Here is a 144,179-nt window from a genome sequence, read left to right as displayed (position 1 = left end):
AAACACAGCCATAAATATATACACTCCCATTTAATAGACTGGGGATTCAAATTACAGTTACAGTGTAATAAAACTGACTAATCCGCAGGGTGTGTGCAGAAGCCTAAGACTGTGTGTGTGTGTGTGTGTGTGTGTGAGAGAGAGAGAGAGAGAGAGAGAGAGAGAGAGAGAGAGAGAAGAAAGACATGCCTCTTCCTTTACCTGAGTTCCTAAATTACACTCTCCTAGAAGCTTATACCTGGGTGCAGGATTGGCTACATAACTTGCAGACCCTCATGCAAAAAATTGAAAAAAAAAAAAAAAAAAGGCCCCATCTTCAAAACTTAGGAATTTCAAAATCGCAACAGCAGAACATGAAATCCAGTGTAAGAACTTCCAAGTGCCTGAGATTCTGCAATTCCAGTTCCCTGGCTGGAAATAAGAAATAGCCACTGCATCAGAATCTCGGGAAGCACACATTATCGTTATGATTCATACACGAAATACTTGTGGAGGTTTGAGGCATCACGGAAATGGAGTGGTCTTTGGGAATAGGACTGATCTGGGCTTGGATCCTGCAAGTCCACATAGTACAGTCACCTGGACACTTGGGCTTACCATTTTGAACCTTTATGGTCCATCTTTTAAACGGAGACCATGTCAAGAATTACAAGGAGGGTTAAGTGTAACAGACCTATAAACTCCCTGACAAAGACCTGCACTCACAGGAGTCCCAACTGCCCTTCCTTTGGGCACAGACCCTGCAGATCTGTTCAAACAAAAACCACTATATATTGAAAGTGAAACTTGTGATTGAAGTTTGCACGTGATCCTTGGTGATTAGAACCAAGCGGGATCTGAAACCCCGACTTATCCTGCAACCTGTCCTTTCACCTCTCAGGTGGTTATTCCCTTGGGTGGGAAGAGATGACCTCGGGCAAACGCCCTTCTTTACTGTCAGAGGTTGGGGACTAAAGAGACCATGAGCCCCAGAGTGAAGCCAGGTCACAAGAGGACAGGGGGAAGGGAGGGAAAGAAAAAGTAAAAGTTAGCTCTGAAGTTTCTAGAGTCCGGGGTTTGTTTTCCAGGCAGGGGACCGGCAACTTCTGGCAGCCTGATGCCCTGAGCGGGCCGGCGGCTCCCATTGGTCCACCCGCGGCTGTTGCTATGCGGATGGACCAATGGCGCGCGAGGGGCGTTCGAACCCCTCCCTCCGCCCCCCCCCACCCCGCCCCAGCCTGATGTGGGAGCCGGAGGGGCTGGGGTGAAAATCGCCTCTCCAAACGCTAGTTTTGTTTTTTTTTTTTTTTTTTTTTTTTTTTTTTTTAATGGAGGCGCTGGGACTGATGGGGGGCACAGCCTGGGAGGGGCAGGACTCCGCCCAGCGTCTCAATGGGGAGGTTAGGCCTGGGATGGTTCACCTGTCTAAATCCTTTCTCTCCGCCCAGCTCCCCAGGCCATCCTGGCTTTGCACAGCCCTGGGGTAGGGGTGGCACGCGAGGGTGGGTTCGTTTTATTTTATTTCTTTATTTTTTCCTTCCTGCTGCATGTCTGTGTTTTATGTTTTAATAACTATATCAACTCAGTGAACTTTTCGGGGGATCACCCGCTGCCTGGCTCCTTCCCCCTGTGTCAAACTGGCTTTTGGGTCACTTCCAAATTTGAATCCCCGCCCATATCCCTAAACACGCACACACACATATACACATGCACACATGCACGCACGCACACGCACGCACACGTTCTAGAGCACCTGACATGGAATGGCATGTTTCCTTGTTGCAAAGCAGGGTTTCATTTTAGACAATGGAAATTGCCCAGAGAACTGAGGTTTATGCAGCCCTGAGGACTTAGGGTTAATAGTAACACCATCAATAAAAATAACAACAATGCTTAATAATAATAAATAATAAAAACTTACATGATGTACCAGAAACCGTACTAATCAATTGCTGTACTTCATCTGCTTTAGGTTGTTATAGATGGGTAAACTGAGGTACACAGAAGTGAGACACTTTACTCAGTCCCCAGGGAGGAGCAAGACTTGAACATGAGTATTTATCTGGCTCCAGTACCCTGGGTTCTACCCATTTCCCTGTGTTGCTAATTCTTAGTGGGGTACATGTCTCAGTAGACATGCACCCTCAGTCCTGAGTTCCATGCTCAGACACCAGTGCCACCAATGAGCATGTGTATCACCCTAAACCTATTCTAATCCATCATTATTTTTTAAAATTTTATTTATTTATTTTTGCATAGAGGAACTGGGGTGTAGGCCAGAAGTATGAGGGTTGAGGATTCACCAGAGACAGAGTGGGGAGCAGAACAGGTGGGTTTTTTTTTTTTTTACTGAAATACACCACTAAGGGGAGCAGAGGGAGAGACAGGAGAGGTTTCCTGCGCCATGTGTGGGTTAGCTCCCTTGCTGGGGGTCCAACTCAGACCATAGTGGTGACAGTGCTGAGACTTAATGCCTAGGACACCAGGGAGGCTCCTTATCACTACTTTTAACACCCATAGGTTATGCGGCTCTTCTTCAAAATCTACAAATCACAGAAGATACTTGATGTCTTTCAGGAACAGTCTTATCTTCACCATGCAACACTTAGCTGCTTATGCAGCTACCTTCTGACTGGTGCAAAAACTGGGAGAGAAAGGTGACTTGATCATAGCCACACAGCCGTCCCCATCACAAGTAAAACTCTGTTCTCTGCTCAGTGATGCAGGCCCGTGAAGGCATCATCCTACAATGACCACAAACTGTGTGCTGAGAGTCACTGTTCTCTACTTTTGTGCAAAATCACTCAGTTGAGCATATCTAACAAAATACTAACAAAATATGTTTTTTTCCCTACAAATTTTCTGTTTTATTTTTTCCTTTTTTTTCTCAGTACACTCCTGGTTCAACTTGTTATGGCTTCACCATGGTGATGGTCAATAGGGCATTCAGAATTCCCCCAGTTTACAGGTGAGCATTGAGGTACACAGAAACAGAGACTCTGACCCAAAATCACACAGTAATGCAGTCTCAGACCCAAGACTAAAGCCCAGATTTGCCCTCTTCTCCCTGCTCTTTAGCTACTACCTCTATTCTCCAAGAAGGCCCATGGCCTGTGCATTATAAATTTCAACAATAATAAAGTATAGGAATTGCAAATACAGAAGGGAACAAAAGTAAATGAGAAATGAAATCTCTTTCACTCTTCATTGGGAATCTCTTGAGAAGTGGCCCCCAGCTGGGAGCAGGGTTGACTGAGGAGCATTTGCTGGCAGGGCCGGTTTCTGCCTACCTAACTCTTGCTCTGAGCCTGGCACCAGAGGGAAGCGTGTCTGTGCTCAGTCTGTTGTTGCCTAATAGGTTCAGCACAAAGCCCCAACTGGCTTTCCCTCTTCCCTTTCCAGGGGGAGAGGACTGGGCATGCACCTCCTTTCCTAACACAGTGGGAGCCTAAGGGATGTTTCTTTTCTGATGACTTAAAGGAGGTGCCTTTGAACATCCATACCCAGCCTTACCAGCTGGTGAGAGCCTTTCCAGCCCCACCCAGCCCCAGAGACTCCCTAGGTCCCAGAAAGATAGTACTGTCTCCTTTCTTAAATCCCCCAGGCTTAGAAAGCCTAGTCAAAACCCTGCTCATAATCTTTCTCCATAAAGTTTATCTTCTAGAACTTTTCTTTAAAACTTAATGGAAGATAAAATTTGGATTGGAGCAAAGCAAATTATTGTGTTTGTAGAGACTGATATAAGTGCTGGCTGTTTTTATCAGGCATCCCTGCCCCCCAACAGCCTCTGTAACTCTTTAGGCAGCCTTAGATTCTTAGATTGAAAAGAATATTTGCAAAACAATTTTCTTCCTGAACAGTAACCTAACTCTCTTCTGTTGCAAGCCTCTTGCCCTCCCATGCCTTGCCCAGCAAGTGAAACACCTATATATGCAATGCTTTGTCTCTCCTGCTTTAAGCATTCTTTTATCTAAGAGCCTGGTAAATGTTCTTTCTTCCTTCCATGTCTCAGTAGACATGCACCCTCAGTCCTGAGTTCCATGCTCAGACACCAGTGCCACCAATGAGCATGTGTATCACCCTAAACCTATTCTAATCCATCATTATTTTTTAAGATTTTATTTATTTATTTTTGCATAGAGGAACTGGGGTGTAGGCCAGAGGTATAAGGGTTGAGAGGATTCACCAGAGACAGAGTGGGGAGCAGAACAGGTGGATTTTTTTTTTTTTTTTTTTTTTTACTGAAATACACCACTAAGGGGAGCAGAGGGAGAGACAGGAGAGGTCTCCTGCACCATGTGTGGGTTAGTTCCCTGGCTGGGGGTCCAACTCAGACCATAGAGGTGAGAGTGATGAGACTTAACACCTAGGACACCAGGGAGGCTCCTTGCAATATACTGCAGACTCCCACCACAGTGCTTACAGTCAAGAGGTAGAAACACTTACCCAAACCCAAATTTACACTATTACAGAGGAGATATACATATATGACACAATCACAGACTATGAAAATGGAACTTAAAGTTATTTGGAGCAATCAAGATAGGCTTCATGGAGGAGGTGATGTTTGAGCTGCAGTGCAATGCATGGACACAGTGCAGATATTGGAGAGAAGGGCAGACAGGAAGAAGAGCCAACATGGGTTAAATGTCCCCCACAAGTCCACTGACAACAGTTAGGCGAGCCTGTTGTAGTTCAATCTATGTTCCATGGAAGGGACACTATTTTTTATTGAGACTGGCAACAATTAGCTTCTCTAAAAATATTGGTCTTTCTCCCAAGACAAGAAATTAGGACCAGATGTTTGGGCTTGGTCTTGGCAGGTGGGTGTACAACTCAACAAAGGGATAAAATCAACACATTTTTTCATAGCTTCCATAATCAGGGAGCAGGAATGCTGGACTCCTACTGATTTCTGCGTTGGCCCAGTGTAGCTTATATTATTAAGATATGTTAAAATCTCAGTGCCCCTGAACTAAAAATGTTCAGATTCAAATGCCATCAAGATTTATTAGGTGTTGAATAGGAGCCTGGTATCTCCTTAGCATGACCCCTCAGGAAACCTTACAACTCTTGGAGTCAGGTAGAACTTCTAAACCCCTTTTTTTGCAGACAAGAAAACCAAGACCCAGCAAACCCTTGGGTCTTAGATCGAAGTATAGCATGGATGCAGAATTCAATAGAGCATTCTTTGACAGCTCAAGGAATAAATGTTTTATGTCGCAGACTCACAAAAGGTCAGATATGGATAGTTTTTAACAGTCACCTTTTTTTTTTTCTTTTCAATTCTCTACTATCTCCACTGATAAGAATATCCATTGCCTTTTTTTTTTTTTTTAAGATTTATTTATTTATTTATACAAGCACTGGGTACATTCAGAAGTGCAGGAAGGTGAGAGAATTCACCAGAGCCAGAGCGGCGAACAGAACAAGCAGACTGACAAAATACACTGCTGAGGGGAGCAGCGGGCGAGACAGGAGAGGTCTGCCATGCCAAGTGGGACCCTTGCTGGTGGCCAGGGATCGAACTAGTGCTGCAGAGGCTGCAGGCAGTTTCGCAGCCCAGCGCTCAGCCACTGAGCCACAGGGGAGGCCCTCCATTGCCTTTTTGATGAAGTCAGATTGACTTTCTGATATTTGATTATTCAACAAAGTAATCAAGACTTCCAATTGACCTAAACAGAAAATGTGACCTTTTTGAGAAAGATGTGGATTAGATATTTAAACAAAGTCAGTAGGAATTAACAGAACCTGGTGTACTAAGAGCAAAGCCCCTGACTTGGAGATCACACCAACCCTGTAAGTAAAGGAAGAACTCAGAATATCTTAATTAAGATCATAATCTAGTGCCTACAAACCCATGAGGGCTACATTCCCATTGCTCCCTACAATCTCTCCTGCATTCTTAGGAACCTGAATAATGCCATTAAATACTTAGTTGACCATTCTTCTCAATGGCCTTCCAGTGGAAACCCTTCTAGACTTAGTACAACCAAAGTAAGACTCTGAAGTTTACTTTCCCAGGATTCTGTATTTGGGTTGGTGGTGAAGAGCGATGGAGTTGCCATTTTCAGAGTCCCTGAGTTGGTATTCCACTCCACAGGCATCCTCTACTCTGCTACTTCTTGTTCCTCCATTTGTTTGCTTCCCTGATGGAAACTGACTAGCCCGCACCTATCCTAAGTATCTATCACAGAGCCTTTCTTCATCCACCTGGCCAGCCAGCAAGCATACCCAACCATTCAGCTCACAGATGTGCAACACTGGGATGGTGACATTACCAAAGCAGGTCTGTCCCTGCTTTTATGACATTAATAGTCTATTGGAGGAAAAAAAGACAATGTTGAAAGGATCAGTAATGAAATGTCAAATTTCAATGATCATACATGAATAAAAAAATTCCCTCTGGCTCCTGAGAAAGGAAGAGTGGATGGGGAAGGGCCATCGCTCTCCATCAGAGGCTATCAGCACTATATTTATCTTCTGTCCTACGTATTTCCTCTTAGCACTCTTTGTGCCCTGAAATTATTGCATTTGTCTCCTTTACCAACTGATCACCTGCCTTAACTCCCCCTAGAATGACAGTTCTATGAAAGAAGAAGCTTTCTCTAGTTTGCTTACCTCTAAGCTCCAACACCTATAGAATTCAACTAAGTAGGAACCCAGACATACTTGTTGTGCCAATAAATGACATTTTCTTCAAACCCAAGTGAGGCAGGCATGCAGCAATCACCTGAGAGAAGGTGAGCAGGAGTTACAGGAGGCATCTCAACCCACCTGAATCTATTGGGACAGTCCTTCTGCTATTGCTATAAGTATCACTCCAAAAGGCTCCAGTCTGCTCCCCAGGAATCCTTTCAGGATTTAGAAGAAGACTCTCTTTTGTTTCAATAATTAATTATTGGTTAACAATTAAATCCACATTCAGAGACAAGTTCTTAGATTTGCAATTGAAGAGTTTTTGTTTTTCTTTCACTTCTTCACCCCCAAACCCTTCTTTTCCTAGAATAGGTGCCTAGCAAAATATCCAAGTAGTTTGCAGTTGGCTATGGAAGCACATGGACAATCTCTCTCTCTCTCTCTCTCTCTCTCTCTCTCTCTCTCTCTCTCTCTCTCTCTGTCTCTCTCTCTTGAATAAGGAAGGGAGAAATGGAAAACTTGATCCCTAGGTGGCTTCAGAGGAACTGAAAAAAAAAATGGAGATGCTGGCATTGTTCAGTGCTTATAATATTTTCCTTTTTTAAAACAATCATTATTTTTGTGCTTGCAGCATGCTTCGTAATCACTTCTGATCATCATTCTTTACATCAGCACAACATTTTATCCATTTTTAGGAAGCTACAATTGAGGTCAAGAGTGGCCTCTTTCTTGAGGAACAGCACATACAGTTCAAATCCTGGAATGGATCACCATCTAGAAGAGTCTTTGTTGTCCTTGCTAATATTTGCTCAGAAGGGAAAATCCCCCTTGTGATTAACTGCAAAGGGGGATATCCACATTTCAAGAGGGTTTTACCCACAAAGAAAGACAATAGCTTCTACAAGAAGCTATTGTCAGGGTTAGAGGGAGGGCTGTGTTCAGAGTACCAGCATCCACCCGTCTTGTCTTTATGGTATGGCACCAGCAATTAGGGACGTCATTTCTCATTCCCAAATCACAGACAAGGAGGGGGTGGCTGGATGTCACTGGAGGAGACAGAAGATGGATAGCCTTAGGAGGTTCCTCTGTCCTATTGATGCAGACACACCCGTCTCTCTGTCTCACTGCCTGCATCACCTTCAATTTGGCCAGATGGACATCATGGGGGAAATTTTGTCTGGACCAGGAATCTTAAAACACTAGCAAAAAGAGCTGGCTCTTGGGAGGAATGAGGACAGGGCCATTAGAAGTTGGGAGCTAGGGCCATTAGGAAGCAGCCGGGCTGTGTTGATGCACAGGGGGATTTCTGCTCGATAATGGGAAATGTGAACACAGGTTAGTGCTGTGATTACAGCATCCTGGGGCGGGGGAGAGGGGTTGAGAGGCCAGGAATAGATTAAGACTCACTCAAGCAAAGGTTGGGGGAAGGGATGAAGGTCACTCCTTCAGATTATGGGGAAGTCACCCAGGTGGTCAGAGATGTTCTACCTCAGGGTGCAAACAGAAAATACCTTTTAGAATCCCACTGGAAAGTGGCACATATATATCTTCAGTCCCAAGACAAGTGGGCCCTCAAGATAGGAGTAAATTCATTGCATGTCCAGAAGATAATTCTTTTGAGAGCTTAGTAGAGGATTTGCTACTCTCTGGTATAGCAAGATGATCGCGTCTCTACCCTGCTTCTGTAGGGGGCAATTTGGCAATATCTATCAAGAGTCCAGGAAAACTGACTCAAAATTTATTTTGAAGAAATATTTAGCTATCCACAGTAAGATTCATAGGTAAGAAAGCATCAGTGTGATATTTGTACTGATTGAATATGGGAAATCTAAATGACCAACAACAGAGGAAATAGCTAAATCAATTGTACATTCTTCCAATGGCACTTAGCAAAACTTTAAATATAAATTCATGTTAATGACATGGGAGAATGATGATGGTATATTAAGTTTTTGAAAATGCAGATTACACTAGGAAAGTAGAGAGGATGTCACCCCATTAAATACAGAGAAAAATTTCAAAAGAAAATGGACCAAAGTGTTCACAATGGTTATCTCTCAATATATATAATAGGAGTATGGGCAATATTTTATATTTTTTTCATAGCCCTCAATGTTTTCAAAAGTATCTACACATATGAATGTGTAGTAATCTGTAGGTATAGGATAATTAATTGAAATATTAGTTACTTTCCTCTCTATATCTCCCTTACCTTGCTTTATCACCACACACAGTGTTCACTGTCTGACACCCCATCTATTTTACCATTTCTTTGCTCCCTTCTGCAGAATATAATCTTCCTGAGAAAGGGACTTGGCCACATTCAAAGCCAGTCTCACTCCCTTTCCTGACCTAGCACAAAGCATTAATTAGAATTCAACAAGTATTCACTGAGTACATTAATTGAGTATTATTAAATTGAGTATTATTAAAATATAAGAAGGGAAAGTTGTAATTGCAGAGAATGTCTATTCTCCCCCATTTTCATGACCATGACAAATTCAGGACCTGTGTACAGGATGTGTTGGCCTTTCCTTCTATTGTGGTGGCTGACAATGGTAGCCATTGACTGAGTCCCAAATGGGGAAGGGAATAGGAGACAAATGAACAGTAGAAAGATTGCATTGAGGACCCTATGGCAGAGACATAGAATGCCAAGATTAAAAAAGAAAAGACTTCATCCTCAGGGTTAAAATTCCCTGAGCAAGACCACCAAAGGTTGAGTTTGTTCAATCCATCTACAATATCCAGCTTTCCCCTGAATAACAGTTGTTGCAATCACAATAGAGCTAAAATACATTTCACCCAAAGAGAGGTTAAGGAGTTGCATGGCCAACTGAAAAGGTTAAATATGTATTGATCTAGAATCCTGATCCCAACTCTTCTTAGCCACATGGCCTCATTCAAGATATTTACATCTTCCTATTCCTTAGTTCCCTTCCCACACCTGCAAAACAATGCTAATTTTACAAGGTTAAGCAGGAAATGAGATCTAAAAATCCTCATATAGTGCTTAGCATGTACCTTTCCCAAAATTCACAAAGGCTGCCACCATGGAAGCTGGGTTTGCTAAGAACAAACTAATTTGTAACAAATAATACTCAGAATTCCTCTCTCCTCATGTGGACCTCAGGCCTCATGATAGGTATGAGTGAGCAATGCAGATTCCCTGCCCCACAGGCCTTCTGAGTCACAATGTCCAGGACTGAACCTGAGAATCTACAGTCATAAAGGGTCACTAGCTGATTCTTGGGAACATTCAAACTTGAGATCCATCACAACTCGCATTTCTAAGAAAGAGAGGGGAGCCTACAACCTCATGTGGGTCACAACACAAAACTGACAGTCTTTTTCCTCTCCTACTCCAAGATTCCCCTTTTCACTAGGATGATGTCTAAGAGAGTGGCCTTGTGAAAGAATGCAGACATTTGCTATGTAGCATCTGAGGTCTTTTCGATTACAGTTTGGTGGCAAAGACTTGCTATGCCCCCCTGTATTCTAAGGGCTGTGGTTAGCCTTGCCAAAGTCCTCAATGCACAGTTCTCAGTGTGGGTGGATACAGTCTGTATTTTGCCTTTTTAATTTGATTTGCCTTTTTAATGATCAAGTGGAAATCTAAATCTAAGGAAGAAAAAGTCTGTCCCTATTTTCACACTTCCCCTTAAATTAATCTTTTTCCTCTACTTCTCCCTTCCAGTCTTTGAATACTTAAGTTTTACAAATTCATAATCATTACATTGATATGTTTCCATGATATGGTTCTTTTAATTTCATGATCAATATCTTTCCTCTTTCCTTTTCTGCTGTTCCTCCCACACTATAGAATATCTTTCTTATAATAATTAATTGTTAACCTTTATGTGAGGCTTTGCAGCTCTCAAAGCATTTTCATGCCCATTATCTTATTAACAGAACCAGATTCATTTATTTAGATGATAGCTTTGTTCTTTCTTAAGAAAAGTATCTCAGCAGAGAGTCATCCAGCAAAGTGCCTTGAAGCAAAGGCTCTGTAACTGGAGAGATGCAAGTTCAATTCCTGCTCCTTAATAACTGTGAAGGCAGACAAGTAATGTAGCCTCCCACAGGCTGTTTCTCTTGTCTATTCTATGAGGATAATCACAGTACCCACTTCATAGTGTAGCAATGAGAATGAAATGAGATAATCACTTATAAAATGGTCAGCACAGTGCCGGTGGAGAGTAAGGATTCCATTAGTGTCAGGTATTATTGTCGCTATCATTGTTATTAAATATATTAGATAAAGACTTTAATGATTGTAGGAAGTTGAGATACCAACTCCATTTAGCTTGACCTGACCCCCAAATCGAACTCAATCCAATACGAAGTTTTCAGACTAGAAAAGGAAAGAATCACATTTCTGGCCATGTCCTTTACTGACTGCCTAGTGGATAGATTGGAATTCCACATTGGATGATGTCTTCACCAGAGACAGAAAGATAATTTTTGAGACCCCTCCTCTAAAAAAAAAAATTAAAAAGCAGACACCTGGATATCTGGGCATGTCTGGTGAAACTGAAATTCAGATTTTTCATAGTTTAGAAATCCTTGGAACCTATTTGTTATAATCTTCAGATGGGATCTATTTAGGCTGCTGTGGAGATGGGGGGTTCTCACTGCCAAACTTGTCATGGGGAAGCAAGTTTTTGCAGGTCTCAGCAGATTCAGTTGGTTCCAAGAGTTCAGGCTCAGGTAAGCTTTGGACAAACACCTGAGGCTTTGAGAGGCTTAATTGAAATGAGCCTGAACTTAAATGTTTTATGAGATACGCCCATCGCTAATTTTCTTGGCCAAGTCTTAGTTGGCTTCATTGTGAATACGCTCCTGTCAGTGCCTGAGAAACTCAGGTCCTCACGATGGAGTGTTGGTTTGTTTTCCTTTAACACAACTTCTCTGAGAGAGCTGTGCACCATGTGCGCATGTCAACACACAAGGCAGGCCCCATCACATGTGGACCTGCAGTCTCCTGTCACCCCAGGTGGAAGCCGTTTCTCCCTTGGTGTAACTTGTCTTGAAGTTCCAGAAAAGCCAGGCTTCACCTTCGCCAAGTCCTCCAGGCTGGGACCAAACGCTCTCTCAAACATAACAAGTCTAATGAACAAGGGAACACCTAATCCAAGTGTCTTGCCAACCTCCTGTGAGACTGGGAGTGAAACTGAGCCTGTCTTATAAAAGGAGACAGAAAATACCCTTGTTGGATGGAGCAGACGGGGCAATCTGAGGGAGAAGCCAGTGATTCTACTGAGATTTGCCATCTTTTTTGGTTTGAACAAGCTTGTCCCTACACACAAGTCAGAAAGAGCTTGGAAACTTGTCCTCAGCTACCTCCAACCTCCAGACAGAATATAAATCCCTCAGTCTTATTTTTGTTCATATCAAGAGTCATCACACATATATGCCAAAAAACATTACTAGAAAATTCATACCCTGAGAGTTTGAGTGGAATAATATGAGTCTATGAGTCTATGAAATTTTCAAAATGTTCTTTGGGTCAACAGGAAATGAACTGAAAGGCACAATGAAGTCCCAGCCCCACATTCAAATGACCCTTCAGAATGTTCTGGGTCAGTCACACTCCAGTCAGAAAGAAGAGTTGAAGCCAGGAGGTCTGTGCTAAAAAAATCAAATGTGGGACACTATTGCAAAGCATGGGGTTGATAAAAGGCAAACAGAGTATGAGGAAGCAACTCAGAGTTAGCAGTGGCTGGGATCTCCTTCCACCCCCAGGGCTGGAGAGACAAAAGAAAGATGTGGTTTTATCAACATTCAAAAGCCAGACTGTATGACAGCAGCTTGGATGGAAGAGACTTCCTGGATGGAACTGGAACTCCAGGCAAGCCTTGCAGAAGGTGTGGATCAAAGTACAGAGAGGGGAGAAAAAAACACTATGGCTGTTTCTCCTGCCTTTCAAACCTCACCGAGTGCCTGTCATGGCAAAAAAGAACCAGAAGCCATTTCCAAAGAGAATCTGGGAATATTGCTTTCATGGCTTAGTGTCCTCAGAAAATGGTTCTCAGAGAAAGTCAGTATGTAACCAACACACACACACACACACACACACACACACACACACACACGACTGATATTATATATCATTTTAAAACTTGTCACATAAGACGAAATTGAAAAATCAAAAAATGGTAATTATTTTAATGCAAACATTGACATTTTTACTTCCATTATTGTGTCATCTCTCTCTACCAATTTCTGACATTATTATAAATGTTTTATCTTCATTCTGCTGATACCTAGAGCCTGTAGTCAAGTCTCCATAAATATTTGTGACCCAAGGAATGAGGAACACCAAATCCATCAAAAGCACATTTTTAACTCCAAGGGGTGGTGGTGGGGATGTAGGTGGTGAGCAGACTCCTCCGCTGGGCTGATGTAAGGATTCCATGAGAAATTAGATTTGCATATGCCTCGTAAGTGTTAGGTTAAGACAGACATGCATGATGCTGGTTCTCTGTGTGCCAGTGAAACAATCCAACTTCTCTTTTTTTTCAGGGTGATGTTGACACATGTCGAATACATTAACATTCCCATAGGAATGACTCATTTGGAGGAAAGAGTAACCCAGAAGACGAGAGAAGTGGAAGAAACAGTTTACAATTGTTCATGATATTAGGACAGGCATGTCTGTTGGGTTTTTGTTTCTTAAAGAGAACAGCCCCAGCACTACTGTTATCATATTGCTATTTGATATCATCATTATCGTTGTGGTTGTAATTTGTATGTTGCCTTAGCGTCACCAAGTTAGGAAGTGAATGAGGTCAGCAAGTCTGTGAATGGACATGAGTGAGACCTCTCTGCTGGCTGAGCTCCCTCAGCTGCCCTGGCCAGTTCTCTCTCCTCTTCAGCATGTAAGGAGTAGGGCTGCCTAAGCCTTCAGCCTCTGTCTTGGCTGCTGCCTCTGCCTCCTTTCTCACATGCTTTTGCAAGCCCTCTGTTCACCCTTCCTCAAGCGCGTGCTGATACCACTCATGTGCCTGACCTGTGGGGTCAAGTTCAAGGTCTCTGCACTAACTTTCCCTCAAAGTCTCTTCTCTAACCAGTTAGCACTTTGTTGTTGCTGTTGCTTGCTTTCACTTTGTGTTGAGGAAGACTGACTGTTGTTTTGGTTATAAATGAAAGAAAATGTGAATCTACTGATTGCAATGGAATGTGAGCCCAGTTAGAGCCACAGGCCCAGTCTATCCTTGCAAGGCCAGAGCTGCCTTGCTCGCGCATTGGAAACCTCTCTAAGCGGGGAAGGTGGCTTCTCCTTCTAGGGAAGACCCTTTAGCGGGTCTCATTCCCTGATCACTGGGGGGCCCAGAGCAGCCTTCCACCTCTGCTGGGTGCTGACCTCACTCCAGGATGATGGACAGTGAGCACTGTCATTCTCTTCAGGAGCACCCCCCTACACACACACACACACACACACAGAGGTGATTAGAATTGAGCTGTCTGATATCCACATACTTCTCGAAGCCTAAGCCACTGCATGTTTGAAAACATCCCCCTCGGGCTAACAGCATAATGGCTTAGGGTGGTCTTTGCCCACACTGTCTGCTTGCTGTTTCTCTTGGTGGCACCCTCAAGAGGAAATGAACATGGACCCAACAGTCCTCTTCTGCTTCAGAGCCTTTAACAGACATATAACAAGGACAAGTCCCAGTTTGTAGGCACAGTTCAAACCAAATCTCAGTGGAAAAAGGAAATAGTTCAGCCCCTGCTGTCCAAGAAAAATGCTGAAAATGGAATCAGAGCCCTTGCTCAGCCACACATTTCATCCCTGCATCCAGCTTCTTGAGTCTTCACACATTTTCCTCAAGAACCCTGGGTGGTCCTAGTGCTACATACGTACTACCCCCAGGGGTCCCTCCAGGTAATTTTTCTCAGATGAGAGAATAGTGGACTATGCTACAGAAAAAGTTTTACATATTTGAATAACAGATTTTCCAGTTTTGACCAGATCTAAAGGATTCCAAAGGCAGGACTTTAGTTTTCACACGTACGACACTGTCATGGTTCAAACTTAGTGGTTTGCCCAACTCATACTGACCCTGGTCTAGATGAGGCATCACAGTACATGCCAGCTCTGCACTCACTCCCCCCACTCTGTGTCACCCCCGACTCATACCCAACACCCACACACATTACAGGGAAAGCCTCTGCCGGGGAGAATTAATTTAGACCAGCTGTCTTCCGTATGTTGCTCCAGATAAATGATCCTCCAGAACATACCACATCTAATAGCCATTGTGAGAAGAAGCTGCAAATCAACCTCAAGCCTGGAATGTTCTCATGACACTAGATAGGACTCTCAGACATGAGTACATTGTGTATCCTGCTGTTGCTTTTTTTTTCCCCCTGTTGACAGCATCACCACATTTATGCCACCTATCTCATAAGAGGTCACAGGGGGTTTCCTTTGACCTTAAGTTTCAGCTATTTGGGGCATGAATGTCTGCTTGAGAGCCACTGAAATCCCCACACTAAATTCTCTATGTGCCATATAACTTATATTAGAACTCAATCCATGTCAAGGACATCTTACAAACTTCTTGATATTGTCAACTATGCTTACATGATGAAGCACCAGTTAAGCAGGAAATTGTGTATATTGCATGTGTGTGTATGTGTGTATTCGTGTTTGTGTAGTAGAAAGGGGAGAGGGTATTATTGGACACTGACTCTCCCTTAGAGACTATCTTCCATGTGGTAAACTCTGTTTTGCTCCCATCTTGTTTCTCTGGGGCTGCAGGGGAAGCTGCCTGATTGAGGGTCTCAACTCTTCCCAAGCCTCCACACTGTCTGCACTCAGTCGAGCAGTTATTTGTCACCCCCTCTGAGTCCTGTGATGGATCAAAGTTTAGAATTCTACCATCAGTTGACAGAGGAAGGCAACCAAGCACAGACAACATTAAATTTTCTTTCTTCCTCACCCCTTCCATCTTTCTTTTTCCTTTCATTCTTTCCTTCTTTTCTCTCTCTTTTATTCCGGTACTGGTATTTTATTTGAGCATCTCTGATGCCTATGAAAACAACTGTGTTGTTTACCTAACAACACAAAAATTGATCTTCAGATGGAAATGAAGGCATCTGTGATTCATTTCCCAAGCGTCAACTCTAGATGCTGTCAATTGTCTTTTACTTCTTTTCTGTTCTTAACAGCCTGAGTCTAGTGTGGGGGAGATAACCTGAACCACCTCCACAATATCTTGTCTCTTTCCCATGAACTCAAGCTTCAAAGACCTTCCTAGGCAGATCACTCACTCCCCTAGGGGGTGCCTGTTGTCCTTCAACTGACCCTTTAACTTTCTAGGGGGTCCTGATCATCTGCTAAGTTACAGTTACTCTATTTCTAAGAGTTCTTTAAACTTAGTTCACACCCTAATTTTGTGGCTACTGCTAAGCAATCTCAAGTCCTTCCTGAGATTTTCCAGGAATCTGTGAATTCCTGCACTTTATTCCTTTGCATGTCTATGACATCCTGGAGTTTTTTTTTTTTCTGGTATCAACATAGATATCACTGATTGACCTGGAAACTCCATTATTTATTAACATTAATTATATGAATATTTTGGTATATTTTATTTAAGTTTCAGAGAGCCCTGGAAGTGGCCATACTGTGGTTGTTAGCCTTCCCCTTGGTTCTGTATCTTCTTGCTGCCCTACATCCTCCCTTATCTGCTCCCTTGACCAGAGGTGATAACCATAATCTTCTCCTTACCCCCACAGACACTAACGGTTCTGATCAAGGCCCCCCCAGAAGCCTTGGTTGTACCCCAGTTACTTGTCAGGGAAGTTTTCTAAAGAAATATCTTCTGGGGCCTCCCTAGTGGCACAAGGGGTTAAGATGCAACCTATGAAGCTGTGCACAGCCACTGCAGCATGAGTTCGATTCCCTGGCCGGACAGAGAGCGAACCCACATGGTGCAGCACACCTCTCCTGACTTGCCCGGTGCTCCCCTCAGCAGTGTGTTTCAGTTAGTCTGCCTGTTCTGCTCCCCGCTCTGTCTCTGGTGAATCCTCTCACCCCCCGCATCTCTCGCTGGACTCTACCCCAGTTCTTGTATGCATAAATAAATAAATCTTAAAAAAAAAGAAATATCTTGTTTTTCATGGAAGAAAGCCTGAATACATTTTTTTTTTCATCTAATGAAGCCTAACTACCTAACTACAGGTGATATAATTGTTCTTATCTGGATTCTCACTGGCAAGTGGACAAAAGTAAATTTCTCAAAAAAAAAATGGGAGGATAAAAAGAGAAGAAAACATAAAATAAATGAAAAAATGGGGGCAGGAAGAAAAGAGGAGAGACAGAAAGAATAGAAAGAGTGAAGGAGGGTCCACTGACATACTGTGAGCAAGTGTTCCCAGGAGAGGTGGCAAAGGTTCCAGATTTGTGGAGGTTCACACCCAAAAGCCTTGGCCTGTTAAGAATGAAAATGGACCACACGTGGGAAGCTCTTCTAGAACATGGCTTAGTCACAGGGAGATCGTAAGATTATATAAAAGTAAGCACAGCTAAATTGAGGAGAATTGTGATTATTTTTCCTTTCACCAGTTTATTTATCTGAACTATATGCAAATCATTAAGCCTTGAGTTCTTGTTTTGACCTGAGCATCTGAAGTAGCAGAAGTACTGAACAAAACCATTAGACCACTCAAATCTAACCTTAGTTTAAACAATATACCGGGCCTCCCCTGGTGGCGCAGGCGGTTGAGTGCAGCGCTGTGAAGCTACCCGCAGCCTCTGCAGTGTCGTTTTGATCCCAGCTGGTCGGCTAGGGTCCCACATGGCGCGGCAGACCTCTCCTGTCTCGCCCGCTCCTCCCCCCAGCAGTGTATTTCAGTCAGTCTGCCTGTTCTGTTCCCTGCTCTGTCTCTGGTGAATCCTCTCACCCTCCTGTGCATCTGGCCTGTACCCCGGTTCTTGTATAAATAAATAAATAAATCTTAAAAAATAAAATAAACAACATACCCACAGCATTATGGACAGCACAAAATCAGATCACTCAGGAAAGTGTTGGACAGAAATCTGAGGCCTTCAATGGGCTTCTTTTAAAGAACGTAGAGGAGAAGTGTAATAATACATGAAAAGTACCAGCACTTTGCCTGGAATGGAGCATTATTATAATGAAAAGGACAACAGTTTATCTCCGGGAGACATGGAGTAACTAACTCCCCAATGTGAGATGTCCAAGGTACTCAGTCAATGTCTTCACTGTAAGGAGAGAGCCTCATCCAAGCAGTGAGCCAGAAGGGAGAGGCCACAGGGCAGGATGACCCTGACGTGACAAACTCAGTCAGTGTTGAAGCTGCCACAAATGCTATGTGTGATCCCTGCTCCCAGGCAAACACCAGGTAATCAGAGCTCCCAGGCAAACACCACAAACAGAAGATGCTGGTTTTTATCATCAAACATTCAGGTTGCCTTCACAAAAAATACCATAGGCAGAGTGGTTTAAACCATAAATATTTGTTTCTCAAAGTGCAGGGGGTGGGGAGTCCAAGGTGAAGAAGCCAGGAAGACTTGGTGTCTTCAGGCCTCCCTGGTGGTACAGGGATTAAAGTCTCAGCACTGTTAAGCTATCACCAGCCACTGTCCCCAGCCATGGAACTGACCCACATGGCACAGCAGACCTCTCCTGCCTTACCCGCATCTCCCCTCAGCAGTGTATTTTAGTGGACCCATCTGTTCTGCTCCCTACTCTGTGTCTCGAGTGAATCCTCTCACCCCGTGCACCTCTGGCCTGCTCTCTAGCTCTTGTATGCATATATAAATAAATCTTTAAAAAAAGAGATTTGGTGTCTGGCAAGTGTTCTTTTCTCTATGTGTTCTCACAAGGCAGAAAGAGCAAGGGCACTAACACTAACCTCACCACGAAGATTCCCTCCCTTATGATCAAATCACCTTCCAGACCCCACCTCCAAATACCATCTCCTTGGGAATTAAGTTCCAACGTTCGAATTTGGGGAGGACATGGTTAGTCTATTGCACCCTTGAAACTGAAAGGGCTCACACTTGGTCGTCAGAACAGAATGAAACAGAAACCACACAGCAAAGAGCCTCTATGAAATCTGTTCGAGGTGTCTTGTACACATCTAGAAGATCCCTCTGCAGGTTGGCAGTTCCTGGCCTCCATCTTGCTGTTTGATTTTGAGTATAGCCCAATGCTATCTCTTATTCATAAACTCTGCTTTCTTGTTTTCCTCATCTTGATATTCTACTTAGAGCTGGCTGGTACCCCATCTTCTACATATGGAAACCTCAGCCGGGGAACTACAGCATCTTTTCAATAAAACCCAAAGACCTCCACAGTGGTATGGAAGTTGGTCCAAGGTGCTTTCTTTTCCACACACCCATCAAGGCATTTGGGTGTCAATCAGCCGTATTTCCCAAGAATTAGAGAGCCTGGTAAGATCTTCATGAGGGTACTCAATCAAGTCTTCCCTCTTAGTTCACACAGGTATGAAAGGGACAGGTTTTTTCTTTTTATTTAATAAAGGCAGCTATTTTCCTTCACATATAGGAGAAATTAATGTCTTTTTTGAGTCCAGCTAAGGACTCTGTGAGATTATACCTGGATGGAAAGTTCTATAAAGAACCCATATGAAGGTCAATTCTCTTTTTATCTACTCTTAGTCTTCTTGCTGAAAACAAGTTTGGGCAAGACCTATTTCACAGTATCGTGCTAATTCGGAGGCCACTGGGCTGATGACTTCATCATCTTCCATGCAGATATTAACTTTCAAATCCCTAAGCAATAGGATGAGAATACTTACCTCGAGTCCCATAATTCATTGCATATGCACTGGCAATCAAAGGGGGAAATAAAAGCACTTTGGTGTGAACCTAGCTCAGAGAGCTTTGAGCACTATCTAATTCTTGGGAGTTACTGAAAAGAGATTAGAGAAGAATGATGTGCCTTTCAGATTGTCACACTGACTTGATCTACAATTGGTTCATACAAGTGACTTAACCTGTTTTGAGCCCTTTTGAGGTCAGAGTGAGCGGGTTTGAAATGTACATATCCTTGTGACATGGACCTTCCCTCTGGCTAGGGATATGGAAAACACACCACCACCTCCATCATATTGTTTAGCTCTCCTTGGGATCCTTTCCTCAATATTGGTGGTAGTTTAACGTGACATATCTGCAATTAAAGGGTGATGTCAGTTGACACAGCGCCACAGAGGCCAGTTAAACATTGTTCCTTAGAAAATAAGAGCAGGATTCAATCCTGAAAACATTGGTAGTGGTCCAGGGACTGAGTCATTTGGCTCTCTCGGAGCGTCTAAGCTAGCTGGAACATGCCTAGAAGCGCAAGTTCCCTTTCACACCATGGAAGCAGGAAAGCAAGAAGCAAGTGAATGTAATTTTAAAATAATGCACTGCTCTGGAGATGTACTATTTCCCTCACAATTCAAGTCTAATCTTATTCATGAATAATAATTAGTGAATGTCTATGGCAGCGAGTTTCAAACCTTAACATGTATAACTGCAGCTCACTGACAGTGCTGGGTGGAAAAAACAAGAGATGCACTTCTCTATTATTTTAATATTCAAAGCACTTTTAGGTACCTGGATATATATTTTTTCATCCTTTGCGTCTGGCAAAAGAGCCAGGAATTGAAAGATTAAATCTAATCTAATTTATGGGCACCGCCCATTTTGATGGGAATACTTGGAGTAAAATGGGAATACTTGGAGTATACAATATACTTGTAAAAAATATAATAATGCTTTCATGGAAATCCAAAAATGTATCCAACTGACTCTGTGCTCAGCTGGCATGACTGAAATTTCATATAGAACAAAAATACCTAATAGAGAAGAGAACCAGCATGACTGCTGTTCCAGAGGAATCAGGGTCCCGTTTCTATGTGAGTTTTCTACGTCGGTAATAAATCATCACAGAGCTGGTGGCTTCAGACAACAACTATTTACTATAGTTGTGTAAGGCAGTCTCACAAATGTCAGCAGCATTGTTTTCCTTTAGAAGTTCTGGGGGGATTCACTTCCTTGCTTTGCTTCTACAGGCTACCAACACTCTTTGGCTTGCAGACCCTTCTTCCATCTTTTTCTTTTATTGTCCCCTAATCATGAAATAGTGAATGTTTATGGCAGCGAGGCTCAAACCTTAACATGTATAAGCTTCACCTGGGAAGCTTGTTAAAAATGCAGATTCTGGGCATCCAGTCACTAATATTCTTTTTTTTTTTTTTAATTTTCTTACATTGTTGTTCATTTTTGTACAATAATTGAAACTGGAAGGGATTATTCTCACTAAAATAAGTCAGAAGAAAAAAAAATCAGATGGTTTTGCTTATATTTGGAATATAGAGAGACCAAAAAACGGTCAAGAAAAAGATAAAACTAGCAAGCTGACCATAGATCTGAGACATACAGCAGGAGAAGGGACGCATGAGGTCAAAACAGGGGAAGGAAGACAAGGGACTATGGCCTTGGTTCATGGGTGACACTGTGGCAGGAGAACTATGCGGACTATGCCAGAGTGGAGAAACCACCCTTCCTCTTTAAAGTGGACAGTCATTGGTAAAGAACTCTTCAAACCACATTACTTCAATTGTCCTCTTCTGCCTCCCCTCCCGCCCTGCTAAGGACCTCTGTGCTTGTATTTTGTGCCCACCCAGACAATCTATGGTACTCTATTTATTTTAAAGTCAGCTTATTAGCAAACTTGAGTCCATCTGCAATTTGAATTCCCATTTCTCATATAAAGTAACAGTCATGATTCTAAGCATTGGTCATGGGCATCTTTGGAGTGGCTGTTATTCTGTTATTCTACCACAATTTCCAATTTATTCCTATAAAATGCACCAAGTAAGTTCCAAAAGCAAATGAGTCCCTTTCCATCTGTTTTTCTACCAAAAACAAACAAACAAACAAACAAACAAACACAGAAGTTGACTCCATACAACAATCATTTAAGTGAATGTGGAGTTATAAATTTATAGTAGAAGAAGAAAAGCGGTTTTTTTAAATGCATTATGGTTAAGAGCCAATGATTTTTAACTAAAAATTTGTGGAAACTATAGCTATAAACAGATGACTATTAAATTTAAATAGTCATCAAATTAAGTTAAATTCAATTTAACTTAAATATTTATTAGGAATGAAAGCAACATAAATGTTGAAAACTCAAATTCTTATTTCTCAATTGTCCTCTCATTTACTCACAATGTATTTCTGACTGGAGGTGATTTCCTAGATTTTATTAACCTGTAACAGACGGGGTGTAAACAGCCATATCCATTCTAGGAGAATAACCATTGGTAACCTCATGTTGCAGCTTCTATAGCCAAGGAGGTTAAGGAAAAAAGTATGAAGTCGGGAAACTCTGTTGCCTGAAAATAAGTTAGATAAAGATGATCACTTCAAGAAATGTCAGTGAACTGATCCATTAACAATACATCAGCTTCCCTTCATAAAAAATTTCAAATAATGGGATATATGCATTCAAAATATGTTTATAAGCACTTATTCTATGCTGAGTACTGTTTGGGGCATTGAGGAGACAGTTGTGAGCAAGGCAGAGAGGATGTCTCTCCTCTTGTGAAGTCTGCTTTCCTATAGGGGGAGTTGGATAACACAAATGAAAATAATTTTTTGAAGGATTTATTTTATTTATTTATGCATACAAGAGCTGGGGTGTAGGCCAGATGTGTGGGGGGCCGGGGTCAGTGAGAGGATTCACCAGAGAGAGTGGGGAGCAGAACAGGCGAATCTACTGAAATACACTGCTAAGGGGAACAGCGGGAGAGGCAGGAGAGGAAAATAATTTTAGAGAATGTGTAATACACACACACACACAATTAAGGTGGCATACACCAAATGGTTAAGGACAATTTCATGAAGGACAAGTGCAAAGATATGAGCAGGTTCTGGTGAAGCAAGGAACCCAGCAGGTATGCCGCTGCATGCTCCTCCTGGTCCTGATTACCTACGACTCGCTTGCATGAGTCCTAGAGGAAGCGAGGTCCAGGGAACACATTACTGCAGTCTATGAATGTCAGACTCCCTAAGTGCAGAAAAGGGGAGCAAATTCAAACTTCTTACACCTACTCCTATTTGTAAATGCTTTTGAAAGATGAAATAGGGTGTGATTGGCCCTCGGATAACGCACTGGGATCTACTTCAGGTAAAGTTCAAGGAAGTCCTCCATTGGGGTACGGGGGTGCTTAGAGCTAGTCACCAGACAAAATGAAGACAATGATGCATGGAGATGGCACTGGACAGAAATAACCAAGAACAAGTGCAAAGTACGTCAGGTGGGGAGACATTTAGGGTGGTGGGAAAGTTCAGTGTCATGTAACAGAGCAGGCAGAAGATGATGTCAGAGAGATAGGAGGTAGCTCCTCATTGGAAGACTTGTCTTAGATTAGGTTTCCCCAGAAGAAGACCCTTGGATGAGGGTTTAAGTGGAGGCAGCTATTTGGGAGGTGACTCCAGGAGGCGTAGAGGTGATGGCATTGACCTAACTACCCCGTGGCAAGAGAGGCTAAGTCTCCTGGGGCCTTGTAGGGACCCTACAGTTCGTATCTCACAGTGCTTCCTTTGGAGGAGGAGCAGGCTGTTTCATCATCAACTCTGTCTGTGGTTCTAGTGAACTAATTCGGGAGTGCAGCTGTCTGGCTTTCTTGGGGAAGAGAAAGGCTTGAGGATTGAGGATGTTGCTGCTGGCAAGAATGTTTAGAAGGGCAAGTGCTGGGTGACAGGGGTGAGACATCCTCAGAATCTTCTACCCACCTAGAAGTCATTTGGATTCTAATTGTGTTGGGAAGCCATCAGAGGTAAGAAATTATTCACAATTATGCTCTGACTGGGATAAGTTGATAGGGAATAGGGTTTACATTAAGATAAATTCACATACCATGAAGCACATCCTTTAAGTGCGCAATTTAGTGACTTTTAGTATAGTCACAGAATTCTGCAACCATTGGCACTAAGTCCAGTACCTCCTTATCACTCCCAAAATAACCCCCTCGACCCATTAGCAGCCCACTCCACCACTGAGAATGGGTTCTTATATGCTGGCATGGGAGGGTGGTTGATGAGGGGTCTCAGGGCTTAGAATAGAGAAAAATGGGTGTAGAGGAAAGAGCACTGGGTCCCGAGTTAAAGGCACCCAGCTTGCATTACTGGGTCTTTCAACCCCATATTCACAGGTAAGTCACCTCTCTCCCTAGTCAAAGGCACCCAGTTTGCATTACTGGGTATTTCAACCCCATAGTCACAGGTAAGTCACCTCTCTCCCTGACCTCTGTGTTCTTAGCTATGAAATGTAGTGTCCACCTTGTGCAGTTCTCCAGATGATTCCAGGAAGCTGTCTTGCGAAGCAAAGAATCTCTAACACCTAACTGGAAATCACACACTTTACATAAATCACAATGTGTCATATGCAAACATGGGCTTGTGGGATAGTCACTTTGGATAAAACTCATTCTCCCAAATCAAAGATTATTATCATGGATCATTTTAAATAATATCAAATTTAAAGTTCACAAGCCAGTGGGGATTTTTTTTTAGAATATTTACTATGTTGTGCAACCATCACTGCTAATCCCAAAACATGTCCATCACCCCAAAAAGAAACCCCTTACCTCCCAATTTTTCCCCTTGCACTATCCACTGGCAATTACTATACAACTTTATGTCTTCATGGATTTGCCTATTATGGACATTTAATATAAATAGATTCAAGCAACGTGTGATTTTGGTGTTTGGCTTCTTTTACTTAGCATAAAGCTTCCAAGATTCATCCATGTAGAGTGCATCAGTATTTCATTCCTTTTTATGACTGAGTAATATTTTGTTGTTTGTATATACTACATTTTGCTTATCAAGTCATTAGTTGATTGACCATTTGCATTATTTCTACCTGTTGAGTATTATGAATAATACTGCTATGTATATTTTTCTACAACTTTTTATGTGAAAACATATTTTAATTTCTTGGGTATTTATATTATGAGTGACATTGCTGTGTCATATGGTAACTCATATACTTTTTTTAATTTTTGTCAAATTATCTGTATTTTCTGATATGATTGTTTGGCTTTCCCTCCTTTATTCTGTTAATATTGTATATACTATTGATTGGTTTTGCCCAGTCTTGCATTCCTGGGGTAAATATCATTTGGCACTGATATATAATACTTTAAGCATGATACTGGATTTGGTTTGCTAGTATTTTGAGGAGTTTTGTATCTATATTGACAAGCGATATTGATCTCTAGTTTTCTTTTCTTCTGTCTTTGTTTGGCTTTGTTATCATAGTAACACTGGCCTTACAATAGGAGTTAAGAAGTCTTCTCTTGTATTTTTAGAAGAATATGAAAAGGATTGGTGTAAACTTAACCTTAAATATTGGTAGAATTCACAAATGAAGTCACATTTTCTGAGTTTTCTTTGTTGAAGTTTTTTTTTTTTTAATTACTGATTCAATATTTGCTATAGATCTATTTAAATTTTATTTTTCTTCTTGACTTTTGGTAATATGTGTGTTTCTAGAAATCAGTCCATTTCACCTAGGTCATCTAATTCATTGGCATAAAACTGTTCATAGAATATTTATAATCCTGTTATTCCTATGGAAGCAGTAGTATTGTCTCTGCTTTCATCCCTGATAATAGTAATTTGAAACTTCTCCTTTTTTTGCTTGGTTAGTCTAGCTATACATATGTTAATTTTGTTGATCTTTAAAAACACCCAACTTTTGGCTTTATTTATGAGGGTTTCTTTTTCAAGGGAAGTTTTCACTCCATGGTATCTGTTTCAAGTAATTAGAAGTTTCTACAAGCATAAATCTACAAATGTAAACATTTCCTTTATGTTTTCATGCTTTCCCAACTTTTTATCCTCTTCCTATAGGACATCTTTTTGCTTTTAAGGGCCATATCACCTCATCCTATACCCCCACCAAAATCTCTTTCCGGAAGTTGAAACTAGAAAATAAATCTGGATAGCTATGTAACCATTCTCTTTTCCAGAACTGAGACTTTAGCTAGGCTGTTTCCTCTCTTTTCATGGACTATCTATCTAGCCAACTCCTATCCATCTTCTATCATCTCTCAGAATAGAAAAGGGGCAAGATTGTTAGACTTGTTTTCATCAGAAGAATCATTATGAAGAGCATGAAGCAAGTGGACCTTGATCTTCTAATTAGAGAAAAGACACGGTCCTGTGCACAAGGCCGGTCAGTCATGCATGAGGGATAGTCTGGGCAAAGGTTTAGTGGCAGAAGATGACAAAAATATTCAACAAATTCTAGCAAATTGTACTCAACCATATACCACAAGGATTATATACCATGATCAAGTGGGATTCATCCCAGGGATGAAAGGATGGTTTAATATAAGTAAATCAATGAATGCAATATATCATGTCATCAAAAGTAAAAATAAAAATCATATGACAATATCAATAGATGGGGAGAAAGCATTTATTAAGAATCAGCACACATAATAAAAATCCTAAACAAGGTAAGCATAGAACGAACTTACCTCATTATACTAAAGGTCATATGTCACAAAACCAACAGCCAATATAACATTTGAGGGTGAAAAACTTTCCCCACGAGTTATGACATTAGACAAGGATGACCATCATCACTACTTCTATTTAATTTGGTACTAGATGTTTTGTCTAGAGTTATCAAACAAACACGGGAAATAAAAGGTGTCCAGGTAGGGGAAGAAGTAAAACTATCACTACTCACAGATACATATGTGTGTGTGTGTGTATTTGTGTATGTGTAAATACCTCTATATAAAGAAGATCATAAAGACTCCATCAAAAGTTGTTAAAACAATAATAAACACAGCAAAGTGCCAGGCTACAAAATCAACACATAAAAATCAATATCCTTTTTAAATACAAACAACGAGAAAGAAGCAATGGAACAGAATCAAGGCTCAAAATTAATTCATGCTCTTACTACCACCTAATTTATGATAAAATATCCATTATCATAAAATGGGGAAAAGATATTCTCTTTAATAAACAGTGCTGGGAAAATTTGAAAGCCACAAAAAAAAAAAAAGAAATTATTCACTAATACAATACACAAAAATAAAGTCAAAATGGATTAAAGATACAAATCCTGCAACAATAAACTACAAAGAAGAAAACATTGTCAATAAGTTCTATGATATCTGTAATAAAAATATATTTGGTAACTCAAACCCCTATGGCAAGGGAATTAAAAACAAAAGCAAACAATTGGGATTACCTCAACTTAAAAGGCAGCTATGCAATGAAAGAAAATACAAGACAATTAAATAGACACCTTACTGAATAGGAGAAAATAGTCACACAATATATAACGATAAGGGATTAATATCCAATATATATTTAAAAAACCCATATAATTCAAAAGTAAGAAAAGCAAATAACCCAATAAGTAAATGGGCAGCAAATATAAAGAGACAATTCACCAAAGAGAATATGCAAACCAAGAGACATTAAAAAACGTTCATTGTCACACTTTATAAGAAATATGCAGATTAAAAATGCCAGTGAGATACCATTTCACACCTGTGGGAGTATACACATTAAAAATTTCAAAAAAAAAAACAGGTGCTGAGAGAATGTGCAGAAAGAGAAACAGTTGGTGGAAATATGAACTGGTGCAACCATTATGGAGTCAATCTGGATCTACTTTAACAAAACTGAAAATGAAAATATCAGACAACCTGGCAATTCCCCTCTTAGGCATATGTCCACATAATATGAAACCATCAATAAAAATCCACCCATATGTTCCACAATGTTCATAACAGCACTTTTTAAATTAGGTGGAATATGAATGCAGCCTAAATGGATCAAGAAGATATAGTAGAGACATACCATGGAGTATTATACAGCAATAAGAAAGGATGAAATGTAGCTCTTTTCAACAAAATGAAGGGGATGTGTGCAGCAAAGTAACTCAAAATGATAAAAACAAATACTGGACAGCTACATATCAGATAATTCTATAATATAAAGCACTGTCAAATGCTAGTGGACATTAATAAAAATGCTGGAGCTCTGAGGTTAACAGGGAGGAAGGAGGGAAAGAGATGAGAGGATACAAGAATGGTGGTGGGAAGAAGAAAAACAAACACAAAAAAGTGATTCATAAAACCATTTGAAAAAGGGGGTATCTTTTTTCTTAAATGTCTGTATAACTTAGGTTCTATAAAAACCCAGAATGCTTCAGGAATTGAGTATTACTTGCATAGGGACCACACTAATGTTCTCTGTATGTTTCCAATTTTCAGTATATATGCTGCCAAAATGAGTGCTAAATAATATTTTCAACTTTTGATGGTTTATAGGGCTATAGCCCCATCATAAGTGAAAAAAGAGTAAAAAAAAATGGACAAGAGAATGGCATCATTTCTATGACTTTGAAGGCTAAATAAACTTCTCTTTCTGCCAGATATGTGTCCATGTGTGCAAGACATGTGTGCACACACATTCAAACATGCATACAAGCACACACATGCACACATGTCCATAAACACACAGAGACCTTCCTTTTAGCCCCACAATAGCTTACTGGTTCACTTTATCGCTGGCCCTTTTCTCTTGCATTTTCCTCCAAGAGAAACAAAAATGACTGCAAAATGGGAAGACCTGGGGATTGATGAAGAGTCCACAGATATCATGTCAGAATCAGGGACAACTGATGCTCATCCTGAGCCTTACATTAGCAGAAGCGAGCTCTAGTTTTCATGTGTGTGCATTAGGCTGCCTATGTATGGACCAACAGAACGCAAAAAGAGGATACTGTGTCTGGAGAAATCTGGAAGCTTCCACTTCTACCCTTTGGGACCCTATCATCATATAAAGAAGATTGGCGATATACTGATAAATGAGATTCCATGTGGAGAGGAATTGTTTGTTTTTTGTTTTTTTTCAACTTTGGTGGTTTGCCTTCATAAAATAACATGGTTTTCACCTTGAAATGAAACAGGAGCAACTGTGTCTATAAGTGTTGGATAAGGATATGCCTGTAGAGTCATATATGTATAGCTTACACAACATTTCCAGAAATTTCTTTCTACGACCTGGTTTGGGATCAGGATGCTCAAAAAATGTCTCTTTGTTATCAAGGATGATGGACATGAGCAAGAGAAATGATGTGCCAGAGCCTGGTCATCAACTTCAGTCCTGGATATTTCTTTGCATGGGGAACTCATCCACTGCCAAGGCAGAAGTTATATTTAGAGACCATTCCTGTTCTGTAGTCAAAGTCCTAACAGGATTCTAGCAGAGCCACAAACTAAGTCCAGGTCTCATCCAATTCCATTCTCTTCTCACACTAATCACTTCAAAGGAGAGAGTTAAGTCACTAGGCAGGGTTTATTAACTTTCCTAAATCTCCTGGGTAAATGCCAACTGGGCGTGAAATGGGACTCTAGTGAAAGAGGCAATGGGACCCTCCAGAGTCTGACTTATCCCAGCTAAGAAGGATGGAATTTTTGAGATCTAGGCTTAGTCCATTCATATGTGTTCTTCACTTACTGAAGAAACCTGTATCTACCAACAACCATGTGCAGACAATAGAGGTCTTTAAATGCATTAATAATATGAAACTTAAAAAAAAAAAAAACAACACTGCAGGATGAGTAAATTTTTTTAAAGATTTATTTTTTATTTTTTTTTAAAGATTTATTTGTTTATTTATTTATACCAGCACTGGGTACAGTCAGAAGCGCAGGAGGGTGAGAGAATTCACCAGAGCCAGAGCGGGGAACAGAACAGGCAGACTGATGAAATACACTGCTGAGGGGGAGCAGCAGGCACAGCAGGAGAGGTCTGCGCACCATGTGGGACCCTCGCCAGTGGCCGGGGATCGAACCGGCACTGCAGAGGCTGCAGGCAGCTTCGCAGCCCAGCGTTCAACCGCTGCACCACCAGGGGAGGCCCTAAAGATTTATTTATTTATGCATACAAGAGCAGGGGTACAGGCCAGAGATGCGGGGTGGGGGGGGTGGTGAGAGGATTTACCAGAGACAGAGTAGGGAGCAGAACAGGCAGACTGACTGAAATACACTGCTGAGGGGAGAAGCGGGCGTGACAGGAGAGGCCTGCTTTGCCATGTGGGTATCTCTCTGGACAGCCGGGGATCGAACTCGTGCTGCAGAGGCTGTGTTTTGCTTCCTAATGCGGTGCTTACCCCCTTGCTCCACCAGGGAGGCCCCAGGATGAGTATTTTTGCCCCCATTTTCAGCAAGATTCAAAGACTAACTCTTCACAGTCACACATTTAGTCACTGCCAGGCCCAGAAATCTAGCAAAATTCTTATTTTTCAAAGCTTATGCTGATCATGCTACCCTAGTACTTCCCAAGTGTAGCTGACTCGCCATAGCCAAGTTCCACATAATTTACTTAATATCTTAAAAATTCACTCTTCAAATAAATTTATCTTAAATTCTGCATCATTAGTGGACACAAACCAAATCATTACTGGCCACGAACAGAAAGGAACAATAAAAATAAAATCCGGTTGCTAGATTCTGGCTTGAAGAGAGGTTCTTTCAGGGCGTGAAACTGAAGCCTGATTTCTTAGTTAGAAATGGAAAGTAGCAAGTATGAGCCAGAGGCATGAAGCACATTGACACCCAGTTGAGACTTATCCTACCTGGATGATAAGGATCAAAGAGAATGGAAAAGAGCGATATTTCTCAAGGAGTCAGTGTTTTTAAGTATCCTTCTTTGATGTACCATCGAAAACCAGTTCCAGTGTGTACCATTCCTGTATGGTACTCCTTCCTTATGAGTTCCTTTAAAGGAGATCTTGGAAGAGACAGATAAAAAACAAACAAAAAAAGAAAAAAGGGCCTCCCCAGGTGGCGCAGCAGTTGAGCGCTGGGTTACAAAGCTGCCCGCAGCCTCTGCAGTGCCAGTTTGATCCCTGGCCACCGGTGAGGGTCCCACATGGCGCGCAGACCTCTCCTGCTGCGCCCACTGCTCCCCTCAGCAGTGTACTTCGTCAGTCTGCCTGTTCCGTTCCCCGCTCTGGCTCTGGTGAATTCTCTCACCCTCCCGTGCTTCTGACTGTACCCAGTGCTTGTATAAATAAATAAATAAATAAATCTTTAAAAAAAAAAAACAAAACACAATGCAGGGTGAAGAGTATTATGTTATCATGAACTCTAAGGCTTTTGATCTTAAATTTCTTGACCATACTCCGTTGTATGCGTTTTTATTTCTGCTTTTAAAAATGGATATCTGTGCAATATAACATGCTGACATTGTGTGTATGCACTTTGTAAAGCCTACAATGGTAGGTATTTTTAATATGTGTTCATATTTCCCCCCAGTGTTCCAAAAGAAGGTCCTTGCATTGGCCCAACTTGGAAACTCTGACTTTAGGGGAATGTTCAGGGAGCACAAAGAGAGGGCCCCTGGGACACTCATATTGATGAAATGGAGGTTTAGGAAATGTTGTCTGGAGGGAAATGGAATTCAGAAGGAAAAAGGCGAAGCCAAGGGACATGCATGCATCTTACAGCGGAGGAGGAGGGCAGTGGAGTGGGAAATGAGACAAGGGAAAGTAGAGACAGTTCATGAAGAGCATCATTTTAGGGTAAGTTGAGTCAGGGCTCTGTCCAAGAGCAATAACAAAAAACATTGAAGGATATCAGCAGGGAGCAAACCATGCTCCAAAAGATTCTTCACACATACACACACACACACATACACAAACACACACACACACACACACACACACACACACACACAGAGTACACTGTATAGATGCGCACCCTATCTCCCATATGAATGAGGTAGAGAACTAGCAGGCTAACAAATGATTCAATGGGCAGCACTCATTCAATCTTTCTTTCAACAAACATTTATTTAGGCCTACTATGTGCCAGGCCTACTCACATGGGGTAGAAGTAGTGAACAAAACAGATACATCCAAGTCATTTGGGAACATTCTACTAAGGCAAACAAGCAAATTCATTCATAATCTCAAAGTATGGAAAGGGGAAATGTGAAATATTAGAGAATCATGGTCACTGTAACAGTGGTATCCTATCAGGAAGGCCTCTAGGAAGGAGGCAAGATGAGGGCCTCACTGGTGGTGAAAGGGGTGAAGTCTCAGCACTATAAATCTATCCACAGCCACTGCAGCACGAGTTCCATCCCTGACCAGGGACCTAACCCACATGGTGCAGCAGACCTCTCCTGTCTCACCCATTGCTCCCCTCAGCAGTATATTTCAGTCAATCGACCTGTTCTGCTCCCCACTCTGTCTCTGGGTGAATCCTCTCACTCCCACACCTCTGTCCTGTATCCCAGTTCTTGTATGCATAAGTAAATCAATCTTTTTTTAAAAAAGGAGGGAAGATGTGAACAATATAAAACAAACATTTTGTAAAGGGATTAGCAAAGAGATGTCCAGGCCATGGGAATATTATAGATGAAGCCCATGTGTAGACAAGCCCTTGGCATTTTTTGGATAAAGAACAAAAACAGACTTGGAAAACTGAATTAGAGTGAGGAGAGAGGATGAGGAACAAGAAGGGCAAGGGAGTCTGGGATGGTGTTTGTAGGGTGGATACTTTCCACACTAAAACCTCTCTCTGGCTACTCAGAGGCCTGGAGGTTGCTTCAGTTGGTCTCTCTCTGAGGAGTTGGCTTGGACTATCATGGTAGTAATAAAGAGACAAGTAGACATTTGAGTGATACTCTCATCAGAACTTGGTGACTATGAGGAGGAAAACAGAGTTTGGGGGAAGATGCAGGGACAGAGCTCATGATGTCCCAGGGAAAGGCCGGCTGCTCTGAAGAAGAGACAGCCTCCGGCAGCACAGGGGGAGAATTCTCATGTCAAGGCAGTGACCGCACTCCTCGCATCTGGAAGGAGATTATCCTCTCAGAGGGCCAGGGTGTCCTCATGTCAAAACTCAAAGGGTGGCCTCCTAACATTTCTCTTTGTCTCCAAAAACTTCTGTATGCCTAATGCTGCCTTCCAAAAGAACATTGAGCTAGTAGGAACTGTAATGAACTCTGGAAATGTGGTATTGATCAGGGGTGTTTTCTTCCATCACCACTGGACTCTGGAGTGAGTCAGAGAGAGCTGATGCAGACATGAATAGTCTCTCACGTCATTGCTGTCACCCTTAATGAGGCTATGTCTACAAGGTCACTCACCAACACATTTGGGGGACCACCTGGGAATGGGGTGGGGTAGACTCTAGTTGATTACATAATCAGATCAGACCACCCCTTGTTGGGAACTAAGAAAAGGGGGATTCCTTGGCTGTCCCTGATCTTCAGCCAGATCCAGCCCCAAATTTTGTTTCCTGGTTTCCTTCTTGTAATTTCTTCCATTGATTCTAAGTAGAGAGTGCTTTGAGCTGTTGCAAAGTAAAAGGGAACTGGCATGTATTCAGTGAGGAAACACCTGCTACAATCAATTGCCCGAGTTAACAGCTTTGATGGCCTATCTCATCAGAGGCTCATAGCAAAATCTCAACATAGGTAGTGTTACCTCTATTTTATTAACTGGAAAAATAAAGTTTGGAGATGCCAGGAGATTTATCCAAGAGTTTGATAGCTAACAAGCAGTCGGGCTAACCAGATCTCAGATAATGCAATCAACATTGTGATTTTGCATAGCACTACCGGTGTGGAGAACTGACACATATGATGCTCACCGTGAGTCCCCAAAAGGAGACAATATGGAGATGCAAGACCCATAAAAACACCAAAAGGAAGATGACCCTATTATCCCCATAACCTGAGGTTACCCACATAGGAAGAGCTGGGGTTTGATCTCAAACGTTCTGGCTCTTCTCCCTGTTCTCAATTTGCCCAAATTTGTGTCCTTTTCATTGTACAACTTTGAACATAGTATTACTTAGAAGACAGTACTTCTGAAGCAGCACAAAGCTCTTCAATGGGAGTCAGGAATGAAAGATAATCAAACAAATATTTTTATAATGAATGCCACACAGACCCAGCTGAGTTTTCATATGTTCACATATGCCATTCATGTGTGCTTCAAAGGACAACATGCAGCCTTAGTGACCTGCCACATACTATAAGTGCCCTACAACACTTGGATTAAGCTTTCTGAGCCTCAGTTCCCTCATTGTTAAAAAAAAAAGGCCAGTCACTTCTATATGAGATAGCTCCATGAAAGAGAAATTAAGTGACTTGCATAGGTTTCCTTTATGTTAAAAAAAAAGCAGTTCTTACTGAAGACATACTTGCTAAAGAGGAACTTGAAGTGGTGCAAGCAAACCAAGAGGAAACAGGCAAGGTATGTGATAAGTGTAACTAGGATAAATAAAAAAATAGATGAAGTAGACCTTGCTAGTCAGATAATAGGAGGAAAAGGGTTTGTATGCCAATTTTTTTTGAATGATCTGCATATGTCCCACACACACACACTGTAGGCCACACACAAGTACAAATAGGCTGTCTGGCTAATGAGAATCCCTTTTGAGGGGTGAGAGGGGGTGGTAATGAGTTAGATACCCAGATTCATATTCACTCATCCAGAGTAGAAAGAAACAGACATAGAATATCCCCACACTTCACTGGACACAACTGGCCAGTACATGGCAGAGACAAGATGCAGGGAAAGTATTCAAGTGTAACATGACAAAGATGTTGTAAAACAAGAAGCCAGGAGGGAAGAGTACAGGGCTGGGGGAAAAGGGATAAGCAACTCAGCATGGTGAGGGAGAAGGAGGAGGGGGAAGGATTCAGGGCAGTTTTGGAGAGTTATAAGTTATACAAGAAGCAGCATCAGGAGTTGTCACAAGTAAATGGGATGGTCATCTCAATCCCTATGGCCCTTGCTATCCAGGTCTATACATGGAACCAAAAACCTTAGCAGCAAGGTAGCGGTGGCAGCTGCTAGAGGGGTACATTGGAAAATAAGCTGGAAAGAGATCCTCAAGCGCCCATCATGAGAAGCCCACAGGCCCCCAAGCCACTTGGAGTAAATGCGTGAGTCTGCATTGGGGCAGGAGACAGAGAAGCAAGGAGGAGCAGCGGTAGAAGGAAGCGTTATCCCAAGGGGGGCCAGATCTCATACAATCCTGTACCCAACCAGAGGATGCAGTTCCCATGCCCTCTCCTCCCACAGAAGGATCTTTTTATTTGTCTTTCTCTTGACCTGGACTTTGAATCATTAGTCTGGGTTCACCAAGATTTTATAATTAATTTTTTTTTCTGGGAGGCCGATTATGAACTGCAGTCCAATGAGAAGAAAAAGGACCCTTACTTAACACTCTTTAGGTGCCAGGCATGTGCTGAGTGCTTTATCTGCCTCCTCCATCCTGTGAAATCACCAGAAGAAACACTGTTCAGGGTTGGTGATGAATTACATGATGATCAGATAACGTGCACAACTTGCCTAAGACCACCCAGTTAATGAGTTAATGAACTCTGTGGCCCTGATAGCGACCTCACCTCCCAAGCCACATCCACATTCACCCACATAAGTATTAGTCATTGGGATGGTGATGGTGGTGGCAGTGGTGGTGAGAAGGAGGATGTCAGTGACCGCTTACATTTTTCCATCACAACAACTTGGTCATATTTATAGATAAGCAAACAGACTCAGAGAGTTTAAATAATATGCTTAATATGCTCAAGATCACATGAGACTTGAAGGAAGACAACGGGTTGAGTGTCAGAAAACATTTTCCCCCTATACTCACTTAGCTACATTCAGGTAAATTGCCCCTTATCGTGATAACCAGTGAGCAGAGCAGTGACACATAATCTATGGCTTTTCTGCTGCCATCTTTCAAGGGTCTGTTTGCAGACCTATGTCTTTTATCCCAGGATCTTAAGATCTCACTCATCGTAGAGTATATGAAAGGAATGAACAGGTCTGACCAGAGAACCAGCCTGGCAAAGAGCACCTGGAAGCAGAGAGTAAATCTCAGCCATTTAATATCAGTTTTCGTCTCTTATTGATCCATTTTATTTTCCTTTTACAGAACAGAAGCGTCCCTGCAGCCTGGCTCATCAGTGGCCTTTAAAGGTTTCCTATTGATCTGCAAAACTATTGTCTCGGTTTGCATTATCCCTTTTGGAGACACCCTTTACTTTTCGGTCATGTTCTGTATTTAGTTTGCATCCCTAGCGTGGCTTCTTTTCTGGAAGCAAGGAGTAGACATCTTGGGACCAAGGTAACAGATGGATCTGATTACCTAATGATTCTGGCACCTGCTTTTGGGCTCCAGGTGGTCTCCAGCTCCAAAGAGCAATAGAGAATGTTGACAGAGTGGTGAGGGTCTAGCAAGGACCTGATGACCTCATACCAGGGGTGGAAAGTAAGAGTGAAAACAAGAACTTCCATTTCTTGGACACTTTCTCTGTGATTCATCATCACAATAACCCTGAGGGACAGTTTTACACATGAAGAAACTGAGGTTAGGAAATATTTAGCTTTGTGTCCTGGTTCTACCAGTAACTGTGTGTTGAAATAACTTGGCAAAGGTCTCTCAGTGCTTTAGTCCCTTCATCTCCATGATAAGGATCATGCTAGAACACCCTAGAGGTGCTGTAAGAGTCCCATTAGGTGATGTATCTGGGACCCTTAGCAGAGTGTCCAGTACACAGCAGGTACCCAGTGGAGATTTGATGGAAGAGGGGAGTCTCCTTTCTACCTATTTCCTTGTAAAATTCATCTATCTTAACCTCTATCATTAGAGGGAAACTATTTTTTTTTCTTTCTCTAAAAAAGCTAATATTTAATATGGAGTCTGATTTCAGATGCAGAGAACATGCATCTGGAAATGACTGGTACAGCCCCTGCCAGAAAGTAGGTGCTTCACAAAAGCTAGTTGATGTGTTTACCCACTTATCCGTCTCCAGTCTCTTCGAATTCCCTTCTTCACTACATCACACATGACCTTCCCCTCAGTCTTTACTGACCCTTCAGTACTTTTTTTCCTGGCATGTGACTTCACTCTTCATCAGAAGTCTGTGCTCTTCACTGCTCACTCTTCACTTTTACTCATGACTTTTCTGAAGCTTAGAGCTCATCAAGGTTGCTCATGCTTTGCATTCCTCCTTGTCCTTCCTGGCCTCCCTCAGGCTGTTGACAGTATACATTGTCCTCTCCTCCTTGACAAAGAGCTCTCCTCCGCTGACACCGGGGTCGCTGCTTTAGTCCATGCATTCATTCGCTCACATAGACGCTTCTCTGTGTATTTGTGTGCTGTAGAGGCCCTGGATTTAGGTGTGGCTTCTATGCAAGAAAGGTTCAGACATGACAGTACATTCTGGTTCTTTCCTCTGTCCTCTGCCTTTGCCAACTTCTCAATTCTTTTATCCTCTGCTCTTTTCTATGAAGACACCCTGACTTCCCTTGGGCAGGGACACATTTCTTTTTCTCTGTACTGTTTGCATTCCTTGAGCCCACTTCATTTTCTATATGGTCCTAGTTTGAAGTTCTTCTGTCATGCATCCACTCACAAGTGAGTTTCTCAGGGGCGCGAAATAGGCAAAGCTCAATACATTATCTACTGAGCTGAATGGGGCATTTCCAGTAATCCCCTCCTGTTTCCTTTGCTTCCTCTTTTTTTGTTATGTCCCATAACTGGAGATGTGCCTTCATAAGCCCAAGTTTTATCTAGTTAATTCATCGTAACTCTAGTCATGCTCGTGTAGGTTCCTTGTTGATTCATAAATCAAATTTGGAAAGACATGTCCCGTTTATCCTACCAGGGTCTTTGGCCACCATCTTCACACCACTGTATAAAGTTAAATGTGTCTTTCTTCCACTGTGGAGATGAGTCAGCACTTACACATCATTTATCCTGTGGTGACCTTGACTGGAGTCAGTTATCACTATGGCTATGGTGACAAATTACACAAACTAGGGACTAAAACCATTACAAGTTATTCTCTCACAATTTGGGTGATGGAAGTCGGCAATCAACATGTCAGCAGAGATCTGCTCCCTCTGAAGGCTCTCAGAGAGTCTCAAGCTCCCTCCAAGCTTCTTAGGAAAGCTGCAATCCTTGATGTTCCTTGCTTTTTAGCTGCATCATTCCAGTCTCTGTTCTAGCTTCACATGTCCTTCTTCCTTCAGTGTATCTCTATCTTCACAAGGCTAACTTAGAAGAATACCAATCATTGGATTTAGGGTCCACCCTAATCCAGTATGTCCTCTTTTTAACAAATTACATCTGCAAAGACCCTACTTCCAAATAAGGTCACATTCTGAGATGCTGGTTCGATCTGCATTTGAGGGGAGACACTCTTCAGCCCAGTACATCCTTCAAGTCATCTAGTAGACTACCATCAAAATCAGATTTCCAAACTCCACTTGTTATATCCTTTTTAGATTTCAAAAACCTGGAACACTTCCTCACTTCCTTGTCCATCATAAGATTCTTAAGCAGCCTATTTTCCTACCATAACACACATTACCTTTATTTTTAGTAATTAAAAAACAATCATCCTGATAAACTATAAACTCAATTGGATGAGTGTAACCTGTTTTTTTAATCCCCATTTTTGAGAGTAAAATAGAGTTCATACACAGGTGTTTGGTAGCTAGCTGTTGAATGAATGCATGGTAAGTTGAGTATCAGTTTCAAGTCCTCTACCTGACTTTGAAGAGTCCTTCATTACCTGTCACTGCACCATCCGCTACAGTCAGCATTTCCTAAGTAAAAATTAGGTGCTCTCAATAAATACTTGTTGGTTGATTGATTAATCCATCAACCAGGTTTCCTGCTCTGAAGCATTTTTAACATGGGTCTCCAGAGGGGCTGGAGTGGGGGGCAGAAAAGGGGCAAAGGCAGGAGCTGTGGAGACACTTGATCAGCATTCCCACCTTAGAACTTCTGGGGCCTGCCCAAAATTTCCATTTGCTTGAGGACCCACTTCTAGGCCTTCCAGAAGAAATAAGAATAACAACTTTTGGGGCCACGGATGGTGGGGATCATGACACAGAGATTATGATTCATATTAAAACCAGACCACACAATCCCTTTTTCTGCAGAAATTGTCCCAGACAGGCAGGAAGCTGACCTTAAATTAGAGAGATGTCAAGCACCAGGACCCTCTCCTGGAACACTGACGGGAGATTCTATCAGTGAATAGAATCTCTAGGAATGACACTGTGTGGTCACACAGCTTCTAACACACTCCAACTTGATGCAACTTGCATCCACTAGATCTAGACAAAGGGGTTTCTAAAAAATCTGGATGAGATTGTGCTGAGGATGAGGGGAGACCACTGGAAGTAGTTCTTTCTGAAGTAGCTAACAAGTCTGTGGATTGGCTCCAGTAGCAGAATGTTAATGGCTATGTAGGATCCTAACAACAACAGAAAAATTACTAAGGCGGTGAAACCAATCATTTCACCATAGAAGCTGGTCATAGGTCATCACAATTGCTACCACATCTGAGTCGACCACTGCCCCTACCTCCACTCCAAATGGATGTGAGCTGAAGCAATACAGCAATTAAAAAGTCACATGAATCCACTACTCTATTTTTCTGTTTTCTTTTTTTCTTTTCCATGTGTCCTAAGTCACCCATCCCCTTAGCACTTATTTCTTCAGGGATTACAGCACTAAAGCAGGCTTTATTTTGTTTCGGTTCCCTTGTATCCATTTCAATAGACTCACTAATACCACTCATTTTCAGATTCTGTGTGCTTAATAGATTGGGAATATGAGGTCATGTGTCCAAAAAGATAATTATCATTCTGGGCACTGACTGAATGGTTTCATTGTCCTCAAAATACACGGAAAGCAAAAAGGACTTTTGTTAAGGCTTTACCTGAGGAGTGATGTGTGTGTGTGTGTGTCTGTGTGTGTGTGTGTGACATGACTCAATTTGCTGTTCCAAAATAACAGAAAGTTAACTTTGCTACCGTGAAAGTAGAATTTTAGCAGCAGATGCATTTATTTGTACTGTCAGGAAATGCGAACCACGCTAAACTTACACTGAGCATCATCAGCCTTGTTTGATAGAAATAAGTGAGAGTTAATCTCATCTGCTAGTTAGTAAGCTATATGTATGCATTTCCTACATTCTCAACTCTTGGAGTTGGAGGGATAAAGAGCACTTTCCTTCGGCTTTCCAGAGTAAGAACACAGGTTGATAGCACTTCTTTTCATTCGTAGAGGCAGAGAGGGCCTCAGTTTTGTGGTCTTCCAATGGCATATGGATATAAGCTGAGGGTCACTATTGAAGCCCCCAAAGGACTGGTATGAAGGGTTCTTGGAAAGGACATACGATCTTAGACTCAAAGCAGGATATAGTTTGGAACTAGGAGTATGGATCACATCATTAGAAGTCATCTAGAACTTTCATTTCATGAACTGCAATCCCTTACAGAGTTATTATCATTAAGTCAGATAAAGACATTCCAAGAGAGGTCCCATTTGGAGAACGAGGCTGACAAGTATCTGGGCAGATGGTCTCATCTGGTGCCCACAGACTCTAAATTCCCCATTGCTTGCTCTAACCACAGTGAATGGAGTTTATGTCTCCATCTCTGGCCAAACATGTTTTGTTCTTTTTTATACTCTCTCTCTTCTTCAGCACCTCCCTACCTAGTCCCTCATTATCAGTTTGTATCAATATGGCATTAATCACACAATTATGCTTAAGGATTAGTCATATTTGGTGTAGGAGTGGATGCAGAGACACACAGTACTGGAACTGAGTGTTACTAAACAAATTACTAGAAGGGCGAACCTAGGTGAGAGACTGAAGTTCCTTAAACTTCAATGTCCTCATATAGAAAATGAAAATAACAACATCCACCTCACCCACACTGTTGAGATTAAAGGTACCTCTGCTATGAGCCATATTCCAGGGGTGGGGCAGGGAAACCATCTTCTCTACTAGAACTTTTGAATATTGCATTTACATTTTAAAGATAACCTTAAGTAAAGTTAATGGAGGATAATCTGGATTATCTGAATGGCCCTTTTTTACTAATAACTGCCACCGCTTTTTAATGTCAGTGATTGCAAACAAATTGTCACTATATACTATGAATTTGATTGATTAATGAGGAAAGAAAAATGAGGAAATAAACTCAAAATCATGCATTCCTGTCAAATAAATGACAAATAGCTTCAAACTTCCCAAAATAAATGGGGGGCATATGTAGGATACTTGAGTCAGCCCGCTTTGTAGGCATGGTGAACTGAAATGTCCCTGTGCTGTAGCATTCAGTAGACACTTTTATGCAAGTTTTGAACCATTTTCATCAGAATCGCATCATCTGTCACATTTAATTGAAATTGTTAGCCTGAATTTTAAATGTGCTGTAACTTTGCATTTAAATTAGTAATTCATTTTGTCTCATTGTTTCAGAGGAGCAGTATGTATGAGGATATTAAACAGAACTTTATTTTCTAAATATTTATATGACATCAAATTTAAAGGAATGGGTCATATATTTTTTTCTGGACTTTAACTGGATTCTGTGCATAACCGAGTTGGAGAAACATTCTTGTAATGTATGTGAAATTCTACATAGCAAATGGCCCACAGAAGGTACACAGCGTGATAGAGCTTGTTTTTGAGGGTACGTGTGTGTGAGAGAGAGAGATGGGGGTGTATCTTCAGCATGGTGGAAGATATGAAGAATATACAAATGATAAATACTCATAAATCTCTTATTTATCACTTTCTCTGTGTGTCCAGTAACAAATTAAAGATGTTGTTTATATTCTAAATCTTCATAAGCACCAAAAGCACAGGATGTTATCCATTGTATTATACTGTCTTCCTGCCCTCAAGGATTTGACAATCTACTCAGGAAATGACTCATGCATATAAAGAATTAATATGAGACTATAACTGTCAAATGTTGAAAGAGTGTGTGTGAGCTTCAGGGAGGAGGGATCTGTCCAGATGGGTTGTCCAGAAGAACTCATCAAGTAAGGGTCAACCTTTACATTGGCAGGCTGCCATGTCCCCAGATTCACTACCCTCCTTCTTCACTCTGATATGCACCCCCAGAAGGTGACCTTTATAGATAACAGTGACCTCCTCTTGCCCTCTGGCTTCCTTTTGATTGTGCCAAAGTGGTGGCATTGTCTTGCTCCATAGAATATTGATGAGGAACTTTCTACCTCTAGAAGGCATATGCTTCTGGAAGTCTGTCACAGGTTTCATCATCAGACCACCAGTGGGGCTACATGTCCAGCATTTAGGGTCCTACAATGGTCCTTTCCATAGCAGTTGTAAAATAATTTTCATGGGTCCCACTTCTAATATTTTTAGTCTCTGGGCTGTATATCATACATTGGTGTAGTCATCACTGTTGCTTCTTTTTAATCTTTTAACTTTTTTTTTTTAAGATTTATTTTATTGGGTCTCCCCGGTGGCGCAGCGGTTGAGTGCCCAGTTGCGAAGCTGCCCGGAGCCTCTGCAGCGCCGGTTCGATCCCCGGCTGCTCCCCGGCCACCAGAGGAGGGTCCCACATGGCGCGCAGACCTCTCCTGCTGCTCGCCGCTCCCCTCAACAGTGTGCTTCAGTCCTTCTGCCTGCTCTGATTCCCGCTCTGGCTCTGGTGAATTCTCTCACCTTCCCGCGCTTCTGACTGTACCCAGTGCTTGTATAAATAAATAAATAAATCTTTAAAAAAAAAAAAAAAGAAAGATTTATTTTATTTATACAAGAGCCAGGGTACAGAGCAGATGCGCGGGAGGGTGAGAGGATTCACCGGAGACAGAGTGGGGAACAGAACAGGCAGACTGATGAAATACACTGCTGAGGGGAGCAGCAGGCGAGACAGGAGAGGTCTGCTAGCCATGTGGTTTGCTCCGAGGCTGGCGGGGATCAAACCAGCACTACAGAGGCTGCGGACAGCTTCACAGTGCTGCGCTCAACTCACTGTGCCACCAGGGAGGCCCTTAATCTTTTAACTTTTGACCCAGCTTTATTGAGAGACAATTGACATATAACATTGCATAAGTTAACATGTACAATATGTGGTGTCTCCTTTGGAAATGCAGTTTTCACCTCCTGAGTGTATAATAGTGCACATAAAGTAACTACCCAACAAGATCAGAAAGTATCACTGTGAAATCAGTCAGAAGAGAATCTAAAGCAAGATATTAGCAAAGGCATGAGCTGTACATAGGAGGGTAGGAAGGAGGAACTGGATCTTTATTCTCTGGCCCTTAGTGTGTTGGTCGCTCTACCTAATAATAACCAGACAGGGCCTCCCTGGTGGTGCAGCAGGTTGAGCACAGCACTGTGAAGCTGTCTGCAGCCTCTGCAGTGTGGGTTTGATCATGGCCAGCCCGGGAGATACCCACATGGTGGGGTAGACCTCTCCTGTCGCGCCTGCTGCTCCCCTCAGCAGTATATTTCGGTCGTCTGCCTGTTCTGCTCCCCACTCTGTCTCTGGTGAATCCTCTCACCCTCCTGCACCTCTGGCCTGTAACCCAGCTCTTGTATAAAAATAAATAAATCTTAAAAAAAAAAGAATTTGTGCTTTAAGACTAATAACCAGACAAAGACCATTAGGTAAACCCTGCACCCCCAACCCCAGGCAACTGTCTTCTCTGAGGTCATGTAACTGCTTCTTCCCCTGGGCCTTTCAAGCCTGTGGTAATGTACTTTCTAACCTCCAACCCTGCCAGAGTTGCTAGGTCTGGGGCTCGTCCCTTATAAATGTCCTAGGCCCTGTGTCACCTATGTGTAAAGTCTCTTCACTACCCTTCCTTCCTATTACACAGTTGAAGTCTGCCATCTGTTTCCCTCCAATCTCTGAGTGATACATGGAGTGATGGGTCATAGGGGCCAGTAAAAGGGACTTCACAGTGATGGGAAGTTCTTCTTGACCAGTATAAGGCATAAGGACAGTGAATGATGGATCAAAATCATAATAATTAGTAGTATTGGCATTTGCAAGCCTGCACTGTGCCTGATATGAGGCTACATCTATTGCTCCATAATTTCTGATCTTTAAAATGTAATTTCATTGCTCTTCTGATATTCCAGGGGAGAAAACATGGCCACTGCTTAAGTCTAACGCAACTTAGTTATAAAAAGGCAAGGCCATAATTCATCTCAGGTTCCAACTCTCTCTCTCTGCTTATTCAGACCTCTGTCCACATCTTAGTGACAGTCATAGTCTGATGAGGTTGAGAATACTGGGTTCCAGTGCCCAATTCTCTTTTGGGGTGGGAGGATTCAAAGGGAAGCAAATATCTGATGTCCACCCAGCCTTAAATCCCAGGGACCCTCCACACACACCACCCCTTTCGAGGAAGGGCCCGCAGAGTCATCCTTTGTGTAGGATGGACTTTCGTGACTTTTTTGACTCCAGAGAACAGCCTACCAAGTATGTTGGAATGCCTTCTCCACATGCTGCCAGAATCAGACTTCAGAAACTCTCGGGGCTTCTCTAAGTTAATAGCTGTCCATCTTGCACCTGGCTGGTGTGCATGCCTCCAGGCCCTGAACTCTGGCCAGCTGCTATATCTGAGCTGGGGCCCACCTGCTTCTCCTAGAGCTGAAGTCTTCAGAATGAGCATGCATTAATGTGATTTCCTTGTGGTTAGGCCTCTGAAAAGGCCTAGTGTGGCTATAGGAGAAAATCAGGGCATCAGGCATGCAGACCTGGCAAGGAATGTGCTGGAAATCCTGGCTGTGTGACAAGATGTAAGAGAAGGGAAGATCTTTCTGTATTGATAAAATTTATTACATTTTTTAATGTTTTCTTTACATGTTCATTATTAAATTTTCGAGAAAGATAGAACATTTTAGTGAAGGGAGGAAAAACACTCAGAGTCCCTCATTTAGAGATGACTATTTTTAAGTTTAGGGATTTTTTTCTGTACTTGTAGAGAAATCTCTCTCTCTCTCTCTATATATATATATATATATATGTATATATATATTTATATATGTATATACACACATACACACACACATACTTTCTTATTACAAAGGTACATACCCAGTTTACTCAAAGTGGGGTCCATGAACCATAGACCTAGATTCACTGAGAATTAATTAGAAATACATAACCTCAGGCCACACCCCAGACTTACTAAGTCAGAATCTGCATTTTAACAAGATCTTCAGGTGATCTGAGGGCACATGGATTAGAAAGCTGTACAGACTCAAGGGTATGAAGGCACTATGAATCATTTCATTATCCTTTCAGTTCAAAATCGTGCTCTGTCTATATTTTCATGATTATACACTGCAATAGAATAAAAATATACTGTAAAAAATCCTTTTGCATCCATCTTTGAGCAAATGATAAAGACAATTATCATTATGGTTGTCATTTATTGAGTGCTAATTATGTGTTAGCCCCTGCGATGAATGCCTTGTGAGAATTATCTTACCTCATCCTTACAATGACTCTACAAAGGAGGGTCTACGTTTATCTTAGAAGTGACGTAAGTGGGACACTTTTTGATGTACTTCAAATAATGATGCTATTTCTACAACTGTTAATAATGACGACAGCACTAACTGAGCACGTTCTCTATTTTAGAGACTATAGAAACTGCTACACATTTATATTTCTAAATTTTAAACCCTAATAACCCTAGGAGGTAAATATTATTATTAACCTTTAATTGAGAGAACCAGGACTCAGGGATTAAGTATCATGTGCAAGGTTATATATCAGGCAAGACCATAGTAGAATCTCAACTTGCCCTGGGTCTGTCCATTTCACTGCTCACACTCAACATCCTGCATGAAGAAGAATGTGTTAGTTTGCTTCCAGTACTTCAGTATGTCCTTGGATCCTCAACCTCCTGTGCTGTTGGGCTCTAAGCTGACCATTCTCTCCCCAAGGCCTTTGTGTGTGAAAAGACAGGGGATTCATGTCACTGCCTTCTCAATGGGGATGGGCTTAGGGGCACAGAGGATAATCACAGCTCTACACAGCAGAGCTGCAGGCACCAGGATTCTCAGATAGTCAGACTCTCTAGCCGCGTGGCAAACATCCCGGGACTTTGCAGGGAACAATGGGCACTGAACTGCAGGTGACCCGACCTGCTAATCGCTGCCTGATTACCAGCTAATCAGTGCCTTGTTTGGGACACTGAATCCTAAATCCCTTTGGACTGGGCTGGGCCCTGGCAGGCAGTCACCTGGTTAATGTGCCAGGGTGAGGCAGGGGGTCATGTGTTCCAGTACAGAGTGGCCAAAGGCCACCTACGGGAAAATAGTCATGGGGTCTGTGTCTCTCTAGCTGGCCCTAGACAACTACAGTTCTTCACAATAGCATGGAAGTGAAAGAGGCAGAGGAATGGAAGGTCAGCCTGATGGAGGAACAGTTAATCAATCCTTCCAGGCACAGAGAAAATAGAAGGGTCTTTTTCTCAGAAACTCTGCGGGGGCAAACCTACTAGCAACTGCCACCAACATCTTCATGGCTACCACCATGTCACTGTCTCTGCAAACGTGAATATTATGAATACCACCACCACAACCACAGCTGCCATCAACATCTGGGGTACCACATCCATCACCATCATCACCACCAAGATCACCATCGGTGTGTTATCAGATCTATCACCACCCTTATCATTCCCAGTCTTGCTTCAACTGCCATTACTACTTCTATTACCATCTCTACCATCATCCTTCCACCACCGTCATCATCACCAACAGAATCACCACCCCCATATCATGAGTACTATTGTCACCACCAACATTTCCACAATCACCATCATCACTATCCCCTCACCACCATCACCAACAGGATCACTACCTGCATCACCACCACTATGCCATCTGTCAATCCCAACAGGATCACCACTGCTTCTAACATCAATATTACAAGCACCATAATTACCTCCAATATCACTGTCACCTCCATTGCTACTACCAACACAATCACCACCATAACTGCCCCTACTGTTATAGCCACTACTACCAACACTACTACCATCACCATTACCACTATTGCTATTCTAATCACTTTCACCCACATTGCCACCACCATTAATATCCTTACACTCCTCCCACTACCACTACGTTCACCATCTCCATCACCACAATCACCACTTTCACCACCACAAAATTACTACTGCTACTATCACCACTACCATAGCTGCCACTGCTACCACCATATCCTGCACACTGCCTCATTCTAGAATGTAATTTTTGAGTAGTGTTTAAGCAAATTGAAAAATACAATTTAAAAAAATAAATTAGAATAAATTAAAAACTGCTTTAAGAGTCAGACAATTTTATGATCAACTCAATGAAGCTACTGACACAATGTTCTAGACAATGAATTAAACTTTGAAACTCATTTGTCCCAAATAGAAAAATAGTAACAGAAACAGCTTGTAAGGATTGGGAATCATGAAGGTTATTTATCACAGTGCTTGCCACATAATAAGAACTCAAGAAAAGCTCACTATCATAATTATTATCGCTACTTCTGCCCCAGCTCCATTTGACTATAGAACTTCTCCTGTAGCATCCTTGCTTGAAAATGGCTGGGGAGAGGACACTTTACCCATCACCCTAATATCATGGGATTTTCTAGGATGCTTGAAGCATGAGTCTGGTCATGGCAGCATGGGATGAAGAAAGTTCTGGATTTGGAGTCAGTTGCCTGGGTTTGAACACACATCTTCTTTATAAAAGGCATGCCACCTTAGAACTTCTCTAACCTCCCAGAGATTCCCTTTCATCATCTGAAATATGAAGAAAGATAATCTCTTCCTTGAAGGGCTGTGAGAGGATTACATGAGATAAGATAGGGGAAAAGCCCTAGCAGATCAAAAGGCACAGGGTAGGCATTCAACACATGGGTTGACTATTTACCCCCATATTAGCTTTGAATAGATAATATCAGGAAGTGGAAAACTTATTGCCTTGCTCTAGAAAATAAAGGGAGGGATAAAAGCAAGTCTTCATCTTCCTTTTCCTCTTTCAGGTAAAGCTCAGGCCTACATTCTGACCCGTTCTCTGGCTGGACTGCTAAGGTCTAATAAAAGGCTACCTTTGCCCAGTTGCTTCAGTTCTAGGAAGCTGTTCAATGTTTGACTATATTTTTCCAAACTCATTTAAAAACAGTTCATCAGGTTAGTTCAGTTGAATTATTGCTCTTTGGGAGTTGTCCAAACCCTGAATTTCCTTCAGAGAGAGTTGGATTCTGTTCCATTCTTGGAATTCAGCTCCTGCTCCCCTCTGTGACCCCTGATCACAAATACAGTGTAAATAACCTGCTGTCTCCTGCACTAGGAGAGAAACTCCTTGGCCTCCTGCTTGCAGGATGGAATCTCTTCTCTTTGGCTTCCCGGAGCAAGCATGTCCATTTCCCTTCCTTACTTCTAGGGCTGTCAGACACTGACTTTTTGGTAGCGCACATTAATAAAATAGATATGCCCAGAAATATGTATATCGGTAAGAGAAAGGTAGAAAAATCTTACTCCACTCAAAACTGGCTCCTCAAATTGTTTGTAAAATTTACTGTCTACTCTATGAAACAGACCACAGGGAGAGACCCTCAGTAGAACTTCCATCTGTTACCATGTAACAGAGGCTGTATTAAAGGTCAAGTGAGACAGTGATGAATTATGAACCCACATATATAAATAGCTAAGAATTAATGTAGCACCCAGTTGGGGCAACACTGCCACCTCCCCCACTAACATCAGGACAAGGCAGCTGACAGCAATGTAGGGCTGCATGCTCAGAAGTTTTCTCCTTGTAGAGCCCCTGGTTCAGCTATTAAGGAAGAGAGAAAGGACACAGAAATAAAATTGGCTGGTAAGCAGCCCCCAAATCCTTTTTGAATAGTTTTAGATAGCACTTCTGGTGACAATCATGAATCTTGTGACAGGATGGCCTTCTCATTGTCCACCTACCTGTTGACAAGATTGAAATGATTACCTTCTTTGATTACCTCATTGACCATGTTCAATGTTTTATTGCCATTTGATTCCCCCAGTAAACCTGGCTGTTTTTTTTTTTCTTACTTTTCACCCAGTACTGTATTTTTAAGCACTTTAAATGCTTTCACTGGTAATTCCAATTAATTTCTACTATCTGCTGCATATTCATTATTTCATAGTGGGACCCACACATTTTAACTTCCCGTTTCTTCAATTACAGCTCTCCTGATTGCCTGCCTGGCCCAGCAACCACAAGTATCAGGTAGCAGTTTCACGACTTTCTTTTCTACTCATTTTCATGGACCCATGAAGATTCTCTGTGATATTCCAGAAACAAAGCTATTGAGTCTAATGTATATATTGAAACTTACTTTTATGAGATTATTGTTTGCGGGGGGGGGGTGGCTCACTCATCTCAAGAACACCTTGAGAACAGGTATGTAAGGAATTAGGTATTCTCCTGTCTCAGGCCAACACTTGGCCTTAACCAGATTTCTCATTTTTGTCAATCTGATAGGTGTAAAGCCATATATCTCCTTAGAGTTGACTTGTATTTCTTTGATGACCACTGGGTTTAAACACCTCTTTAGATTGTGTTAGCCACTGGATTTTTACCTTGTGAACTGCCTGCCATATTGCTGGCCACTGATTCTACTGAATTCTTGTCCTTTTCTTGTCCATTTATAAGCATCCCTCACATACCCTAGATTAGTTTCTAGTCAGTTTTTTTTTTTTTTTGAATTAGCAAACAATGTATTCCAATTTGTATTTTTTAAACTTCGTCTTTGCTATCTTCATTAAAAAGAATCCTCAATTGCAGAATAATCAAGACCATCCATTTTTTCTCTCATGGTTTATGATTTTAGGGCTGTTTGGAAAGTTCCTCTACTTCTAAGTTATACAAATATTCTCCTCGATGGTCTTGTTAACCTTAAAATTGTGCCTCTCATTTGATCTCATATTCATCTGCAGTCCACCTTTGTTATTGTTCTCCATATGGTGAGTTTCTCAATACCATTTACTAAATAAACTAACCCTTCCTCATGATTTATAAGCTGTGCTAATCATATTTCAAGTCCTCATTTATAAATAGGCCTGTTCTTCTCATTGGTCTCTGTTCTTGAGCCAGTACCATACTGATTTTATTATTATGGTTTTGTAGTATGTCAATATATTGTAGGGTAAGCCCCTCCCCTGAGCCTTCTATTTCATGGTTCTCTGGGGGCACTTTACTCTTCTGCATCCATTTTAGTGTAATACTTCTGTGTTTCACAATAATACTTTTTTAAAATAAATAAATAAAGGCAGCTGGAGTTTGGTGCTCAGGTGCTGCAGAAACCGAGTCATGGAGGGCACTCACACTGCACTTTATAATGCAGATGAGGAGAGCCTCTCCCAGGTGAGGCATGTGGCTTGCTCAGGACCTGCCTACCTCTGAGCCCAAGGTGGCCCTGGGTTTGGTTCCGGTCGTGCTGTGAATGCTTGATCCTTTCTTGAATAATGACTCTGCTCAGGGAACCTTGCCTCCAGGCTCAGATTTCCCCCATTTCAGCTTGTGGCTTCTTGGCCTGGAGCCTGTTCCCTTCCCAAAATGTTTGTTAGTATAGTGGCTTTTTATGGCACTTTATGGAAAAATTAAAGAGGAGGGGGAGGCCACCGTATTCTGCCAACCAGCCTGTCTTTAACCTTCGTTTACTGGAACTTGAGTCCTCTGCATACCTTGTTAGCAGAAAAAACTTCAAATATATTTTTCCATCCAAGCTCACAATTGGAATGTTCTTTACCTCTTAACTCGGGCCAGGACAAATGTGGCCCAGGCTCTGAAAAACAGCCTGTTATTTAGAAGACTTGTCCAGCGGTCCTTGCACAACATTTACAACCGTAGTATCTGCGTGGGGATCGGGAGAGGGCTGGCCTATGAGGAACAGAGGCCGTGGGCTGCTCTTTCAGGTGAAGCTTACCCTGGGGCTCTGTTGGTGGGCTCACTCCTTTGAGACCCCTCTCCAGCTCTAAAACCATACCCGGGAAGCTCTCAGGTTAGAAAGGGGCCCTCCAGGAAAGGGCAGTTTCTATGCTTCTGGAATAGGGCACCAGTTTGCCTGCCACACAACCAGTGTCTGTTGAAGGGCGGGAAGTCAGAAGAGATGTTGGCTGTGACGCCAGCAGACAAGAAAGACCAAACAAGGTCTCCCAGAAATGTCATGTTTTTCTTAGAACCAGGGCCTATATTACACACAAATTTGAGATTATCTCTGACAATTATCTAAAATTAACTGTGGTTTTCAAATGAAAAACACTTAAGGGAGGATCAGATAAGAAGGAGGCCTATTTATAATACTTGCCACGGGGATGGGGGGAGAGAAAAGGCAAGAGCGAGCATGAGAGAGCGAGGCTCCAAGTGATAGGGAATGCACTGGAAGCATCATAGGGCGGAGGACAGCTGAGCTCTGTCTGCCCCCTCAACCTCATTCATGACAGAAAGGAGGACATTTATCCTGACGGTTGGTTCACTCAAGGTTTCTTAGAGAAAAATCCCATTCCAAAGAGGACAGCTGGTTTTCCATCTTTCTAGATCTAGCCAGCATTGGGTTATTCTAGCTCTGAACTTATGCCTTTGACGTAAGTCAAAATGTTTGTCCATAGAAATATTAAGCAGTGATTTTTGACTTTGAAGTGGTTGGTTGAGGCTGGAACTACCTGGGACAGTTAATAGAAATGAGGAACAGGGCAGAATGCAGAGGTGGAGTCTCTAAGGCCCGCGTGGTTAGACACATGAGAAACACCAGCCTGTTTCTTAGCGCCTGTGACCCACACTTTAAAGAGGGCAACCCAGGGCCTCCCCGGTGGCACAGTGGTTGAGCACTGGGCTGCGAGGCTGCCCGAAGCCTCTGCACCTCCGGTTCTATCCCCGGCTGCTCCCTGGCCACCGGAGGAGGGACCTGCATGGCGTGCAGACCTCTCCTGCCGCCCGCTGCTCCCCTCAGCAGTGTACTTCGTCAGTCTGTTTGTTCTGCTCCCCGCTCTGGCTCTGGTGAATTCTCTCACCCTCCCATGCTTCTGACTGTACCCAGTGCTTGTATAAATAAATAAATAAATCTTTAAAAAAAGAAAAAAAAAAAGAGACAGAACCATGAAATAATTGTTTAAAAAAAGTTTTTAAAAAAATTAAAAAAAAATAAAGAGGGCAACCCCATAAAGAATGGACTGTTATCCCCATTTTACAGATGACAAAACTGAGACTTCAAGAGGCTATAGGCTAGAAGGAAAGGGCCAGAATCTGCACCTGGCATGCCTCATGACTTCACCTAGCCATTTTTGTCCCTGTTACATGTGTCCCATGATTCAAATCCATGAACAGTGGCCACAGGGAAGAAAATAGGGCATAGGGATGATATATTCAAAGGGGAAATTTCTCCACTATCAGTGAGTAGCAGCCCTATGCAGACTCCGCATGTATGTTTGCTTTTGCATGCATCGTCCCAGCTGCCATGTGCCCAAGGTCACTTCAGGCATGGGAAACGGAGACCTGTGAGGAGGAAGACCATGTTTGCCAGAAGCTGAGCAGGATTTGAATGGCTGCAGGCAAGGAGCATGCACTTCCCACTACACCGTGACCCCTCCCACCACCAAGGCATGTCCAGAATCAGCCATCTCCAGGGGCTGAGGGCGCTGTCTGCATTGTTTCTGTCTCCCCGCACCCTGCGGTCCCCCAGACACGGGCTGGCAATGAACAAATGATCCTAAACACCAAAAACAGCCCGGTGGGAAATATTTAACCCACGTACTTCCAGACTTTCTGGCATGGACCAACTCCTTGCCCCACCTCTGTTCCAGAAAGAAATGGCATGGAACGAAGGACAGTTTTTATAACCTCTTTCAGCTCTAAACCATGTTTCCTGTGCACTTAGCTGGTTTTAATGGAAACCAAACAGCTCTCTTAGGCATCTATATTCTTAACGCCCCAAGTCAAGTGCCCACGTGGTTAGGAAAACTGCACCAACAAAAACATTTTTTAAAAATATCATAACACAACATGAAGTGACCATCGCTAATTCAAAGAGGCAGACATATTTCTTAAAGGTTGAAAAGAGGTGAGCCTTTCACAAGATTCTAGCTCAAGGCCACATTTGTAAAAGTATAATCATTCCCCTCGCAAGGTTTTGTTTATCTGGCCATTAAAAAAAAAATGTAAGACAACTTTTACTTTCAGCTCTCTGAATAAGAACTGTTTTTCCAGCTGTGCAGTCTGAGGAGGATACAAGAAGCTTGGTTTGGTTCTCTATGTATTTTTTTCGTAATGGGAGGAAAGTTTTTTACACAATTTTGCTTGGGCTAAACTGCACACAGGGCAGTTTGCTTATACTGCTTTATCGCACACCTGTTTGGATATGGGCTGTTTTCTGGTATTTAAACATACCGTTTCTTGCCAATTGCTTTATCTGCAAAGTTCCATGCTTTTGCTGCAAATGTTTCTTATTAACTCAGAAAGAAACACCAATTGCTCCATGAACATTATTAGTGAGGACAAAAATAACCTAATTGTGACTTACTTCTAACATGCTATCACTGAAGAAAGATACCCTTGGAGTCCATTTAAAATACAGTGCAGGCTATTTTACTGTGCTTAACAAGAAAATAAAAGGATAACAAAGCCTTTTAGGATGAAGTCCTTTAAAGAAAACGTCTTCTTTTTTTTTTTTTAAGCCACCTGCTCATTTTGACCTAGTATATTAGGGAGAAAGAGAAACATTCCATTTTATTTTATTTTATTTTTCTTTTCCCTTTTTTTTATTTTAACATTTATCACTTTTTACATTTTTTAGACAATATTTGCCTTCCCCCGCCCCCTCAGATTGAGTCCCCATAGACTCTCCTTCCCCAAGGCACCCGTGCACCATCACCACAGTGCCCTGTGCTCCCCCCTCCATCTCTCTCAACCCTCTCCCTCCTCCTCCCCTGCAGTAAGTCTCTGGTTTATAATTGTCTGTTTTTGCTTTGTTGTGATGACAGTGAACTATTCCGCCCCCTGTAGAAGTTCTGGGGTACACAGATGGCAGTCTTAGAATTTGGGTGAAAGACTTAGCTAATTCCACCTATATGATCCTTTCTCAATCATCCTAACTCTATGTAACTCTCATTACGTAGAATGTGGGTCATAATAGCTAAGCAGTAGGCAGATAATTTAATTCAACAAACAGTATTTAGAATGGCTTGTCTGGTATAAGCTTTGTGCTGGGTCCTGGGGTGCAAAGTTGCATTAATCCATTTCTAGGAATCTCTTTTCAGTGATAGAGGAATGTGAACATTTATGTGTTGACTCATAAATAGCTACACGTAAATCGAAACTTAATCTGCAGAATTGAGATCTGAGTGTTTATATAAAGGGGTTGATATTTATCCTGAAGCTTAAAAACTGGGTTGAAATATTAGCCTAGCAAACTGTATCAGTTATCTATTACCGTGCAATAAATTGTCCCTCCGCCACAGATTGTAGTGGTTTATACAATAAACATCTATTATCTCATAGTTTCTGTGGGTTGAGGACCCAAATGTGGTTCAGCAGGATGCCTCTGCCTTAAGGATTTTCCTAAGACTGTAATCAAGGTTGCCCGGGTCTCCGCAGAAGGCTCAGCTGAAGGACTCTTTCTCCAGAGTCTATCACAGGACTATGTGTACTACTCAGTCTTTTGTGGGCACTTGTTACTGGGGGCTTCCATTCCTTAATAGCTATTGGCTGAGGGGTACTCCTTCCTTCTTCAGACAGGAGGTGGTCCAAAAAGTAACACCTGACACCCCTTGAAGTGAATCAGAGAGCAAGAAAGAGTGAGCAAAATACAAGCTATCATATCTTTGCCACCTAGTCTTGGAAGCTACATCCAATCACGTTTGCCATCATCTATCTGATAGAAGTGAGCCAGTAGATCCATTCCACATCTCGGGGAGGGGGTGTGTGTGGCTAACACATGAACACCAAGAGGCAGGGGCAGTTGGCAGCGGGGAATCTCTTATGATACACACACACAGACCAAAATGAGAAAAAGAAACTTGATCAGGAGCCTTGGCTAAATCTCAGCACAGTGGGGTGCTCCCATCATTTCTCAGGTCCCCAGCACAGCTGAGCAGCTCTTTCTATCTGCATCTGCACTGGAAACTTCTGCTTTATCCACAGGACAAATCTAGAGAGACTCAGCCACAATGACCAACTCCTCAAACCATTTCATGGAAGCATCTCCAAAGAGGGCCCATCAGGACAACTGGCAGCTCCTGCAGTCTCCCAAGACTAAGTTTGGAGATCACAATCCCATGGCATAGAGTTGGGGGCGTCTCCTTTTTCCCTTATTTTCAGCATGGATTTCCTTTTTTCTTTTGAAACAGTGACTATGAAGTAGGGATAATAAATAGTTATTACCTCCTACAGGGAGTTGCTGTGAGGATGGAATGGCATAGTTAACATATTGATATTGTGGCTCTTTTAGATGCTCAGCCTTTCCACCCCAAAATGTGTCCTTTCCTTCTAGAGAGTTGAACTTGATAAAGGTGATAAATATTCACTATTAAACAATGTGATTATTAGGCCAAAAATTCACAAAGGGAATAAGAACATAGGCTATACTGACGAATGAGAACAGACTGATTCCAATCAGAGTCAGATACAAACCCATAGCTGTGAGCCCTTTGCAGGGCCTGGTCACAAAACTTTAGCTGTGGGCAGGGGGATGGCCCCAAGGGGTCACATGACCAGAGTTTGGCATGGGGGCTCATAGCAGCAGCTATTAACAGCTGCAAACATATTTCAATATTTTAACTGGTGTAGATACAGCTGTGTGCACAGATTTGTTGTCTGCCATCAGCTCTGAGAATGATACCATGGAAACCTAGGGTGGAAGGATTTGAGCTTATATAGAGGGATAAGGAGAGACTTCTCTGAGGAAGAGACTCTACTGTACACCTGGAAGACAGGTGAAGGGGAAGAGAAACAACTTCTTATACCAAGGGAACAGCATGTGCAAAGACTCAGAGACTAGGAAAGGCATGACAGATTCCCAAGGAGAGTACAGGGACACTAACATGGCCTGAGTAAGAGAAGGACTAAGGCCCCTGGGGTCAGATAAGGGGTTGGTAGTTTGCTTTAACAGGCTAAAAAGAAACAATGGAAGGGATTTAGTAAACACATGATACTACCATATTCCCATCCTGAAAGATCATTCTGTCTAGAGACAGAACTTAAGTATCGTAATCATCCCTCCCCTGTTTTCTATTGGCGCTGCAAATCCAAAGGCACACATAGTTAAAGTACACACAGGTTTTGGCTGCCTGCCCTATTGGGGAGCATAAACAAAGCTCCTGGACCTTTGGATTCAGCCCACTTGAGTCTGGGGTCAAGTCCTCAAAACCAGTCAGGCAACACCAATAATAGCACCCCCTGATTTGAGCAATATTTGCAAGATAAGGGCATGATCACAATTGACTTCCTGGGACAGGGTTCCTAGAAATTGTAAATTGAAGGGATTAAGGTGGAAAAAGAACTTGCTTTAAAGGTAACCTGACCCCTCCCACATGCTGTTAAAGTAGCCAAGTCTCCTCTTGCCCTAACCGGTATCCAAACATTTGTGTGTGTGTGTGTGTGTGTGCACATCCAAACATAAATATATCCTTCAGAGGACAGGAGAGCACTTGAGAAAATTAAGTTCAGAGTGAGAATTCATATGACAAGTACTTACTCAAACAATTTGCTGAACTTAATTGCTCTGAATCTGGAATATAGGAATAAGATCAATCCATCTCTAAGCATTATGAGGAGGAAATTATAAGATCTGCAATATATGAACTTCTAGGCATAGGGCCCACCACAAATGTTGCTCAAAAATTAGTAGTTTAAAAATATATATGCCTCAGTTGCTTAGCTAGGGTTGCATCATAATCATAAAAATTTCAATTATTATTACAAAAATAAGCATTGGTTTGACTCGTGGGAAACATGGGTTGACTAGAATAGGCTGAGTCAGGCTAGCTCTGCTGATCTTGACTGGTCTCACACTTTTGGTGATCAGCTATCATAGGTTTGATTCTGTTCCATGGGTTTCTATCCGCCTGGGATTAGCAGGACACTAGGATCAGACTCTTCTCAACGGTAGAAACACATAAAAACAAAAAGAAACACATAATATCAATATATCTTAAGGCCTAGGTAGTGAAACCAGTGCACTATCATCCTTTTGGTCAAAATAAGACACAACTGAGTGGAAAGCCAAGGGCAGGTCATCTTTCGGCAGCACAAACCACATGGCCAGGCCTGACATAAATTAGGTGTGACACATAATCCTGCTGCTGGAAGGAACTGCAGGGAAGGTGATAATAGGCAAGGAGATATAATCCCCTTATGGGGAGAGGAGCAAACAATTTGAAAAAGAGTAAAATTAAAATAATTTCAGATGGAATTTGTACTCCAAAAGTGGAATACAGAGTACCTGGATAACGTCATTGGATGAAAAGAAACTAATCTGAAATAAAATAACCAGTGAAATAAATTGACCAGTGACCATCAATGAAGGGCCTTTAAACTGACACCACATGGTCAACCACTGTTGACCAGCACAGAATAAATGGATGTGAAAGGAGCTGTTTCAAGAAGAGGAACCAACACCCTCAATGAATAGCTCAGAAGCTTAGTGATCCTAATGACAAGTCCTGATTTCCATCAATAAAACTGGAAAAAAACTATTATTGGCAGTGCTTGTTTAACTCTGTGCCAAGTACTATGATGTAGGAAATATGCAGTCCTGGTCATAAGGTGTCCATGATCTAGTTCGCTGGCCAGACAACACACATCATTAAATCGAGAGTTATTGTCCAAAAGTGGGTATCTTGGGAGTTCAGGGACTGACTGGGACCTTGAACCAGAAAAGCAGAGGAGACATAACTTTAACTTAAATGGAAGGATAAGCAAAGATGATAAGAAGAGAGAGAAAGACGACATCTTTCTTGGTGTGAAAGATACAAAAACAACGATGGGGGACAGAACAGTAAGAAGCCCGGGAGGCAAAGAAATCATTGATGACAGAATCTGAAGAAGATGACTGGCAGGTTTAGATCCTAAATGACAGTTTAAATGTAGGGGTTTCAGCTGGTGGGTGATAGTCAACAAAGGCAAGGAAAGGAAATTTACGAAGACTAAGCAATGTGCCCAGCACCCACTTCTCATGGTGGTATCTGTGGACCATCATCCCTACCATCACCTGGGAGCAGGTCAGACTGCAGAATCTCTGCTCATCCTCCAGCACACTGAACTGGACCCGCATTTTCACAACATCTTCAGGTAATTCTCATACACAGTATAGTTTGAGGGACACTACACTAGGTGATCAATTCAAATGAATCAAAATAAAGCGAGATTGTAGATAGTGTAAGAAACGGCCCCATAAAAGACTTGGGCAGATTTCTGGCATGAGCCTCTATGGAGCTTGTCTGTGATGACGAGATATGGAGAGTGAACACTGTTGTGGATAAAGAACATGGGCATGAACCTGCATGGATAGACGAGACAAGACGGAGGTAAAGCAAGAAATGGGGTGCCTGGATGAGAATGCTGGAGCCATCACAGAAACAGGGCAGCCATGGTGAGGTAGCTGATGGAGGAGAGTGGACGAGGGTGTTTCAGCCATCATGACTTCGAATTTCCTAATGGCTTAAGTGTAAAAGTCGTCAAATAACGTCATGGAAGAGTATTTGGAACAAAAACAAAAACAAAAACAAAAACAACCAGAATGTGCCTCCCATGAGGCTTACAAAGAATGAGCATTCTCTGGTTCCCACTCCATTTTCAGTGCCTACAGCGGTGTCTGGCATAGAGTCAGAGCTCAGAAAACCCTCGTTAAATGTGGAAACTCAGAGAAGGCAGTTGACCAGGCTGGGAAGTTAGAGCTGCATGGCACTATGTGGCACACAGATCATCGGCATGAAGCTCCACAGGGGACCTTGCTAGAATTGCAGTCTCATGGTTCCCACCTGAACTGCACTACCCCACTCTCTCAGGGTGGACCTTGAAATCTGAACTTTTACAAAGCTGCCTAAGAGATTCCAAGGTATTCTCAAGTTTGAAGATCACAATTCTAAAGACACAGAAGTTAAAGAAAAGAACTCAAGATCAAAATTTGGACAATGTCCATCAGTAGGAGACAAGTTATATGCAATTGAGAGAGAGAAATAAAGTAAGAGCAAAAGGTGGGTGAAAATTATAATTCATCAGGAGCCTCTCAGAGTCCAAAGATCTTAATACCCACAATAAACACATACTTAGCTCATTCTATACCTTTGCCACCTAGCTGAGAGAAAAACGATTTCATTTTATCTCAAGCACAAAATGCAATCTGTCTTTAATGAAATGTGTTGGGCAAGCATTGACTAAGCACCAGTATGTGCAAAGAATGGCACTAAGTTCAGGGGAGATGAAGATTAGTAAAATACAGTCCCTACCCTTGAAGTGACTCATTGGCTGGTGTGATACACTCACAACAACAATACAAGTTCAAGTGCTGAGAAGTGGCCAAAAGGAGACTGGTATAAGGATCACCAGAGCATCAAGGAGGAGTGGACTAAGTCTCCTCAGGAAACCAGGGAAGACTTCTCAGAGGTGGTGGCTCACGATATATATGCAGGAATTTTCCAAGTGCACAAGTATTCCAGGCAGAGGGAAGGGTACAGGAAGGAGAACTGAGATTCCTTTTGCACAGGTGGGCATTTGCCCAGAGCTGCTGAGCATTATGAACAAGGCCAAGTAGATGAGGATGAAGAGGTCTCCAGAGGGCAGGTGAAGCCCAGCTGACACTGCCTATTAACAATTATCAGGGTGGCACAGGGTAGAGCAGGGGGAAGGGCTACCCCTTATTCCCCCCTTGCCCAGTGCCTTGGAGGGCAGCCTGGAGAGAGGGAGTGAGCAAGCAAGTCCTGGCACCCCCGCCCTGTGACTCACTGTTGGCTGTTAGAGCCTCAGCCTATGCTGAGAAACCAGGAACTGTGCAGAGATGCTTCTTGGAATCAAGACTTAGGCTGGGTGAGAGTCCCCTCCACCCGCTATCACCCTCTTCACAGAAGCTGGGACAGACAGCAGGTGAATTCTCTTGGGATGCTCAGATGCCAGCAGATGGAGGAGAAGGTAAAGAGGCATGCTGGGAGAGGCTAACCTGGAACCGAGAAGTCAACTGGTACAAGATGGAGAAACAGAGTCCTAGTGTAGACAATGAGAGAAAGCAGGGCTTGCAATCAGAGCTCCAACTGCACCTCACTGTCTCATGAAGCATCTCCTGCTGCCAGATGAAAAATAAGAGACCAAGTTACTCAAGAATTCAGACTTCAAGGCCAAATTCTCACCAAATCACCCATGCTCATTCATGTATTGGCCATAGCTGCTTTCATGATGCAGTGTCCACTGGAGTCACTGCAAAGGACTATATAATTGTCCATAGAGAAAATGTTGTTTACCCCTTGTCTAGCCCAAGCTGCTCCAATTTCAGTGTGGCTTGGAGCTGCTAGGAATGGTTATAAAATGGTTCATTTGGGGTGGGACCAGGGATCTAAAAGTTAGTAAGAATCCCAGGAGGCTCAGTGCTGGTGGTCTAAGACCACACTTTGAGAACAGTGACCAGTTTACAGCTCAGGGCAGAGAGGGCTGACAGTGGGTTTCATCCACCAGGGCCAAGAGAAGCAGGCCTGTACCTCTGCCTCAGCCAGTAGGGTCTGTGGGCTTCTTTACAGAAATCCAGTGTGTCTCCTGGCCCTATGTGGCCTAGAGCTCCATCGGCTGTCACAGAGCAAGGCCTCCACCTCTGCAGGGCTCATTCTGAGCATATAGAAGGGACAGCACAGTGACCACAGGCAGTGGCTCTCTCTGATTAGCTGTGTAGCTAACAGGTCAGGGAATATCAACATTAATAGGGTCATCTCCCTTTTGGGCTTCTTCATCTGTAAAATGAGCTACTCACTCTCTGTATTTGCACAGATGCCTCTCTAGAATATTCTAGAGTTGCTGATATAACAATTACACATAACACCAACACTGTTGAGGCCCTTGCAATGGGGAGAGCGAAGCCTTCAAGCCAACAAGTTCAGGAACAGGAACTAGAGGTAGAGTTGGGCTGAATGTTATGCAGATGAGCCTGGACATCCTTCCACACCCACCAGGATTTATTAACATTATTAATCATTGTACTATAGTCGTTTTTATTGAGAACATATTATGTCTGAGGCTGCCGGCCAGGCCCTGAGAGTACAAAGAATCATTACAGTCCCCGCCTGAGGAGCTCACACTGCTAATGAGCCATGATCCTCTGGCACTTACAATATTCACTGCTTTAATTTGGTTTGTGTTTATAGGAAAAGGGGAATATTAATGGTTTGTGTTCATTCAAAGCACATGAGCCTGTTTTCAAAGTTATTTGTATTAGGTTTAAAAAAATCAAAACAAATATCCAACAACAGAGGACTAGTGTTTAAATAAATAAAAGACTCTCAAACTACAGAACAAGATGCAATAGTCAAAAATGATATCTACACATAGATTTCTCATCTTTGATGCTTTACTGATCCTGAGAATTGGATATTTCTGTGTTGTAGGGAACTGTCCAATTCATTGTAGGGTGTTTAAGAACAACTGCCCCTCTAATTAAAGAAACTAAGTGTCTCAAGACATTGCAAATATCCCCAGGGGGATTAAATTGCCCCTTCTTCCCATTGAGAAGGAGTGATCCACAGTAATTTTTCAACAGTTTTGGCATGCAGACCCCTCCTGCTGTGCCTTCTGCTCCCCTCAGCAGTGTATTTCCTTGGTCTGCCTGTTCTGTTCCCTGCTCTGGCTCTGGTGAATTCTCTCACCCTCCCAGGCTTCTGACTGTACCCAGTGCTTGTATAAATAAATAAATAAATCTTTAAAAAAAATTTTTCAACAGTTTTTAAGTTACAAATGTTACTGTAGTCAAGAAAACAGAAAAGTCAAAAATGGAGGATGAGCTTATGTATGCAAAATTGTAGTAGATGAAGAAAGAGGAAAAGAAAACAGAAAGGGAAGAATAAAGAGTGGGAGGATATGAAGAAAAGAAAGAAATTAATAAGACTGAAAGAAAATAGACCAAACGTGTAAAAGTAGTTGCTTCTCAGTGTCTTTTAGATTTTTCTACAATGTTCTGCATTTTCCACAATGACTGCATATTACTTCAACAATCAGGAAAAGCACATAGAGAAAACAACTTAAAATACTAAGGAAATGCACAAGATCAGACACCATGTCTAATTTTCTAGGTAGCTATTTTGGACAAAGAACAAGTTTTTGTACTTCATATTTCTAAACATTGCCTCTTTTTTCAGATCATCTTGGCCCTGTAAACATGCCCCACACTGCTGTGTCTGTGGCCGGCCAGCAGGATGTCTTAGTGGTTCCTACTCAAAGGGGATTTTCCCCAATTCTCAACAAATAATTGGTTCAAATGGAGTCACATTAATACCGATACAAAGTTCTACTGACTCATCTCCACTGGCCTATGATACAGGCCCTCAGATCTTCCCAGAATTGGCTGCAATAATTTTTGAAAGACTTTAGGGAGTATCTTAAGGGATTTTAAAATATCTCCCTTGTGAACATTTGTGGATATCCATGTCCAAACTGCTCTGGAGAGTGGCACTTCACCCATAGCACATCTTCGTCCACCTCTCTGTGCCAATGCTGCCTTTTCTGGAGGCTCAGGTGGGGAAGCCCCATATACCAATGGCTTGACTACCTGGAAACAGATGAAAAAAGTTCTTCCTCCTCTGATTCTACCATCTCCATACACTGTTCTGAAACTCTAGATGAGAAGTTGACAGATGATATTATAAAGGACCACTGAGTAAATATTGTCGTCTCTTTGGTCTGCATGTCTCTGTCACAATAACTCAACTTTGCCACCATAGCAAGAAAGCAGCATGGGCATTATATAAACAAACGGGCCTGACAGTGTTCTAATAAAATTTTATTTATAGACCCTGAACTTTGGATTTCATAGAGTATTCAAGTGCCATGAAATACTCTTCTTAAAATGTTTTTCCAATAATCTAAAATGATGTAAAAACAATGATAAACTCATGGACCACATAAAGTTGTTGGGTGACAGGTATCAAGATAAGTTTGGCTTGTGAGCCACAGCTTGGTGACCCCTGCCCAGTGCAAAGGAAATGGCAAATGAAGACCAAGAGGAGAATGTAGATTGAGCTCAGTGAAGAGACTGGAGTGGGAACACAGCATGAGTCATGGATTTATGCATTCATTCATTCAATTGAGAGTACACTCTAAATACATAGATAGCCAGGCACTCAATGAGGTGCTAGAGTCAGAAAAGGGAGTAGGAAAGGCAAGGGCCCTGCCCTCGCCAAGTTTGTGATCTGCTGGGGAAGTCAGAGTTTGAACCAACATCCAGAAATGTGGTAGGTGTTGCAGAGAATGTCAGGAGTCAGGCCAGCATTAGTGAAGGCAGAATGAAGGAGCTGTTTCACTTTTCTATTGTTGTGTAACAAATCCCCATACTTAGTGTCATAAGAAGACATACATTTATTATTTCACAGTGTGTGGGGAGTCTAGGCATAACACAGCTTAACTGGGCCCTCCGTTCAAGATCTCCCAAGGCTGCAATCAAAGGGTGAACTGGGCTGTGTTCTTAGCTGGAGGCCCAAATGGGGAAAAATATACCACCAAGCTAATCAAATTATTAGCAGAATTGATTTTCCTGTGACTGTGGTTGAGATCTTTACAGGCATTGGTGGTAGGTCACCCTTAGGTCCTACAGTCTGTCTTCAGACTGGCTATGGACACTTAGTCATCATACCTCAAGAAAAGTCTAGTAGTCCTACTACCTCTTTGAAAGACTTCTACCTGATTAAACCGAACCTGAGACAGAGAGAAAATCCCCTTGTAATCAACTCAAAATCAACTGTTTTGGGAATTTTGTTACATCTGCAAAATCCGTTCCTCTTTGCCATATTTCTGCTAAGAGACAAGTCATAGGTTCTCTCTATGCTCAAGAAAAGGAAATTATACAGGATGTGAACACAGGGCAGGAATCACAGGGAATATCTTAGGGTCTTCTCCCCAAAGGAGGGGATATTGTGTCATTGCAAGTGATGTCTAATCAAGACTTGATGAAGGTGAAGCCTAGAGAAACAGTTGAAGAAAGGGGGAAAGGCCTGTGCAAAGGCCCACAACGTCAAAGTGCAAAACTTGAAAAGGTTCAGGTTGGTGGAATGGCGGGTCTCATTGCTGAGTGGATACCATCCAAAGAACTTAAAAATTATTGTTTCCAAAAATTATTTTAAAACAATACAATTCCAAAGTTCTTGGTTTAGGCTTGAGCAGCCATTTGTTTGTTTCCCCTAAAATTTCTCAAATTAGGGCCTCCCTGGTGGTACAAGGGGTTAGGATGCAGCCTATGGAGCTATCCACAGCCTCTACAGCATGAGTTGATCCCCATCAGCCAGGAAGCAACTCACATGGGGCAGCAGACCTCTCCTGACTTTCCCGCTGCTCCCTTTGGCAGTATTTTCTGTCCGTCTGCCTGTTCTGTTCCCCACTCTGTCTCTGGTGAATTCTCTCACCCTCCCATGCCTCTGGCCTGTACCCCAGCTCTTGTATGCATAAATAAATAAATCTTTAAAAAAAAATTTTCAAATTATCTCTGGGCAGGACAGGAGAAGGGGATACCCAGTCATTGGGAACAGAGAAATAAGCAACGTCTGTGTCAGCTCAAATCAAAAGTTGCTCAGTTAAGGGAGGTAAGGAACAGCTCATTATATTTTCCTAAGGCAGACAATATCATTTAAATTTCAACTAAGGATATCAAATCTATGTGCTATAAAAAGAAGTGTTACCTTTGGAACTACAAAGTTAGTATTTAATTGGATTTGGCCAGAATTAGTCAAAATGCTCTTTTGTAAATATCCAATTAAAATGTACTCAGGTTTTATTTAAGTCTGTATTTGATCCAAGAAGCGGTATTGGAGACAAAAGATTTTTTTTTAACATTTATTTATTCATGCATACAAGAATGGGGTACAGGCCAGATGTGCAGGAGGGTAAGAGACAGAAACAGAGCTGGGAACATAACAGGCAGACTGAAGAAATACACTGCTGAGGGGAGCAGCGGGTAAGACAGGAGAGGTCTGCTGTGCCATGTGTGTGTCTCCCTGCCCGGCCAGGATTGAACCTGTGCTGCAGAGGCTGTGGGACAGCTTCACAGCATGGTCCTCAACTGCCTGTGCCACCAGGGGAAGCATGAGACAAAAGATTTTTAAAGCACCTTTTTTGATTTCAAAGCAATCAGCATGTATCATTTCTGGTCAGGTGTTAAGTGTTACATTAGGCTTCATTGTATATTGTGCTGTATTGAACACACACAACTGCACAAACACTCACGAGTGTGCACATGGGTGCACACACACACATATAACATCATTCTTACTTTGTGGATGAAGAAAGAGTTGCTCACAAAGTGACTTGGAGCAGACACCATGGCAGATGGGAGAGTACATAAGCTTTGGAAGTGGACAAAGTTTACTTTTTTCAAATACTGGTCCCTTTCTCATGACCTTTGGGGACTCGAGGAAGTTACTCAGTCCCTTAAGGAAATAAATCTTTTATTTGTTTAAATAGACAATACTTGTACCAACCTTCCAGGGTGGCTAGGAGGCCAAAACAACATAGCCTGGCACAGTTCGGGAAAGAAGTAAAGTTTTTCTTTACTGTTCTCCTGACTTCCAGCAGCTAGGCATGAACAGATTCAGGATTCTAGCCCTGATATCTCAATACTAAGTCCAGGCACTTTGCCCTGAGTAAAAGGAAAAAACACATATATTTTGGCAATTCACTAAAAGAAGATTCTTCCCGAGGAAAATGGAGAATGATTACTCAAGCACCTTCAGGAAGTGGAATATATTTAACTTTTCACTCTTAAACATTCCATTTAGAAATTAAACCATGTTACAGATTTAAAATTTAGAAATTACTAGAGCAGGAGAATCATACAGATCTCCCAAAAATTATTCACTGAGCAGCCATATCCAAGAGTCCTTAAGTAACTATCTGGATCCTCTTTATCTGGCATTCCCTACATGAGGTGAAAGGATGTGAAACATAGTAATACAATCCCCTGTGTTATATACAGAACTAAAGCTCTGGCATGTCTTACCACAGTTTCTTTCTAGCTCCTTTTCCACAGGTATCTGCTATCTAGGCCAGGGGTACTGTAACCTTCCTCCAGAAGCAGCTCCACCGCCACATTAAGCCAGGATCCTGAAATCATGAAGTTCAAAGAGAGGTGGTAAGGGATCTAAAATTACCTGGTCCTTCCACCAATACCTGAGCATGTTCCAAGCCTGTAAATCCACAGCCAATGGCCAGGACAAGCCAACCTGGATCCTCCCCACCCTTCCTGTCTGCCCCCAAAGATTCACAATCCTGCAATTCTAAAGACCCAGGGCCTCTACTGTTATCGAATTCCTCCTTTGACTCCAAAGCTATATTAAGAAAGGTATCTTTTAGAAAAGCAAACAAGAAGGCCCCTTGACTCCTAAGGACCATTTCTGAATGTGTGTGCACTGCTCCAAAAGCAATGGAAAACAGCTGTGAAACTCGAGGTGCTGCTCCCAAGAAGTAAGAGGGAAATGCAGTGCCTGCCTGGTCTCTCTTTAGTAGCCAGGGGTCTCAGTGACTTCTGTTATTTTAATGATAAGATATGACACACATTTGCATTTCTCCTTCTTTTATTCCTGTGTCAGCCACTTTGCCAACAGAAGCCCTGAATACCTAAACTGAAAAGGAAAGGTGAATGTGCATAGAAGTTGAGCCAGGGTTAAGAATAATTGCCAAAGTATCTCTCTCTCTCTCAATCTCTCTCTCTCTCTCTCTCTCTCTCTCTCTCTCTCTCTCTCTCTCTCTCTCTCTTAGGTAATATAACCAAGGTATAGGCCTCCCCAGTGGCTTCGGGGTTAAGTCTCTGTACTATCACTGCTAAGACCTGAGTTCAATCCCCGGCCAGGGAGCTAACCCATATGGCACAACAGACCTCTCCTGCCTCGCCTACTGCTCCCCTCAGCAGTGTATTTCAGTCAATCCACTTTTTCTGCTCCCCATTCTGTCTGTGGTGAATCCTCTTACCCCCTCCACCTCTGACCTGCACTCCAGTTCTTCTATGCAAAAATAGATAGATAGATAAATAAATAAACAAACAAACAAAATAAACATGTTATGATAGGTTAAAAAAAAAAAAAAACCCTGGGAAAAATTCAGATTCATGGCTAAATTTTATGGCTGGACCAGGATGGAGGAAAGAGGCAGGCAGACTTCTCTATCTGGCACAGGATGCCTAATGTCTAGGACCCACAGTGCTTTTAGGGACACTCGTAAGTGCTTTAAATTTCTTTTAAATCATAAAAATGAAATGTAAAAAAAACCAACATGTACTATTGAGTCCCACATGGATTATACTCATTTATGCAAATACAATCACAAAATAGAATTTATTATTATTATTACTATTTAAGGAGGATGACTCTATGTAGGCACAGTGCCTGGGGTCTACAAAAGTCATACTATAGTCCTAGTTAAGAGGAGCACACTTAGGGGAAAGGAGGTGGAGAGAGGGGACAAAGAAACTAAGTAGAGGTAAACATAATTGTGAGATTTGCACATGGTGATAATGGCTATGAGATTTCTTCTGGAGGTAGCTTCTACATGTATTATCTAAGTAGAGAGCCTGGCTTGTGACTTGGATACAATTACTAAAAGTTGTATTTTACCATTCCGAAGATCATTAATGCACTTGAAAAAGATTTACAAAGGCCATATGTTACTTTAAATCATCCCTTGTGTTCTTTCCTAGTCTCTGCTGTAATGCATTTGTGGGTTTAGATTACTTAAAACCTTTCAAGTAATATTTATGAGAAAACTTTAGGGAACCTGAAGACAAAGGCAAAAATCTTCACTCTCAAGGGACAGGCTTCCCTCTTCTAATATTATTACTGCTGGACCTCATTCTTGTTTTCCTGATAGGGAGTCACAGCTAGTTGAGAAACCTGTAAAAGTTTGACCTTTTTAGGAGAAACATAAAAATCTGACCTTCCTGGGCAACATTTTTCCTTTACAACTTTTGTTGTTTTTATCTTCTAGATCCTGAGACCAGATAGCTGGCTACCATCCTCTGGGCCTATCTTCCACACTAGGCTCAGGGTGCTGAGCCCCAAGAAGCCTTTAGAAAGGCTACTTGTCTGGAATCTCTGAGGCTTTGTCCAAGGATAAAGGCAAACAGCCGAGTCAATGACAAATTAGCCTATTTAATCCTCTGTAGACGAATTCAGTAAAGAAGAATTTACTACCAGAAAGTATCCTTTTGATTGTGCCTAGAAAATACCATAGTACCATGAAACTTAATTCAACTATTTAGTAGGTAGGCAACTATTGATATTTAGGCAGTGTTTTGTGCTTTAGTTTCTCTGTTTAAAAAGATGTCAAGTCTAAAGTCTGTTAGAGAACTTCCATATAAGTTGTTGTAAGGATTAAAATTGCATAACGTATAGCATTTCTTAGCTCATGAATGACAATAATAGGTATCAATCTGGTGGCTATTACCATTACTAATGTTATCTAAATTTTAGTTTTCCCCTCAATTATTAAGGACATGACACCCACAAAAACTGAAAGTAAGGAAAAATATAGAAATGCAAAAAATAAATCTACTATAATCACCCTACCTTAAGGCAATTAATTTGACATTTTGGCATACACGACCCTACCATATGTTCAAAAACATTTCAGATACAGACTTCTGAAACCAATAGGAAAATGCACCAAAGCTGCTAGATTCCAGAGCAATACACACGAAACTATTAGAAAAAGTGTAACTATATTAGTTGCATTACAGTGCAAGTAAATAATAAAAACTTAGGGGAAAAGCCAAGAAAAAATGTACATAACTGCAAATACAAACATACATAGTTCTAAAATAGAAAATGGTAAGTCACAGAAGAAAATTTCAGCATTTCAGCACATGAAGATATAAATCATGACCATGATAAGCAGATTACAACATGGCAATTTTTTCCAGTTAATTTATATTTAAATGTAAAGTAATTCCCAAAACCTCAATTAGGAACTTGAGAACATGATGCAAAAATCTCACATGGCAGGTAAGAGAAGAAAAAGGAGTCAGGATTATTTTAAACAAAGTAAGGGACACACAAGTATCAAATTTCTTTTTAAAAAACTATAGCAAGTATGGCAGTGTTATAGACAGAGAGAAATAGACCAAAGAGTTGAACAGAAAGCTCCAAACTAGCGTCAAGTATTTATGGAAACTTGGCATATTAATAATGGGCATAGAAATCAGTGTGCAGGGAAGGGAAAAGGGGTTAGACCACATAAACAGTAGTCTTGGTACAGCACATTTTCCAAAAGAAGGTACATTCATTTCCTTCCTCATTTCCTACCTTTCCAGATAAACCAAGACCTACATGTAAAAAGCAAAAGTTGAACAATTTAGCAGATTAAATATAAGAGTATATCTATACTTTGTAGTAGGGAAAAAAATTCTCAACCTGACTCAAAAAAAGCATAAGTCTTAAAGGAAATTACTGATAAATTTATACTCATTAAAATTTGAAACTTCTATGCTGTAAAAGAGTATAAATAAAGCTAAAGGGTCACAGAGAATACTATCAGTGACAAAATAGTAACAATCAAAGAGTTTGAATCTAGAATATCCTACATCAATAAGAAAAAGGCAATAAAATTAGCTAAATATAGAAATAGACAAGACATAGAAAAGAAACCCCAAAAGGTCCATGAGTCAATGAAAAAGATGCCCAATCTCACTAGTAACAAAGGAAATAAAAAGCAAATCATGAGTAAGCTACCATCCCACACATATCAGACAGTCTAGAGAAAAGTCTTGCAATACAGAGTACTGGCAAAAACGTAGAGCAAACTAAATTCTCATACCCTTCCGATGGAAGTATGAATTTTAAAAATTATTTTGAAGAGCAGTTTTGCAAAATCTAGTGAAATTGAGCATGAGGTAACTGAGACCCAGCAATTCTACTTCTAGAACTATGCTCTGGAGAATGCTTTGCACATGGTTACATGATGTGTGGTTTTAGAATGTTTTCTGCCAGAGACTATAATGTCTATACAGGCAAAAGTAGGAAGCCACACAAATGCCTATCCACAGGTGAATGGATAAACTGTGATGTATTCACACAATGTCTGCTCTTCAGTGGCTATAACACATCAACTGGGAAAAGATATATCAAAATGAATTCATCTCCCAAAAATAATAAAGTGAAAAAAGAAAATTGCAGAAGGTTATTGGTTACATAAAGCTTCAAATATAAATATAATACCATCCTGTTGTTTATGAGCATTGATATATTTTGTAAAAGTATAAAATAAGGGGTCAGAATGATCATTAATAAATTCAGGGTAATTAGTTATTTCTGGCAAGAGAGGGAGAAGAATGGATGGAGGCAGTGGGGGGCATTTCAACTGTCTTTGCAACAATGCATTATTTAAGGAAAAAAGTAAAAGTGGATCTATTCCAATAAAAGTTAGGTTTTAACAAAGTTGGATGATGACTGCACTGGAGAAGTTTTTTCATTCTCTGTACTTTTCTATATATTTGTAATACTTCATAATATGGTGAATATGTATATTTAGCTTAAAGGAATATGTCTATTTTCAAGCATATGAAAAATGTCTATTCCAATTGTAATAGTGAAAGGAATACTATCCAATTGCTCACAAATATGCCAAGTGAAAGGTATATTGATAGAGAAATAAAGATCTGAGAGAGAAATTTCCTAAGCGGGGGAACCTCTAAATGGAAAAAGTATTGTTTTCTTCTTGACAGTTTGATAGCCTCTGGTATTTTCTCCATTTAATTTCAAGCCATTTGTACCTATTTCCTTGGCCTGAGGGAACCCAGAGTCAGAGAGATGGCCAGTCTCCCAGGCATCTGGCTGCTTCCTCCTAGTAGGGTTCCTGCAGAGAAATGTCCCTGAATCTCAAAATACACCCACCATTATTACTACCACTTCCCAAGAAACAAAAACATTTGGACCATGATCAACACAAACAAGATGGCACTGGGAGTGTAGGTCAGAGGTGGGATTCACAACTGCTAAAGGTGATTTGGTTCTGGACTTGCCTGAAGCCAGAACCAAAGGAAATGTGAGCTCTCCCAAGCTATTTGCAATATCCCAAAGGGTTTTTTAGGCGTAGCACAACAATTTCAGGAGATTAGAATATGAAGAACATTCTCCCTCATTATAATAAAAATAAATGAAACAATGAGTCACAAAACTATCTATCCCCCTACACAACTTGGACACTGAGAAGAGAAACGACCCACCACATACACAACTTATTGCCTACATTGCATTATCACATCGTTGCTATTCCACTATCTTCATTAATGCCTTCACTATTCAGGGAGACTCTTGCCTACACAAGGGTGGTTCACTGCAGGAGCTTCAGCTCAACTCTTCCATGGAAAGCATTAACAGCGGACTGGTGCCCTACGAAGTCTGAATCCTTACTGTTTCCCTTCAATCCTAGACTGCCGTGATCCTTACCCAATTCTTATCAAGTCCCACCTAAAAGGAACTGCCTTAAACCAAACTTCCTACGCTGAATAAATTCTGATCTTGCCTCCTTTCCGGGATATGCTGTCAAAACTCTGTTGCGGTAAGGTTCTTACTTACCGTGGTAAGCAATAAACTTGGCAATGCCTTATCAGCAAGTTCTATGGTGAAATTCAGGGCAACAGGCAATTATTTAAATTAAAAACAAAAACTCTGCAACAGAGTGAACACCCTCTTTCCTCTTCTGGCATTACTGAAAAGACTTTCTAGTGATACAGGACACAGCCTTGTCACTTGTTCTCAGGACCAAGCTGCTCAGTGGTTTCTAAATACCAAGAAGCCCATCACCTTGGTACACTGACAGCCCCCCAACCCTGCCACCAAGGCCCACCTAAAGATGCCTCTGCACCAGCACTTTAGCTTTCAGCTCTTGCCCCCTTGGGCTCCTGAGAGCTTTCTGGCAGCCTGCAGAAAGGTCTGGGCATGTCTGTGACTCTGCCCTTGCTGGGTATTCTCGCTGAGAATAATCAGAGTAATTATAAACTATGCCCTTATTGTCCTGACTTCCTGGGCTCTTCACCTCCCCCAGGAGCACCTTTTTAGTGCCCTGAAGAGAACATGAGGGAAGGATAAAGTCAGGAAACATTTACCAAGTCATCACCCCCAGGAAGAGCTGGAGTGGCTTTGGCATAGTTTCCCTACACATTTTTTTCTACATTCAAAGGAGGAGAAAGAAAGCGGGTAGGAGGAGGAGAAAGAAGTAAAGAAGGGGCCTCCCCTGGTGGCGCAGTGGTTGAGCACGGCTGTGAAGCTGCCCGCAGCCTCTGCAGCGCGGGTTCGATCCCGGCCACCGGTGAGGGTCCCACATGGCACGCAGACCTCTCCTGCCGCCCGCTGCTCCCCTCAGCAGTGTACTTTGGTCCTTCTGCCTGCTCTGCTCCCCGCTCTGGCTCTGGGGAATTCTCTCACCCTCCCGCGCTTCTGACTCTGCCCAGTGCTTGTATAAATAAATAAATAAATAAATCTTAAAAAAAGAAGAAGAAGAAAAGAAGGAAGAATAGGAGGAGGAAGAGAATCATTCCTCAGTCAATCATTCCTTATCATGAACCTCATCACTTTTTGTGCTAAAGTGCTTGGACATTTATAACCCCCTTTACCTCATACATTTGACCGCATCATCTGCTCCATTGTGTCCGGATGGGACTAAAGTGTTTTCAGAAGAGGACACATTTGCAGTTTGGGATATCCCAGATGTGTTTTCCTTTTGGTGGGAAGAGGATACCACCTGGGTGTGGACAGCCAGAACCAGGAAATGAGTGTCTTCCTCAGCTTCAAATTATATGAACAATACCAACAATCGGCATTCCATGAAACCTAGAGATTTTGCAATTATTCTCTCTCATTTATCACTGAAGCATCTGCATGCTTGGGACTGCCATTGTTCCCATTTTACAAAGAAGAAAACCAAGGCTCAGAGAGATTAAGTGACTTGCCCAAGGTCCCACAGGAAGTGGCTATCGGAATCAGGACTTGAATGGAATCTGAGTGTCCAGTGTCGGCCCTACAATGAGGATGCTCTTCAGTCTCTTAGGGAAAGTGTGGTCCATTATGGGTTCTAGCTCTCCATGAAGGGAAGAGATTTTCCATTTTTCTGACTCTGAAATGAGTTCCATGAAATAGGTGTTCTGAATGGGACTCAGCAGTTGTATGGGGTTTGTGATCAGCCAACACTCTTCATTAACCCAATCTCTCCCTCGCCAGCCCAAGAAGAAAGGATGGTCACAGTGCCCCCTCTTCCCTCTGGGAAGAGGCCCCACCATGAAGCAGAGTAGGACCCAGAGCCCAGGGACCATGCTGCAGGCTGAGCCACGTGGTCCTGGGCCAAGGCTCACACGGGCTGTGCAGTGATTTGCAATCAGTTGCAAGTGATTACACATTGTTTCTCATCGATAGGCAGGAGGGAGTCCTGACGGGATAATGAGATGCAGCTGATGGAAAATCACAGCTGACTGTCAACAGCAAGTGGGTTTGCACAGCCCTACAGTGCTGCAATCGAGTCCTTCCCACTGCAAAGACCAGGAGCTAATCTGAAGAATTTTAATGCTAAGCCATCTCACAGGGCCAAGGAAAATTGACCTGAGGGTCCTCAGGTTAAATATTAGATAACTGGGTAAGACTAGGATCCAGGGACTCCCTCTGGACAAACCACAAACCCATTCCTGCCTGAGACTCCAAACAGCCTTCCTAAAAGGAGGGAAACAGCTCCCAAGCAGGCAGCCTGGGGAAGGACTAGAATCCAGGGTAACAAGGATGGGTCCCTTTATTTTCCCTGGCTCCCAGAAAAACAGGTTTCTTTGTGTATTACCTGTGTGGGACTCCACAGTGACACTGAGTGTTTTTCGCACTGTGCTCAATGAGAGAATCTGTTGAAACTATCTTGCCATGGATCAGTTCACTAAGGGCCAACTTGAGTCCTTTTTACCCTTCTGTTGTCAAAGAAAAACAGCTGTTTGCTTAAATTGAGGTCTCCTTCTTCCATGACAGTCATTACCACCTCCCCAGTAAGAGATAATGGGCTTAAATTTCCCAACTAGACGAGAGTTGCTCAAGTCTTTACTATCCTGGTAAAGGCCACCCAGAGTGGTCTTTCTGAGGAAGGTGCTGGCTGATTTAATCTTCATGCTTAATTATCCTTGTCAATGGACATGCATAGAGGTCCCTCATAAATGAACTTGTTAAGAGCACAGATCTGGTTCCAGATCTTTAACCCAATTTTCTAACTACCATTTCCATTTGCTACGTTTAAGTGGCATTGCCCCGAACAACATGTTGGAATCATTTCTTGCAAAGGAGGTAGGCTTTGATCAATCAGTGATTGGCTAGTAAGTGTGTAAAAGAAAAAAAATCAAACAATTAAAATTGTTAAATATTAGTTTTTGCTTGTTCTGCCAACAGTTTATATTATTAATATTTTTAAATTAAGATTTTTTTTTTATTTTGAGGCAAGGTTACAAAAAGAAGGCAGAGAAATTGCATGTAGACGACTCCCATTTGCCCTGGTGGTAATATCTTACAAAACTTAGTATAATGTCACAGCCAGGGTATTGACATTGATGCAATCCACCAGTTCTCAGACATTTCAAGTTTTATTCATAAATTCTATGAAATTTTATCACATGTTAGGTTCCTGTATGTAGCACTATGGACAAGACTTAGAACACAAATATACCTGGGCTGCCTTCTTGTGATTGCCCCTTCCTACCACCCCTAGTCTCTGACAACTAATCTGTCCTCCATTTCTAAAATGTCATCACTTCGAGATGCTATATAAAATGAATCAAAATATGGGCCATTTTGGGGTTGACTTTTTCACTGGCAATAATTATCTGGATTCATTCAAGTTGTGCTAATAAGCAAGTCATTCCTTTTAATTGCTACATAGTATTCCATAATGTGTATTTTCCATAGCTGGTTCAACCATTCACTTGAGCAAAGGACATCAACATGCTTCCAGTTTGAGGCTATTATGAATAAAATTGCTCAGGATATTCATGTATAGCTGGTTATAAAATAAGGTCACTTAATTCTGTCATTTGGTTATAGCACTGATGACAAAAAACAATCCCAGCAGGCACTGAAGGAAAGGATGTTTGTCCAGGACCTCCATTTTTACTCCTCATTTTGCTTAAAGTCACAGTTTCCAAGAACCTATCATGTTAAGAAAGACTTCTGCAGGTGTTTGTATGAACATCGGATATCATTTTTCTGGGATAAATATCCAAGAGTGTAATGGTTGGGTTATAAGACAATTGCATAACTAGTATAAAAAGTTGCCAAACTGCTTTCCAGAGTAGCTATATCATTTCACATTCCTACAGCAATGCATTAGTCATCTATTTCTCTGTACCCTAAAGTAGTTTTTATCTTAGCACTTCTGATAGTTGTGTAGTAATAATCTTGTAGTTATTTTAAAGTACACTTACCTAATTGCTTATGATGTTGGACATCTTTTGTGTGTGTGTGTGTTTTTGCCATCTGTACATTTTCCTTAATGAAATGTCTGATCACAACTTTTGTCCATTTTCTAATTGGAGTGTTTTGGGTTATTTACTGTCGAGTTTTGAGCATTCTCTAGTCTAGATAGCAATCCTTTGTTGAATTTCTATCAAAAACTTCCTCTCAGTTCTTATTTTTGGTATCCATTCCAAGACGAAGATCCTAGGGCCTCCTGGGTGGCCTAGGGATTAAGTTTCAGCAGCGTTATCATGGTTACAGCCTAAGTTTGATCCCTAGCCAAGGAGCTAACCTACATGTGGCACAGCAAACCTCTCCTGTCTCGCCTGCTGCTCCCCTTAACAGTGTATTTCAGTAAATATGTCTGTTCTGCTCCCCACTCTGTCTCTAGTGAATCCTCTTATCTCCACATCTCTGGCCTGTACCCCAGTTCTTCTACACAAAAACAAACAAAAACCAAGATCCTAAAGATTTTCTCACAACATTTTTCTCAAAGTTTCATAATCTTATGTTTTCCATTGACTATTATGACCCAACTGAAAGAAGTTTTCATATAAGGCATGAAATTTTTGGTCAAATTAATTTTTTTTTAACCTATGGATGGCCAATTGCTCCAGCATCATCAGTTGAAAAGACTATTCTTCCTCTAGAATTGCCCTTTCACCTTTGTGAAAAATCAGTTGGGCATATTTATGTACAAAGTGAAAGATCAAGTTGCACAATAGTATGTATATATGATCCCATATGATCAATGGTATATATAATTGCCAATTGTGTTTACTGTGTTTCTCTCTGGAGATTGCATTGGGAGTATTTTCACCTTATATACTTAAAGGTAATAACTAGTTTGCTGAGCATTTATTATATGACAGATGCTATTGAACATTTTATGATTAATTAGATTGCTATTATAATAAAATGATGATAATGATTACTAGATTATTCCTAACTCTCATATGCACATGAAAATGCTTTACTTATATCCTTTCACTTAGTTACCATAAGAACTCTTAAGAGTTGCTTTCTGTCATTAAGCTAACACCATTGTAAGGGAACAAAGGCTTAATGAAGCTTTAGTCCAAGGTCACAGAACAAGAAAGCTGCAGAGATTGAAACCCAGGTATTCCGACACTACAGAAAGACCTCTGATCCCCTGCATTATACTGTCTGGTTGTTGTCTAAAATATCTGAGAACATTAATTCATATTTTTTTAATTATAGAAGGAAAACAATTGCTTAAAATAATGCAACATGGTTTACAAAAGACATGCCTCTTCTTTAAACAATTTAGCTGCAAAATCAACTCACCAATTATATGAGCCTATAATTTATGTATAGCCTACAAAAATATTACATTTAGGATTTTTTTTTAACTCTAAACTAACTCCCAAAATATTCTAATATCTTAACAGTTTTCAAAACCAAATCATTTTTAAAAGAATAGTTTTCTTTCTTGAGAGTTTTGCTTGGCTGGTTTGAAAGGACTCCTGAGAATTAAGTGTTCCCTACAATGTCTCTTCTGTATTGCAAATAAACAAGACAAAGCCAGAAAGCTCTGTGACAGGACATGACCCAAACATTCAAGGCTTTATAGCCTAAAGTCACCTCGTCAGAATACATTCAAAGGCAAACAGAAGGCATTCTTTAAATATTTCTGGGTTAAAAAAAATAGCAAGTCTTTAATTTTTTCCTTTATTAAGTAGCAAGACCCTAGAAAGGAAATAATAATTATGTGCTAAAATGTACATTAATTAAAATATTTAACTATTCCCTAGAGTAAAAGCACCCTCAAATACCGTAAATCCTGCAAATGAGGGAAAATGGAAGCTTGATGTAAAAATTCCACATTGCTTTCCTTCAATCTCCTTCACATTTGCTTTTCTGATTCACCATACCTCCCCACAAAGAGAGAGAGAGAGAGAGAGAGAGAGAGAGAGAGAGAGAGAGAGAGAGAGAGAGACTAAAAGAAAATTTAAAAATACAAAGTTTGTAAAGCATTTTTTTTCCCCAAGGACTCCTACTTCTACCTTGGGTATATTTCTTCTATTACTCACATCCTATCTGTACTGATGGCAACTGGTTTGGCTTGGGATCAGGTCACCTACTTTCAAGTATGTTCTTGTAGCAATCTTCTGACTTCTCCTAACTAGTGTTTCTTCTCCAATCCATCCTACCCACACAGCCAGATTAACTGTCAGAACACACAGCTCTGGCCAAGTGACAGCTCCACCCCATCCCCTGCTCAAAGATGGTCACAGCTGCTTGCTGGTACAAGTATAATCTCCACCATTTAGAATTCAAGGATATTTACAAAATGACCCCCATTCAACTTCCCCTGTCTTTTCTTGGACCACTTGTCTTGACCAACCATTACTCTGCCCAACCTGGAAAGTAGGACCATTTCCCAGACTGCCTTCCCACCCACCGGTGTGCGTTTCCTCAGGTTGAGCCTGCAGCCTGTGTGTCCTCTTGAGACCTGTGGCCACTTATTTCCTCCTTCAAAGCCATTGAAACTCCACCCCCACAAAGTTTTTCCTTCATTTTTTTCCAAATTGGCTGAGATTTTGAACATTACCTAGTGGTAATCCTCACTTTTGCATGGTTGTCTGCAATGTATAAACAGTCCATGGCCATGGCTGATGTTCTCTAATCCCTGTGAGTTAGGTATGGGTGAGCTGGTGTAAATATCAACAACTAGCTCTCAGGGGGTGAGCAGGAAGGGAGATAATGCATGCACATCTATATACATATATGCATTTTTGTGCCCCCACATATATGCATTTTTATAAATGTTGCTGATATAAAGAACATAAAGCACAACATTTACAAGTAATGAAATATTCAATATGCTATTTTTTGGGGTAAATTTTATATAGTCTATTATCTCAAAATGCTTTTGCCGATTTTTGGTGCTTTTGCAAAACACATATCTGCCATCCACCTCTGGTTGCAGTAGGCAGGTGGTGATACTCTCAGATGAGTGTGTTGATAATTTTGTTGACATTAATGAGCAAGATGAGAGTGAAGTGAGCTAGGATGATACTTATTCATTAATGATGTACACGAATTCTTTCCTCCCTTGGGTAACGGTTTTCAAATATTACAAGACAATTTCCTCAAATGTTTGTGCCATTCACAATGTCATAATCGTAAACATGGTACAATTTTAAGGTTAATCTGAACTATTAACATAGCTTTCCAATTCATTCTTAAATCTGGAAAATCAAAATAATAAATTAGGCCTTGATTAGTGGTGTTTGCTTATTTCTAGGGTATAAATATTTCCATTCTGGTTGAGTTTGAGGTACCAAGTTGACATCACTGAATAGAGTTGGGAAGAGATATACAGTCACAGATCATTATATAGTATTTCCACCATTAATATACAATAAGCACACAGAAATTAAAGAAGGTAGTTAAATGTAAAATCATTAGGAAAGGTCAATTGATTTTCAACCAAGGGCCTAGAGCAATTCAGTGGGAAAGGAATTATGTATATTGGACAAAAAAATGAACTCAACCCCTATTTCACATCAAAACAAAAATCAACTTGAGATGGTTCACAGACCTAAGCACAAAAACAAAACTTACCAACTTCTCTAAGGAAAATAGGAGAATATCTTTACAACTTTACATGAGCAAAAGTTTCCTACAACACAAAGAAGTAGAGCCCATAAAGGAGAAAATTAAAGTGCACTTCTTCACACTTAAGCCTATCTGCTTTTCAAAAAACACCTTTAAAAATAAATAGGCAAGTCATAGACTTACAGAATATAGTTGCAATATATACATCTGACTTAGGGCTCATATTCAAAATACATAATAATATAAACAATTCCTCAAATTCAATATTTAAAAGACAATGACATTGTTTAAAATAAAACTGACACAAGAGTCAAGTAAGAACAAAGAAAAATATCAAATGTTCAATGAGTATATGAAAAAACATTCAACATTAATCATCAGGAAAATACAAAATTAAAGCCAAGTAGGGAAGGCTAAAATAAATTGACAATACCAGATGTTGGTACAGATCTAGTGGAAGTGGAAAATGGTAGAATCACTTTGAAGTTCAGTCCAGGAACATCATAAAAGTAAACACACCTACCCCATGAGCCAGCATTATCAGCCTTAAATGTTTACCCAAAAGAAATGAAAGCATATATACACAAAAAGACTTGTACAAGATTATTTATAGCAACATCATTAATAATAGAAATAACTATAAGGAGTGCCAAAATGTCCATCAAAAGGAAATAAACAATCTTTTGTTACATAACCATACAGTGGAATATTACATAGCAATAAAAATAGCAAATACACAATAAAAAATAGTTAATACACATCAGATGAAATGAACTTCAAACAATTATGCTAAGTAGAAAAAGTGACACACAAGAGTACTACCACTTTATTCCATTTAATTGACATTTTCAAACAGACAAAACTAAATCTCTGATGAAAAATAAAATGTTGGGAAGCTTTTTTTTTTTTTTTACCACCAAGAAATGCCAATGCAAAATCTTAAATGAGTGTGTGTTCACACACACATACACAGACATCACAACCTTCCGACAAATGATACCAAATCTGACTTAGGCTTTTCCTTCACTAAGATGCAGAAATTGGATTTTTTCCCCTGCTAGTACAGAATCCTATGTACTCAAGAATGCAAACCGTAAATCAATACCCACGTCTTAAAGGTGACATTTCAACAACTGTACATCCTGGAGCCTTTCAGGATCTTGGGATCATTTTGTTCTTGTCAAATTGTCTAACTTTGTAAATAATTTATGAGCATCCAACTCCACATCTTGCAATGCAATGTGGAGACTTCTTCATTTTGTATGTGTCTGTCTTCACTTAAATAGCCAAGCATTCATTCACTGAATATCACTGAACACCTATTCTGTGCCACACACTGTGTTATGTAGTGTGAATATATATTATACAAAGGACAGTTACCGCCTGAACCTGGAGCTTGCATGGGGGAAAGAGAGGTTCCACCAATAATTGCTAAAGTATTAATGGTAATAATGATTGAAAAAAAAAGGTGTTGTACAGCACAGACTTCTTAATGTTTTTATTTTATTTATTTATTTTTTTAATAGAGGCATTTTTTTTTATTTGTTTGTTTATACATGCACTGGGTACAGTCAGAAGCACGGGAGGGTGAGAGAATTCACCAGAGCCAGAGCAGGGAGCAGAGCAGGCAGAAGGACCAAAGTACACTGCTGAGGGGAGCAGCGGGCGGCAGGAGAGGTCTGCGCGCCATGCGGGACCCTCCTCCGGTGGCTGGGGAGCAGCCGGGGATCGAACCGGCGCCGCAGAGGCCGTGGGCAGCTTCGCAACCCAGCGCTCAACCTCTGCGCCACCGGGGAGGCCCCAGCACAGACTTCTTATGACTACATTTACTAAGAATTCCTGATCTTTTCTTGGATGGACAGAGAGAGTAAATATCAAGGAGTGCTTTTTGGAGGAAGAAGTTTTTGAGCTGGGTTTTGAATGGGGAGTAAGAATATACTTGGAGGGGGTTAATATTTCAGGTGGCAGAAGCATGTGTCTGTGGTCTTGATGAAAAAGCAACATGTTTTTAAGATACTGAGAGGAAGCTTATTAGAGAAATTAGAGATATAAAGTGAATGGTGAAACATGCAGGGCTCTGGTGAGAACTTTTGCTTTATCAATAAAATCAGTGGTAAACTATTAAAGAGATTTGCACTTTGGACAAATATGGTCACCTGGTTTCAGTGTGTAGAAGAGACCTGGAAATATATACAAATGATGGGGAGCCTGGCTCGAGGCTGGTATGTAACAAATACCCCTATTAATTTCCAGTGAAAGACAATCTCTGAATTCTGTGGACTACAGAGAAGTAAGGAGCTTCTACTTTGAACAACTAGCAAATATCAAGTCGCCACTTCTCAGCCAAAACACAGAGCTCTGAGAGATTTAGCAGAGGGAGTTAAAGAGTCAGCCAAGAAGAGGACACAAATATGGAAGTCCAAAGAACACTCAGAAGGCAGACATCTGAGATACAGATATGTGTCAATTATATTTTTATTATTTTTTTGAATTTAGAGTCAGCAGTTTAGAGCGCTGCCTCAGAACTGCACCAAGTGCTTTGTATTTATCACAGTGAGTGTCTCCCCCTTACTTCCCTGATTCTAGAAGGCATGTCATTTCATTAATTATATTTCCATAAATAAAGAGTTTGAGATTTAGGGAGGCAGTGCACTTGTGATTTGCTAACCACTGGCTCTTTATCACTTTGGTAACCTCTTGCCCTAGTTCTCATTTACTCCATTTCCTTTATATTTGGGCATAAGTCTGGGTTCATTTCCACTTAATTACAAATACATAGAACATTAACTCTAAAGGTGTCTTAGGTATCAGATTGACTAACTGTCTGTTGTACAGCAGAACAAAGAAACAGGCTGGGGTCCACACAGGTCCCCTAGAAAATACTGGTGAGTGAGGTAAGAACCCCTTGTCTTCCAGTAAACCACACTACTAGTTCAGCTCATCCACTCTCTTCGGGGATGATGTGGGGATTCTGTAATGGCAAAGTTTTACCTTGTTTTGGTAGGGGGGGCAGTTCTTAAACACTCGTCTGTGAACAGAATAACATACAATGTGCATTTGAAGAAAGAGGAGTAAATCTAGACAATTATTTTGTTAAGTCTCCCTTCTCCAATGGGAAGAAGATATGTTAGTTGATATGTATTAAATGTTGAACATTTTAGATCTTGCAGCTGTACTCATGGCTTAATTATTCACAGATTGCTTAGGGTCAAATGCTGCCTTCTGGGGGAAGAATGATTCTTTGGTTACCTACAATTTCCAAAGCAGATAGGAAAACTTAATTTCACAAACAGCAAAGGAACAGGTCCCATGAGGAAGAACACTGGACTAGCTAAGATTTGCAAAAAGTCAATTTGCTATGTATTTTAAGTTATTAATTTGTACCTAAACTAGATAGTACCTAGAAGATGACATAGTCTTCCATAATTAAATGCAATTAATGTGTAGCTAATCCAAAATCTGGACTAGCAAATCTCTCAGCAGTCTTGTTGGATACAGTTCCTGGTATCCACAATGATCCCAACCTGGAATGGTCAATTTGGGGTAGAAGACATCCAGATGAAGTGGCAAAAAACTTTAAGACTCAGGGAAGATACTTCATATATCCAACAGAAACTTGGGGATGTCTCTTGTGAATAGAGATATTTGGGGAGCCCAGGGTATATTAGAATGCTATGGCATGATTCATTACATTCAGTGACGTCCTCAATAGTCTCTGAGTGTACCTGGAAAGAAATTTTACCTTCTGTGCTCTAATTGAATTAATTTTACATATTTTTAAAAAAGATTCATTAATTTTATGCATACAAGAACTGGGGTACAGGCCAGATGTGTGGGGGTGAGAGGATTCACCAGAAACAGAGTGGGGAACAGAACAGGCAGATCAACTGAAATACACAGCTGAGGGGTGCAGCGGGCGACTCAGGAGAGGTCTGCTGTGCCATGTGGGTCACCTCCCTGGCTGGGGATCAAACTCGTGCTACAGTGGCTGTGGGTAGCTTCATAGCGCTGTGTCTTAACCCCTTATGCCACCAGGGAGGCCCCTTATTTTATATTTTTAAGATGAAAAAACATCAGCTTTTATAACCAAAATTTTCTTACGTCTCTGTCATAAACCTCTTCTCTTTGATGTGGAGTGGAAATTACCTAATTTCAGACCCAACAAAATGTCTTCTCGACCTATGGAGAGATAGAAGATTCTCTCTTCCTCATACTGTATCACCACTCTGACTTTTCCTTAACTTGACTCTCTACCATGGAAAAACTCATTCAGAGTTGTGGCTAAGAAACACAATTCCAGATGTATTTTAAAAAGACAGGCTAAAGTAATATGTGGAATTTGGACTAAGCTCAGGGTTTTTAATTCATTTATTTACATTTTGTGTGACCTCTGACAAGTCAAATAACTTTTCTGAATCTTAATTTCCTCATGGATGGAACATTTTTTTCAGGTTATCATGCTGATAAAATGAGATCTCTAAAATAGAGTAAGTCTCTCACACAGGTCCTGACAACAAGTTGAACCCTACAATTATTCTCTTGGTATATGTAAAAAAAAATGATCCCAAGGCCATAAATCATTTTATAAATCCAGAACAGCTCAGCTCACTTTATTTCAAATACAACACGTGGAAATTTAGAAGAGATAAATAGGGCAGAAGGTTGAGGAAGGTACTGAATCAAACAAGAGACAACCAACAATAACAGAGGATTTACCACAATCATTTCTGAAGATCTTTCCTGAGTATTGCAGGACTCTTGCACAACAGCCAACTGTGCATTTGACAAACAGAATGATTGTTTTGGTCTGTGGTAGGTCAGAGAACAATGGTAAACCAGAAGGCCATGGAAGGGATTTACATAAGATAAATCCTTCAAGCTCTTCTAAGGAGTTGAATGTAGTCAACCTTGATAGAAACTGACAGTAGTAACTTCTGGATTTCCAAGGACCCCACCCCTCCTGCCCACCACAGTGTGACTTCCTGGCTGTTAATAGGCACCACTATAGTAAGAGAACAGAATAAGGCTTTCCCTCGATTCTCATTAAATTGAGGAATGAATTTTGAGACTATGACATAAGGCCATAATTCCTTTTTGGTGAGCTGCTAGCCCAGACTTTTAATTTAGACCTAACACATCCAGAAGAAAAATCATGTGCTACTTAATATACATTAAGAACCTATTAGAGTGAATCTTTTGTTTTTATTTTCCTCCTCTGGTTTCTATGCATACCTCAAAACACTGGCAACAGACCACACTCATTCATGGTAACAAACACAGATGAAATCTCAGAGAGACTTGCATTTCTGCTATTTGATAATGAGGAAGAAAGCACTGTATATGAATTGATCTGTTTCCTACCACCCTATGATATCAGATGAAGCAATGTCATCAAGAAAAGCAAGGCCAAAATCAGGAATGAAAACTCCCAATAGTAAATTTAAAGAGGGAGCCTGCTAATCATAATAATGATGATGGTGATAATGACAAAGGTTACATTTACACAGGAACCACTGTGATGAGAACTTCGCATGCATTCCTTTTTGTAATTCTCACAATAATCCTATTGTGCAAACTCTTTTACACACAAGGATACTGGGGCTGAGAAGGATTAAATACTTTCCCTGGGCACACAACTGAAAGTCATGGGGATGGGATTTGAACTCGTGTCTATAAAGTTTTTTAACTACTCCAAGGACTGAGATTAAGGATAAACTGTGTAAACTAGTTCTGTACATGGTGGCCATTTGCTTATTCAAGGATTATTTGCCACATGTTGGCCATACTAGCACTGGGGTGGATAGTGTGAGTACAAAGACAAGCTCAACCCAGCAGAGCTTCCTGGAGAAGTCAGAGAGCTAGATCCAGCACAGACACAAATCATGAGCATTATATGGTACATATAACAACAGGTGTTGATCAAAGACAAGTTAGAATTAGAAACATATTCCAGGGAGAATTCAATGACTAAAATCACACAGGAAAGAAGGAGTAAGTGAGGTGTGTGTGAGGAACAGCCCACAGCTGGTGTAGTGGAGAAAACTAGAAGATGGGGAAGGGAGGTGAGGAGACTGAAAAGTGGGTCAGATGAGAGTAGAGAGTGTCTTATGATCCCAGCCATGGAAGGTGTCCTCTGTACACACCAGGGGTTAAGTAATGTGGTTGCAGAGTAGGTTTCTAGTGCTAAAACAATCTCTCTGACTCCAAAGCATAAGTTAGTCCAGAGAGAGACAAGATTTGAGACAGAAAGTCAATTTAGGGAGGTAGTGGAATAGACCAGGCAAGAGAGGATGAGGGCTTGAGCTGTGGCCATTATGAAGGGCACTGAGTGAATTTATAAGGTATTTATGGGGTCACTCTGCAGAACTTGGTAATGATTTGGGATTGATTAGATGTGGAAGGAGGATGGGAGGAAGAGTCTCTAGCCACAGATATTGGGATATAGGGGAGCCATAAGGCCTTCTGGGGAGAACTGTCACTGAACAGGAATGCATTGCTCCTCTCTGCAAGCACTTAGATGTCCTGACCTCTCCTAGGGTCCTACTTCCTCATGATCCTATATGGGCCAGAACATTAGGGGTTAAAATAGAGGCTTATCTCTGTACCCTTGTGTTGGTCCATGAGAGATGGTAGATTAACATCTACTTCATGTTCCAGTTCTGCAGCTAAACCACAACCCTCATTCTCAGAGGAATCAGGGTGCTACAATCACAGAATCTGTCTCCTACAGAGTCACGGGCTTTTCCTTCTTCCAGGGGCCACAATCTACAGACAGTTGAGTCACAGCCTCCCAGTATAGGAGGTTCCAACAAACCTTGTTTGTAAGCAGCTACTTTTAACTTGTATGTGTTGAGATTCTGCTTTGCCATTCATAACAACTTGCAAAATTTTTGCTTTGGGCTTTCTTACCGTCCCCTACCTATAACAAACTAGCCAATAGGGTCGATTCCTTATGAGTCTGGAGAGAAGCTCTCTTTAGTGCTAGATTTTCTTGAAACTTTGGAAATATTATGGTTCAAGTCCCAACTCTTTGTAGTCTCTGATGGCCCTTAACTTTTGTAGTCCATGAGGTCCTTCTCATCTACTCTCAGTAATGAGAACTGATCTGGGGATCATCTCTAACACAAGTGACCTTATCTTCTAATCAGAACATCTGGCTCCCATTCCCTAACTCAGTAGCAGCTCAAATAATTTTGCTAGGTTCTGTGTGTGATCTCTCATTCTTTACATTCCTCCTCCTCAGAGGCAAGGAAGGGCCATGGAATGTCCAGTCACAAAAAAAAAAAAAAAAAAAAAAAAAAAGACCATTATCATGAGCTGCAGGGAGCAAAATTAATGGACTGCTTTCACTTTGAATTGCTAGAGCTTGAAGCTACAGAATTTAGAGGATCAAACCATATACACATACACAGGGCACATACACAGCTGTTCAGAAAGACTGTATCAGAGAAACTGATAGTGTGTCTGCCCAGTGTGGTGGTCCAAAGGTAGGAGGCCTTGCAGACTTAAGCAGAACTCAATGGATGATATCAGGTTCACTCCCTGGAAATGCCTGGCTGTCTTTCTCCATCAGACCTATGCATATACTACCTACTTTTCTGGCTAACCCTTTCCCAACCTTCTCATCTAAGCATAAGCAAGATTTTGGGGGAGAAATATCTGCAGATATCTTCAAATTGGATTAGGTTCCCTGTCCACATCCCCAATGTATGGTTCTGTTGTAGCACTTTTGTGCTGTATTATACTAGTCATTTTACCTTGCCATCAAATTATCTTAGGGGTCACAATTTTTAGCTCTGTACCCCCACAGTACATATAGTATATACAGTAGGTGTGCAATAGATGTTGGATACTGTAATGAAGAATCAGGAGGAATAGTCCACCCCTGCCTTTCGCAGGCAACATGAAACAGGGGGGAGAATATGACCTCCTTTCTGAGGGAGCCACTCTATCAGGCTTTTTTATTGGGTCATTTCAGTCAGGACAGAGAAAGAAACCTTATCCAGCAGTTCCCCGACCAAGGTGGGTTTCTTGTTATGTTTCAGGAACCACCACTCCTCCAGGGCCTAGGGTAATGCTGACCTCACAGAGAAGATGGGGTTCAACTTTGGAAACCGGTGAAGTATCCTAAAAAAAAGGCCTAGGCATGTCTTCCCCAGAAACAGAACATTCTTTCAGGTCAAGGTGTCAGAGAGAAAGCCCAGTTACTACCTCCTCTTTGTTAATGCTGTACATCGACCACCGTGATACAGCTGCCACTTTCAGCAGCACATCTCACAGATACTAGCCTGTCAGTACAAGCCTTTAAGTCTCTGGGGCTGACTACCTAGTAACCAAAGTTGGCTGTGCCTATGCTCAAGGATGCCCACCACGTGCCAAGTTGGGAAATTAGGGCACATTCAGATTACGACCTTCCAGGCCACTCCTCTCCTGGAGCCTCCAAGATTGCCTTTCATACAGATTTTCAAAAACAAATTTTCTCTTTCCCTGATTGATATGGTAGTAATTATTTTCCCCAACTATAGCCCTTTAACACACTTGTCTCTTCCAGCAAGGCACACACCCACCACACCCCAGGATATATTATAGCAATAATATAGTAGGTTTTCTCTCTCCTGTAAGGTCCTTGAGGGCATAAACTAAGTCTTACATTTCTTTACCATCTGGGTGGGAATAGAGCACCAGAGGCTTATACATATTAGACAATTGCTACATATTTATTAAAAGAAATAGAACTCAATGATCTGGAATGAAGAGATTCACTAAATGAGGCATGATTTGGCTAATCAGCCATCTGCAAAAGAATACAGATATTCAACAGGCATTAGAAGTCTTTGATTCTTTAAAATGGTCTTGATAATAATCTGTTTTTGGTTCAGTAAAAGGAAGCATAAAAAATTAAAATGCATGTAAAAATCCTTGTGGCCGTAACATACTCACTAGAATGGCCAAGTGAGGAGAAAAGTAATGACAACATCAAATGATGGTGGGGAGATGGAGTAACAGGAACTTTCCTACATGCTTTGTGGTGATAAAAACCACTTTGGAAAGCTGTTAACAGTTTCTTAAAAAGTTAAACACACATCTACCCAATGATCCAGCAACTTTATGCCAAGATATTTATCCAAGAGAAATGAAAACATAAATCTACAAAAAGCCTTGTATGGGAATGTTCAGAGCCACTTTCCCTTAACAGTCAAACACTGGGGAAAATGAACTAAATGTCCAGCTGTGTGAAATGGATAAACAAACTCTGATACACTCAGACAATGGAATATTACTCAGCAAAAAAAAGAGAGATAAATTATATACACGTGTTGCAACAACATGGATGAATGTGCTGAATGAAAGAAGTCAGACACAAAATTACATACTGTATAATTCCCTTTACATGAAATTCTAGAATATGCAAAACTAACCTACATTGATAGAAATTAGATCAGTGGTTGCATCTGGGGTGGAGAATTGACTGGAAAATGGCACAAGGGAACTTTTTGTGGTGATGGAAACATTTTGTGTTGTGGTTGGAGGCAGTGAGCTTACATAAGTACATGTGTTTATCAAAATTAAGTCAACTGAGGAGTATTTCACTATATGTAACTCATATCTCAAATTATGAAAGTCATTTTGGATACTTTGTTTCTCAAGTCTCAAACAAAGAAAAGTTCAGATAAGGATGGGGGTGGGGTGTGAGGGGAGTGAAAGAGACCTAGAGCAATCACCATTGTGTAGATGGGAAAACTGAGTCTTCAAAAGAAGAAGTTACAGGTGACAGATCATGCAGACTTGATGGCAGGCACAGGGAGAGAATGCAAGTGCCTTACTATGTGGGAGGGTTGGGCGTCTCACATCGTGACTAGGCTCAATAGGGAGCTGAGTGTACCCACACTCTTCTTACTTTACATCATCAGTTGCACACTCATCTACCTGAGTATGGACCTAGGTCAGCCTTGTGTGCCCTTGAACCAACCCCACCTTCCTTCTTCATCCCCCTCTATCACCACTTCTGAATGCATGTCACCAAGGGGGGTAAGTTCCTGAGCTCCATAAAGACCAGTGCAGAAGAGGTAATTAAGCTAGAAGGAGTTAGAGTCACATTATCTTTGGATATGGAGGCTCTGGTTTTTAGGATATCTTTAGGCTACTAGAGAGAATCTAAAAGAGATTTACCAACACTAAGGAAAAGTAGAGAAAACCCTAGTAGCAAGAAATCAGGAGAAGTAGCCTAGAACCAGATTCAGGAGAAACCCAAGCTACTACAGAAACTGAGGAAAGGTCATTGAGTCAAGCAGAAAAATGGAGAAGAATCCACACATCACCTCCAGGCCAAAGCAGGCCAGCTACTTCCTTATATGGGAATGTTCTACACAGTCTGTTCTACACAGTCTGTCTCATAAGGCTCAGGTATCTGCTAGTGACCTTCATTCCCACTTCTGATATTTTACCCTTCACTTTAACCAGCTCAAGCACATGGATACTCATTACAGTAGTACAGGGCAGTCAACCAGGTAAAATGTAGATCCAAGTCCCATCACCTCTAATGAAGGCAAGAAAAAGGGCCCTAATTACCATGGCATTATCCTGATACAAGACCTATGTCTTCATCTTAAAAGTATCAGGACGGTAAGATCTGGGTACACTGCATGTCAATTTAGATGGACTGCATTTAGGTGCTGGCTGTTGGCTTCTCAACTGCTCCTTCATCAGATTGTAAAGCTCTCAGTTGGGTATCCACTCCATCCCCCTTGCTGAGGACACCTGCATGTCCACTCACTGAGGACACCTACATGTTCACCTGCATAGGAAGGCAGGCCATGAGCTCCCAGTTGAAGACTGTCTCTTGGAAAAGGGAAATCAAGGGAGGAGCTCTGTAAAAGTTTTTGTAAACTCCAAGGAGTCATCTCTTATTTCAATCCAAGGCACTTGGTAGATATTTTAAAACTATTTGATTGGGTAAAAAATGAGTTAACATCTTCTCTGTGGCATCTGGGGCACTTCACCTCAGTGTATTCCAGGGAAGGAACCAACATGAGCTTTGGAACCCAGATGATGTACATTTAAAGTCGTGATTTATCATGGATATAATACATGACTTCTCTGAGCTTTAGTTTGTTCATTTTCTACGTGGAGGACATAATAATACTTAATGTAAAGAGGGGCTTTAACCTGCAATTTATGGACCCTTAAGGAATCCTTAAAGTTGAATGAATTTTTGGCACAGCTGTATTTTTATTAAAGAATTTCAATATCATGAAATTCTTTAAGTAGGCCAGTGACTTCTTTCAAAACAAATACAGAAAAAGAAAGCAGGTGGCCTTAGTTGCTTTGTTTTTTTTTTTTTTTCATAAATTTGAAGATAACATATAAATTGCCTGAGCACATGAGAACTTACTGCAGCCTCTGTGTGATCCCCGGTGGAGCGAGATTTCTAAGCTTTGTATCAGGCTGGGACAAACCTTATGCATCCACAGCCCTCAAGACATAGCTCTTGCGTAAGGTTAGGTCACCTTCGACAAATTCTTGTGTTTCTCTGGCCTCAGTTCTGGTGTGTGGCATCACACAGGTGGATGTGGTGTCCACCCAGCCCTTGCAGATATTACATTCTGACTCTGCAGATGGATGGCAACATAATTAGCTCTGTGCTTCATTTTCTAGAGTGTCAAAGAGAGGAACCTCTTCTTTTCACTTCTAGGAATGCCTCAGTTGGTGAATGGAAGTGAGATTTGGTGCAAAGGTAAGTAGGATCCTGGGAAGTGGGGGGGTGGTTGCATCAATCTCAGGATTGTCTGTGGAGCAAAGTTGAGTGGGCCTTTGGGCTGCTCCATTGGGTAGGGGTTTTAGGGTTGAGATACAAAGGTTTAGGAGGAGAAAATGGGTTCACATGGGAAGATTGCAGGTGGAGTCACAACTTCTCTGCTTTCCTCCATTCACTAATCAGCTTAAAAATAGGAAACTGCGATAAACACTCATGTTTGGAGGGCAAACCACCAATTTGCATAAATTTAGCCCAAAAAGAACCCTTTTTGCTCTCTTCCTCTTTGGCTTGCTTCCAGGGGCTCTTGAAGTTCTCCCCTGAGAAAAACACACCTCCTGTAGACTCCAAACTTTCAAACTCACCCTCTAGATAACTTTGGGGTGAGAAGTACCCCTCTCCCACCTTTCATAGCTACATCAAAGGACTGCTTAGGCATCTAGGGGAAATATGCAGAAACCCCAGTCATCTTTGGTTTGGTCTTACACCAGCATATTACCAGGTTAGGCAGAATTTCTCAAGAGAGAAGACTGTGGGCGACCTGGGAGAGAGTTCTCCATATGGGGGCTGTAGTCAAACACCCATCAGTTTCCCATACTAATCTAATAGCAAGTGTCACATTTCTCTAAAGGGATTGAACTCATTTAAAATGTGGTGGGCCTCTTCAACCCTGGGCCACACTGCCTGGGTTGAACCCAGGCTCTTAAACTGACTGACTCTGTGACAGTGGTCAGGTCACAATCTTACTGAGCCTTAACTTGGGAGAATAACAGAACCAATCTTAAAGGGTCAAATAAGTTCCTATGCGAAAAGGACCTAAGACAGAGTCTACAGTTAATTTTAGTTATTATATTATCTATCTTATTATCTATTATATTATCCATGAGTTAGCTATTGCTGCATAAAAATTTACCCTCAACATTCAGGCTTGAAACATTTATAACCTCATATTTTCTCAGGAATTCAACATGGCTGTGCTGGATCTTCTAGTTCAGGGTCTCTGACAAGGTTATAATCAAGAATACAATGGGGCCCAAATTCCCTTATATGACATTTAGCAGGACTCAACTCCTTGTGGGTTGCTGGTAAGAGGCTACTCTTAGTTCCCTGCCATGTGGGTCTCTCCACAGGCCAGCTTTCAACATGTACTGGCTTCATCAGAGCAAATAAGAGAGAGTGACAAATGAAAGTCATGGTTCTTTGTAATATCCTAAGTGACCAGTCATCACTTTTGCTGTATTCTAATAATTAAAAGCCAGGCACTAGGAACTACCTATACTCAAGAAGAGAGAATTACACAAAGGCATGGGTATTAGGAGATGAGGATCCCTGGGGGGAAATCTTAGAATTATTATCCAAGATGATATACAAATAGTGTTGCTGTAGCACAACATGCACATTCAAATAACAGGAATAATTCTTATATTATCAGTTCTCAATGAATTGTTGGAACATTGTGTAAATACAAGTTGAGTGAGAGCCCACAGGTATGCCTGTCTATTTAAAACTCAGGTAAACTAGGTGTGGAGTCTCATTCGCCATTAGCATCTCAGCAGACTCTATCTTCTCCCTCGCTTTCAGAGAGGAACAATGATAACAGGTGAACAAAATCTGTATCCAAAGAATCTTTAATAAGCTGAGCAATGGTAAAAATATTATTAATATGTACATCAAAAGAGATGAAAACTACTCTGGTTTGTAAGAAAAAATAGAAGACCCAAAGAGGATTGTGGGGAAGAGAGAGTCAGTAGAGGAAGAAAAGGCGGAGGATAAGAAAGATGTAGGAGAAGGAGAAGAAAAAAATGAATCTGGTTGTGTCCTGGTCAACAAGAACGGTCAAATGTAAAGCAAGAGTAGCGTCTGGCTGATGCAGAGGTAATGCAGACGTGGGATGCAGTGGCAGAAGTAGCAAAGGTGGGGATCTTGTCGATCTAGTGCAGAAGGAATTACTAGTAGGAAGACGCTCAGCAGATATTACACAGGAGGAAGAGAACCAGAAGGAAAATGTTAAATAAATTAATGTATAAAATTTGGAGCCCTCCTGCCTATAGTGGATTAAAATTCCTTATCATTAGGCTCTCCAAGCACAAACTGAGTGACTATGTTAAACAAAATATATTAGATGGGAAATTCTCACACTCGTTAGATAAACTGGAGACACCATCTGCTCTCAGGATACGATGAGGTTCTGCCTTTCCTCTGAACTGGATAGTTTAATATCAGGAGATGGTAAGAAAGTGTCCTACTAATGGTGTTTGTTGTGTTAAAACACAATGTGTTTAGTAATTTGTCAACCCAGTGAGTTTTCTTGATGTCAGATCTCCCTGTGGAGGTGAGGACTATGCCAAATTCTTCACCATCCAAATGGTCATGGGATAGAACATCCCCTGGAGGGAACCACCCCATCCACTTGCGTGCTACACCTTAGGAAGTAAATAGATCTGGGCACCTCCACAACTATGGGGGTGGGAACTGCCCTGTCTGCTAGTTTGGCTGCGTTAAGTCCCATCCTACACAGGCTTGATAGCTCCCCAGGAATTCTTAAAGGCCTGGGCCCTCAAAATTGTTTAGGGCACACACCCATATGGGCAGATAGTACCAGTCCACCAGGCAATGGATTCCATGACTGCACAGCCCTTCTCTAACTGCTAGTGTTTGCCTTGCCCTGCCTGCTAGATTGCAGGAACACTGGGGCACATCTCAGTTAAACCCACCTTCCTCTGGGATGCCTCCCAGGCCCGCCACTCTCCCGTCCCCATGAAGGGAGCTCCTGGCCCCAAAGCTCACAATGTGGCTCTCTACTTCTCTTGCAGTAAAGGTCACTTGCCATGTTGAGTTAAGCCATGCATACATACAGCTGACTCCTCTCCTGCTTGCTCATTCCAGAGTCCATTTCTTTGCCATTTTAATTTTCTCCCTCCCTAGCATCTGCTTGTGGCCAATCTTTATGTTCATTTGTTTAATCTGCATCTAATTTGTTGAGCATTCAGCCTCAGCCACGACTGAACTCAGTCTAGTCGGTGAGGCAGACTGTGACCACGTCTTGCGTGAGGAGGAACCATGTCAACTACCCCCACCAGCGTAGGGGGCATTAAAATGACCAGGATTTGAGCCACAAGGAGCCAGTCCAGCTTTGCTGGGGCTCCTGAACAACTGGAGTATTAGAATTAAATAAAATCTCAGAGTGACTTGCATATTCCCTAACCCCTATGAAATCACATGGAGCTCTAGCCATCTATACAATAAATGAATATATTTCTGTTGAGCAAGAACAAAGCCTCCCATCACCCCCTAAAAAATGTCTGCACTCCAAACTCAGAACCAGTGACTATGTTATCTTACACAGCAAAAGGAATTTTGAAGAAGTGATTATGAGTCTTTATAGAGAAAGGATCTAGATGGATCCAGTGTTATTTTAAGGGTCCTTCTAAGAAGAGGGATGGAGGGAAAGTCAGAGGAGATGTGACAGAGGAGGCAGAGGTCAGAGTCACACAGGCAAGAAACCCAAGAACAGAGGCAGCCTCTAGAAACCGGAAAAGGGACAGAATGGACTCTCTCCCAGAATCTTCAGAACTAACACAGTTCTGCCAACACCTGGATTGTAGCCCCGTGGACCTATTTCAAATTTCTGACTTCTAGATTTGCAAGGTAATAAATTTATATTGTTTTAAGCAGCAAAATTAGTGGTAAACAGTTACAGCAGCAAAAGGAAAGTGACCCATAATTCCAGAATGATTTTAATAGAAACATGCATTGTACTTACATAGTATGGATGCCCACTTAGTCTGTCACAAATAATAATTCATCACTTGAGCCCCATAAGAATTTCTTAAGGTAGGTACCGTTAGTGTCTTCATTTTGCAGATGAGGTGATTCAAGCACAGAGAGTGTAAGGATTCTGCCTCATAGGCATGGCCAGGATTTTAATCCAAATCATGTGGTTTGGGAGGCCCTGCAGTTCTGCTCTGATTGGTTTTCATACAGTGGCTTTGGTGACCCCAAGAAGATCCTTGCCTTTCTCAACCTAGTAGAACATCATCTCTTCTTTTTGGTTCTTATAGCCCACTCAGACCCTCACCCCTATTGGTAGACCATGGATACAGATCAGAAAAAAACTCAGAAACCATTATGTCAATATGGAAGCTAATGTTTGCATTCCCTAACTGAGGGGCAATATAGGGGTACAGTGATAGTCAACCTTTTGCCTTCATTTTATAAAGTAACAAAATAGTTTCACAAACATAGCAATTCACCTATCAAAAACTAACTTTTTAAAAATGTAAAATGTTTTTAGTATATTCACAGGTAATACAATATCTCCACAAACCAATTTCAGGAAATTTTCATCATCCCCCTAAAAAAAACATGACACCTGTAAACACTCATTGCTCATTCCCCTTCCCTCCAGCCCCTGGACTCACTAAACTACTTCTCTCTTCATTGCCTAGTCTGGGCCCTTGCTATAAAATGGGATCATTCAACATGTATCCAGCTTCCTTCACTTGGCGCCAAGCTTCCAAGGTTCATCCATGTCACAGCATGCCCCAGCCCTCCACTTCTCTCCATGGCTGAACACTATTACGCAGTATACATAACACAAATGCGCCTATCCATTCATCAGCTGGTGGACACTTGGACTGTTTACACCTCGATTATAAATAATGCTGCTATGCAGCTTCATGTAATCAATTTTATCATGTCTAGTTAGGAGGGATTTCTAGGCAAGACCTAGCAGCTTCCAGAGCTCTGTTGGGAGACCCCCAACTGGAAGTTGCTACAGTTTATGTCCACGTTCTTCATGTGACATGACCACAGACCCTGGAGATGTACCTGGGGTCCAAGGAGCAATGAGTCATCTGGAGGAATTGCTGTGTTTTGTCCTGAAGGGGGTAGGAGAAAATCCAGTAGCAAGACATCCTGCTTCTCCTTCTCCTCCTGTGTGAACCTGAGAGGGCCTCAGCCTCCCCATCTGTCAAAGGAAAGGCTTCATGAAAAGGGGGGCTTCACTTGCAGAGGTAACAGGACCCTGCTATCCTGCAGGGTTACTATTGATACCAGATACATGGAAATGCACTATGGTGCTCAGATTTACAGCGTGCGGTTGTATGGATGACATCCACTGAACAAAATACTGGCACTTTTGAGATGTATCATGATAAGTGAGGATTTATGACTTTTTGGGTTTGTTTTTCAAATCCAAATCAGTTCATACAATGTATCTTGGGTCCACTTGGGAAAAAGGACAACAGTTCTGTCCCCAAATTCCTGTAACCGAGGACCTCGGGCACATGTTTTTGTCAACAACAAAGAAAAACTATCGAAAACCTTAAAATAACAGTAATAAGGACGTTACAAGGAAAGGCTTAGCATCATATGGTCACCCAGAGCTCTTCCAAGTTCATGTCTACACTGACCCTGATGTCTTCAATCTCTGGGGAAGTACATACCCTGTGCCTCAATATGCAGCCAAGAGTTCCAGGAGGGTGACCACACCCCCCACTTCTCCAAGTACACCCCAAAGGACAGGCCACCCAGCAGCAATGTTGTAGACAGCAACACAACAACACTCACTTTGGTAACACATCAAATAAATGCTGTTTTCATTGCAAACTCAGAGTCAGGAATCAGTGAGACAGTGGCCTTTTCCTGCCCCGATGCAAGTTAAAAATATTGCCTGCCTCTTTGCTAACTCCCGTCTTAGCCCCGCACATTTAAAAATACACCCGTCAGTGGCTCTGCATTTGAAAATGTATTTTGCATCTGATAATTATGATGCATTTAAAGGGAAAAATTAGAAAGCGCAAAATTAGGCTGGCAGGCTTAATTAGCCCATTCTTTTTGTTAATGGGTGGAATCTGGGCAACTGTCTGCTCAAGGGGCACAAAGACCCCTCCTTGGGTTGGTGGAAATTCACCGGTTCCTCTGTCAAGCCCGTCACTCAGTGAGCGGGATGGGGATTAAGTGTGCACAGAGAAATGTGAGACCCATGAAGTAAGAAGATTATACCCTCTTGTCCTCAAGAAAACGACGTGCGTGCGATTACAAAGTAATCTATCAACAGATAATAGAAGGCCGCGCACATGGCTTCCCAGAGGCCTGATACAATCGCGGTGGCAACATGGGTTTTTATGTACAGAGATGAACTCCGCAGCTGGATGCGTCTGCAGGGTAATTACTGCCGGTGTCTGTACCTGAAGATCCATTTTCCCCAGCCCTGGTCTTGCTAAGCAATAGTTACATGCCTTCCTCTGTGCAGGTACCTGGCCACTGCGCCCAAAGCTTGCAAGCTATTCACAGTGGGGAGCAGCGTCAAACTGGTCAGGACAGGACTGGAAATGCCTCAAGACCCTCCACACACTACAATCTGGCTTCTCTGAATTTTGATTCTGCATCCCTTGATAAAGTTATCTTGCTGACTGTGTGGAGCTCTCTCTGCACCCAGATGGTGGATCTGTCCCCAGAATTCAAGAGGGGAGTTTTCTCTTTTCAAGTCGCCGTGGCCCTTCACAAGCCACAACAGGCCGTGGGAAGCTGAGTGGAGGTGAAGTGCTCCCAGGTATGAGTCATCCTGATGAATCAGATGTGTCCCAGCTTTTTTTGCTCAAGCTGTGGGTTTCTTCACCACAGAGACTGTGTTGTTCTTTTCTGCAGTCAGATTGAGAAGCCCTCTGCATGCTGAAAACGGCGACTCCACTGTGTTGCGTCCCTCAGAACCCCGAGCAGCCTCATGGCTCTCATCTGTGGGGGATTTCTGCCACAATCTGGGACCGTCGCAGGGCTACAGGAAGGGTGTTCTGAGTCTTAAGACCTAGGTGGTTGCAGGCAACACATCTCGTCACTGAGATGAAACCTTGAATTTGTAAGAGTGCCCTGAAATTGATTCACTGAAGAGAGAGTGGCTGCGTCTTGGGGGCTGTGTGCTGTCTCGGTGAGACGCTGAGCAACGTTTGGAGATGTATTTGATTCTCATAGTAACTGTCATTTTGACCGCCCCCTATGTAGTATGTGGTGCTATGAAAAAATCCTTGTAGTTGCTTGCTAACAATCATTGAAAATTCAGGCATTCATTTTCAATGTTGCAAATATTTTTTTTAAAGATTTATTTTACTTTTATGCATACAAGAACTGGGGTACAGGCCAGAGATGCAGGGTGTGAGAGGATCCACCAGAGACAGAGCAGGGAACAGAACAGGCAGTTGTACTGAAACACACTGCTGAGGGGAGCAGCGGGTGAGACAGGAGAGGTCTGCTGCGCCATGTGGGTAGCTCCCTGGCTGGGGATTGATCTCATGCTGCAGAGGCTGCAGATAGCTTCATAGGTTGTATCTTTTTTTTTTTTTTATTTTTTTGTGGCGTGTAATTTATTTATTTTTTCAGTTTATTTATTGTTTATTTTTTATTTTTTTTATTTATAAATTTTATTTTTATATTCCCCATACAATTGCAGCCCCCCCATTCTGACCCCAATCCCTCCCCTCCCGCCCCCGCCCCCCTAAAAGTGTCTCTGGTTCATAGTTTTTTGTTGATTTTGATTTTCACTTTCTTATAGTTATTCATTTTCCTGGTCCCTTATTTAAGTTTTCTAGATTCCTGCTATGAGTGAAACCATCCGGTATTTTTCTTTTTCTTTTTGGCTTATTTCGCTGAGCATGATCCCTTCCAGCGCCATCCATGTTGCTGCATAGGTTGTATCTTAACCCCTTGCACCACCAGGGAGGCCCCCAATGTTGCAAATCCTTATGTTAAAAAATGTATAGCCCCAAAGTACATAGAGAGATAAGGAGAAGCAGCAGTGGAAACTGCTCCTGATTCAGTCCTACCGTCAGTGCTAGTGGTTAACATGTCCTCAAGACAATGTTTGGCCGTTGTCTTCCAAAAAGCCAAAATAGGAAAAAGAAATGGGAGAAGGAAGGAGAGAGAAAGGGGAGGGAGAAGAGAGAGAGAGAAACATGATAAAATTATTCTCGAGAATATGTAGACAGTATTTCAGTTACTAAAGTCTGATAAGTGAATTTCCCCAATTTTGAGTAGAATGTCTTACCCAGAGTCCAGTTAGATGACAAAATGGTAGCCTCCAGACTTCCAGAGAGAGAAACTGAGAGAGTGCGAGATTGAGATTGATTCAGGAGATGCACACAATCTGGCAGACCCCAGTAAGGGTGAGAAAACTCCAGAATATCTGAGCAGGCATCCCTGACTCCCTGCTGAGGCACCTTCTCCTCTACAGCTCGTACAACTCCTCACCCCTGGTATCTGCAGCACCAAAAGCAGTAGAGTTGAAAACAATGTTTTCTGATTGTGAGGGAAAAAGAAGAAACCCAGCAACAGCCCACCGTGGATAAAGAGAGCCCAGGAAGGTAATGCTGAAGAGACTTTCACAGTCAGGTTTTTAGGGTGCTTGATTTACTATTCAAGGCAAGACAGCTGTGAAGAGGTGGGACCACAGCTCCTGCCCAAGAAGACAAGGACGGAGCGTCAACATGGACAAAGGGGATGGTTTGAGGACTACACTATTAAATCAACCTGCTAAATAAGTTCCCCTCGTGTTTCCCTGCATAAAACAGTTGTCTGTTTCAGATGGATTATCACAAACTCTCAGAGACAGCCTGTAATTTCTGTTTACATAGTGCGCTAATTGCAGTGAAGGGACTCACCCCTAGTCTTGCTTGAGTCCAGTTTTCCCTCATGAGCCTCCTTGTTCAGCCTATTTGTGGCTCTTTCTCTCAGCTTCCAACAATGAACATTAATGGGAAATACATAATTATTAATTTCATCGCTATTGATGCAGTCGGTGCTGAGCTGCCATGGCTGCCCCAGGGTTTTGGACACTGGGGACATGGGCCAAGTGGAGTAGGCTGTCTGGAGTCACAATGACCTTCTTTCAGGACAGGTCCAAGGTTCCCTGTCACCAGAGCTGTGTTTGCAGAGCTTTAGTTTGGGGTCAAGTTCACAATGTCAGGGGGAACTATTGCATTAGCCCCTGTAGATCTTTTATCCTAAAATTGGCTGCAGGAATCACACTCTTCCGTTAAGCAGCTGTCCATAGCTTGGTAAAATGCAGAAAAGTCAAGGCCAACCAGTGCTCATGTCCTTGCATCATGACCATTGACCTTCTGAGGGTGCAAGTCAGAATCTACTCATTGGTGCTTCTCATTTAACATAACTTCAGCCAATCCTATTTGCATGGGTAAATTGAATGCAAAATAAGGGGCGGGGCAATTGTATGGGGAATATAACCAAAATGAAAATGCATACATTTTGCAAAAATGAAAAATGATGTAAGAATTATATAAAATAAAATATTAATTTAAAAAAATAAAAAAATAAATTGAATGCAAGTGTCTTTCCACTTGAAAACCTGGCTCCTGTATCCATTTCAGTGGCTGTCATAACAATGTACCTCAAACTTAGCCACTTGAAAAATACATACCTCCATTCTCTTTTGGTTCTGAGATCAGAAATCCAACACAGTCTCACCAAGCTGAAGTTAAGGTGTTGGCAGAACCGCATTCCTCGGGAGGCTCAGGAAGAAGTGACAACTTTGTCTTTTTTAGTCTCTAGAAGCTGCCCCCAAGCTTTGGCTCCTGATCTATTTCTCCAACTTTAGAGCCAGCAATGGTGACTCTAGTACTTCATATTCCATCACCCTGATTCCTCTTTTTCCTCCCCTTCCACTTTCATGAAAACATGCAATTACACTGGACCCACCCTTATAATCTGGGATAATCTCCTTATCTTAAAGTCAGCTAATTAGCATTCTTAATTCCCCATTGCCATGTAATCTAACATACTCATGGTTTCTGGTAAGTAAGTGGAATGTGGACATCCTTGAGGGCCATTATCTGCCTACCTCAATTCCTCTTCTGATGTTCCAAGGCTCACCACCATTTGGTAGTTGCACAACTAATCTTTCTGGTAATATTATTCTGAGACAGTCTTTTTTTTTAAAACGATTTTATTTATTTATGCATACAAGAACTGGAGTACAGGCCAGAGGTGTGGAAGGTGAGAGGATTTACCAGATACAGAGCTGGGAACAGAACAGACAGACTGACTGAAGTACACTGCTGAGGGGAGCAGCAGGCGAGGCAGGAGAGGTCTGCTGCGCCATGTGGGTAGCTCCCTGGATGGCTGGAGATTGAAATTGAGCTGCAGAAGTTGTGGACAGCTTCACAGGGCTGCGCTTAACTCCTTGTGCCTCCAGGGAGGCCCTCTGAGAAAGTCTTACATGCCAGAGCTTTTCTGCTCCTAGATGTATACCTATACATATACTGTCCATCCCAGCCTTATGGGGGGACTAGGACTAGAATCTAAGGGACTAGCCTCAGGGGAGGACTAGGATTACAATTCTGTTGAGGGCAATTTGGGGCTGCATTCTGAGTGCTTAGGGCAGTCCCTGGCATTTTGCAAGCACTCAATAAATTCTGCTTTAAAAAATCAGCCATGGGGGGCCTCCCTGGTGGCTCAAGGTGTTAAGAGGCAACCTAAGAAGCTACCTGCAGCCACTGCAGCACAATTCTGATCTCTGGCCAGGGAGCAACTCACATGGCAAAGCAGACCTCTCCTGTCACACCCGCTGCTCCCCTCAACAGTGTATTTCAGTAGATCTGCCTGTTCTGCTCCCCACTCTGTCTCTAGTGAATCCTCTCAACTCCCACACCTCTGGCCTGTACCCCAGTTCTTGTATGCATAAACTAATAAATCTTTAAAAAAATCAGCTATGTGTGCTGAGATTTCTTGAACTACTAAACAAAGAGCTTCCATATGATCCAGCAATTCCACTCCTAGTTATTTACCCAAATGACACAGAAACAGTAATTCCAAAGGGCACCTGCACCCTGATGTTTATAGCAGCACTATTTACAATAGCTAAGGTATGGAAGCAACCCAAATGCCCAAAAATAGATGACTGTATCAAGAAGATGTGGTACATATACACAATGGAATATTACTCAGCAATCAAAAAAGATAGACTCATGCCATTTGCAGCAACATGGATGGAGCTAGAAGGGATCATGCTCAGCGAAATAAGACAGAAAGAAAAAGAAAAATACAGGATGGTCTCACTCAAAGCAGGAATTTAGAAAACCTAAATAAGAGACCAGGAAAAAGACTAATTATAATAAAGTGAAAATCAAAATCAACAAGCAACTATAAACCAGAGACACACTACGGGGGGGAGTGGTGGGGAGAGCAAAGACTAGGGTCAAAATAAGGGGGGGTGCAATTGTATGGGGAATATAACCAAAATGAAAATGCATACATTGTGCCAAGATGAGAAAAGATGTAAGAATTATATAAAATAAAATATTTAAATAAAAAAAATATGTTGTATGAAAAAAAAATTCAGCTATGGGCCTCCTTGGTGGTGCAAGGGGTTAAGTGCCAGCACTATGATGCAATCCACAGCTACTGCAGCACAAGTTCTATCCCCGGCCAGTTTGCTGACCCATATGGCACAGCAGACCTCTCCTGTTGCACCCTCTGCTTCCCTCAGCAGTGTATTTCAGTCAATCCACTTATTCTGCTCCCCACTCTGTCTCTGGTGAATCCTCTCTCCCCCTGCACCTCTGGCCTGTACCCCAGTTCATGTATGCATAAATAAATAAACCTTTAAAAAAAGAAAGAAGAAAAAACAGCTAAATGCAAGAATAAGTTCCAGCCTGGAATGGAGTAACCAGAGAGTTCTTGGGTCCTTGAGTCTGATACAGAGTTCAGTTCTTGCCTAACTACTCAATAGTTGGTGACCAGCTCAGGGAGCCTCAGGGACCCATCGTAACTTAAGGGTAAAGTCACCTGTCTAACAAAGCTGAGTACGTGCTAAGTAGAAGGTCTGGACTAGAAGCCAGCATTGTCCTCCTTTCTCTTCAGTTGCCATGAGGACAAGTAAAAAGACACATAAGGACACAAGTGCCTTGAAAATCAGAGGTGCTCTGGGGGAAGTGTGTCAGCAGTCATTTGGCAGACAAAGAAAACAGTCAGTTTAATAGCCATAGCAATGTGTCAGGGGTGTGCAAACACTTGAACTAAACTTGAAATGATGAGTAGGTGACTGAGTGATGGGAATCAGGAAAGATGACAGCATGGGCAAAGGTCCAGAGGGGTGGACCACCCTGACTTGTTCAGGGGTTGGAAGGATCAGAACAAAGAGAGTAGTGGGGTGCACTGGGACTGGCAGCAAATGGGGCTAGAATGCAAGAGTGGTGGCTGGGCTTTGTGTGATGTGCTAAAGAGGTTTTTTTAAAGATTAATTTATTTATGCATACAAGAGCTGGGGTTCAGGCCAGAGCTGCAGGAGGTGAGAGGATTCACCAGAGACAGAGTGGGTAGCAGAACAGACAGACTGACTAAAATACATTGCTGAGAGGAGCAGTGGGTGAGACAGGAGAGGTCTGCTGGGCCATGTGGGTCAGCAACCTGGTTGTGGATCGAACTCATGCTGCAGTGGCTGCCAATAGCTTCATAGTGCTGAGGCTTAACCCCTTGCACCACCAGGGAGGCCCTGTGCTAACGAGTTTTGATGGTTTGAGATGGCAGTTAATAGGTTGGTGTGCCACAAATAGTTAACACAACACATTATCTCCAATTCTCTGCTTCTTCTCTCACTCACTCACACATACTGACACACATATTAGACACACATAAAGTGGTTATGCAAAAAGATACATGTGGTGGGGCCTGCACATCCACTGATGCACATTGCAGTATCCCTGTGTGCAGGACAGGTGCATTTTGGGCCTATTCCTGTATTCATACAAGCTCACAGTTCACACACACACAGGTAGGACATAAACCCAAAAACCCAAAACAAGTGCAATCACTGACCATGTGACTAAACATGCACACATACCAGAAGACATGCATGCAAGCATCACATACATAGGTACTGTCTGTGAACTTGCAGGTAATACATACAACACACACCCAGAATCATCGAAAAGCACACAGGCTGTGCAGGCATCCAGGCAGGCAGAACACTGAAAATGCACAGCTTCCTTTTCACTTAACAACACCCACACTCCAAATAAGCACACACACACTGAACCATGCCCACACTTCAAATAAGCAGGCACACACACATTGTTTAAACACACACTGAATATATCCCCACACTATGTACACACACAAATAACATATGCAGTGGGCCATATATACCTCACGGGCAAACATGGGACACATACGTACACGTGGTACACACATGCACACATGCAGAACACACACTATATACACATCCACTACACATATCACAGGCACTACACACACACACTGTAACTATACACAAACAGACCCGAGCCCCTCCTTTCTTTCTGGAAATTGTTTGGCCTAAGGGAGACTGATCATCTGCTCAGCACCACAGTATAAGCAGCTGGAGCCCTATTTTTAAGTACACGCTTTATACCCACCTCTCTCCCCAGGAATCAGGGCAGAGTGTCCCTGAGCACCCAACGTCCGTCTCCCGACTACCAACCATCCCCCACTCCAGTCTCCACAGCCCATGACAGCAGGAAAGCATTGCTGGGTCTTTTGCAAGAGTTCCTCGTGTGAGACTCACTCCCGACCTCTCCCTTCCAAACAGAGCTAGCTGGCGGGGGGCCAGGCCACCCTGGGGGAGGAGGGGGCAGTGCCGAGCGCAGGCAGCTCCCAGCTCACTGGGGCCCTCATCAGCTGCTCTCCCCAGGGCCCTGTTTGGGTGATGAGCCAGCCAGCACTTGAGCTCTGCAGCGAGGACTCTCGCACAACATCTGCTTGGCCTATCTGGGGCCAGTCAAGCACAGCTTCCTCTTCTGCCTGCGCTCATCTAGGAATTGGGTTCCAATGAGCTGGAACCTTGTGCTTTCGCTGGAGTTTTGACAAGTTGCTGTTTCCTGGCAGCAGCCAGGATGGAGCTGTGACCTCCATCTTGGTTAATGAGTGGAAGACCCACCAGGCGCCCAGCACACGTCCGGTTCACTTGCCCTGCTCTGAGGAGCTAATAAACAAGATCGTGCCTCATGGTGGGTGCATGGCCTCCTCCTCGGAGACCACTTTCAGGCCCCAGTCAGAGCAAGCCTCAACAGATGTAGACCAAGCCTCTACTCTTTGTGAGCATAGAAGAGAAACAGAGAGAAGTGCAGGCTAACCAAGGGGAACTGACAATGTCCCTCAGATGTTATCCCTAGCTGCTGCTCCTTGGAGATTTAGTTTAAATTAGTCCAAACCCTAATGCCACAGATTTTTAAGAATTAAGAGTCATTTCCGAGCTACCCCCATTGATATGAGTCACCCCAGCAGTTATTACCTCACCTTTCTCTTGGCTTCTGAGCTCACAAGCACCTGCATGTGACTTCAAATTCTACCCTTACCAACCTGAACAAGAAGCTTACATTTAAAAGGGGTTTCCAAACTAAATTCACTCATCTGAAACATTTTGAGAGCTTTGACTTCACCAATCGGTTAATCATTACAGGAAGCGGTAATGGAGTAACACACAAGGCCATCCCCGACTCCATCTGCCTGCATACACTCGGGCCCAGGAAGATCAGTTCCCATCACTAATGCCCAAAGAGACCTTCCTTTTTGAATATTCTTCTCTCCTAAGTGTGGATGTCCACCCATAAGAAATTCTCAGGACAGCTGCCAAGAAAATAAAATATTTCTCACCACCTTCTGTAGTAAAGCTATGGGTTCAGCACAGAGAAATACTTCAAACAAAAGTGACTAAAAAATCACTGAACTGAGCTGCCAACGTGAGAGTACTTTCAATATTAAGGATAACTTGAGTGCTACCTAGCTAACTGAAGTGAAATTAAGGGAACTGGGTGTAAAGCAGTGGTGAGACAGCTCTTAACCCAAGCAATGGCGAAATAGTTCAAAATATAATCAGGAGACAGTGCCCGAGTCAGGTTCCAGGAAATTTCCTTCCAGTTAGGGTCCAGGATGACAACAAAGGCCTGAGCAACAAACGTCCTTCCCCCTGCCCCCATCACTGTGGTTTCTCCAGGCCAAGGGGGAAAGAAAGGGCAGGAGCAGGTTACAGGCCTTCTCTAAGAGTTGACTAGGGGCCATTCATCTGAAGGAGGTTTCTTTACAACAAAGTCTGTTTGTTTCATTTCCCCCAAGAGCCCTGGAGACTCTGTGCCAAGACAATGACTCACGACTCCCAGGCTTTGCTCGGCTCTGGGAGACACTCTGCCAGGCCAGTGCCCTTCTCCCTGGGGAGCAGAAGGGAGACTGTCTTGCTTTGGGTCCATATGGGCTCCACAGGGTGAGCATGGGCGAAAATGCAGCACGGGAAAGCCTGCATAGGGGAGCCTTAGCCCCAGGTTTTCTTTAAGAGTTCAAACATCATCACTTTTAACAGGAGTATGATCTGCTCCTATGATTTCCACTGGGAATCTCTCCAAGTGATGACCAACCTTGAGCGCAAAAACATGGATTCTCATGCTGCATGGTGTGAAAAACATCCCTTTTGATATTTTAGAAGTTTCCAGAAAAGCTTTATCCATGAGAAAAATCTCTTTGGATCAGTGAAGATCAATCATACATACTAGCAAAATGTGTTCTCTGATGAAAAACTGGATGAAAATTCAACCAGTTGGCCTGATTGGGTCTCACATTCATCTATGAGATTCAGACTATACTTGCTACTGGTCCTACATGATATTTGTGAGTACTGAATGAAGAAGTATTAACTACCACAGCAGAAGGATTCTCCAGGCCAAACAATGTGCTCAGTGCCTTATGAGCACCATGGGACCTCATCCCTCGGAAGTCCAGAAGTGCCATCTCTTTATACTCATTTTGAGGAAACAAAAGCCAGAGAGACCTAGAGAGGTCAAGTAGCCCATGTTCACGTAGTTAATAAATATCACGTCACTCAGCTCATTATTGGGGCAGTAAGACAGCAAAAGGCATGTGTGCAGCCAACTGAGAGTCAAAACTGTCTTAGAGGTTTATAAATACTTTAGAAGCAATGTATTAATTAGCAAGAGGTATGCTAATTATAAAGCAGGTTTATCTGTTCAAAAGAATAGTTTCCTTATGTCCTCGACCATCTTTGCCACTAAACTTGCAAGTAAACTTGACTAGCGTTTCCTATTTCCTCCCAGTAAAATATATGTCATATATTCATTCAGCAAACATGTATCCAGTACCTCTTTTGGGTCCTGTATTCTGTTAGGGCTTAACATAAAATTGGTGGCCAAAGGAAGCATGAAACTTACAATCCGAGGCAGGATGGCATGCTCAGCATGTTTGAAGGCAGAACAATCTTTGGTGGGGGCCTGCCCCATGCACTGCAGGATATTTAGCAGTGCCCTTGACCTTTAGCCTCAGTCCATTGGATGTCAATAGCACCTGCCGGTTGTGACAACCAAAACTATGTCTACACTTTGCCAATATCCCTTGGGCACAAAGCCATACTGATCAATGAAGAACCAAGTTCTAGAGGAGACAGTCATTAATAAAGTGTTGATAGCTATCAGCACAGGGGGCTCAGATCACCAGCTCTGATCCTGATGTTTTTGGTAGAGGTGGCATGTAAGTGGAAATGCAGGCTCTGGTAGAGCTAGCCAGGAAAAGCCATTGAGTGTAAATAAGCTTTGCAAATATTATCTCAGAGGCAGAGGGTATGCCTTGCCGCTAATTGTGTGTGTGTGGGGGGGTGAAAGCATGATTCTGATTAGCGCCTACATCATTCAACATTCATATCAGAACTCGGGACAAAGATGAACAGTAGCACTATTTAGTGTATAATGCACACAATGCAGGGAGATGGCAGAATCTATGTTCTAGAAGGTTTAGACAAACTAGAACTAAGGCCAAAATCATGATGCACGATCAGCACCACATGCAAACTGCATTGTGTTTCAGAAAATCCATCCTTTAAACAGGGAGAACTTAACTGAAATGCAGATTTCAGAAGGCGTTGGGTATATATAAGTCAGCGTTTCTCACAGTCATTCTTGCATGGGAATCCTCTGGGAGGCTTGTTAAGCAGAGATTGCTGATCCCACCCTCAGCGTTAGGGATTCAAGAGATCTCAGGTTCAGTCAGAGAACGTGCATTTCAAACTCCTTCTAAAGTGATGCTGAAGATCCTCCCTTAGCATGACCCTTTGAGAACCACAGGAAGAAGCCTCAGTTTCCAAAGATGTTACTAGTAGTGGGGTCATATTCATAGAAACATGGTGTGTATTATAAAGAGATGAGAACCTCAGTGCTTGGGCTATTGCTGATATGTCAAGAAGAATACTCAACAGTTTATTTTAAGTGGGTCTTTGGGAAACTAGAAACTTTTGAAAGAAAGGTGAGGAAACTAGGATGTATGAAAAATGGCTGAAGAATGTGAAGTGTTTGGTTGGTAAAGATAAGTTATAGCAAGAATCTGGGAGCTGCATCAAAGAGCTGAGGGGCTGTACTTTAAATAATGGATTTGATTCATTTTTTTTGTTCCTCAGGGTCAACTACATTAGTTCAAAATAAAGAAAAGTCAGGGACAGAGGTTCTGATTCAACCTAAAGTGGAATCTTGTAACAACTGCAGCTCTAGCACAGCACAATCCAATAGAAATAAAATATGAGCCATACATGCAATGTAAAATTGTCTAGCAGCCATACTATAGAAGAGAAACAGGTGAAATTAATTTTGATAATACAAAATATTTCCAAAATGATGTGTAATCAATATAAAAAATGATTAATGTGCTAGTTTATATCTTTTTGGTCGTACCAAGTGTTCTAAATCTGAGATTTGCAATACCCTCACGGCACAGGTCCACTGGACCAGGTGGACAGCACGTCTCTCTCACCACCTCTGTGAGGCCCACGGAAGATGGGGCTCCAGTGAGGCAAAATCAGACATCAGACCTCTTGCATTTTTTTGGATTTAATGCCATTCAGGCCCATCCATACCTACTGCAAATTAAAATGAATTTTCTACCTTTGGGGCTATTTTGAAGTTTTCGTTATGTTTTCAGTTCTGGAAACAGACTGGGGCACCCTAGATCCAGACACCACGGGGCCTCTTGCTGATAAAAGCCAGGAGAACACTCAAGTGAGCTGGAGACCATCTCCCGGGGACGTATGGGCTCACATTTTGAAAAGTCCACGGGCTTCTGGCTGGATCCAGATCAACCCATAGTGTCACCAGTGACTCGTTCCTCTGACGCCCACATTCACTTCTTCTGTCACCGCCGTTTTCCCATGTCCCAGAGAGGGCAACAGGGCCACCGAAACTCCCGTGTCACGGCCTCCGTACGGTCAGCAGTCACGCAGCAGGAGCTTCTCTTTTCAGACACGGTCATGCCTCTTTCGAAAGTTCCAGTTCCGCTACTTGGCATTTATGACCTGCGTTAGTACCCGTTTTCACCCGTGGAACGAACTCCAAACGGGATATTCATGTTTACCACAAGAATCAAAAGGCAGGGGGCAATTCAGGCGGCTGCGGGTGTGACCTCAGCGTGGATTTATGTCACCGTGAGTTTTACGTCAGCGTGTTTTACGTCAGCGTGTGTTTTACGTCAGCATGAGTTTTACGTCAGCATGGGTTTTACGTCAGCGTGGGTTTTATGTCAGCGTGGGTTTTACGTCAGTGTGGGTTTAACGTCAGCGTCATTTTACGTCAGTGTCGTTTTACGTCAGCGTCGTTTTACGTCGGCGTGTTTTGATGTCAGCAAAACACGTCGGGAGACGGCAACCTGGAAGGTCACTATGAGCTTTTCACCAGGAGCCTTTCACCCCAGGCCGCACACTCAGCCTCTGGGCAGCAGTGGCCGCTGAGGAAGGCGCCGCGGAGGGTCAGGGCCCCGCGCCCGCGAACTGAGCGTGAAGAGACCCCGCGGGAGGAAAGGCGCCCCGGGCCCAGCGCAGTCGCCTCAGGGGGGCCCCGGGTGTCCAGGAGCCTGAGGGCCCGCGGATGCCCGAGAGGGGCCCTGGGGGCACAGAAAGGCGACTCTGCTCCGGAGGCTCGAGGCCGAGGGCGGTGGGAGCGCCTGGGGCGCCGAGGACTGTCCCAAGGGAAGAGGCCGGGCTCGGCCTGCTGCGCACCGGCCTGCGTCCGCCTCCCGCGGCCCGGCCCGCGCCCCTCACCCGTCCTGGGGTCGCGCCCTCAGGGAAGCAGGTGGGGACGCCCGTGACCTGCCCGCGCTGCTGGACCGAGGACGACAGGCTGTGCTCCGAGGACCCGCTTCCTCGCCCGCGGCGCCCGACTCCTGCGCAGGCCCCCCAGGCTGGAGGCGCCGCACCTGCTCCTCACCGCCCCCCTGAGCCGGTCCCCGGATTCTGGTAGGTGGAGCCGCGCCGAGCGCACGCGCTTCTCCTCGTGCAGGCCTGCGGGTCGCGGCCCCCCTCGGGGGCCGAGGCGGCTTCAGGCTTGTGTGTGTGGCGCCGTCGGGTGGGTTGTCTGGTGGGTCTGGGAACGCAAAAAAAATTTCCCAGATAAGCAAATAGTCATTGTGGTAATTGTTTCCTTACACCATCTCAACTGAGGAAGGGCTTCCTGGGAACGCAAGTGTGTAGTTGTGAAAACCTGGATTTGGGACTTGCTGGTTCTGAAGGGTAGCACTGCTAATCAGATGGAGCTTTCTGGAATATGCATTTGGTCAGAACCTAGGGTGTCACCCTTCCAGCTTCAGAAATGGAGGTGGGGATGGACCCCCAGAGGAAAAGGAAGGGTTCGACAGACACCCTTGTTAGCCTTCCATCCAGGTGGGCATTCGTGATAGAAGCGAATGGATCATTTTAGCCTGACTTGTGAATATCACCTCTTGAGACGGTCCAGTTTCTCTTGACTCTGAAGGCAGTGCCTGGAATGTCATAGGTGAGGAGCTCAATTTAAGAAACTAGGCTTGGGTGTAGGGCTGCGTGTGAGCCTTGCTCAGCCTTTGGCCAATCTGCTTTAAGAAATTGCGTCTCAGCCACTGTATTTAGAGGAGAAATGGAGAGCAGAACGAGGCATGGAGAATTTAAAGAATATATCTAAATCACACATTTCTAGGAAATTTAGAAGAGTCAAACATGAGTCAGCTGGACTGGAATCTGTTTTTCTCATTCTGTCCCCCAAACAATTCTCTCTCCCTAAACCAAGATGAGGACTAAACTCACATCGAAGATCTCTGAGGTCAAAGATGTTACATTCTTATAAGACTCAAAATTTATTTTCTTTAGATCCCTGAAAATCCCAAGCAGAAAGGAGACATGCATTTTATCCAGATACCTGCACCTCATACTCGGGGGCTTTCTTTGTGCCAGCTGCTCATTCCACTTCACCCACTAATTTTCTCCTTTTCAAGTTGTTTCCCCAAAGTTGTGCCTTTTCTCAGCTCACATGTACCTGAGTGGATCCCAAGTAGTGGATGAGCTAGAGATGTGATAGCGATATGGAAATCTTTACACATGCAATGAATTTGTGTAAAAACACAGTGTTCTGAAAATTTACCAAGACAAAGGACTTTTAGTGACACAGTAGCTTTAGTTACATAAAATAGGATTATTTGTCTCAAACTAAGGTTTATTTAAAAGTAACAGTGACCAGAAAAAATGACTTACAATGTGGCAGGGTTTCCCCACAACTTTCCAAACACTCTCTCTGCCTAATTTGTGGGTATCTATTCATCCTTCAAGGGCCTCTAAAACCTTAATGACTCTTCTCTGAAGAGTTTTCCAATGGCTGCCTTCTTCTAGCAAGTTTTCTCAGTCATTGCAGTGACCTGGATCTCTGTGCTTAATGGAAATAGATTGTTCCGGGTTCAAATTTGAGCTCTGTTGTTTCGTATGAGGTAGTTTTGCAGCAAGCATTACTAGTATATAACTAACCAGCTGTGGGACCATTTTGTCTTAAAAGAGAAAATAATGGACTGGTTGACAGTTTGGTTTCATCGTTCCATCAAAAGGGAAAAAAACAAACAAACAAGGCTTTGGAAACTGTTGTCTTTTTCCGGTATAGTAGTATGAGACCTGGCTTTACAGACGCATTTTTAAACACATTTGAATATTTTGTATTTTTGCAGTATAGTTGTATTTAAATCTTTTGTATTTTGTTAACTTTTCTCAGTCTTATTTTTTTTAAAGATTTATTTATTTATTTATTTATTTATTTATTTATACAAGCACGGGTACAGTCAGAAGCGTGGGAGGGTGAGAGAATTCACCAGAGCCAGAGCAGGGAACAGAACAGGAAGAAGGACCGAAATACACTGCTGAGGGGAGCATTGGGCATGGTAGGAGAGGTCTGCGGGCCTTGTGGGACCCTCGCTGGCAGCCGGGATCGAACGGGTGCTGCAGAGGCTGTGGGCAGCTTCGCAGCCCAGTGCTCAATTGCTGTGCCACCAGGGGAGGCCCCTAGGTCATGTTTTATATGTCTTTTTGAATGCCTCTCATTTCTTTCTCATGCTTTTCTTTTTCTGTGGCAATACCGCCTTTCAGCTAACTAGTTTTGTGGTGAAAGTGTTTGTCCTGAAAATGTTGGCTACAAAACTCCACATAAGGTCATTTCTTGTTTGTGCATATAGAAAGTGCTTTCTAATTTCTCTGGTTTTTCACCTATAGAAATAAAAAAAAAAAAAAGAACTAAACAAACATGTCTTACTAGGTTACTTTTAAAAATACTAAAGTATTAACTAATATGTGAACTAACAACCCAAGTATAAAGGTTGCTTGGTACCTAAGCCCTTAATGACTGATAATAGTATAATTATTATCACGCTGTGCTGTAGTTGCTTGCTGTATGTCTTTCCTAGTTGACTCTGATCTCCTGAAGGGCAGGGACTGTGTCTTATTAAACTTTATGTCTCAATCCAGAACATAAAGACATACATATATGTTGAAATAGTAACGTAAATGAGTATGTGAGTGTATACTGATGAAGACAGAAAGGTCAGTCCCCCATCAATCTCTAGGGGACGGTGGCCCTAGAACAGTATTATAGCATAGGAGACCTTCCATTTTCGGGTGACTGCTTAGTGCTATGTTAGACTGAATCATGTGAAATCGCTCTTTAGAAACACTGCCTCCTCCAGCCCAGGCCATCTCATGTGAGTCAAACTAATTAAGAACCAAGAGAGTCTTGAGTTAATTTTCAGTGTCTTTCAAATATCACCATGTGATTAATTGTCTTAAATATCTTCCTTGTCTACCTCCTTCCTACCACAAAGACCAAGCAGAGACTTAGAATCAAAACAACAGTGTCTGTAAATTAAAGAGGCCTGCTTGTAAATCAAACTGTAAGCCTCCTAGGCCCTGAAACCACAAAGTTTGATTTCTGCATTCAACCCCATGCCCTGTTTTTGAACTAAAGAGGCCGCCTATGTATTTTTCAACTTGAAAATAGACACACGCTCATCCCATTAATATTTACCAGTAACATCTTTCCAGAACACTTTAAACCTAAAAAAAAAAATGAGTCAGGAAGTGATGAAAGGCACCCAAATCATCTCCCAGCCCAACTGACTCAGAAGCAGTTCGGCTGGGCAAACTCCCCTATAAAAAGTGGTCTATTATTTGGATTTGCAAACCTCTTCCGTATATGTTGTTAATCTCGTCCTAACCATGTTTTGTAAATACAAAGCCTGGCTCAATGGTCCCAGTGAGACCACATTTTCCTATAATGAGGGAAGTGGCATTTACAGGAAGACCTGAAACTTTCCTTTGGTAGCTTGCATTTTGTAAGTTCTGTATGAAACCTCCATGTGGGCGTGACTAATGGATCCACCTAATTAAAATTTTACAGCATTCCAGGGCTGGAGTGTCAAATGTTTGCTTCCAGTTTGTCTCCTTGTAACACTGTCAAATATGTCTCCCATCCTATCCCATCTCCCACACACACACCTTTTTTAGGGACTGTAGGCTGCATTCCAGTGTCATATGAAATCAGAATTTGGTTGACGAGGATGAAGAAATGGATTGCCAAATAGTTTTTGCAAGCCAGCCTACCTTCACCTATTTAGGAGACTAAAGGGGGAAAAAAACAAAACAAAACTCCTTCTAACCAGGATGGGATTCTATTTTTTTAATAATAAATTTTATTTTTATATTCCCCATACAATGGCAACCCCCTTATTTTGACCCCTAAATGGGGACTTGAAACCCTTCCCGTGCATAAGATCATCACTGTTGCTTATAAGTCCTTCCTCCAAAAGACTAGAATGTGCATTTAGGAAAATAAAATTTCAACTTTGAAGCCGTACTTAAATTCAGTAGATTCTGTGGACTTCAGGAAAAAGTGGTGTGCTACTGAGTGTAATCTGAAGTACATTTTTTCTTGTTATTTGTTGTATTACTGGTTTCAGAGAATGCAGAGAGACCATTTGTTCATTTCCTTGCTAGACGATGGGGACTCCCCACAAAGGGGGTAGATGGTAAGAGAATGTGTCTGGAGGTGCTCAGCAAGAAGGGGAAAGAGAATCCAGTTTTAGTGTTGATTGAGTCTCAGACTTGAAACAGAACACTGTGGCTTCTGGCCAGTGGACTCTTCCACAGATATCAGAGACCGCTTCTTGTACATAAATGCTTAGCATGGACACATATCAGTCAGGCCTGAATGCTGCCTAAGCTGAAAAATCTTCTGATTCTCAGACCCCAACCCAAACCTTCTGGGTCAGAATCTGGCAGTGGAGCTGGGAGCCCCAGGACAAGCCCTTTCAGCCTGAATGTGGGTATCCTTACCTTGGGGCTCTTGGGAGGATAACTCTGCACAATGCTGGGGCTGGAGGTTGCCAAAACAAACAGGGCCCTGGGAGTAAGTGACATGGAGAGCCTTCCCAGGGAGCCAGCTCTTCTGCAGCAGGAAACTTGTTTTCCTTCAGTTAGAAGACACCTGTGGGCACACAGAGACTCACCCCAGGCCAGAAGAGCCCAGGATGGTTCTTCTAAGAGTCCAAAGCCTTCAGCAATCCCTCATTTTTGGAACTCTTCTTCTGGAGCCTTCCACTACACCTTCCACTAACAACCCACTCCCAAGAATGTGCTCTAAATATACTAGCACAAACCCTCATCGGAGTCTACCTCTACAGAAATAAACAGATCTGCCCTTGCAAACAGACATTTGTGGGCATATGATTTGTGTGTGTCCATCTGGCGTGTACTCATATGGCCACATACACATGCCTCTCTGTTTCTGCTTGTCTACATGTCTTAACACAGAGATGCTATGCCTCGGCTCTTGCTGAGACAGACTAACCTCCCTTCAAAATATTTTTCTTAATTCATCTTAGGAAAATCACTAACCACAAACCACTCTGAAAACCATTTGCCTCCAGAGCTCTATCCTTATGTGGGAATCTGTTAAATCCGTTGCAAATGGTTGACTGGAGTCAGAGTAAAATGAGATTGTCAGAAATCTATGATGCAACCAAGCAGAATTCCTTGGCTGTGGTTCCCTCCTGGTCCCCGATCCTGGGATGAACCCAGCACCATGTTGGACAAAGAAATAGAGCAAATATGGTGGATGCAATAGGCACTGGAATCGTGGTCCCACAATCAGTGTCTTCTGCTGGCACTGGCTGTGTGAACTGGGGCCAGTTATATGACATCATTAACTCTGAAGTTCCTTTTCTGTAACCCAGAAGTTTATGAAGAGTAAGTGAGTCCATCTGTGAAAGTACCGAGCCTGGTAGGGTACACAGTAATTGGAATTGTTTGCTAACTTGGCCTGGCAAAGTACCTAAATCCCATAGACTTTGGATTCAGAAAGTTATTGGCTTAAATCTTGACTCTCCCACCTATTAATTCGTAGATTTTACACAAAGCTTCTTAACCTCTCTGAATCACAGATTACTCAGAATAAAAATAACCCCACTGCCAAACTCACAGGACTCTGGGGAGAATTGTCGTCGTGTTAATGTATCCTTCTTTATGGGGAGGAAGGCTAAAACTAAGTGTTTCCTGGGCCTCCCCTGGTGGCGCAGTGGTTGAGCGCTGGGCTGCAAGGCTGCCCGCAGCCTCTGTAGCGCCGGTTCGTTCCCCAGCTGCCCGCGAGGGTCCCACAAAAAAAAAAAAAAAAAAAAAAAAAAAAAACTAAGTGTTTCCTCCTTGGGGGGGAATCTCACAGGAGACTGGATTGAGACAGGGAATTTGTAACTGTGAGAGATTCATTCTTGTAGCACAGATTTTGGAATGATATTTGTGAAAATGTTTATTCCTGCCTCTTGTGTCACCTGGACTGAAGGAAGTGTCCCCTTCCCTGGGGTCAGGTTTTGGATCAAACCTCTTCCTACAAAGTGAAGAGAGATATTCCCTTGAGCTAGGAGAGATTCATTTCTGACAACTTTTGCTTTCGTAGACAGGGAACCGACAACCTTTTGAATCTGGTGAAATGCATTTAGTAAATAGTTAGAACTAAATTGACCCATTATTCTTAGCTATATATCCTTGGACAGTCAAATTAATCCCTCTGAAACCCTACTTTATTTTGGAAAATTAAGAAAAGACTGCCTGTTCCACTGGGTTTTCATGGGATTCCCACCTAGTGGCATATTGAGTGTAGAGGTAACTGTTTCAGTGAGGGACAAAAGAGGACTTGCATCGGATGTCTGCATCTTCACCCTTCCTCATCCAGACACAGTCAGTGGTGTCTCAGGAGTGACTCCAAATTTAACAACCATCGTGGCTTAAGGACTTAGCTGCTAATTGGAGACCAAGATGGTTGTGAAATAAGGGCCTTAAAAAAAAATTCCTGATTTCTCAGAAAGTTAAAGATAGAATTACCATATGACCTAGGAATTCCACTTCTAGATGTACAATCAAAAGAATTGAAAACAGATCTTCAAATAAATAGTTGTACATGACTGCTTATGGAGCACTATTTACAATAGCCAAAGGGTGGAAACAACCCAGTGTCTTTCAATAGCTGAATAGACAAATAAAATGTGCTCTGTTCACATATGGGAATATTATTCAGCCATAAAAAAGAAAGATTGCTGCAATACTGGGGTTCCTAAAAACATGCTAAGTGGAAAAAGATATAAAAGGTCACATATTGAATGATTCCATTTATGTGAAATAAGCAGAATGGGCTAAATCCATAAAGTCAGCAAACCAATTAATGACTGCCAGGGCCTGGAAATGGGGAATGAGGAGTGACTGCTTAATGAGTGTGGGGTTTCTTTGGGGGTGATGAAAATGTTTTGGACTAGATAGTGATGAAGGCTGCCCAACATTGCAGATGTTTAAAATGCCACAGAGTTAATACACTTTAAAATGGTTGCTTTCGGTTATATCAATTTTACCTCAGTTAAAACAATAACTCCCAAGTCAATGTGTGGGTGTCTTGATGCCAGAATGAAGAAAATAGAAGAAAAAGGAAGCAGAGATTGTCAAAGCCCTGATTAAAAATGTGCACTTTGAGGGCAGGGCGGTCTCCTAAATCTCTTTAATTAAGACAAAGAAGGCAAGAGCAATGGGGGAAGGCCGTTCAGCAGACAAACGGCAACTGCAAGAGACGGGAGCCAGCGGCTCTCAGGAAGGGTCAGCCACTCGGACTTTTTCTACGGTCGAGTTGACACGTGAAGTGTGCAAACACCACTGTTGTTTCCTTTGTTCCCTCTCTCCCCGGCCCTCTCTACCAGCTCTCAGCTTGGCATGCGTCCTATTTTCCGAACAGCAGCTGTGCACAGTTGAATAGTAAATCAAACACCCTAAAAAACCGTTGTTTTAAAACAATGTCTCAGATTTCCCAGATATTTCATTTCTGTTTTCCTTCCCGACAACCCTTGCGTCCGACAGCAGTGGTAGTAAGCTCATTCAGGTAGTGAGCCTCTATCCTGTTCATAGGCAATTCACTAGTGAATTCCCATTGAGAAGTGGTTTCGGTGGCAGAATTTACAGGCAAGAGGAAATTTCAGGCTGAACCTGCATGGTGCTAAGGAATCCTGTCGTTAACAATTGCTCTTGAAAAGGAAGGGATGGGGTAGCCAAGGTTTTCTGGGGATACATGTCCCCAGGTGAGCCCCAAGTTCCAAGGATATTAGTCTCATGGGGCTCCATCCCCTGGACTCTGCAAGCCACTCTTCAGAATCCTTTATTGGCAGCCCCTAGCAAGGCTGTGCAGGTTACAAACTCAAGGTCTGGGTGGGAAAGGGGTGGGAGCATTTAGGGTAAAAGGTGATGGTGAGTACTCCCCCATCAAGGCTGTGCAGGTTTTGTGGCAAGTCCCACATACATGTACAAATAAGCACACACTCACAAACCCAGGCAATAGGGGTGTCCAGCCCTGCCCCCAACTTCACTTACACTTAAGTCAGAGTTTCCCAGCCACACACTACTGACATTTTAGTTTGGTCATCTTTGTTGGGAGAGTTGTTTGGGAAACCCAGAAAAGTTGGGTGACTTCACCAGAGTCACAGAGCTTATCACATATTCACTCAACAAACATTAACATTAACCTGTGTACTACATGTTAAGCATTATAATAACCAATGTCAGCAAATATATATTTAACAAGATGCCAGTACCGTATATAAACAGTACAGAACAAGATATAACTTCTCACAGTGGAGAAGACAAAATAATCATGTAAACTGGCGTTTCTGAGTCTGAGCACTGAACACTTGGGACTTGACTGTGCTTTACAGTGGAGGCAGCCCTGAACATTGTAGCATGTGAGCTGCGTCCTTGGCCTCTCAGAGATTCTAGTAGCATCCTGCATAGTGACAACCAAAATGCCTGCACCCATTTTGCCAAATGTCCCCTACAGGTCAAAATCATCCCCTGTTGAGAATCACTGACATACAGGGGATGTCAGAAAGCAACCTGGACTTTGTCCCTCTAGGTGCTTGTGGTAGTCCCAGAACATAGAAGTGTCAGACATGAAATCACAGCCTATGAATGAAAGCATGAATAAATCCAGACAGACTCTTTCTTTTGAAATTTTGCTCCATGATCTTTCATCCTTTCTTCTTCTGCCTTTCTTGTTTATCCCTCTTTGTCCTTCTGGCCTTTTCTCTCTTCTCATCCATACCGAGGCATACACACACTGGTGGACACAACAGCAAACACACCGATGCTCCGACAGACACGCACCGAGCAGCATACTGCAGGAAGATGGATGCAGCGATCAGAAACGTGTCCTTGACTCAATGCTCTGAGAAAATAAACCATAGCACACCCAACCTGGCAGACTGCTGGATGGAGCCTGTTCCAGAATTATCAGCCGACTTTTGAGCCTCTTGGCACATGCCAATTTGCCACAACTTCAGGGTATGGGACCCTCACCCCAGAGTCACCAGGAATCCTGAGTTCAGGCCAAGGAACTTTGGGATCTTTTGCATCAGGATAACATTTGTAGTGAAAAATAACATTAAAAGGCCACCCTCTTTCCTCTCACCAAAAAAGAAAACAAAAACAAAAACAAAAACCACAGCCACTCTGTGGTTGAGAAGCCCATATAAAGTGGTTCCAGTCTCTTGGCAAAGATTATTGAAGGCTGGCAGAACAGCTAGAGATGCAGTTCAGAAAGCATCATCTTTTATTTGCCCAGATAAATATGATACTTGCTACATAAATTTGAGGGTACTTTGTTAAACATTTTATATGCTGTACTGCACCCAAAAGACCATAACTGCCTTTAGATTGAGGACAGTGATTGGGAAATTGTAAACCAGGCAAGTAAATAAATTACAGTTACTTATTTATTTTTAACATGCTTTTCTAGAGGTGCCACAAGGTCTGTCCCAGGTCACACACACTTGGCAATCTGAAATAAAAAGTGACCTCTTAATCAGAAATAATTGAACCCCTGTTCATTTTCCTCCTGGGCTGCAGCTGAACACCTGTCCATCTGCCATTCTTGGTGAAGCAGAGAAGGTCAGGCCACAGCACTAAAGCAACTTGTCCACCTCTTATTCCAAACTCTGCACAAAGGAATTAGGAGGCAAAATCTGACAAAGGCATGAATTCAAACTCCAAACTGTATTTGAGTAGAAGGAGGGAGCAGCTCATCCTTGGAAACCACATGCCACCCCACACGGGTGTTGAGTCTAAGAAATAAGCAGAGTTTAGAATTCTTCCCAAATGCCAGCTCATCTCTCCTGTGGTTAGAAGTAAATGATGTCCCCTGAACTGCTGTAGTCTCCAAAGAATCCTTCTTAACCTTTATAGGTTCCCCTGCTCTTGCCATTACCACCAAATAGCATTTCTTGAGTGTTTTGTATGTGGCGGGTTGTGTTAACCACATGACTACTGCTCCCCTAAATCCCATGAAGTGCTGTTGTTATCCATGTAATTTAGACCTGGGAAGTTTAGGTAAATCTGCAAAGTTAAACACAGTCAGTAAGTGGTGGCAGTGGGACTTCAATCCAGATCACTTTCTGTCATAGCCCAACTCTCTTTAAACTACAACTGTGTTATTACAGGCCAATCCTCTGTGTACTTCACACTTCACTCTCCACACAAGATTCTCCCATCCCCTCCATGGCTTTAGTTACCACTTCCATGACAACCATCAAGAATATTTCTGCTTCCACAACTATAAACCAGAGACAGACTATAGGGATTAGGGTCAAAATAACAGGGGTGGGAATTTTATGGGGGAATATAACCAAGGTGAAAATGCATACATTGTGCAAAAATGGAAAATGTAGAAAAAATATAAAATAATTTTTTTTAAAAAAGAGAGTATTTCTGCTTCCAGGCCAGCGCCAGTCTGTTAGTCAGGGCTGCCTGAATCATGGTGCTTGAACAGCCAAGCTCAATGGGTGGAAAATTCCACACTCAATTAGTGATGCCTGCTGTGGGTGCAGAAGTGGAGATTTATGGCATATATGCTGCCTACTTGCCAGCCTCTGTCTCTATGCTGATGATTGTTCAATTTCCATTGTTAATGAATACTTTATCTTCTGAACTCCAGGGCCACATTTTCAACTGCCTATTAGATAGCTCCACTGGGATATCTCACTGGCATCTCAAACTCCTCAAGGCTGGCCTCTTTAATCATAGTCCCTAACTGGATTTATAAAATAGTTATCCACATAGGACTCAAGCTGGAGACCTGAGAGTTAAGCTTAGTTCTCTCTTCTTCATTCAGTATTCTAATCAATCACACCTCTTTTCCATTCTACAGTTCAAAACTTTTGAGAACCTGCGGTTTTTATCCCATATCTGCTCCTTGAGGTTAGCATAGGCCCACATTTACATAATTTCAGTCTTCAGCTAACTAGTGCTCCTGTATCCAGACTTGTCCATCCATTGTCAAGTGTTCTTTGTGAATCATGAATTTTAGTGTGTGGTTTCCTTGCCCAGATACCTTGTGGCTCCACTAAGGTCCAAACTCTTCAGCTGGTATATGGCACCTTCACCATCAGGCCTCATTCTAATGTTCACTTATATCATTTGCCTTCAATTAGCAATCCCTTCAAAAGTCACCTGTGCTTCAACAGCTTCAATAGTGTAACCACCTTGCTTTCTTAATCCTTCATCATTCACATCTGTGTACCTTTGTACAAACTGTTTCCATCACTAAGAATGTTCTCCACAACTTTAGTTATTTTCATAGACATCCATGCCCTTGGTTGCCTTGAGCCAGTAGCCACACATCATAGCCTCAGCATTAGAAGGCATTGTATGAAGGATACAGTGTAGCAATAGTAAGTCCCTCTATAGAGGGGCTGGACCTCATCCTACATGTCTCTTCCTGAGTCCCCTTAAAAGAGTGGCTATTAGATTGAGATTTGCAGCCTGTATGTCTGTAAGCAAAAGTGCCCTTCAGATAGTGTGCCGTGGAAGCTGGATGGTGAGACATGACCCTCCATCACCCCTGATGATGTCAGTTACACTTCACCAGCATCCAGTTGCCATTGCTTTCAGACCACAGCTTTTTAGGGCACGCAGCTCACTGTCAGCTTCATGGCAGTGACCTATGCTTCAAGAATGAACTCCTTGGGGGCAGGGGCCAGTCAGGAACATCTTTAGCCTCCTGTTGTACCTAGATGGTATCTGGTAAAAGTTAAACAATTAAGAAATGGTTGCTCAGCTGAATGGAGTGAACTAGTAGACAGATGACTCAGTCTTATCCCTTATTATCAGGGTGGTCACTATCCCTTATTATCACCATCCCTTATTATCAGGGTGGTCATGGTCTGATCTTTTAACCTCTCTGTGCCATAGTTTCTCCACAGAACTGGGATATCCCAGCAGTGCCACATTCTTGGATCCTTCACACCTTATTTTCAGTGGAAAAAAGATAGATGGAGGATGGGGTAGAAGGACAGATGGACTGGGCAGAGTAGGTAGAGTGGGTAGATGACAGAGAGGTGGATGAGTGGGTGGATGTATGGATTGGGCAGATGGAGTGGGTAGATTGGGTGGATAAATAGTTGAATATTCCTGTTGACGAGTGTGTGGATTGACAGCTAAATAACTTGATAGATTCACTCTATTATATAATTAAGAAAAATGTTTTTTGATCACTGTCAAAAGCTATCACCTCTTCACACGCTAAGTAAAGTGACCCAAATACAAATGGTACCTCAGAAACATTCAAAAAACAGTTGCTGTTGCAGCCCTGGGATAGCATGAAGGCTCTCTTTAGAACAAACATCCTTCCCCGAGGAAAAGGGGAAGGAAAGGAAGCAGGGGCCAGGGAGAGCCCGGAGGAGAGGGAAAGGTCAGTATGCGCACAGGCTCAAAGAAATGACTTACAGTCAAGTCTTCCTGCTGGGCATTTGAAAATACTGTCACTTCACCCTATGTCTCCCCTTCCCCCAGCTGCCTGGGTGGGTAATCTGCAGCTCTGCCTTCCTGAGGGGGGTGAAGAAGGATCTTGGGCGCCCCGTCACTCGTCACTCTGCTTCTCACTTATGCTGTCATCCTGGTCCCGCTTATGTGTGGAGGCAGGCTGATGGCCACATGTAGAGGGAGCCGCCCTAACCTATTGGAGGTCACCTCTACCTGCCTCCCGTCTCTCACCTGTGGCTGAAAGGGCTAGTCCACCCTGAAAACTCAGACCCTCCTGCTGGGGCGCTCTAAGGACCCACGTCCTGGCCCCTCCTGGCTCCGCCTTATCAGCTGAGTAATCTCCCTGCGCATTCTGACACACAGCTGCAAGAGATGAAAACTGTACTGTTGATAGATGAAACTTTGGATAAGATTACATGGTTTTGAATATCTTGATGACATATTTGTCTGAAAAGTCTTTTAGAGGACGGCCTAATATAAATGCGCGGAAATGTTTCTAATGACTAGCATTTGTCTACAGACTTCGTTGGAGAAATTAGCATTCATGTGTCTAGGGATGTCATTTGCATTTGTATATGGAGACCAACTTTTGAATAATCATTTCTTCCAGCCCAGAAGAGTTAACTATTTACTCTGAACGCCGCTGATTTCCTTCTTGGGCTATCTGGCTGGTTTGCGGTGTCCAGAAATAGGTGGTGATGTTCTAGGCTTATATCCTGCTGCTCCAGTACTGATGGAACCTTCAAAGTAGTGCTCAGATACCTTTTGCCCTGGAAAATATTTGCTTGGCTCTGCCTCTGCTTGTTCTGGCGTCTTCCACTCACTGGTTATCACCTCCCTGGTCCCAGAAAACCTCAACTCTTTCTACGAATTCCAGGCTGAATTGGTTGAAGTCTGAGAATGAGAGGTCACAAGTGTGCTTGGAATCCTCCTCATAACAGCACAGCTTCCATTGGAAAACCAGTGAAAAGCAGCTTGTGTGTTGCAGGCAGTGGGAATGCCCTTCCCTTATGCAATGTCTTAGAGGTCCTTTGGCTGAAATTCTGGTCCAACTTTAGCATTGGGTAGAAAGAGAAAAAAGGTCTGGACAAAGCCAAGTGGAACTAAGTTTTAACAAGACTCGTATCTGCTCTGTGACGTCTAAAAATAAAGTTAACTTCAAGTTTTTCATCCATGATTTAAGGAGGTAATTCCACGAATGACCTGAAATTAAGAATTAAGAATTGATCGTGCATGTAAAATCCCAGATCTTGCCATATAGCAAACATTCAGTAAACATTCCCTTCCTGCCTCACTCCTCCAGCATTTCCTTAGGTGCCATCCACAACAGCATTGAGCTCGTGAGAGCAGCTGTGGGCAAATAGCAAAAAATGATGTGTGGGAGGAATTCGTGGAGGGCACTTTTTTATTTTTGCATGACTGGACAACCATGAGCTCTTGGTCTCCAGTAAAATTCCCCTAAGCTTCTTTGTCCTCTGAGATCTTTCCATGGCCTCCCTGAGCCTGTGGCTTTCTCTGGAGGCAACAGGCCCAAGGTCAGGTGAGACCCAACTGTGTCGTTCTGCTTGGGGACCCAGCACTGTGCAGATGTGAGTGGATGTCTTGTAAATGCCCAGGGAATGAATGGGTGTGTGTGTTTGGGAATCCTGACACCACCACCTGCCCGCTCCTGACTGCAGAGCAGGAACGCTGATGGTCAGTGGGCCTAGAGTTAAGTATCTTTGATAAGAAGATGATGAACTTCAACAGTGACCACTGACATAACATCTCTGGAACCTCAATGCAGGCCAGACTTTGCGCTGGGAGTTAGAGAGTCCCATCAATTTCAGCATACTGCAGGCTCTCCCATCCCAACAGGAGTGTGGTTTTAGAATGGAAGTAGTAGCTTGGAAACCCAGGGCTATTACTCAAGGAGGAAGAGTAGCCCATTTTCAGACATTGTTCTCTCTTAGAAATCTCCTCTAAACCCCCAGACTAGGTGGTGGTAGTGCTGGTGGGGAACTTTGCTCCCTAATGTGGCTGAATTAAACCTTTTAGAGGTTCTAAGAGTTAGAAGATGAAAATGTATGGTAACCCTACCTGTAATAAAAAACGGAAACATCAGAATGCCAGGGAAATCAATGAAGCAACAAAGTTCAGCTTTTCCCATTTCAGTGACTGGGATTTTGTGTTTTAAATTAAATTGAATTTGTGTTTTAAATTGCTGTCACTGTCAGCAGAAATATTTTGGAGGTGGAAGAGGGGCACAGGTGCTCTTTAGGTGTCTGTGAGAACACTCTGCGCGGGTCCTGGGCCGGGCCCTGCTTCTGTCTGTCATGGGGCTTGGGGTCCTCCTGTGCTCTCAGCTCTGGGCATCTCTCACCACCTGCCGTGAAGCCTCCTGGGGGCAAGGGCTGGTGTTGCGTTCAGGAGCTGACACAGAGATGGCGTCGGCGAATGTGCAGTGAATTCCTTCATGAAGAATGTCCTCTCAGTTTGGTGGTATTCTCCAGCCTGACAACACGTGCCCTAGTAGACTGGGCTTTCTCCCTCTTTGTCTCTCTGTGTCACTGTCTTTTCACCTCTGTCTCCCTGTATGTGCATTTGCATCTCTCCGTGTCTCTGTCTTTGTCTCTCTTTCTCCTGCATCTCCATCTCTCTGCCTGCCTGCTTCCCTCCTCCACCCCTCCTCCAGCAGTGCCAACAAGGAGGGAGGTAGGATTGCAATCTGACTAGTCAAATTATTTGACTAGTTTCCCATCTGCTCACAGGCCACGTGTGAACTGCGGGTGCAGCTCTCTGCCGCCATGTTAATATCTCAGTGATGCTATCTGTTGGCCCACATCTCATGCCAGAGACAACGCCTGCTCCCAGTAATCCCGGGCAATGTCCCACCCTTTTTATGTCTGCGAAGGCAGGTTGGGAAAGGCAAAGCTGATCTTCCTTGAAACCTGGATTGTCGCATTTTATTTTTAACACTACGCCTTGAGAACATTTTTATGTGCCTCTTGCCAAACCTGAAACTCAGTGTTGGAATTGCTGGTGATCTTCTGAAAAGCAGATCCCCGAATGACACCCGAGCATGCCTGACCACTCCCATAGGCTCGATTCCCAGGCGGCCGCAAAAAGCCGTACCTTGTCCTCAGGGTAGGAGTGGCTGGGGAAAACAGCACAAAATCTTCTAGCATCACTTTTCATAGTTATCTTGAAAGAAACAAATTGATCTGTGCCTGGCGTCACTGTAGCTTCTATTTTGACTGAGTTGATATGTCAACTAGGGCAAACATGTCATTAAATGAATATATACATAGTATATTCATATATAATTGATATGTATGTATACTTCCCTCTCCCCTTGTCATCAGCCATTTCTTTTCAGTATTTACCTACTGTCTGCAAGTTATGTGATTCCTTATCATACCACCCTTTGAAACTTGGTCTGATTTAAAGAAAACTGCATCAACACTACCTACCCCCGCCAGTCATTCCAACCAAGTCCCTTAAGGAAATTCATGCTCTTACAATTTGGATCATATATTGTGCAGATGGAAAGGATACAATGACAAAATTGGGTTTCTGTGACCAAGGTGTAAGTCTGGATGATAGTCAAGAGGAAACATCACAGAGGATATTTCTAATTTGTTGCAAACTTTAGCACATGGACTGGATTGTGAAGATGGGCAGGCATTGAGGTCCATGGACAAAAGGCAGAGTTCACACAGCAAAGGGGTCTTGTCATATGTGCAAGACACCCATCAAGTGCTCCATGGAAACTTCTGGAACATTCACTAGTGGGGTTGATTATACAGCATTATGAACTAGAGGTGTGTTACAGCTTTTTTTCCCTTACTCACTTTTGTGCACATTCTCAAGCTCGCAAGCCAGATCTATTCTCCATTTTCCTTCACTCAGCTCTGTGCTCAGGGAGGCAGATCTAGTTAGAACTGAGAATGAACACCACAGTCCTTGGCTTCCATAAGGTCAGGCCTATAAGTAACATCACAAGAGCTTATCTCCTTCCCCTCCCTGTGGGATCCCTGTGGGCTGTTGTGTCCCATGACCAAAGGTTGCATCTAGAGTCAGGCTTCTCTGTTCACTTTGTGTGAACAGAGAGCGTGTTCGTTCTCTCTCTCTCTCTCTCTCTCTCTCTCTCTCTCTCTCTCTCTCTCTCTGTCACTCTCCCCCCCCAACCCCCCTCTGTTCCCCGCCCCCTGTATTCTCTCTGAGTTTGGGAACCACTCTTTCTTTAGCCCTTAGAGCAGGAGGAAGTAGTATTGGCCCCCTGAAGTTTGTAGCTACAGGAAACTAAACCTTCCCCTGGGGTTTTCCTAAATCCTGGACTTCCTTTGTAAACATTCCCTTTGTTAAAGCTCCCCTCTACTAGCCAGCGCCACTGGTCCCTGCTAGAAACCAAGGGATACATTTGTGAACCAAATAGAATCATGGTGACTGTGCTTCTGGGAGCCTCCTAGGTCTCCAGGGAGTATAATGTCCTATGTCATTGTTCACTTCTCCTCTTGGGCCCACACAGGGTTGCAAATGGAAAAATGTGAATGACCTTTGAACTCTTCCTGGGGGAGCAAGTAAGTTGGGGTCATAAGCACCTCCACAGGGTCTTCCTTTCACTGCAGCCCACCCCACAAATTCCAGAGGCCTGAGTCAGAGCTGAGCTGTGCAAAGAAGCAGAGCTGAAGGCCAGTGTCAGGAGTCTTTGGGTCCAGGCCTGGCTCTGCTCTTTTCTACCCTATGATTTTGGATCAAATACATTATTTGTGCAGATGGAAAATTCCTTGGAATTAGCAGCCACGTCAAGATAATAGCTGAGCCCAATTCTCATCAGGCTCTGAAAGGACAGGAAGGGTCTATGAAGATAATTTAAAAATCGTCATGCAGTAAACCAATGCATGTTTGGTTAGTGTAATTATAGCCTCTTTGCTGCATTAGGAGTTCTTTAGGTGAGCCACTGTGGCTTGCGCGTGTGGTCCTTTATTCCTCTGTAGGATCTAGCCCATGCCAGACACTAGAGACCTTATGGAATCATGGGTGATTAGCAGCTGCTGTTTGCCTTGTGATTTTTGAAAAAAGTCAAAGGACAGTCTTCTAAGACCTCAGTGATGCAGGCAAAGGGTGCCCACTTACTCTTAAACTCTTAAATTCCCTAAGTGTGGAATTATATCACAATTTGCAAAGTCAAATTATATATATATATTTTAAATATTATGTTATCTCTACCTGTTTTTTTTTAATAGATGTATTTATTTATCTATACAAGCACTGGGTACAGTCAGAAGCACAGGAGGGTGAGAGAATTCACCAGAGCCAGAGCGGGGAACGGAACAGGCATACCGATGAAGTACACTGCTGAGGGGATCAGCGGGCGGCAGGAGAGGTCTGCGCGCCATGTGGGACCCTCGCCGGTGGCCAGGGATCGAACCGGCGGCTGCAGAGGCTGCGGGCAGCTTTGCAGCCCAGTGCTCAACCACTGCGCCATCAGGGGAGGCCCCTCAAATTATATTTTTGTGGCTGGTCCTAAAGTAAATTAATCTAAAGGTAAAGTTTCAGCTACTGTAAGCTGTCTGCCTTCACTCCTCAGCTCATATCTTCACTCCTCAGCTTACTAGGAAGCTGGTAAAGCTTTTTTTTTTTTTTTTTAAAAATCACTTCCCTAGATTCTCTTGCAGCTAAACATGGTCATGTGATGGTTCTTGCCAGTAAGATACAACTATTTCAGTGGTTCCACTGATTTCACTTTTATATTTCTTGGAATACATGTGTGGTGACTGGAACCTCAGCAGCTGTCTTTTGAGGATAAAGTGACAGTAAGAAGGAAAAGACATAAACATTGCAGAGATGATGGCTTTAATATTATTAAGCCACTCGGCTAACGCAAACTACATCCAGGTGTGGGGGGGGGGGGCAGAGAGAGCGAGGACTGTAACCTTTATTATTTAAGCCACTATTAATTGGTTGTACTGTCGCTTATATCCTGAGGCATTCCTATCTAACACAGTGAATAATGTCAACAGAATAACTTTATTTTCTCCAATATCCTATTTGCTTTGTAAGTTGAAATCTTTGTACTAAAGGCTTTGAGAGGGCCCCATCAGGATTTATTTGAACCTGATTCACTTTAATCCTACCTAATGCATATAACCCCTTTTCACCCTCTTCTCAGCAAGTCCTGGAGCTCTGTTCGAGCTGATGCCAAACTGGCATGTATATCCCTAGATACTTATACTACATTTTTCATATAACTGGCATTTGTCTAAAGTCTAAGGCCTATAGAAAGAAAATAGGCTTCAGAAAATCCAAAGTTAGCAGTAACGAGCATTTATTGAGAAACTAATACATGCAAAGCATATTCTGATCACTATTTCAGACATACCATAGCTCCATAAAGCAAGCATTTTTTCTACAGATTACAAACCCTGAAACTCAGAGTTTACATCCATTGGCCATGATTCTGAGACTTGTAATTGGTATTGAGAAAATGTAAAGCTTGTTCTCCCAACTCTACTGCAGATATCTTCCCTGCAAGACAAGGAATTTTGAGTCTAGAGCCCACCCACAGGTCTTTGTTTTTCTTGTTTTAACATCTGAGGATATCAACAGACTCAGCCAGGTGCAGATCTGCATTTACGCAAACTCTGCATTAAACCTTCAAAGTTTCAGGTGTTGAACGCATGGAGGGTTCAGAGGAGGATGGTTTAGGGCTATTGAGAAAGTGGCCCTTTCCACTCTAATTTGCATGCTGGATGCCTGTTCAAAGTTGCTATGGTGATCCGTTTGACCAGAAATTTCCGCTGAATCATCCCAACACATATATAAAAACATAAATGTGGTTTGGGGACCCAGAGCCTGGCAGCTGGTGGAGATGTCTGCATTTTTCACTTGTGACTCACTTGTGGGCCTGCGTAGGCTCAGCTGTGAGGTAGGCGAAACCTCTGCGGGCAGGTGTCGCTCCCTGGAGAAATTTTGCAAGGCAGGACATAGTGAAATGGCCTCCAGGGAGCCCGCAGACTGAAGAAGAGAGTGTGGAATCCTGCCCCCGGCCAGGCCCTGCTTCACCAGCTCCTTCCAACACTGCTGGTGTGCTATTCAGTCATCTTGGTCCGGAGACCCTTGCAAAGAGACAGAGAGGCACTTGAATTCAGGGAGGTTATTTGGGAGCTGAACCCAGGAAACAAAAGCACAGGAGTAGGGACTCTGGGTCAGCAGGAGGGAAGCCAGCATCTCAGCCCGCTGCTGTGTGGCCGGCAGCTACCTGCTGTGGGACCTGTTTGTGGACATGATGGTGATGAGCATGGGATTTGGAGCAGACAGACTTGGGGTCTAAACTTTGTCTTTGTGGAACTAGGCGCAGGTCTTGACACATTTCTAAACATTAACATTGATTTCTCTATACATGGGGTGAAGAAAAGACTATCTCATGAGGCTTAAAAAGAAAGAATGTATGTAATGGAGCTGAATACCGAGCCTAGCACATGAAATGTCTTCAGTTGATTTTGTTTTTTTCCTTTCCTCTCTTCACCATTGAGGTTCAGCTAAATGATACTGCTATTTTGGCTGTGTTTCAGGCTTAAGAGTTTATGGACAGAGAGTTAATTTTAAAAATTGACATACAGTCCTGCATTGCCTAAAATGCAGGATACATTCTGAGAAATGATCTTAGGTGATTTCTTAGTTGTGCCAGTGGTATGGAGTGTGGCTGTACATACCTGGCCAGTGCAGCTCCCTGTACGTGTAGGCTTTATGGCAGAATTTGTTCCCATCTGGGCCATATATATGGTCCTTTCTTGACTGAAGCATCTGTGACAAATGACTGGATAAAGACTTAAATAGAGGTCCCAAAAATGCCTTTTTTAGAAAAAGATTTATTTATTTATTTATACAAGCACTGGGTACAGTCAGAAGCGTGGGAGGGCGAGAGAATTCACCAGAGCCAGAGCGGGGAGCAGAGCAAGCAGAAGGACCGAAGCACACCGCTGAGGGGAGCAGCGGGCGGCAGGAGAGGTCTGCGCACCATGTGGGACCCTCCTCCAGTGGCCGGGGAGCAGCCTGAGATCGAACCGGTGCTGCAGAGGCTGCGGGCAGCTTCGCAACCCAGTGCTCAAGTGCTGCGCCACAGGGGAGGCCCGCCTTTTTTTTTTTTCCTCCCTTTCGAAGTAAACATTATTTGGCATGTGCTCCTCATTACACACACACACACACACACACACACACACACACACACACCATCAGTGTGTATATGGATATCTTTATAGATAAACAAATATAGAGAGTAAAAGTAAAGAGTTGCCTGATTAGTTCTTTTTTTAACTACTTGAGGATATTTGAGGGATGGCACTGAATGAGGGAATGGGGTTTATTTGGAATAAGAATATGGGAGAGTTGTCAACGGAAAAAAATAAACACAGGGCAGGCTTTCAGAGTCCTATTAGAAGAGAACTGTTTAACTCAAATTAACATTGGTTTCTTAAAACTGGGTAACATGTTACATTAGCAAGAGTGTAGAACAGATACAGCTTTTCTGAAAAATGCTTCATGATATCCAAACCCTAAAGTATGTATCCCCTGTTTAGCCTATGCATGAGTCAGGGTTCTCCAGAGAAACGAAGCCTGTAGGATAAGGGGTGGTGTATATATGATTTATTGTGAGGCACTGGCTCAGAGGATTATGGAGGCTGAAGCTCCCCTCTATATGAAATCTGCAACCTGGAGACCCAGGAAAATTGGTGGTATAATTCAGTCCAAGTCCAAAGTCGTATGAATCCAGAGAGCTGATTGTGTAGATCTCAGTGAGGACAGGAGATAAAACATGTCCGGCACAGGCAGTGACACAGGAACGTAAAGAAGGTGAATTCTCCCTTTATCTTCCTTCTGCTCTGTTGAGGCCCTTGGTGAATCCGTGACACCTACCCACATTGGGGATGGCAGTCTCCTTTCCTGAGTCTGTCAATTCAGATGTTAACCCTATGCGGCAACACCCTCACAGACACCCCCGGAAACAAGTTTTTGTCAAGACTGTGGTCCACCAAGTAGACACATGAAATTAACCATCACAGCCTAGTAACCCCAATGATTTAACTTATATAACTTAGGGAGATTATCAGATATTCAGCAGTCACATCATGTACACGGCTAGAGATCAAAGCAGTATGTTTATGACTGAAAAACTGGAAAGTATTTTAAAGCCCTCAAATAAACTAAGTAATGTAGTTATGTAATCATGTGACTAAATATTACATGGCTAATACAGACATGCTTTCAAAACTAGATACTGGGAAAGTATCAATATTAGACCATGAAGTAAAACATTGTGTATAAAAGTAGATTCAGTCTGACCCTAGGCCCATTGGATATAGTTTTTTATTTTTTTGTTATGCATTTGCATATTTGTGTGTATATACAAATATATGTAAATATATATACACACTGTGTGTGTGTGTGTGTGTGTGTGTGTAGTATATTTCTTACCAAAAGAACTTAGGAGAAAACACTATTAACAATCTCAATTTATAAGTTGTTATTTTTACTTTATTCTTTCTTCTATTTTATATCCTCCAAAGTTTCTATAATACTGTCATAATCAGAAAAGAAACAATAAAGATGACTTATAAAAATGTTAAAGAAGTCAAACTTCAAAATCTTGCTTTGAGTATGGCCCCGGCCCCAAGGACAAACCACAAGGAAGGCAGCCAGCTAGAGGTGGAAGGCAGGGAGTTGTGGCTGCATGGAGTGACAGCTGTCAGAAGATAGCATGGCTGGATGATTAGTCTAGAGGACCAAGGGGATATGGTCCAATGCAGTGCCTGCTGCCACTTTGCGTGCTGGAGGGTGTGTCTCTGACTATGAAAGGAGATTAGAAACTAGATGTTCCCAACATCCTGATCTTAGTATCTTCTCTGTTTTCTCTCCTTGATGCTGTCTCCATTTCCACACCCCTTCTCTGTGACCCCCATATCTATGTTGTCCATCAGGTTCACCTTGCTCTCTGGAGGCCCCACAGGGCTGCTTCTACCTGCAATAGGGTTCTATATGGGACAGTCGCTGTGCCTTCCTCTCTCCAGCATCCCATGTTCCTCATTCTCAAGAGAGAAGGGAACACCCACCACAGGACTGCCAGGGCTCTGTGTGTGGACAGCTGGCAGGATACTACGATTGTAGTCAGAAGCCCTGGATTTGAATATAGCCCTGTCTCCTTTACAAGCTGTGTGAGCTTGAGTAGGTAGCTTAACTTCTCTGAATTTCTGTTTCTTCACCTGTCATCAAAAGAGAACAATATCTGACTTCCTGGATTATCGTGAGAACGAAATGAGTCTATTAGCATCAGTAATAATGAGACCTAGGATAGTTTTCTATTGCTATATAACAAATACCGCAGACTTAGCAGCTTACAGCAACACCCGCCTTATTATATCACAGTCCTATAGGTCGGATGTGTGGAGATGCTCAGTGGGGCCCTCTGTGGAGCAGCTGATATAAGGCCAAATTCAAGGTGCTGGCTAGGCTGGACTGCTAACTGGAAGCTCTGGAGGAGAAGAGCTTTCATGTTCATTCAAATTGTTGATAGATGTTATTCCTCTGTAGCTATAGGATTGCGGCCCCTCTTTCCTTACTGGCTGCCAGATGAGGGCCACTCTCAGTTCTAAAATACCCACATTCCTTGTCACATGCCCCCTTCTGTCTTCAAACCAGCAGCAGCAGCAGGTCAAATCCTTGTGCTTTGAATCTCTGTGACTTCCCTTTTGCTTCCAGCTGGAGAAAAGCCTCTGCTTTTAAAGGATTCATGGAGATCATGGAAGCCAGTCCCTGTGAATCACTTAGAACAGTGTCTGGCATTTAGAAACTGGTCATTTAGTGTCAATGTTTGGGACAAATACAGTGGACAATACATAGCAGATTGAGAATAGATTTTTAGAGAATAAATGAGTGATTGAATAGATGGGTGAATAAGAGGAAAAAAAAAAAAACAGGAGAAATCAGCAATGTTTTTGAAAGTTCTGATTTTGGAGGGCAGAGACAATCTGCAAGGGACATCTCCAACCGGGAAGGGACGTTCTGATATGAATTCCATCCATCCACACAAAATGAAGATTCAATTAATACAGCTACTAAATAAGGTTTCATCCTGCAGTGTGAGACACCTGGGGTGCATCATCTGAGCCTGGCTCCGCTGCTCGGAAGACATCCAGCTCCGAGGCCCCAGGAAGTCTTACTGGCAATTAGAGCCAAAAGAGCAAAATTCTGTCTCTAAGCACTTTCCCCCTTAAACTTCAAATTGCTCTTGGGATTTTTATGTTTCTCCAGTACAGACTCTGAGCTCAGCGCCCAGATCCCTGCCCACAGCAGGAGGGGAACAAAGGTGAATACCTGTGTGGCTTCTGAATTCAAGCTGGAGGATTTGGGTAGTTCTGCCCTTAAATGACCCAACCGTTTATGATTTTAGTACTCCTCTGAACATCATCGAGTCTTTACACCAGGCGTCTCTAACACCTGTGAAAAACCCAGCTACCAACGAGAAACAGAACAAAGGTGAAGCCTGGCTTCTGATTCCCAAGATGTGCCCGGTAAACTTGCAAGCACCCCTGACTTCCAGGCTGCCTCCAAAGGGTTGTTATAACTTCCTGAAAATGTTTTAGTGTTGGGTTTTAATTAAACATTTAATATGCATCATGCAAATTTATAGATTCTGCCTGGGGAAAAAGATGAATCTTGTATTTGGACATCTCCAGCTAAGAAAACTTGTATGTTCATGGGGGTTACTAATAGGGCCTCAGTTGCACCCCACCAAGTTAAAACAGCCCTGCGGGAGCTAGGTAATATCCTGGATTAGGAAGTCACTGGCACAGAGCAATTGTTTGAATTTTTGCTTCTCAGTCTCATTCCTCTAAGACTAGGGATAGAGTGAGGTCAAGCTGTTGAAATTAGCGTGAAACACTTAAAATTTGGACCTGGTTTTTCATGGAGGTCTCTTTCTCTGAATACCCTGCCCCCCCTCCTGTTACTATGACGACCCTAAAGTTCTGCTCTTGGGAACAAATGAGCCAGGCAACTCAAAAATACTTTGAGGAAATGACTCCTTAAGGAGCACAGTCACATTGCCTGCCTCACCCAGGATGATTGGGATCCCATTAAGTTGATATTTATTGACCAAAATTTTGGAAGAATGAGGAATCTGGTAAATCCTATGCTCTCATTAACTGAAGATCAATCACAAACTCTTTTGGATTCCAACATTATTGCTAAAATGTCCTCTAAATTCATATGTCTCATTTCCTGTCTTATTTAAGGGGAACTCTTTTTCTGTTGAGTAGAGATTAGAATGTGCTGATGAGAAGTGAAGGTAGAAAATGCCCTTGGCTATTTTCAGCACCCAGTATTCATTGGATAAGACAAGAGCAGTGGTTCTCAACTGGAGGATTTTTCTTTCAAAAGAACCTTGGCAAGGTTTTGAGGTATTATTTATTGTCACTGGGGAGGTAAGGAGGTTGCTACTGGTATTCATGGGTGAGGCCTGGGATACCTTTAATGTCCTCCAGCTCACTGGACAGCCTCACCACAAATAAAATTACTCCATCTGAAATGTCATTCGTAATGAGATCGAAGAAGATCTGAATTCAAGTATTAGGTGATCATCTACAAGAAAGAGACTGAAAACAGACAAAATCTTTGACGTGATAATCTTTGACGTAAGGGACTCTGCTATCAACCAGTTGAGTGGCCATGAAAAAGTTAATATGTGGACTATATTGAATTCAGTTTATTTATTCAGTTTGTTTGGTCAGCCTGGTGAAGAGGCATGTTCTAATCTAGGCAGAAGACACAAAACACATGATATGTGCAAAAGCTCAATGCACTGTCCAAGGCCAGAGTGATTGGAAAATAATCAACAAGGGAGGAGAGAACCTCCTCTAATCAACAAGAGACCTTCCAGGTCTTCTAGACTTTAGTAAGGGGCTGGGCTTTCTTTCTAGGTGTTTCAAGCCATGAGTGACAGGACCCAGCTATGCTTCCCTGTCAGCTTATTAGACAGAGCCCTGTTACCATAGAGGTGTTAAAGGGTCCGTTGGGTGAGTGACTTTGCTCCCTGCTACTGTGGCGCAAAGATCTCAACAGAGGGAGGGAGCAACGCTGGGGACAAAACGAACACTCAAGAGGTCATTGAGTAGCCCCCGGAAAAGGAGACAGAAAACAGTCAGGCCATCCTTCAGTTAAGCATTGTCTTATGAGATGACTCAGCAATTCCATTCTAGGTATAGACCCAAGAGAGATGAGAACACAGGTCTACACAACAACTTGTATACAACTGTTTGTAGCAGTATTATTTATACTAGCCACAGCCAGATGCCCATCAGCAGTCACATGGCGAAGCAGATGGTCTGTCCATACAGTGGCATGTCACTCGGCCTTAGAGAGGAATGGAGTGCTGATACCTGCTATGATGTGGAAAAACCTTGACAGTGTTATTGATGTGAAAGCAAGCGGTCACAAAGGACCACATTTTGTATGATTTCATTGTTATGAAATGTCCTCAAGTGGCAAATCTATAGAGACAGAAGTAGATTAGTGGTTGCCGAGGGCTGGGGAGAAGCGGGAATGGATAGTAACTGCTAGTGGATACAGGATTTCAGAGCAGGTGATGAAAATGTTCTGGAATAGATTTTTAAAACCACTAGATTGTCCACTGTAAATAGGTGAATTGTACGGTATCTAAATTGTGTCTTGGAAAAGCTGTTTTAAAAAGGTGATAAACACATCAGAGTGGGTGAGGATGGACTCGAGACAGACCCCAAGGAGGGGTACACAGGCTTTGGAGATGATGGCATGAGATGGGAGAGGGAGAAGGATGGAGGCTGCCTGGTGCTCAGTTAGTGCTGCTGCTGCCACTGCTCGTCCCTAGCCCTTTCTGGTGTTTCATTTAATAACCACCTGATGAATTGCCCCAAATCTGCTTCTTCCTTATCATGGAATGTAAGAGGACAGAGAATTGGCTTTTGCTAAAGAAATCAAAAAACTTCCTTCTTGGTGACCTTTTTACTCTTGTTGCTGGAAGGCTTTGACCTCTGACCCTGTGGGTGCTGGGGCAGAACAGGCTCAAGTCTTCGAAGCACTGAAAATGCTCTTCGTGCAAAGGATGTGGTACGTGTTCTATGGGGATGCCTTCCCCAGACAGGCATCAGTGTACAGAGAGAGTCATAGTGCTTCCTTTACTTAGACACTTAGCTTTTCATATGCATGTAAGTGTGGCTTCTGGTAGCATTGAAAACATTTTTTTTTTTTTGTGCTGATGAGAAATAAAGATAGGAAAAAAGACATAATTGATTAACATTAGATATCAAGTTCTCTTTGAGTTATTTTGGCATGGGGCGGGGCGAGGGGGGGGGATACTTTAGTCTGTTCTTATACTGACCTGTAATGAACATGTGTCCCTCCTCATAGGAGTATGAAATTCTCTTCATTAGATCCGAAGACAAGGAAATCCCTCCTGAACTCAGAGGCCACCCAAGAAACACACTCTCTTATAGTCACAGAAATAACTAATTTCCAAAGTTACTGACTTTTCGTTAGCTCAGCCCTTCTTTGATGTCATAAACTACTTGTCACTATACTCATTTGGAAATAGAAAGATAAGACTTCACCCAGGCCTGCAGAGAGCTCACAGGTATATGGAAAAAAAAAACACAAATGAACAGGGAATGATACACACTATAAAAGAAGTTGTCCAGGGGTCATATGGGAAGCATTAGGGGGTGGGCCCATAATGAAGTCACTTGGAAGGAACCATGTGGAGTTGAATGCTCATAGCTGGAAGCCACAAAGCATGTAAGCCATGGAGTTCGCAGAGGGAAAGGATTAGTGATCACCTGAGGTATTCTGTGGGCGCATGGTTCCAGGTCCAGTGCCCTGATGGGACACTGTCATCAAGGACCTGGGGCTTTCCATGGTGCTCTGCCATCTTCCCTGGGCTTATATACTAAGCCCTTGGGCTTACATGATATGGTGATGCCGTGGCAGCTGCTGAATGTCAGCAGTGCCTACAACTAACTACATTTACAAAGATGCAAGTGGCCTTTTATCGGCTCTCCCTATAACCTATGCATTGGGGGCATTGGAAAGGGAACTAGGTGACGTGGATCATGCTTTCCTTTTCTTTCCAAACACCATCTGAAGCCTGTAGTAGAGTGAGAGGGCCTGAGATTATTTTCATGGGAGTTCTCAAGTCTTAGGTTAGACCTCAAGTCTGATCATTCAAAAGCCAAGTGGTTTTGGTGGTTCCATGCCCTCAACCAGACCCCTCTGCTGGCCCTGGCTTCCCATCAGGGGAGGGAGGGAAGAGGCGTGTTTGGTTTCCCAAGCCTGTGCCTCCTCCCATGCTCGGTGCCCCCTCCCCTGCACAGGCAGTCATCCCGACTCCCGAGTGTGGGAGGACGTTCACCACAAGCTGGTCTGAGCCCCGACTCCTCCTCCCACAACACTCCTCTGCAGCTTCCCGGGTGACCTGGTGACTGGGAAGGCTTTACCACCGCACACATGTACCCCTTTCCCATGCCCTGTTAGCCTGCGCTTCCTTGGCGTGTGGCGCAACATGGTTGACCCACAGTGGGTGTGTGATTTGTTCTCTTCCTGCTTGGGAAAAGGCAGGGTGCGCACGTCAAGGGAGAAACCAAGCTGTGGTCCCTCTTGCCATCGCCAGGGCCCCTCCCAACTTCCTGGCTGCTGACTTAGAGGCCCAGGAAGCTGCCAAGCCATCCCATCTGAAGAGCCAGCTTGTGACCAAATTGAACAAATTTAATACAGAAGTCACCGAGAGAGAATGAAGAGGGAACCCTGTGGACTGTATCATCTTCACAGAGTGACTTTTCCCATTACTCTCAGACTTCAACCCAATTAGAACCTGGCTAATTAGTTTTGTGCATTGCACACCAGTTGGGGGAAAAGGTCACTTTGGTATATGATTTTCTTTCTCTTTCTAAGCCACAGAACTTCCTCCAAGGAACAAGCTCGAACCTCCGGTTCTCAGAAACAAAACAAGCGAAGTCACACATTTCTGTGAAGTCTCTCAACAAGTCAGTGATTAGCAATAATAGCAGTATCAGTTCTGCGATTGATTGAGTGTAGGTGGCAGCCTCCAGAGATGTCACTTCTAACAGCCTCCCTGAGATGGGGAGCCCATTTTCTATCTAAGTAAACTACATCTGTGCGAGGACAAGAAAGGGACAGTGCTGTCTCCTAGAAGGTGTGAAGCCCAGAAGTCGGGATGGCTGGGCTCTTGTCCTGGCTCTGCCAGCTGTATCACGGCTTGGGCAAGGCTCTTATTTTCCACTGGAAATTTCCAGAACACTGTGCAAAGAACTATTAGCTGTACTTGATACAACACATTTGGTGGATAATTTGATCAAATTTTGATGTTTTTACAAAAGGGATAATTCCTGGCAGAGTCAGTGCCCCCTTCCCTTATCTGCAGCTTCACTTTGCATGGTTTCAGGTACTCAAAGTGAAATGTGGTCAGAAAATACTTACTTGCTCTTCCTTGCACTTGTGCGATAAGATATTTGAGGGAGAGCACATGCACATCACTTTTATTATGGTATATTTTATTCTGATGATTATTGTTGTTAATCTCTACTGTGCTTAATTTATAAATTAACTTTATCATGAATATATATGCATAGGAAAAAGCAGTATACATATGGTTTGGTATTATCCAAAGTTTTAGACATCCACCTGGGATCTTGGAATGGGCTGCCCCACAAATAAGGGGGCAGTAGTGTATATTGATATACCCCCAACCAGTGCCTCCCAAGATGGAAATAAGATCAAAAGCAAGTATCACATTTAGCTTCCAGGTACCAGGCGCTATGTGCGGACACTGTCACATGCTTGGAAGTACATAGCTAAGGATATACCTACAGAATTGTAGACTTCTTAGATGACAGTTTTGTAGCCTTTTGACATATTTTCTACATCTCTCAGAAGAGAAATAGAAGCCTGAGAGCTAAAACAGCTTGCCCTAATGCCTCTGAGCATCCTGTTCTGTCTTTAAGGCAAGGTTTAAGTACCGATTCCCTTAGAACAATGAGAATAACCCCATCACTGAATATGTTGTCAGCAATTATTCCTTAACATTGTAAATTATGTCAGGGCATCTGCCTGTGACAACTTCATACCCATGAACTTGGAGACACAGCATAGCACCCTGACCCAGTTCTTTCTCTCTTTAACATCTGCACCATGCATGCTGTCACCACTCCCTGTTCTGTAGAATACAACATGAGCTCAATTTTTTTTTTTTAAGATTTATTTATTTATACAAGTACTGGGTACAGACAGAAGCGCAGGAGGGTGAGAGAATTCACCAGAGACAGAGCGGGGAGCAGAACAAGCAGACTGACGAAATACACTGCTGAGGGGAGCAGAGGGCGCGGCAGGAGAGGTCTGTCAGACCATGTGGGACCCTCGCTGGTGGCTCGGTGCTGCAGAGGCTGCAGGCAGCTTCGCAGCCCAGCGCTCAAACCCTGCGCCAGCAGGGGAGGCCCCAACATGAGCTCAATTTTAAGCCCCAACTTTATTCTTCCCTATATCACCACTCATTTTCTCTCCCCATCTCCTGGTTGTAATATAAGAATGTGTGCATAATCTGTATCTATAATTTTGCAACAAGGGCACTTGTATGAGAATACATCCCTGTATTTGAACAAAGTAGATCGCTACAGTTAGACTTTATTCTAGTAGCTGGTAAAGATCAGCACAGAGCAGAATGATGGAAACCTCCATCTCTGGCATGCTCTAGTTTCAGGTGGCCACATCAACCCTACATGGGGAACAACCTCCACCTTTAAACCTTCGTGGGCATGTTTGATTCCATGCTAATCACTTGGGTTTTCATGAACGATATTTGCACAGGAGACTGGTGAGATGAAGCCTACTGAAGTGGACTTCTCTCATGAGTTGTGCTCCATCATAAAGAAACCTAGTGAGAGCTTGGTGAAGGTGTTAGGAGACATGCTGTTCTTCCTCAGATGAAACTGAATAATCGCAGTACATTCTCTATATGTTAGATTCCCTTAGAGAAATCAGCAAGGAAAAAAAAATCATGAGATTTTTCACTTCTGGGAAGGAAAAACAGGAACTACTTTAAGGGTTAAGTGATAGGGCAAAGTTTCAGAGCCTCAAGTTTGTTTTTAAATAAGGAGGCAAATAATTCTGGTTCTTTTTGTTATCAATAAGCTATTCAATATATATTCAAAGTTGGTGTTCTTTTTATGTCTAAGATGCGTAGATATGTTTATGCCTAGAAACTGTTGCAGAGACATTAAAAACTGCCTCAGTGCCCCCGTGGGGCTACTAAAAATGTACCTAAAAATGTCTGGATTCTGTACCTAAAAATGTCTGAGTGGGTGGATAGATGGACATTATGGGTAGATGAACAGATGGGTGAATGGAGGAACGGACAAGCAGATGGGATGATACGTAGATGAGTGACAGGATTGTTTTATTCTTTTATTCACCCAGCTAGCACAAAGACTAACATACAACAGACTTTTCACAAGTGATGGCCTGAGATTCAGTGATCTCAATAAATGAGTCAGCTGGTCTGTTTCTTTCAACACTTGGTATTAGAGGAAACTCAAAGTCATCTGACATACTATAGATGTGTTTTCACTCATCCAAACTTTAGGATTCTGAAGACTCCTTACAGGCATCTTCATGTATCAGTAAAACTATAACTGGGTACTTGGTGTAATCTGAAGATTTCTACTAAGACATTTTCTGAAAATTTCGCCATTAGTAGGATGAAATCCAAAAGTAGGGAGTCAGTGAAAGAAAATTTACCTCCTTCCAAGTCTGCTGTGAGGTTGTATAAAGGGAGTAAATCCCAAGGCTTGCTAAGTATGCCTTTATTTCCTGCCCAAGTCACATCTCTCATTGGGCCTGATGCATCCCCATGGCCTGAGTCATCACAAGTTACTTTTCAAGTATGTTGACCTCAGAGCCCCTATTTTCATAGAAAGAGAATACAAAATGAAACACACTAGACCAGAGAATAAAAGTGCAGTCTCCATGTTCATTTCACAGAGATATCTGTTTCTCCCTTGGTGTAAATTTCTGTTTGAATCACCTGTGCAGGTGACTTTTGAAGGCAGTGTGACGTCATAGACCTGTGGGATCATCACAATCCTCTAGGAGAAAAAAATATTACAATAGGGCTTTGTGTCTCGGGGTGTTTTCTCTGTCACATGGCCAAAACTTTTGTGAAAGTATTCTGAATGGCCTGGTCTCTTTCTGTAATAGAATTTGTATGTACTCTACTCTGCAAGCATTCATGGAGGACCACCTAGATGCTGGTTTTGTAACAGGGTGGTCCCCAGGGAAAGGGGGTTGTTCCAAGTTTCCAGCCACACCCAAGAGAGGGTGGAGCTTAGCAGGGAGGAGAAGAAATTGGAGAGGAGACTGGGGGCAGGAAGGAAGGATGGTAAGCAAGAAGGAGACCTGGAGGAGGCACATGGAGCAGCAAGACATGTGAAGACACTGCTTGCTTTTTGGTCCTAGACTGGATGAAACAGATGTGGGTGAGAAACTTGTAGGGAGGTTAACACTGGCAGCTTTTCTCTTGATTTTGCTCCTTCTGTCCCAGATGTGCTGGGCCTCTTCTGCCCCTTTCCTAGGGGTCCCCACCAGAAGGTGCCTTAGACTTGAGGCAGGCTTTCAGGCCTCAGTGACCCTGCTGTGGGCCAACCCTGTTTGGCTGGACATTTACCCATAGGGGATGAGTAACTTTGGGTGCTTGATGTGGACACTATATTCCTTGTCTTGCCGTTGTTACACACTAATTAAAGTTCCTTTCCATTAAAGGTCTTATACACTAGAGTATTTTTGTCTTGATGTGGCGAATGTCAAAATCTATTTAGAGTGAACAGGTTTGAGGATTCTGGGGCATCCCTCACCCTTCCTTGGAACTAGCTTTAACCAGGACATAGGGATGAAACATAAGACCCCTCAGCCAAGTGTGCATAGAATCATGAGGGACTTGAACAAGTACAAAGACAATTACAGAAGGTTACCCGGAAGGCATCTTGGGATGGAAGTGTTCTGAACCCTGACTATGAAAGGCAGCCAAAGGCAGCCTCCTGAAGAGGGCCATCTCCCAGGTCCAATTCAGCCAGGATGAGTGGTGGGGTGTGGGGAAGGGAGGACAGTGTGGACAGTCCCTGTTCCCTGCAAGCCAGTCCTCCCACCAGCATATTGCCACTCTGGGTTCCAGCCACTTCGTTCAGATCTAAAAGAAAGTCTGTTTTCATCTATAACAGTCCCTTCTTCTTTCTTTCTTTTGCATCTAGTTGTTTGTCTTGCATAATTTCCCACATTCTGGATTTCAGTATTACTTCTTCTGTGGAATCTGCATCCTTTCTCCTCCCTGTCTCTTATAAACTGGTAGTTTGCTGTTGTTGTCATTATCATAATCACTGCTACATGACTACAAACCACTCCAGTGCTATTGGAAATGAGAGGATGTGCATCCTGGAGTTAGACTCTGGAATTCTGACTCCTCCATTGTGTCACGTTAAACCAAGCCTTTCCTCCCTGTGACACAGAATGGACAGCATTCTCACATTGGTGCTCAAGTTTGGGAAGTGATTCCAGAACCAAGAAAATGCAGGGATTGTGCAGTGGTTAAGAAGGACCAGCACTGCAGCTACATTGGGTGCAGGCAGTTTCTGGAAACAGACTTTTCTGACTGGTTCCAATAAAGTTGGTGGGTGTGATTTTATTTTATTTTATTTATTTTTATTTAAATTTTATTTTTATATTCCCCATACAATTACAACCCCCTTATTTTGACCCCAAGCCCTCCTTTCCCCGCCCTCCACCCCCCATAGAGTGTCTCTGGGTCATAGTTGTTTGTTGATTTTGATATTTTCCTTCTTATAGTTATTCTTTTTCCTGGTCCCTTATTTAAGTTTTTTTAGATTCCTGCTATGAGTGAGACCATCCGGTATTTTTCTTTTTCTTTCTGGCTTATTTTGCTGAGCATGATCCCTTCCAGCACCATCCATGTTGCTGCTGATTGCATGTGTTTATCTTTTTTGAAGGCTAAATAATATTCCATGGTGTATATGTACTACATCTTCTTGAGCCAGTCATCTATTTTGGGGCATTTGGGTTGTTTCCAAAGCTTAGCTATTGTAAACAGTGCTGCTATAAACATAGGGGTGCAGGTGTTCTTTGGAATTGATGTTTCTGTGTCCTTTGGGTAAATACCTAGGAGTGGAATTGCTGGATCATATGGAAGCTCTATGTTTAGTAGGTCAAGAAATCTCCACACAGCTGTCCATAGTGGTTGGACCTGGTGGGTGTGATTTTAATGACCGAAATCATGACACCTGGATGGTAGAGGGAAGGGCTCCATTAACCATCTGACTGCAGTTGTAAACATAATTTCAGGAACATTATTATCACTGCTCTTACGTTTTGATGAAATCACTCTCATAATACTGGGCTGCATAGTGGGAGGCAGGAGTGACCTGAGGAAAGCCAACTTTGTTATTTGCCTTGATACCTATGTTTTGAGAAGGTCAGCAGAGGAGCATGCTTCATCATTAAATCAAACACAAAATCTTCACTTTGCTGCAACACTCAAAAGCGGCCTAAACACACCAATGTGGCTATAGTTATGGAAATTTTTTAAAATGTCAAAGGCATTTTTTTAAAGCAGTAGGGAGATTACACATAAAAGCTTTGTATTATTTGTATTTGCCACTCAACTCCTTCTCCACTTGTCTGTAAAAAGGTTTCCTCAGGATTTTTCCACCTAAAGTGTCCAGTAAGATAGTCTTAGGGACATAGCCTAACATCTTTAAACACCCACCACCATTTGGAAGCCACAGAGCTGTAGGTCTAGAAATTCCAGCTCACCCGATCTTCTCTCAAACATTGTCCTTTGAATCATTTGCTCTTCTTGTGTGACCGAAACAAGCACAGGATGTAATGATGATGTTGCGATGACAGAAACAGGTTTCTTAGACAGAAGGATTCACACTGCACTCTATAATGCTACTA

The sequence above is a fragment of the Talpa occidentalis genome, unplaced genomic scaffold, assembly GCF_014898055.3.
Source record: "Talpa occidentalis isolate TD23 unplaced genomic scaffold, MPIMG_talOcc4v2.1 talOcc4.17, whole genome shotgun sequence".
NCBI lineage: Eukaryota > Metazoa > Chordata > Mammalia > Eulipotyphla > Talpidae > Talpa > Talpa occidentalis.
The sequence above is the reverse complement of the archived record's forward strand: the minus strand, read 5'-3'. Positions refer to the sequence as shown.